Here is a 103,967-nt window from a genome sequence, read left to right as displayed (position 1 = left end):
TGATATTTTATGTGCAAAAGTATGGAGTCATAGTCTCATTTATTTATTTATTTAATTCTACACACATTCTCCGTTGGGGACAGGTCAGGAATACAGGCAGATAAACTTTTTCTGTAGCAACGTCACAGTTTTGCATTGTCTTTTTGAAATTATAAAAAAGATAAAGGTAACATATATTGTCCTAAGACTTCAGTAAACATTTCTTCCTTAATGCTGCCACCACAAAAGTTTGAATGACCTTTGCCACCGACACATCCCTTTAACTTTTGGTCTTGCAGTCTGTTCCGGAGCACACAGCTTCAAGTTTTAAGTGGCATTTGTGAATGTAATTCTGTATCACAGTGCTTGACAAAGATTTGTCAAAATAATACCTTACCTATTGTAGTTCTATCAGCTATTGTTAAAGGATTGCTCTTAATATGGTGCCATCTGAAAGATAAAAAAAATCACAGGTATTTGGGCTTGTGTCCTTACCCTTTATGCATTATAATTCATCCTGATTACTAGGGGTGTGCCATATCGTATCGTACGTGATAATATCGCCAAAAATGTTGAATATCGTGAACGATATTATACCCTGAAATATCGTGCCATATCACCCACCACCATTAGCATATCAGGGTATTACTTTTTTACTGTTTATTTATCTACTAGAGACCAGTATCATTTATTTCACATTAATCCTGGATATATGGAGATATATATAGAGTGCATTATTAGTTTCACGACATTCTGCATCATTGACCTCTATTATAAATCTGATAAAATTCTTTTTTTAATATCTCAGTTAGCAATATCATATCTAATGCAATAATAAAATTCAAAATATTTTTCTAATTCAGCTTTTTGTCATATCGTTCAAAGTATCGTAATCGTGAAAATACCATGAAATATCATGATATTATTTTAGAGCCATATCGCCCACCCCTACTGATTACCTGAATTGTTTAATGAAATGATGTGCTGTAAAGGGAGAAATATGCAATTTCTTTGAGGAACATTGTTTTTAAACATTTTTTTTTTACAAATTTGTTACAAACTGGAGATTCTCTGCCTATTTTTGCTCCTCAAAGACTCTGCCTTTTGAACACGATTATAATCACCTGCTCACGTAACCTGTTTGAAAGAAGCTCATCACTACTTTTTAACTGCCCTGTCCCTACTACTTTTCGAAATGTGTTGCAGGGATGAAGTGTAGGATTGAATGTAAATTGAAAATAGAATAAAGCTGAATGTGTGATTTAGACACTGGAGCTACAAAAACTGAAAGAAACTACTGTACTGTAAAAAAAAAAAAGCTTTTTAACCTACTGAAGATAGACCTGGCTAAATACTTTGGGGTAGTTTCCCACACAGGTATTAAGGCTAGTCTTGGCCTATACTGCATTTTAAATGGAGATATTATATTGAATACAAATATAGTCTATGACTAGGTCTAATACATGTGTGGTAAACTGCCCCGATCTGTTTCTGTGTATATCAGAAGCAAGAGTATATTGTTGCTGTTTAATGAAAAACCAGTAGCTATTTTTTTTTCGTTGATTTGTAGTTTACTACATCATTTTAACAAACTAACCCTTACCCTATGTCAAAATTTCTTGAAGAATTAATGATGAAGCAAATCTCTTTTTACATTGACTTTCGTTAAAAGTTAAGAAAGCTTTATCTCTCTGCTGTTTTGGAGATACATGTTTTTCATTGGACAGAACTATAAAGAATTTCTAAAGTCTTGATTGGGAACATTTGCAATGTAATGAGTCTCTGTATATTTATCATATATATGTAGCATATATATATGGAAGCCCATTTCCGCCACCTGAAGAAAAAAAAACGTCCTCAACTAAGTCATAATTATGAGATAGAAAAGTCATAATTATGAGATAGTAAGTCATATTTATGAGATAAAAAATCATCTCATAATTATGACTTTCTATCTCATAATTATGACTTTCTATCTCATAATTATGACTTAGTATCTCATAATTATGACTTTCTATCTCATAATTATGACTTAGTATCTCATAATTATGACTTTTTATCTCATAAATATGACTTACTATCTCATAATTATGACTTTTTATCTCATAATTATGACTTACTATCTCATAATTATGACTTACTATCTTATAATTATGACTTACTATCACATAATTATGACTTACTATCTTATAATTATGACTTACTTTCTCATAATTATGACTTACTATCCCATAATTATGACTTTTCTATCTCATAATTATGACTTAGTTGAGGACGTTTTTTTTTCTTCAGGTGGCAGAAATGGGCTTCCATATATATATACTCACCTATCCTGGATCCTCAAATCAGGTTTGGTTTTAAAGGGTCAACAGCAGATATTTTTGTTGCATGTTTTCCATTAATATACATTACACAAAAATGTAGGCTTCTTAAGGCTTCTTTTAAGATATCTAAATCAACCCATCATAGTTCCACATTCTTGCATGATTTCAAAACCTGAATGCCTGTAATGAAAAAAGGTTACAACAACAGTATGGAATATGGATGCAGATTTAATACTGACAGACTGTAATAGAGGCAAACTGGATTTTCATCTTACTATGTTAAGATGCAACATTTACTGAAAGGGGCTAGACATGGTCTAAAGTTTGGGGCCGGAAGGTGGCTGCAATGATATATATATATATATATATATATACATTTAAAAGAAATTTAAAGGAAAAAATATTATAAAAATGACAAAAAAAACTACTATTATAAAAAGTGTACCTTTGAGTACAATAAAGTACTTTATATTATATCGTACCTCTGTTTTTTTAGTGTGGATCTTTCGAATCGTTCGGTTCACTGAGTCAGTCAGACTGAATCAGTTGCGGTGACTCGGCTCACAGATCTGATTCGATTCGGCTCCTCCGCTGACGCCGCTCCGCCTCCTTCTCTCGCCGGAAGTTTGGATTTTGTTGTTACACTGGAAGAAAATGGCTGCTGTGAGTTTTTTTCATTGAAGGCACTGGAGGAGCGCTGTGTTCGCGGTGGTCGCTGTCTGTTCTGGAGCTGCGGGGATGCGCCTCACTGGGCAAGTCCGTGTTTCTGTTCATTACAGCCGCCCCTTAATGCCCCCGCGTTCCCGCCCGCAGAGCCCCCCGAACTTCTGCAGCTCCTCAGGCAGCAGCTGAGGAGCAGCCGAGCTGTTAGCCTGTTAGCTTAGCGCAGCTCGCCTGCACTGGCCTGAGAGCGAGCAGAGGGGTTAGCCAACCCGCTAACACGGAGAGGTTACACTGTCTCCCCGGGAGATTTACGTTAAGTTACCCTCACAGCGGTTATTTACCCCAGCCCTCTGCCGCTGCCCCCGCCTCACCCGGACCCCTAGCTAAAGCTCTCCTCCTGTAGTAGACTGGTACACTGTTAGCGGGCTGAGGAGACCAGCTCAGGGCTCAGAGCTCAGGCTTGCCTGCCTGCTAGCTAGCTAACTCTGGATGGCTAGGTAACTTACCTCCATCAACCTTCACTGGCTTAACAGTTTAACATTATTTTTATCTACTTCTACTGGGGGAGAAGCAGTAGGTAGAGTGGTGGAGTGTGTGGAGAGAACATTTCTGAAGGTAAAACTGCTTTTCTGACTCCAGGGTTTGAATGGACTGTCCATGGACGTGACAGTTTTGGGGTAAGGACAGCATCACCTCCTGTCACACAGCAACTGGTGGTGGATCACAATGGTAAGTTTGAAAATGCTGCTTGTCTTCTTAATATATTGAACATCTTCAGCAGCTATTCTTCACTATGTGTGTGGGGGTGATTTTTTTTTGTTTGTTATTTAACTGTCTGTCCTCGTTTAGGTTTAGGTTTCGGGGTAAAGAGGTGACCTTTGCTTAAACCTGGTGTGAGAGAGCAGTTATGCATGTTTAGTACCAACACTTTCCTCTTTTGGTACTAACATTTTAACATTTTACTCTGTTTTGCAGCAACAAGTCCTAGAATATGCATTGGATCGGGCTGAGGTATGATGTCTGCATCACACAACTCTTTCACAGTTCATGAATCATGATTCATCTTTTGTCATTTGCATTTACATCATGTAAAACAAAAATGCGAAAATATGCGCTCTGTGTCCAGTACATCGTCGAAAGTGCTCGACAACGACCGTCTAGGAGAAGGGTCTCTTCAAGTGGGAGGAAGTCGTTATATCAGAAACTGTATGAATTGTACATTGAAGAGTGTGAAAAAGAGCCAGAGTTGAAGGTAAAACCTTTTTTCTTTTTTTTTTTTTTTATTGGCTTTATACCTTGCACAAAAAACACGGAAACATATCGCCACTCGCCAGCATCACAATATTAGTAATGTTTGCTCTCTTCCCACAGAAACTTAGGAGAAATGTGAATCTACTAGAGAAGCTGGTGTCACAGGAGTCGGTCTCGTGCCTGGTGGTCAACCTGTACCCTGGGAATGAAGGATACTCATTGATGCTCAGAGGCAAAAATGGATCTGGTATGCAGTTTTGCATATTATTTTTATACTTTTATTTTTATACATGTATTTCACTTTTCTCCCCAATTTGCAAGGCCCACTCATTACTCATTAGGACCCCCCCATCACTAGTAATGCCCCCAACAGTAGGAGGGTCAATACTAGCACATGCCTTCTCCTGCAGTTGATACAGCATTAATGGGTGACCAGATCGCTCAGAGGAAAGCGAAGCAAGCTAGCTCAGATACGTCAGCTAACAGAAGCCTGTGCTGAACATCACCACCTTGGAAGTGATGTGGGGAGAGAGCGCCATCTATGCACCCAGAGACAGCAATGACAGTTGTGCTCTCTTGGACTCAGGCTGCTGATGGCAGTCAGTACTATTCAGGATTCAAACCAGCAATTGTCAATTCATGGTGATGGTGCCTATTTTACTGAGAAGTCCCCTGGACCACTCAGAGCCCTTACGTATATATATATATATATATATATATATATATATATATATATATATATATATATATATATATATATATATATATATATTTTTTATAATTCAACATTTTGGAGTATATCAGATTACACTTGCGCAAATTAAAAACATAGTTGCTTTTTCTGTATAATTCAACATAATGTGCAAGAGTATTGGCACATTAAAAAGGTTTAATTTGTATTTTCAAATGCAAATTTTTTTGTACATTTAAAGGATTTGTGTATTTACTTTTACTCAACAAATGTGGTCAGTGGTACCCAAATGTTTGCATAAGTGCATAAATTTGTGTTGATCAAGCCTCAACATTTGCATGTCTGTTGTCAGATTCTGAGACAATTCGGCTTCCGTATGAAGAAGGAGAGTTACTGGACTACTTGGATGCTGAGGAGCTACCTCCTATCCTGGTGGACCTTCTTGAAAAATCACAAGTAAGCAACAGTGCTAAAGGAAACACGTTCACATAGAGGATAATAAGAGCCGTATACGTGCTCTCTCTAAGTGCACTTGTTCCATGTATTCATTATTTGAGGATTTAAAAGCAATTGGCAAAAAAAATACATTTTATATATGCATAGTTTTATATTTGCATTTATAGTTTAGACTGGGAAATGCTTGGGCAATAAACACTGGGTTTAGATGGTCTCCAATTACATCTTAAGACTTAAGATTTAGTACACCTGAAGTGGTGAGCAGCCACATCTGATTTTTTTTTAGCTTTAAGTATTTACAGAATAGTTTTTACAAGTAAAGATCTAAAGGTATTTTTAGCATTTAATACATTTTTGGTGTTTTTGAGGTTGAGATTGGTGACAGTTTAGTCTAGTGTTTATTAGCAAAGTTAGTCTAGTATCTCCTGTCTAACCTCAGCTATCAGTTAGTTCTGACTAAGGTTAGGTAAGGTTAGGTTAGTTTATTTGTACCCAAAGGTAAATTTGGTTTACAGTATGTGAAGCAGCATCTCGTTACATAAAGAAAATTTACCAAAACAACCACAAACATACAGTAAACAAAACAAACACAGACTTACAAATAGCAAAATATCTATACAGTTTCTTAAAATCTCTGTGCCTTATTTGTTCTATTAGCTTGTGTTATTGCTGCAGGGATAAAACTGTCTTTGTATCGTTTTGTTCTGCATCTTGGTACTCTAAACCTCTGACCGGATGGGAGTGACCTAAATTCACTATGCAGGGGATGAGCAGTATCCCCCAAAATTGCACCAGTTACCCGCTTTAACTGTCTGCTATACAAGGTTTCCACGCTGAGTACCGGCTCACCAATCAGCTTACTTGCCCATTTTACAATCTGATTCCGGCCCTTCCTCTTTTTAAATGCCAAATTACCAAACCATGCAACCATGGAAAAAGCTAAAACTGGTTTGATAAAAGCCTGGTAAAATAAAGTCATCATCGTTTTATCAACATGGAAGTAGTTCAGTTTTCTTAGACAATGCAACCGCTGCTGCCCCTTTTTACACACCGCCTCGGTGTTTGCTTCAAAATTCAATTTAGAATCATTGGCTACCAGTTGATGCTCGCATCAAATTCAAAACTCTTACAATCGCCTACAAGGTGATGTCAGAACAGGCTCCTTCCTACCTGCACTCGCTCCTGAAGGCTTACGCTACCTCCCGGCCGCTGCGCTCCTCCAATGAACGTCGCCTCGCTTTACCAAACATTCACACAAAGCAATCCAGACTGTTCTCATACAGAGTTCCCCAATGGTGGAACAAACTACCCTCCACTACCAGATCAGGAGAATCTCTCGCTATCTTTAATAAACTCCTGAAGACAGAGCTCTTCAAAGAGCTCTTACTCTCCTAACACCTCTAACTAACTACCTTCTACTACCAGATCAGGAGAATCTCTCACTATCTTTAATAAACTCCTGAAGACAGAGCTCTTCAAAGAGCACTTACTCTCCTAACACCTCTAACTAACTACCTTCTACTACCAGATCAGGAGAATCTCTCACTATCTTTAATAAACTCCTGAAGACAGAGCTCTTCAAAGAGCTCTAACTCTCCTAACACCTCTAACTAACTACCTTCTACTACCAGATCAGGAGAATCTCTCACTATCTTTAATGAACTCCTGAAGACAGAGCTCTTCAAAGAGCACTTACTCTCCTAACACCTCTAACTAACTACCTTCTACTACCAGATCAGGAGAATCTCTCACTATCTTTAATAAACTCCTGAAGACAGAGCTCTTCAAAGAGCACTTACTCTCCTAACACCTCTAACACACTAACTACTTCTAACCTCATTTCCTTCTTCCTCTCCTTCACTCCTCTATCCTATTATTCCCCTTTGACCTCCTTTTATCCCTATCCAAAGATGTTTTACCTTTAAACTTATTTTACATTGTACTTGACTATTGTAAGTCGCTTTGGACAAAAGCGTCTGCCAAATGTAATGTAATATAATGTAAAAGAATCAATTACTGTACCAAGGTATTTATAGTGTTGTACACTAAATCTACATAGATAGATCTGGTCAAATATATATATTTTTTAAATAAAGTTAATTAATCTGTATTTAACACATGTGCCCGAGTCACTTAAACTGTCTTTTTTTCCCCCCTACCTATTTTAGGTGAACATATTTCACTGTGGCTGCGTGATCGCAGAGGTCCGAGACTATCGACAGTCTGGGAATGCCAAAATGCCCTCTTATCAGAGCCATCATGTACTGCTGAGACCCACTATGCAGGTGAGTGTTAGGACAGACGCCAATGTAGGGCCCTATGATATCTGTTATGCAAAGAACTGAGCACTATAATGGATTTTAGACATAAGGAAGAACAATGTAGGACAAGAAAACATGAAATCGAAACAGTGGGTTAAAAAAAAGGTTATGGAATTTGGGAAGAAATACCAGAGATCACAGGACCCTATTAATGTTTATCTGGAGAGTATTTTCACGCTCTTACTCAAAACCAAAATGATTACAAGTGCATCAATCTGTTCAGTTTCTGTTACTGTTTTAGCTTTAGTTTTATGGCCTCTGGAAATCTGTATGTTTTTATACTCTCTTTTTTCTTTCCTTTTTACAGACCCTGATCTGTGATGTTCATGCCATGACAAGTGATCACCACAAGTGGACACAGGTAAAAGTCTTTAGAAATGCTTTATAGCATGGTTCATCTGTTTCAGTCCTTAAAGGCCGGTTTTCCTCACAGTTTATTGATTTAATGATTTCCCTGCTCCAACATACCTCCTAAATCTGACATTTGAGAATAACCTTCCAGAGATTAACTATATATTGATCATTTCTATCTTTATGTGAAATTGGGTATTCAAATTTTTTTTTTTAAATATAAAAAATTATTGTGAATTTATTTAGGATTTCTTCTTTTATGAAAGCACATAATACATTGACTTACAGTAGTAGAAAAAATACCTTGCTTCATCTAAAAAGGTAGAAATGGAAGTTGTTGGATGTATGTTGGAACGGCTCTGTTATTGAGCGGAAACAAATCTGGTAAGGTGAGGCTGGAAGAACACTAAACTGTGCTGGACACTGACCCTCCAGGGCCAGAATTCACAAATTGGTCTAGAGCAGTGATTAGTGACCGGTCATTACAGCACTGTTTTGTGGCCTCTCATCATGCAGATATGGATCTTAAGCCAAATGTTACAGTGGCTCTTCACCAGGTCTCAGTGAGCTCAATTTTCTGTTTATAGGATGACAAACTGCAGCTGGAAAGTCAGTTGATCCTGGCCACAGCAGAGCCTTTATGTCTGGACCCCTCCGTTTCAGTCTCCTGCACCGCTAACCGTCTGCTCTACAACAAGCAGAAGATGAACACACGCTCTATGAAACGGTAACTAATGCCGCCATATGATCACGCACTGTTTATGCCGTATGTCGTTTCCTCATACACACTTCATATCCCATGATATGTAATGCACTTTACTGCCATTAGTGGTAATGCACTGTATATATATATATATATATATATATATATATATATATATATATATATATATATATATATATCTTTGGTCAGCATCTGAGTTTTTAAGTGGTTAAATTCCTTAAATCCTTACAGTTAGTTGTCTGTTACCCACTGAGACCAGTAACAGTACCTTAAAGTCTATTCTGTAACATACTGGTATCCAGTGCAGGGATTTAAGGATGGGGGTGATGTGCTCCCTTATTTTACTCCTAGTCAGAACTCTGGCTGCTGAATTCTGAATCAGCTGAAGCTGTTTGATGGTCTTTTTTGGGAGTCCAGTTAGGAGTCCATTACAGTAATCAATCCTACTAGAAATAAAGGCGTGGATGAGTTTCTCCAGGTCTGCTTTAGACAGAAAATCTCTGATCTTATTTATGTTCTTGAGGTGATAAAATGCTGATTTGGTGACGGCTTTGACGTGACTGTTAAAAGTGAGATCAGAGTCCATTTGTACACCAAGATTACGCACTAGTTCTTTAGATTTTAGGCTTTTTGAATCCAGATAGGCAGCTAGTCTGTGCCTCTCATTACTATTCCCAAATAAAATAATCTCTGTTTTATCTTTATTTAATTGCAGAACGTTCTGTCCCATCCATTTATTTATCTGTTCAAGGCATTTACACAGTGAGTCAATGGGACCATAGTTGTTTGGGCAGAGGGCCATGTAGATCTGAGTGTCATCTGCATAGCTGTGGTAAGATATCCCATAGTCACGCATGATTTCCCCCCAGAGGAATCATATATAAATTAAATAAGAGTGGCCCAAGAATTGAACCCTGGGGTACACCACAGGTCACTGGCACAGTCTCAGAAACATTATTTTCCATTTCCACAAAGTATTTCCTTCCTTGAAGGTATGAACTGAACCATTTTAGGACAGTTCCAGAAATTCCAACCCGGTTCTCAAGTCTATCTATGAGCATGTTGTGGTCAATGGTATCAAAAGCAGCACTGAGATCAAGCAGTAGTAGAATAGATATTTTTCCTGAGTCTGTGTTTAAGCGAATGTCATTGATAACCTTAATTAGCGCAGTCTCAGTACTATGATTGGGCCGGAAACCTGACTGAAATTGGTCTAGACAGTTATTTATGGACAGGAAGTGCATAACTTGCTTGAAGACAATTTTTTCAATTATTTTTCCAATGAATGGTAGATTTGAGATTGGTCTGTAATTGTTCAATAAGTTTGTATCTAAATTTTTCTTTTTTAAGAGAGGCTTCACAACGGCTGTTTTTAATGCATTTGGGAAAACACCTGACATGAGTGAGGTATTTACAATTTGAAGAATGTCTTCTGATACTGAGTAAAAAACATTCTTTAAAAACTTGGTTGGTAATGTATCAAGACTGCAGGTGGATGATCTGAGGTGACTCACTGTATCAATTAAAACTTCTTCATTAATAGTGCTAAATTGGCACATGTTGACTATGATGCTTTTGCATGGTTTTGGAGAGCACATGGGCTCCTTGGTGGATAGAGATGTACTGATGGCTTGTCTGATATTGTGGATTTTAGTATTAAATAATTTAGCAAACTCATTACATCTCTCAGTTGAAACTAGCTCAGGGGTCATATATATAGGTGAGTTAGTTAGTCTGTCAACCACAGTGAAAAGAACTTTGCTATTGTTAATATTATTGTTAATAATGCCGGAAAATTAAAAAAATAAAAATAAATAAATCAATAAATTTCTGTGAATTTGATTGGCTCAAATTGTAATCAGAGCTTTAATAACATCAGGATGTTGCATGACCACAACCCTACCTCATCCACATCTCCCAAACTCAACTCATTTCAAATACTGGATGGAGCCCTATCAATCCAGACAGCTCAGTTCCACTGCTTCACAGCTCGTTGTCTATTTGCCACATTTGGCATTAGGACTGGTGCCAAAATTTTCATGTGGTTCTGCTCTAAAGAGTTCTGTTTTACTGCCAGTATTTCTGAACATGGATTAGACGAGCTGTGTATGTGTGTATTTATACTTTTATGTTGGCAGTGGGTGCAACTTAAAGTAGCTGAATACATTCATTAAGAGGAGTGTCATCAATTAATACAGATTAATACTGTAAGAATGAGATGTGAGAGTGTGAGGGTAAGATATGAATGGATCAGTGTTTGGAATGTGGTTTTATAACCCTCTGTAGAACCAATGGAAAGAATGAATCTTAATGTTTGGCCCTACATCTGCTGAAGTTTTGGAAGAGTGACAGCAGTCTGCTCCTGTAAACTGGCTGAAGCTTTAAAGAGAGTGATTTCTCAATATTTAAAAACAGAGCAGCTTCTGCATATTTTATTCTCCTAGTTTCTCTGCATTATGTAACACAGCATTACTGTGGTTAAAAACCAAGAAAGACTGTTTGTCTAGATCAGGGGTGTCCAGATCCAAACCCAGAGAGCTACCAGGGCTGGATCTGAGCGTTTCAGTCCTTTTTTTTTTAACACACCTGATGCAAGACATCAAGAACTAAGGAAATATCTAAATATTAAGAGCCATTTCAGGCAAATGTTCTTTTTTTTTTTACTCAATTGATATTTTGCCATCTGTTTCTATTGCCCCAGGGGACATAGAAATACAAAATACAGCCCTAGAGGGAAAAATGATCAGTTTCCCTGATTTTAATATTTATAAGTATATGTTTGAGTAGAATGTACATTTTTGTTTTATTTTACAAAATACTGACTTTTTTCTCAAGTTCCAAATAAAGCACGTATTTGAAGAAAATTAGAAATGGATAAAATAATTAAAGATACAGTGCTTTCAGCCTTCAGACATCAACTAATGCAAACAAAACAAGTTCCTATTTATTTAGAAACAGCAATACTAATGTTTTAAGAGTTCAGTAATTAATATTTGGAAAATATTTGGAAAAAATATTTTTTTATCACAGCTTTCATGCATCTTGGCATGCTCTCCACCAGTCTTTCACATTGCTTTTGGGTGGCCTTATACCAGTCCTAAAGCTTGAACTAGCTTTGTTAGAACTAGCTTGTGACAATCAACCTTTCTATTGGTTACATTCCAGAGGTTTTCAGGTCTGGGGTTCAGGTCTGGAAATTAGGCTGTCCATGACGGGGTCTTGATCTGGTGGTCTATCATCCACACATTGAATGACCTATCTGTGTGGCATGAAGCGATGTCCTTCTGGAAACAAAACAGTCCTCTCCTCAGAGTTGGAGAACATTGCCAGAGCAGAAAGAAGGACAAAAAGATTTTGCACTAAAAGACTGAAATAAACTCATTGGGCCCATGAAAACATTTTTGCTGTTCTTCTGTTGTTTAGGTGTTTTAAGAGGTACTCACGAGCAGCTCTAAACCGGCAGCAGGAGCTGGCCCACCTCCCCACGCCGCCCCAGCTCCGACTGCTTGACTACCTTCACAAAAGAAAAGATAGGAAATCAACGCCTAGTGTGGACCTCAAAATCTCCAAGGCTGGCAATGTATGGCAATGCCTAAAGGCACAATTATTATTATGAATTTTAATCTTGCAAGATTTTGTACTAAATAGTCTTTAAAGATCTCATTCCATCGTTTTTTTCATTCGTTTTAGAATGTCTAGTTGTGGCCTCTAGCATGAATGAATTGCATGTGAGCTGTTTTTTGTGAAAAAAAAGTGCTCAGGTGTTTCTATTTAGCCCTGCTTTAGATGACTGAATAACTGGTCTCTGAAGAAAGAAGAAAGAAGGTTTTGGCTCTTGCTCATGAATATTCATACGTGCAGATATATCGCCTCTAATTGGCTAACAGTACTGCAGCAGAGAACGCCTACCTGGCACCCCCACCCTTCAGTCGAGGTGGGCGTGGCCATGAACTCGCTGTTTGACGTTGACTCCCAATGGTCTCTCTGATCAACTCGTATTTCTGAGGATTTTCTTTTACTAGCTACTGCAGACAAGGGAGGCTGAAAAACAGTTTCATATGTAGAATACATTTTTAGCATACATATACATACATGCATATACATTAAAGACATGACCTAGGTAGCAGTTTTTTTTTTACTCTGATTGTAAGCATATGATAATGTTTTTTGTGCTATGAAAGTTTTCCTAAACAAATAAATTTATATTTTTATGCATTCTGATAGATATTGTATTATATTGTATCAGTTGATGGTTTAGAATAAAAACCTACAGCTCCACTGGTGCTTTAGGGGGGGGGGGAAGCTTGATACCCCTGCTATAAAGGAAGATACCTAACCCATCTGTTCTTCTATTGCAGTGTGTGGACATGTGGAAACAGAATAACTGCCAGCTTACTGCCCCAGCAGAGGTCGATGTAAGTCATGCTGATGCAAACATGCTGTCTGTTCGTTTGCTGCTATGTAAAATATTTTTTCTGTAAAGTAAAAAGTAACTGTTGTAATAAGATATAAGCCTCTACTAGGGCATTTTAAAATATGCATTTTTGAGTTTTCTGTTGTTTCTCTATGTCAGGGGTGTCCAAACTTTTTTTGTTGGGGGCCAGAAGGAGAAATATATTTGAAGTCATTTTACTTTATTTACTATCTTTATCTTTGACAGTATTGTGTAAACTAAGATTTTTCAAATTGATGTTTAGTTTCATGATGTCTCTTAATATTAAACTCCTTAATTACGGCAACTTTTAGACTCTTTGGCCCGTTTTTCTGCGCTAGAAATGCGCACTCTCTCCGCTTTTAGACTCTTTGGCCCGTTTTTCTGCGCTAGAAATGCGCACTCTCTCCGCTTTTAGACTCTTTGGCCCATTTTTTCTGCGCTAGAAATGCGCACTCTCTCCACTTTTAGACTCTTTGGCCCATTTTTTCTGCGCTAGAAATGCACACTCTCTCCGCTTTTAGACTCTTTGGCCCGTTTTTCTGCGCTAGAAATGCGCACTCTCTCCGCTTTTAGACTCTTTGGCCCGTTTCTGACACCTAGCGTTCAAACTTTGAATCTCCCATTATAAAAACCTGTTTAACAGCGGGCCAACTTTCATTCTATTTCTAAAATACCTCGTAGTTTGGACACCCCTGCCCTATGTAGTTTGTTCTTTTAATGAATTCTGCTAAAGTACTGAGATTTTTTTGGGTTAAAAGTATATAATTAACAGGTTAATCTTCAGTGTGTTTGAGTGTTTCGAATTATGCTTTGGCTACAGGTGGAAAGATATGCTGTAGTGGAGAAGGCAATCAAACTAGAGGATTCTCAGCCTACGCAAGTTTGGCCTGCGCAGGTAATATTCTACCCTTAGTCAGTGAGATTTGCGTGACCCTGCTAGGTGGTGATTCCTTACTCTTAACAGATCGGACAATTATTAAAGCTATAATTAGTTCCAATAAACTGGCTTTAATTGCTTAAAAAATGTAAATGGAAGAACAGTAAACCTCCTAATTCCTCAATGTGAATAAAATAACTCCTTATATTCAAATGTTGCATCTGGAAAGATTCTCTTTAATTTAAGAAAAAAAGATATTCTAAGATATTCAAAGCAGTTTGGGGAAAATGTGTCACTTTTATGTCCTTTTCCAACTACCTAATGAAACTTGATGTATGAAGTAATTAATGACCTTGATGTGCTTTTATAAAGTAGTTGATGTATTTTCTTTTATTTCTGTATGTTCCTGCCTGACCTTTTGTGGGTGGGGGGATATTTTATCCCCTTTTAGTTAACCTTGTTAAACAGTTACTGTAAAAAGTAATGAACAACACTTGATTAAAAAAATAAACATATTAATTAAAAATAATAAAAAAAATTGGGATATATTTATCTGCCTAAAATGCAAAATTTGGCCTGTATCATATGCTTGTTAAATTTAACATGAGTAAGGGTGTAGACGGGTTGAACAACTCTGTTTAAATCTCTGTATAGGATGTGAAAGACGACTACACTTTTGAGTGTGAAGTAAGTGGCCAGCCTCAGAGGACAAAGATCACCATCTTCCAGTCTACAGGAGACCCGTTGGTGTATGGGAAAATTTACAGCGCCAAAGACCCTAAAGCAGATGATGAAATTTCAGATCTGCACCTCATTCACCCGCAGTAAGAAGCAGTGTTTGGATTTTAGATTGCATGATTAAAGATGGAGAATACAAAAAGGATTCTGTACTGTAAGAGTGACATAGCAGTAGCTCATGCTGTGGGTTTTGTGGTGATGTACGTTTGGATCTTTGACTTGATGATTATTGAATTTTGTGACTTTTTTTTTTCTGTTTACCTTCATTTTTACCAGATTCCTCCTCGGTTCAAAGGTAGATGCAGAACGGTAAGTACAGGAGTTGTACTCTGTTTGCATGTGTTAACGTTTGGGGTGTCACAATTCTCTAAATCCTTGATTTTATTTTATTTCTGATTTTAGGGTCACGATTCGATTCTCGATTTTCTTTTTTCTTTTTTCTTTTTTTTTGCAGCAGAGAGGCCTATGCCAGTGTTAGATTAGTCTATGGTCAGTCATTGGTTTGATTCATCAAATTTACAATATCTTATTTCAAAAGGTGCGCATAATATAAGTGATGCAAAGTGATACAAGTGATCTGTAATACACCACATTAGGCACTAATGGTCAAATTTAAATAATTTAATTAAGATATATATGTAATGCCATCTAGTGGCTTTTTTGGTAGCAGCAGTGTGCACTATTTAAACAGCAATGTGCAACATAACAAAATAAATAATAAAAAAAATACAGGAACAGTCATGTACAAAATAATAGAACAATTAGAGCCTTAACAAACTGAACTCTATCCTACTATAACAGTTAAACATGAAAAATAAGACTTTAAGACTTTTTCGGTCCCTGAGAATGAGAAGTTTTTTCTTTAATAAAGATATATTATTAACTTTATCTGAGAGAAAGATGCTCCTTAAGGTACCAAAACTATTAACATATTTGAGGCTAGACAAAACAACTGTTATTTTTATATTTTCTTTAAGTTTTTCTTTAAGAAGATGAGAATGTCCACATTCTCTGGAGAAAGAGCTGCTCTTTGAGCAGTCACAATGTCCGCGGCGTCGCTACAGTGTGCTGCACCGTTTGCGTAGCTTAGAGGGAGGGATCGTCCATCCTCTTTTTGACTTCGAGGCTCGAGACCATGACATAATTTCCATCGATTTCGATAAAATATCGAAATCGTGACACCCCTAGGTAACGTGCGTGCTTGTGCGCATGCTTTCGTGTGTGCGTGTGTATGTACATTTGCTGCCTTGTATGTTGTATGGCTAACACTTTTTCCTTACTTCAGGTTTCTGGCTCAGTATAAGGAAGTTTATGAGACAGATGTAAAGTGTGAAGTGAAGATATTGCACAACTCCAGTAGTGTGGGAGCCCCGGGCCAGCTCTCACCTTCCAGGGAGGCAGAGGTGAGGCAGAGTAGAAATTTTATATATATATATTTATTTCATTTTGGGCACAGTTTAACTAATTTAAACATCAAGTTAGATTTTCACTCTGCTTTAGCGTGATATTTATCCTTTTTTGTCATGTAAGATGGATGGATTCTCACCATTGGTCCAGTCGTCAGTGCTGGGGAAGGGAGTGAAGCACAAACCTCCCCCCATTAAACTGCCCTCTGGCTCTGGCTCCACCACCAGCTCCTCAGGTATGGAGCAATTGATGCTGCACACCTTTGTGACAGACATACTCAAACAAAACACAACATATTCCCAAAACCTTATTTCACGTGTGTTGGAATATAGTACAGTTGGTTTAAAACAGAAGTTACATGTGTACAGTCTATGTACTAGTAAAAATCTTGCTTGTTTTTTTCAGGTAATCCCTACAATACTCAAGCCCCCAGTGGCCATTTAAAGTGCCCAACTCCGCCGCCCAATAAAGGTCCGTCTCTGTCACGGAAACACTCCATTGAGTTAGGCCAGGTTGGCCTGCTGTCCCCTGCTGCACTCTCCCCCATGCAGAGTGAGTACATATTACACATTTTGTGTAACAGCCACGCATTTTGACCTCCTAGTACACTTGTACGGCATACAGGGGTTGGACAATGAAACTGAAATCCCTGTCATCCTTTTAGTGTGGGATTTTAGGTTTCATGGCTAAATTGGAGCAGCCTGGTGTTCAATCTTCATTAATTGCACATTGCACCAGTAAGAGCAGAGTGTGAAGGTTCAATTAGCAGGGTAAGAGCACAGTTCTGCTCTAAATATTGCAATGCACACAACATTAAGGGAGACATACCAGAGTTCAAAAGAGGACAAATAGTTGGTGCACGTCGTGCTGGAGCATCTGTGACCAAGACAGCGAGTCTTTGTGATGCATCAAGAGCCACGGTATCCATGGTAATGTCAGCATACCACCAAGAAGGACGAACTACATCCAACAGGATTAACTGTGGACGCTGTAAGAGGAAGCTGTCTGAAAGGGATGTTCGGGTGCTAACCCGGATTGTATCCAAAAAACATAAAACCACGGCTGATCAAATCACGCAGAATTCAATGTGCACCTCAACTCTCCTGTTTCCACCAGAACTGTCTGTTGGGACAATACATTATTGTGGTCTAAAACCATGTGTTTCAGTTTCATTGTCCAACCCCTGAACGGTGTTCTAAAGTATGCATATTGTTTGATCTTCGCGAGTTCGTCTGTTGTAGGTGTATTCATGACTGCTAATCTAATGCATCTAATGTTGGTTCTTTTATTCACATTTAAATACCTCTTAACAAATGCTTAAGGGAATCTGAAAGGTCACATGGTTTACACATACGTGCACTGATTCATATTTACACTGTTGATTTTAGTGTTTTTGTTAAAAAAATATTTAAATAAATAAAACAAATCCTTAAATATATAATTTAAAGACTGTCCCATTCATTTCGCACCCTCTACCAATATTAGCAGCTCCAAAATTAGTTCAGTCAATTAGGAATACACAAAGTGTGAGACAAATTTAGCAGATGAAAAAGCTGAATTTAGCTTGGTAAATGACTGATTTTAATAGGTATTAGCTTTTTTGTTTACTGTCATAAAAATGCACATTTTTTTGTCTGTTCTCTCTTCTCAGGATCAGGAACACCCAAGCCATCCACACCCACCCCAACCAACACACCCTGTTCTACACCGCATCCAACAGACGTTCAGGGCGCCACACCCTCAGTGACGCCCACCCCCCAGGACACAGCCATGTCCCAGCAGCCGGCGCTGCTTGCACCCTTTACCCAGCAGCAGATGGCCCTGCCTGTAATGACCATCCCCCTGCCCACCTCAATCAGTACAGGCACCACCTCGTCCCAGGTTATGACGAACACCGCGGGGCTGAACTTCATCAACGTGGTGGGCCCTGTCTGGTACGACTCTTTTTATTTTCCTTCTCTTTTCAGGCTCCCTTAAAATTTGCAATCTACAATGTTTTCTAATATATAACCAGGGGTGTCCAAACTGCGGCCCGTGGGCCATTTGCGGCCCGTTTTCTTTTCCCCGGGAGGTATTTTACAAATAGAATGAAAGTTGGCCCGCTGTTAAGCAGGTTTTTATAATGGGAGATTCAAAGTTTGAACGCTAGGTGTCAGGAACGGGGCAAAGAGTCTAAAAGCGGAGAGGGTGCGCATTTCTAGCGCAGAAAAACGGACCAAAGAGTCTAAAAGTTGCCGTAATTAAGGAGTTTAATATTAAGGGACATCATGAAATTAAACATCAATTTGAAAAATCTTAGTTTACACAACACTGTCAAAGATAAAGATAGTAAGTCAAGTAAAATGGCCTGCAAATTAAATAACCAGGAAAAAAGTATTATTTAAAGTGGTATATTTCATTATTTGTTTTATTATAGAGTCTGTGGCCCGTGACTTCAGATATATTTCTCCTTTTGGCCCCCAACAAAAAAAGTTTGCACACCCCTGTATATAACTATTAAACTGTAAATATTTTCACAGTAAAATGTTTTTCTTGCATTTTATACCTGCAGATACAGTTTAGCTCAGTTTTGACTGCTTTAATTGATCTGTGTGTTTGTGTGTGTGTGTGTGTGTGTGTGTGTATTATTTGCGGGTTTGTGTTTTGCTCTTGTGTGATTGTGTGAATGTTGTACACAGCAGTCCGCAGACTTTAATGACTGGCTCTAACCCGATGTTGGGCTGTAGTCCTGGGACACTGGCACCTGGAATAAACCTGAGTGGAATTTTACCTCCTGGAGGCCTAATGTCCGGCACACTGCCTGCCATGCAGCCTGCAGCTCCTGCAGGTATTCATGTGATACTCTGTCTTAACTAGGGGTGTGACGAGACACTAATATCACCAGACGAGACACGATACTTGGTTCACGAGAATGAAACAAGACGAGATTTAAAAATAAAATTTTAAAGAAAACGTCAAATATTAAAAAATGGCTTGAAAACTAGAGTTTTATTTGACAAAATCATATAACGCACACTTAACAGACTGGTTTCTCTCACACATTGATTTTATAAGAAATAGAAATAAGAATAGGAATAAAAAATAAAAATAAAACTTTTCTAGGTCTTATATAGTGCAAACAATAAGTGCAAACCACAACCAGTCATATTAAGACTATAGTTTGTGTTTTTTTCTCCTAAATCTCTTGTAATTTAACTATGAATAACCATAACCAGTCATATTAAGACTATGGTTTGTGTTTTTTCTCCTAAATCTCTTGTAATTTAACTATGCAGAACCATAACCAGTCATATTAAGACTATGCTTGAAGTGAAACAGAGACAGAACATGTTTTTAAATACAGTACAGAGCTAAGGGATTAGTACAGCTGCCTATGAAACAGTCAGGTGTAGGATTTACTTACAGTATTTATATATGGTTTGTGTCTTGTTGGTCACTCTGTTACCGTTTATTGTTTCCACTGGAGCCAAAATGCAGCCAGATATACAACTTAAAAGTAGCAGAAGCATCTTCTATACAAATGCCTGAATTTTCCTCTTCTGCTGAGAGCTGCTCTCACTGCTCAGCCACCACACTCACTGCTATCACTACTGGGTTGCCAGATCCCGCTTAAAAAGTCCATGCTAGAGTGTTTTTTTTCCCCACGCGAGACAGGTTTAAGCTTGACGAGAAATATCGTCACGTTTTAATCTCCACGAGATCTCGTCACACCCCTAGTCTTAACCTAAAGTTAAATTATTAAGTGTGTAAAATAACTTACGTTTTATGCTGACACTGTTGTTTTGGTTCACATTCTGTGCTGTTCTATGCCTACAGGTGGTCCTTTTGGCCTAAACAATGCCCAAGGTTTGCGGCCACTCAATCTTCTACAGGTGAGGATATCCGAGTCGTAATACACCTCACAGAATAATCAGTCACAGAGTGCTTTTATCACAGGATGTTTGTGGATTTATGTTTTCTCCCTTTCCTCCTCTACTACCTCAGATCCCTGGTACACCACTCATCTTTAACTCTTTGCAGCAGCAGCAGCTTTCGCAGTTCTCCCCGCAGCAGCAGAGCAGCCAGTCTGCAACCTCCAGCCCACAACAACAGGGGGAGTCGGTGAGTCAGCCATAATGAGGTTGTTAAAGAGAGGCGCTGTGAATATTTGAGAGGCTTCTCACCCTGCTTACAGTCACTCTGATTAAATATATAATATATATTGTACTTGATTTAAGGTTTCTAAGCTATTTAAAAGGTAGCTGTGACCAGTATAAAACAAATGGCGCTTTAATTTATATAGTCTTTACATGAAGGGTTTATGCTGCAATTTCATTTCAGGGTGTTTAACAATAAGCACAGTAAAAATGTCATTATGAATTATGTCACTTAATTTTTTTGTGATTTTTTTTTTGAGAACAGTCATGGCACTAAAGAATAATTTGAAAATGCAAAAGTGCAAAAGGCTTTTTACAGTTGAAAGAAAAGGAAATACCTATCCCAAAAGGCACTTCTTGTAGTCTCAGTCAATCACTTGATGTTTATTTCACATATTAATTCCCCTTTCCTCATGTATTTATTCATTTATTTATTTAATTGAAATAGTAGCTGACAAAGCACCTCTGATCAGTAAAGGCTACTTAAGTCTACAGTGATATAAAAAGGTTTGGGCACTCCTAAACATTTTCATAATTCTCTTAATTTTAATAAATCATTGGTTGTACAGATCATCAATTTCAGTTAAATATATCCTATAGCATATGAACACAGTGATATTTGAGAAGTGAAATGAAATTTATAGGATTTGCAGAAAGTGTGCAATAATAATAAGGTTCATAAATTTGGGCACCCTAAAAGTAAAATGACATATGTGTATATGTTTAGCAGATCCTCCTTTTGTAGAAATATAATAACAGCCTCTAAACGCTTCCTGTAGCTTCCGATGAGAGTCTGGCTTCTGGTTGAAGGGATTTTGGACAAAACTTTTTTTTTTTTGTTCAGTCAGTTTGATGTTTTTTTCTTTAAATCCTATAAACCCCATTTTACTTCTCCAGTATCACTGTGTTCATCTGCTAATATATATTTAACTGAAATTGCTGATCCAAACAAACAATGACTTATAAAGAAAAATCATGAAAATTATCAGGGGTTCTCAAACCTTTTCATACCACTGTATTTCTTTGGTTTTTACAAGAGATGGGGGCTCAAAAGTTCCTAAAGATTAAAAAAATAAAATAAAGTTCAGGACCTTATAGCTGATGGTAATTCCACCCATACCTGTCAAGTTTTAGATTTAAAAATAAGGGATATTTTCCTCTGTCCGCTTAAAGTCGTCCCACCAGCCCAACGAAGGTTCAGTATCCCTTACATTTTAAGACAGGTTTACAAAAAATCTAAAATAACCACATGTGAACCTTTTACACACTACAATTAGATTATCAGAATCTGAACATGTTGTGGACATTCCTACATATGTCATTCTTTTAATACAGCCAAATTAAAAACCTTTTTCTAGATATTAAAAAAAAGTTAAGATGTCTTTTTGGCATAAATGCACTCTTTTCTATTATATATTTTTATTTATTTAGTAGATTTAAAATTTAACAAAGGGTGCACAAATTCTGCAAAATGACTGTAGGTGACCTAAAAATATTATCATGAGCTTTTACTAAAAGGACATGGACCAGATATGTTCCATCAGTAAAAATTAGTCCTAATTAGTCCACAATTAATACTTTTTAATTATACTTCTTTCTTTTGATCACTCCACCCCTGATCAGTTCAGTTAATTTCGGTCCTCTCCACATTTCTAGTTAAGCTCTGAGTCACAAGCTGTATTTTTTTTATTTTAAAAGGTTTAATCTGTGTGTTTTATTTCGGAGACGAGTATTTTTAAGCAGCTATCAGAAAAATCTCATCACAGTTTACATGATTAGCCTACCGTTACCTTTCTTTTAGAAAAATCGCTGTATATCCAGATATGTTTTAACATCAGCTGCTCCGACTAGCTGCCTGAACTCACAGCGACGGGGGGCTTCCCCACACTGACTCTCCTTTGCAAGCTGATTGGCTGTTTCTCCTAAAAGGCGGGACTTTCTCTTTGAACCGGCTCCACGATTGGTTAAGAGACACAGAGCGGTAAATGCCCTGTCTCTATATTTTTTTATTTTAATATAATACGGGAAATTTACGGGAAAATACTAAAACGGGAGGACGGCGGAAAAGAGGAGTAAAATACGGTAGTTTCCCGGCCAAAACGGGAGACTTGACAGGTATGATTCCACCTTCTTAACCAATTGTGATTAATATTATGACTTTAAAATATTTCCTTTGGTAACTATAAAGGGGATTTTTACTTCTTTTCTAGATTTAAACTTATTTAAACTAATTTGATCCTGGGCTCCAAGTGGCTTAGGAGACTTATGACACTGACTGAAGTTGTGCTTCTTTGCCATCAGTGAATAGGTGGTAACATGGCCTGGTGTGCCCATAAGGAGTCTCTTAAAAAATCAAAAGAAATCAGCTGAATTCGGAGAAAAGCGGAGAGGGTGCACATTTTTAGCGCAGAAAAACTGGCTAAAGGGTCTAAAAGTTGCCGTAATTAAGGAGTTTAATATTAAGAGACATCATGAAATTAAACATCAATTTGAAAAATCTTAGTTTACACAACACTGTCAAAGATAAAGATAGTAAATCAAGTAAAATGGTGTGTAATTGAAAGTAATCAGGAAAATGTATTATTTAAAGTGGTATATTTCATTATTTGTTTTATTACAGAGTCTGTGGTATATTTACCACAGTATACCACTTCTGACCCCCAACAAAAAAAGTTTGGACACCCCTGATGTAGGGTTTTTGGAGACATATGTATGAAACAAGTATCAACTGCTGAGTAGGGGTGTGCCATACTGTATCGTACACGATAATATCGTCTATATTTTTTAATATCGTGAACGATATTATACCCTAAAATATTGTGCAGATTATATCTGTCCAGTATCTTTTATTTTACTGTAATCCTGCATATATGGAGATTATTATTAGTATCATGACATTCTAGATCATTGACTTCTGCTACAAATCTGAAACAATTCTTGTATTTTTTTAATATCTCACTTAGGGGTGTGCAATATTATATTGTATGTAATAATAAAATATATATACATATATTTTTTATTGCAGTATATAGTGTATTTTTTAATTTTTGTTAACAAGTGTTTTTTCATATCGCCAAGAGTATCGTTATCGCTATATTATTTTAGGACCATATCGCCCACCCCTACTGCTGAGGTTCTAGGAGTGGGGGGTGTTTGTACATCAGCACAGTCTTTATATGTTACAGTTGTTTGGAAGGTAGACACACTGTCAGGTATCGTATATGTGAACAGTACCAGTAACTGAAAATTTGTTGTTTTTTTTTCTAACAGACTGAACAGGGACTGACTGCAGAACAGGGTCTTGCCGCACAACAGACCGCTGTCATCAACCTCACTGGGGTGGGGGGATTCATGTCTCCGCAGACAGCAGGTGTGTATATACACAAAACTTGCCCTCACACTTCACACCCACATGTAGTGTTTCATTTTCCTCCTCTTTCCTTAATGATCTACACTTACCTACATTCAAGTGTCTCTCTAACTGGTACTAACACAACAATAGATGTACTAGTAGTTGGCTTTATAACTTTAGTCTACAGTTAATCAGAGTGTTTCCATTTTGATTCTGTGGGTTTTTTGTTTGATTTACCTGAGGTGGATGCTCCTTTCCCTCTTTCTCTGCTACATTCTTCCTTTTGTTTCTATTGTTTCCTTCCTCCACATTCTATTTCCCTTATCTATTTATCTTTCTACCTATCTTTCGATCTATTCATCTCTCTCTTTCTCTCGTTCTCTCACACTCTCTCTCTCTACCATCTTTGCCTCTCTCCTATTCCTTCAACCCCTCCTCATCCTGTCCCGGTGCTGGCCTTGGTCCGCGCTGGTGTGGTAGTGCTGTCCCAGCTGGGTTGTGGTCTGGAGGGCTCTGGGTCCAGCCTGCCATCCCCGAGGCTCCAGCAGCAGCACCAGCCACAGATCCAAGTAATGCAGCAACTTTAAACTCATCCACCCATAGACATCTGATTATCAGACTTCCAGTTCTACCCTCAAGCTAAAATAAATTTCAGTCTCACCTACAGAGTGTTGGCTATTATTTAGGCTTTGTGCATATGTACACTTGTTGACAAAAAATAATGCTTAGAAGGAGATGAAATTACATTACATTACATTACATTTGGCAGACGCTTTTGTCCAAAGCGACTTACAATGATGAAGTACAAAAGTAATAGGAATTAAGATAAACCATTTGAGATAGGGCTCAAAGGAGGTCGAAGGGAAATAAAGGGATAGAGGAGTGAAGGAGGGGAAGAAGGAAATGGGGTTAGAAGTAGTTAGTGTGTTAGAGGTGTTAGGAGAGTAAGAGCTCTTTGAAGAGCTCTGTCTTCAGGAGTTTATTAAAGATAGTGAGAGATTCTCCTGATCTGGTAGTGGAAGGTAGTTTGTTCCACCATTGGGGAACTCTGTATGAGAACAGTCTGGATTGCTTTGTGTGAATGTTTGTTTGGTAAAGCGAGGCGACGTTCATTGGAGGAGCGCAGCGGCCGGGAGGTGGCGTAAGTCTTCAGGAGTGAGTGCAGGTAGGAAGGAGCTGTCCTGTATCACCTTGTAGGCGATTGTAAGAGCTTTGAATTTGATGCGAGCATCAACCGGTAGCCAGTGGAGCTCAATGAGCAGCGGGGTGACATGTGTCCGTTTTGGTTGGTTGAAGATCAGACGTGCTGCTGCATTCTGGATCATTTGGATTTACTACGCAGGCCGGGAGGCCAGTTAGCAGGGCATTGCAGTAGTCGAGGCGTGAGATGACGACTGCTTGTACCAGGAGTTGGGTGGCCTGTTGCGTCAGAAACGGTCTAATTTTTCGGATGTTATAGCGCGCAAAGCGGCAGGACCGAGCAACCGAGGCCACATGGTGCGTGAAGGAGAGCTGGTCATCAACCAGAACAACCAGGTTCCTAGCAACCTTTGTCGGTGAGAGAGAGAGAGTCGATGCTTATAGAGAGGTTGTGTTGAAAAGATGGTTTTGCGTTGTGTGTGAATGTTATAATAAAAATATACTGTATTTTTCGCACTATAAAGCGAACCGGATTTTAAGGCGCACTATCAATGAACATCTATTTTCTGGTCTATCTGGTATATTATAAGGCACATTATGCAACACTAGTAAGGAACAAGGGTGTCACCATGTTTCTTCTAATTTAGCAGATCTCGCTGCTGGGCGGTGGTGGGGGAGTAACTAAGTAAAGCTAAGCTAAGTAAACAAGCTTAGCTTTCCAGTAAGATTAGATTTCCAGATTTCCGATAAGCCAGGGCAGTTAGCTAGAGGTTTGTCCCAAGTAGCTTGTGTTAACACGGTAAACACACAGGCTACAGCAGGCTATAGGACGATAATACCCAACTCTGAATGGCGAAAGAGCTAGCCCTTAGCGTGCTTAGTGGCTAATGCTAATACTGCAGCAGCCTCCAGTCTCAGTGCTGAAGAACTAAACTGAAACTCCTGTATAACGCTGTACTTCAGTGGAGTGGCTTTACAGCTCCTTACAATGTGACCGGTTAAATTCATACATAAGTTTCACCAAATTTTAGGGCGCACTAATGATTTTTGGGAAAATTAAAGGAAGTTAGGTGTACAGTAAGTGATTACAAAAAACCCATCTAACTTGGAAACGAGATTAGATACAGTTGGGCACGGAGGCACATAGGTTTTGTATTATTCTCTGTCATCCTGTTGCAGATGTTGCAGCTGGGCATGTAGATCCTGCACAATATTAGGCTGTCGAAGCTGGCATCCCACATAGTCACATATTGACCAAGGCAGTTCTGAGAATAATCTGCTGTGTGTGGGAGAGAATTAACCTGCTGAATAATGTCAGTTGGAATTGGATTGAAATGCTCACAACAAGGATTCCTAATAGAACCTGGATTTCTTCAGTACAGTTTCAGTTCATAGCTGCGTGCCTAGCAGACATGTTAATCTCTCACCAGGAGGTACCCTACCCAAAAGCAATATAATAGGTCAGCTGGGGGCCACTTTTGAACCCTCTTGTTGAAACACCCTGTCTAATCAATTGATTACATATCAGCAATAAGATGATTTTATTTATTTTTTGTCAATAAGTGTATGCGATCACAACTAGTTTCCACATTTTTTTAATCAGGGCTTCTAAACAGGGCTTTTGTCTTATATGCCAGATGTCTATGTGTCTACTGTACAGACTGAATGCCTTATGCCACACAGCTGCATTTGCTACTGTCTTTCACAAAAATAGCTTTGATAACATCTCCATTGCTTCCCTCTTTTGATTTTTGTATTTCACAGATACTCTGTGACTTTGCAGGGGATTTTTTTTACCATGTTTCTGTTTTCTTTTTGCCTGTCCAAGCCTGTTTTTTTTTTTCCTTTTTCTTTTTGGGCTTCATTAAATAACACTTTCAAGTAGAGCTTGTGGCACACCAGCTTTGAATTCCAGCTGCTATATTTCTATTTGTGCATATTGACCATTTTTGTTCATTTGCAGTGGAGGTTGACTGTTACACGGAAGACAGTTCCGTGTCTTCTTAAGCTTCCATATGAAAAACCTTCTTCTTACATTCAGCTTTAATACTGCCCAATGTCCAGGATGTAAACGCAGTAACGGCTAAAGCTGTGTTAGGAGTTGAAGTTGCTGACTTACTGACACTCGTTGTACTCAAAAAGAGCATGTTAAAGCAGTGTGTGAGTGAGTGTGTATGTTTGTGTGCATGCTTTTCATTATCAGAGATGGCTAAACACTGATTGGCACTGTATGTTTGCAGAGCTCTTGTGCCACTGGTGCTGCTTGAGTTCCCTGCCCCTCTTAGTTCTGTCTCACTTCATCATCTGCCTCCTGCCCCCCTCTGCCTCATCCAGCTTTTGCTAACCCACCAGTCATGTTTGCTCGTGTACTAAGTGTGTTTTAATTCAGCTTGAATAGGTTACTCTCTCCTCTCACAGTTGCTGTGCTTCAGTAAAATCTGCTGCACTTGCTGATCACTCAGCTTGTGTTGGGATGGATGTACACAGTCAAAGTTTACAAAAAGAAAGATGTAAATCCATGAAGAATCTTTCCTCAGACATCAAATATAATATAGGTTTATTATTTTTTTAAATCTCATCACCAGCAAATAAACAAATGTGGGATTGAGACACCAAACACAGCATGACCTCTGTTTCCGTGCTGTTTTTACTCAAGATTTTTTATTCCATCTTCAGGGCAGTAAAGCTCCTCTTCATGTAAACTGTAAATATAATACACATATATCAAATGGCAAACTTACCCTGTCCCAGTGCTATCGATCCCTTATCAACAGGGATTGATAAGGACTTCATAATAAGAGTAATGAGTAATTAAAAAATATATATATTTAACATGGATTCTTAAGTAAGCTTAAAGAAATTTAGTCAAAATTAGGGGTGGGCAATATTATATGGTATACAATATATCGTGACACAGAAATATCATGATATTAAAAATCCATATTGTGATAATAGGGCTGTTCTGTCTTAAAAGTAGTCTATTATTTACTGTGAAGCTTTAGGTGTATTTATTGTATTATTGTTTTAGTTTGCAGTTTATATGCATGCACTAAATATTCTGCAATATTATTTGCTGCATTATATTATTTTATGCTATATTATTTATTTTGCCACATTATGATTATGATGTTATACTATTATACTATACTCCTGAAATTAATTAATTAATTTTCTGTTTTCCTATATCGCCAAGTATATCGTTATCACATAAATACCCTGAAATATTGTGATATTATTTTAGAGCCATATCGCCCAAGCCCTAGTCAAAATATAGTCGAATGTCTAAACATTTGTTTCCATTGTTTGCATTTTTTTTTTTAACATTTTATAGACTGGTGTATTTTGTCATTACAGTACAACACATTTTAGCTATTAATGAAAATAATAATAATAAAAAAGTTACTCTTCAAGACAGAATAGCCTGAAATCTCCTTGTAATTTTTTTGGCAAATACAGGTACATCAAACTATAAAAAAAATGTACAGTATTTACAGTATCTGTTACAGACTTAAACTGGGTGCTGCCATGTGCATTCACGCCAAGCAGAAAGGACAGAACGCTATAAGGTTTCATCGCCTGGCATCGACAAAAGTGTGAGGATGTACTCCACAGGCGGTGGCTTTTAAACTGTTCGTACTGATATCAGAATTATGTCACATTGACCAAAATTAAGAAATATTTCTGATTAGGGGTGGGTGATATGGCTCTAAAATAATATCACGATATTTCAGGGTATTTTTGCGATAACGATATACTTGGCGATATAGGAAAACTAAAATAATTCATTAATTTCAGGAATATAGTTTAATAGTATAACAGTATAATCATAATGTGGCAAAATAAATAATATAGCATAAAATAATATAATGCAGCAAATAATATTGCAGAATATTTAGTGCATGCATATAAACTGCAAACTAAAACAATTATACAATAAATACACCTAAAGCTTCACAGTAAATAATAGACTACTTTTAAGACAGAACAGCCCTATTATCACAATATGGATTTTTAATATCATGATATTTCTGCGTCACGATATATTGTATACGATATAATATTGCCCACCCCTATTTCTGATATACATTTTGGCAATTTCACACAAATACAACATGGCAAAGGCATGAAAAAAAAAAAAAAAAAAAAGTTAAAATATATTAAGTAGAATTTTTGAGGAGTATCTGATTATTGCGACAGCAGGCTGTGAGGGGAGACTTTGTAGATTGAAGCTCAACAGACACACTTTAACCTCTTTCTCTTTTTTCTGGATGCAGTTGCAATTCTTGCAACATCAAATGCAGCAGCAGCAGCAAATGGCTATGGCGGCGGGAGCGGGAGCTCAGGCAGCGCTGCCACGGCAACATTCCGCCAACCAACCAAGAAGTAAGAGGAAACGCAGCACGCCTCAGCCCCTCCCCAAATCATGACTACGGACTCATCCACTCATCCAGGACACGCCCTTAATGAGGAAGACACTGTGCTTGGTCAGCATTTTTCCTGACTGACTGTGACTACCACCCATTCTTTTCCTTTCCTTCTTTTTGTTTTTCTTTTCACTGACTTTATAGCTGAGGACATGGTGTATCCACTTGACTTCAGGCCAAATGAGTGTACTTTTGAACAAGGATTTTTAGAGCTTGGAACATTTATTTAAGATCATATTTTTTTTAAAGAAAGAGATATAAAATTGAGAATTCCTTTAGAGTGCTCTAAGGAATGCTCTCGTTTTCTCCTTCCTGACGTCCCTTTCTGTGGGAGCCCGCTCACCCAAGAATGGAGCATTCTGAAGACAGCTGAAGAACATGTTCTAAAGAGAGTCCTACAGACGTGCCTCAAACTCCTGCTGGTGAACAAACTGGACTTTCTACTGGCTGGATTGATGGTGGAAAGATGGATGGGTCTTGTTCTCCCGGCATGCAATTATGTGTGCAGTTTTTCTACAGCACATTTTTTTAAATTACAGCATTTCGTTGTATTGAAGGGGGCAGTCTATGTATATTCTTATGGGGGAAATTTCAGGATCAGGTGTGTGGAAGACATTTCTGAACACTGAGGCAGAAGTTTTGTAAATGGTCTTTGTCAGCAGTTTTATTGTGATAAAAAAAAGAAAATATATATTGACAGTGAAAAATACAACTTTTAGATAAAACACGTCTGCTTGCATTTATTTTGATGCCTTTGTGCTCTCGAGGACTTTGTCGATGAGTTTGCCAACCTCTCGGTGCCGTGTCACAGAGCGGGTTATGCAGTCCTGAAGCTTCTCTGCTGATAAGGAGCTGCCTCCTGAGAGAGGGAGAAATAAATAAACAAAAAGTGGTGTCATGTAGGGCTGCAGCTATCGATTATTTTAGTAATCGAGTACTCTACTGAAAAATCGATTCGATTAATCGAGTAATCAGATAAAATATATTTGCTTGCCTAAAAAACTATTTTTTTTTTTTTATAAATTAATTTACATTATTTCAACTAACTTTTAATACTTAAATTTCTTGTAAGTATGAAATATAGGGAATAAATCAATAATAGAGGCATAAACATGGATTGGATAAGCTCGCTGCATTCTTTTCCCACAAAGTCAGTGGACAGGGGATGTTTTACAGAAATACTTCAAGACCTGTGGAATAACTGCGTTTATTTACATTTTACACTACTCAGATCTAATTAATTGACATAACTAATAGTAAATAACAATAATACAGTAAGTTCATGGCTGTGTATTCCTTATGCCTTACTTTAACATGTATTTATTTATAAACTCCACAGCGCTGTTTACACTGATTACATAAAGTCTGTATTAAATCGAGAACTTGTCTCCGTTGTAATAAACTAACCACACAAACACAAGACAGTATTTATAATACTACACAGCGCTGTGTTTACTGATTACATAAAGTCTGTATTAAATCGAGAAGTATTTATAATACTACACAGTGCTGTCGTTATGTTATTAAGCTACACTGATGGATGGTTATTGATTTGTTATAAGTTAAATTTACCTGCTCTCTCTCTTCACTCCAAAATCCTCCGCCTTCTCCACTTCCTGTGCCTGGGTGATGTAACGCTAAGCGCTTTTTCACATTAAAAGTCCTCGCTAAATTCCGTGCTTTGAGTTTTAAAATTAATTAAACGATTCCTCGAGGCACAGAAAATTAATCGATCTTTTTTTTTTAATCGAGTTCCTCGATTCACTCAAGTAATCGTTTCACCCCTTGTGTCATGCCAAGAAATACTAATTTTAACATGCTGTGGGTCAGTTTAACAGGGATTAGGCCTAATCCTGGACTATTTATTCTTTTATTTATTTAATTTAGCTTAAATTTTCTACATTTAAAATGCTGTGTAGTCCAGGACTACACTTAATCCCTGTTTGGAAAACTGGCCCCCTGTGTATCTTTAATACATATTAAATATGATACAAAATCTGTTTAAGACATTGATCAACACAGTCCAGCAAAGTGTACTTCTTACCTGGTTTGTGAAAAGCACAAAGCTGATCGTCTTCATCCACCACTGCAGTTATTACTGATGTAGCCAGGCTTTCCTCCTCTGCTGTCGGGTCCACTATGATCACCGTACTGCACAAAGAGAAGACGCATGTGTCTCAGTGCTGCTCAGACTTCACTCACACAGTGATGGTTAAAATCAGGGTTAGCTGCAGTGCAGTTCAGCAGACGTCCCATAACTTTACTGTATTCTGCGGAAGTCAACTCCTGAGCTAACACTTCACAATCAGTATACATACTGCTAGTTCATGAGTTTTGGCACAGAGAATACAACCTTCAATAAAATTACCACTCTTAAAATACATGAATAAAAAAAAAAAAAAACGAACTTACTCGTCAAATACTGCAAATGAGGAGGAAACAGGGTGCTTATTGATCTGTAGATGCCTCTTGTGCTCAATATCAACCTCAGCCAAGTCTGTTTCTTTGTTAATTGTGACTTTAGGAATTTGGGCTGTAAAGTAGGTAAAAATAGCGATTAATCACACTGATGTAATAGAAATAATGGAAAGAGAGACAAAGAAGAGACACAAACGCAATTCTTACTGTTCTTTAATGCTGCCAGTAAAGTTATGATGCACGCATCCAGTACATTTCCATCATAGTCCAAACACATGATATCACAGTACAGGACCCAGCACAGCTGAAATACACAGACCGCTTTTATTTACTTCTTGACAATCAAGTATGAAATTTGTTTAACTAAATTCACTAATATTTTTATACGTAATTTAGTAGAATTGTAATCTCTTACCTTTGACTTCTCAATGCAAAGATCTTCCTTCTTTATTATTTTAGAGCTGTAACCAGAGAAAACTTCAATTATCTTCAGTAACCACACTTTCAAATGACATTCTCTCATTTTAAATCCAAAATTACTGTATATATACAGTTATGGCTTTGACATCAGCTGTGGCAAGAGCTACTGTTCAGTTTCTTAAAAGTTATGGCATTTTTAAAAAGGTACAATGCATCTTGAAGAACGTCTCAAATCCAATAGTTTCAAATCAGATTTAAGTCACTTTCATATTTGGTCCTAAATCAGATACGTATCGATCCATGGACATTTGACATAAATGTGAACGATCAAACCAGAATTTATGCGTCTTTTTGCTTTTATGCTGTGCGACGTGCTTCTCTCTCGTACCCACACTGCATATCTCTTGGTGCAGCTGTTCAGCTATAGCTGCAAAAAAACAGCAAAAGCAAACCAAAGCCTGGCCTTTTTTTTCTCACCTCCTGGACCTGAGCATGAACTTCAGAGCAGCTGTTTACTCTCCACTCCAGTAAAAGATGCTCCACATATGAGCTGCTAACCCATCCATTTATAACCCTTTATAAAGCTACAAGCCTCTCGTCTCTCTAATATGAGGGTTTTTGTTGTTGGTGAAGAAGGAGGCGTTAATACAGGTATTAATGTGCAGCATGTGAGACAGTGTTTCAGGAACAGATTCGTTCACATTACACACAGATACAGATCACTTACATTTACAGTGAATGTGAACTGTCAAAAGAGCCAAATTCAGTCTGAGCAGAAAATCTGATTTCAGCAGTGTGGCTTATAATGTGAACGTAGCCTTAGCACACAGAGTAAACATCCACTGTGCAGGCTAGAAAAAGTAAGTGAACCTCTGTGTTAATTGGTAATGACTTCACTGCTGATGTTCCACCTTCCCTTTAAGTTTTAGTGTTTTGCATCCAAAAACTTTCTCCAAAACTCACTGGGAAGGGGTGCCAAGTGGTCCAGCGGTCTAAAGCGCTGCCACTATGAGCGGGAGGTCGTGGGTTCGAACCCCCACTCATGCAGCTTTACCATCAAGCTGCCGGCGCTGAGAGGGAGCACAATTGGCCCTGCTCCCTCCGGGTGGGTACAGTACAGTAGATGGCGCTCTCTCCCCACATCACTCCTAGGGTGATGTCTGCAGCACAGGGCGTCTGTGAGCTGATGTATCAGATCCGAGTCGCTGTGCTTTCCTCCGAGTGTTAGCGCTGTGATGCTGCTCGTTAATGCTACATCATCAGCAGCAGCTCGAAAAGAAGCGGTGTCTGACTTCACATGTATCAGAGGAAGCATGTGTTAGTCTTCACCCTCCTGGTGTGTTGGGTCATCACTAGTGATAGGGGGGAGTCCTAATGAGTGGGTTGGGTAATTGGCCGCGTAAATTGGGGAGAAAATGGTGTCATAAAACCATTAGTATAGTTTTTAACCTTCACAAAGCTTTAAGAATCTGACCACAAAGTCCCAATTAGAGTCACTGACACAAAGAAACTCATCTCACCCATCAATGACGTCAGCGATGAACTGGCTGGCGGCCTGCGCCTGCTCTCCTGGTGGCCCCGGCCGAAATCTGGACGAGCAGAGTGGAGGCAGGTCTACATTCGGAACTGAGACACGAAAGAGCCAGTCAGACTTCAGTTACCCTCACAGACGATTGCCTTTAATAATTATTATAACAACTCACTCAAACATACCAATATATCCTTTATCAGGAGCATCTGAGGGCGGCGCGGCTAGTTCCTGTTTTAAAACATGAAGTTTTGAAGTGTTTGTTATGTTTATTTGTGATCAATATGTGAGTATTTGAGGGAGTGCGGGATGCTGCTTACTGCTTTTATGCCACAGATCACTGTAGTGTTTCCAATTTTCACCATTGCTGAACCATCAGCTGTTCCAATCGAACCTGCATATAAAGGATTTTCAGGATGTAAAGTTAAGATCTTACATTCATCACAACCTTTTCACACATAAATGTATATTATTGAGGTTTTAAGTGATTGAACCACACAGTAGCAAATAACTGAAGTGTAATAAAATTAATACATAGTTTTTAAAATTTTAATCAAAAAGACATCTGCAAAAAAGTGACATGCAAGTATTCAGCCCCCCCTATCAATACTTAGTGGAGCCACCACCTTTCTTTTGGGCATGTCTTGACCAGCTTTGAGCTTTGCACATCTAGAGACTGAGATTTTTACCCATTTTTCTTTGTAAAACAGCTGAAGATCAGTCAGGTTGGATGAAAAGCGTTTGTGAACAGCAGTATTTAGGTCAGGACTTTGACTGGGCCATTCTAACACATGAATATTCTTTGATTTAAATAATTCCACTGTAGCTCTGGCTGTATGTTTGGGGTCATTGTCTTGCTGGAAGGTGAATCTCCTTTATAGTCTCTCTTCAGTCTATCATTTAAAATCTTAATAAAAAAAAGTGTGTAGTTTTACGGTGAAATGTAAAAAAGTTCAAGGGGTATGAATACTTTTGCAATCCACTTTATACACCAAAACAGAATACAAGTCATACATTTATAACAATGCGCAACAGCTTACCTATATTTAACGTTGTGGGTCTGAACTCTCCCAGTTCTCTGCCATCTGGCCTGCAGTTTTCTTTCTATATGAAGAGAAGCAGGACTGTGTGAATCTACAGCGAAATACACCACATCTCCAAAAGTAAAGTACTGATAAAATCAGTATTTTATCTTAATCAATATCTAACATGATCACTATGTTTTCCAGTTTTATTTTATGATATTTGGTTAATTCTTCTGAGTGACTCATATGGAACCATGGTTAAAACTTTATGGTCTGACAAGACCTCTTCTCTGAATGAAAAGTAAACATTTAAATCAGTATTGTATGGGCTATCTGAGATATAAATGGTATAGGAGATATATGGCATCTGTTTTAAGATTAGAGCAGTCTCCTCAAAAAAGTTAAGACCAGTCATCATCCTAGGTCAGGGTGATCATAGTGATGTACACCACTTAAGGCATAACGATTTGGCCAGAACAAACTGAAGTTTAGTCTGGGGGAGGCTGAGATATATTGACTGTAATGTGAACGAATCTGTTCCTGAAACGTCTCACATGCTGCACATTGTTATGTCTGAATGCAATCAATTCCTCACAGCTATGTTCCTGTTTACTGCAACCTCAGGCCTTTTTTAGTAGAGTAGAGTCGGTTTAGTACAGCAAACTGTGGACAGATCTTTATTAATAACCTCTGATTTAAAAAGAAAACTGGACGTGTCTACACTGGATCATGTCTTGTAGAGTACATGTAGATGTACTGAAGTAAATAAAGTAGTTAAACTTACCAAGAAGCTCCTGTGATACTCCAGAGGCTCTGCAGTTCTGATAAAACACATTAAATTTATTTAGACAGTTTTATAATTAACACTATCTGGTTTATTTAGTAAAAGAGCAGTACAATAACAAGTACAGGGACAGATTAGCTCGTGTACAACATTAAGAGAGATCAGTCAGCTGTGATACTCCAGATATACTCTCTATATATTTAGCCTAAGCTGTAATATTAACAGAAATTCAGCACTCTGCTGATATAACTATATAAATAAAGCACGCCGCTGCTGCTGATATAACTGTAAGTTCCAGTCCGCTCCACTTACTTGAACCCCGCCGCCATGATGCTGAGGAAAACACCACGTGAAGAGGGCGGATGACGTCAGAAGAAGGGGACGCGGGTCTTCCAGTCCAGCAGGGGGCGCGCTGAGAATCCTCCCCCGGACCGGGGCCGGTCTGGAGGCGTGTGCTGTAATCAGAGAGCCTGTAGAGAGGAGAGGGGCCACTTCAGAGTCTCTTCCACAGGGCCCTCTAGAGTGATTCCAAAATTAATGTGTTCATATGGAGCAGCTGAGCAAAATCAGAATTTATCAGAGTTTATCAGTGTTTTTCTTTTAATACTGTTCACGTTTCTCATTTCCTTAACACAAAACCATTTAAACTATTTTCATAGTTCTACCCTATTTTGCAGAACTTGTTTATTCACTAGTTCACTCATCTACTGTTTACGTATCTTTTGCACTGCTAAAGTAATTATACAACTGTCTATTTGCTTTTTCAGTTATCCTCACTTTATGCACTTTATCAACTTGGTGTCACTGTCTATTGTGTTCAACTGCGTTACCTCTACATTTTCAGCTTATATATATATATATTCTCTTTATTTCTCTTCACTAAAGTATGTGACCATTCTTCTAGGTAGACTCCTCCTATGGCTGTGTATGTCTAGAGCATGTTTACAGTGTTTACAGATGTATACTATAATACCCTATTTAAGCAGGTCCCCAAAACTGGGGAGAAGAGAGAGCAGGAACATCAGAATTGAACAACTTCTCTCTTCAGGGCTGGCCTAGCCTTGGACCGCCTTGAAGATATTGTTGATATTGTCTATTACACGTAAGGCAGTGTCTGCGGTGTCTTCTTCCTTAACTTCAAGCATCTTCACAGCAAAGAGACAGTGATAAACGACAAGAGGAGATGGCAGTGTCATCTTCATATCAGAAGACTTCGATGCTCCGGTTCTGCCTTTTACTCTGCTTCCTCGTGCTTTCTGCCTACTAGGGGTGGGTGATATGGCTCTAAAATAATATCACGATATTTCAGGGTATTTTTGCGATAACGATATACTTGGCGATATAGGAAAACTAAAATAATTAATTCATTTCAGGAATATAGTATAATAGTATAACAGTATAATCATAATGTGGCAAAATAAATAATATAGCATAAAATAATATAATGCAGCAAAAATATTGCAGAATATTTAGTGCATGCATATAAACTGCAAACTAAAACAATTATACAATAAATACACCTAAAGCTTCACAGTAAATAATAGACTACTTTTAAGACAGAACAGCCCTATTATCACGATATGCATTTTTAATATCATGATATTTCTGTGTCACGATATATTGTATATGATATAATATTGCCCACCCCTACTGCCTACAATATGATAATAAACCTTTTCACTGCTTTCTGTAATAAATAGCTGCATAACATATAATACATTTACTTTCAGAACTTGAGTTGTAAAATTAGAATAAACTACTTTTAAGTACAAAGAAATGATGCATACTTTAGGACGTCTAACGTTACATAAGTGTGGTGCTTAAAGAACACTTCTACAGTAATTGCTGTAAAAATAATAATAATAATAATAATAATAATTATTATTATACAGTTAAGTTTAAATTTCTTTATGAGAATTACATTGTTATAATTTTTAAACAAGTTTTAGACACTGATACACAGATACAGCTAGTTTTTATCCTTTTAGCTTCACTCACTCCCAGTCATTGAGGACTCGCTCGCGGGCTCCCTCTATCGGTGGGGGGTGATTTCTCCTGTATCATGGCGGTGTGAAGTGCGCATGCTCGGGGTGCAGCAGCTGTGGCGGTGTGCTGTAATGATGATGTGGAGCAGCGGCGGGTCATTTCCGCAGTGCTGTTTCACTGTGAGGTGGAAGAACTTCAGCCATGGCGTTTTAATACCGGTTATAACTCCTGTTCACTCCCCCCTATGAGCGGGCTGTAGTTGCGGGGTGTCTCTGGGCTGTGAGAGGAAGAGGATGATGGTGATGATGATGGATCAGTGTGTGTGTCAGATCCTCCAGGTCGCTGCAGCTCTGCTCCTGCTCCTCTTACTCCTGGTGAGTTTAATGTTTTGGTGTTTCTGTCAAAATTTTACAGAATCTGAGGGCCTGGAGCTCCTCTGCCTGGATCACTGATCTCTATTTTTTACTCTGGCTGAGATATTTATTTATATTTAGTCAATGTCCTGATCTAAACAAATCTTTCTACAATTAAAGTTATGTTTTTTCTCAATCCCCGTTGTAAAGTTGTTGTTTTTAGTCAATTTAGACTGATATAACCTCAGGAAAAAATTAAGAGACCACTTAGAATTGATTTTCTTTAATATTAACAAATTGAAATATATTCCTCTGGAATATAATCAAGAGGAAGATGGATGATCACAAACCATCAAACCACCAAACTGAACTGCTTGTTTGAATTTTGCACCAGGAGTAAAGCAGCATAAAGTTATCCAAAAGCAGTGTGTAAGACTGGTGGAGGATGAGAACATGATGCCAAGATGCATGAAAACTGTTATAAGAAACTAGGGGTTTTCCACAAAAAAAAAAAAAATCTGAACTCTTAAAACTTTATGAATATGAACTTGTTTTCTTTGCATTATTTGAGGTCTGAAAGTTCTGCATCTTTTTTTTGTTTTTTCAGTCATTTCTCATTTTCTGTAAATAAGTGCTCTAAATGAGAATATTTTTATTTGGAATTTGGGAGAAATGTTGTCTGTAGTTTATAGAATAAAACAACAATGTTCATTTTACTCAAACATAAACCTATAAATAGCAAAATCAGAGAAATTGATTCAGAAACTGGAGTGCTCTCTTAATTTTTGCCAGAGCTGTATCTCAGGAGAATGAATCTCACCTTACTGTATTGATGAAGGATCCTCTATTTTTAGTGTAAAGCTAGACAATATATTGATATATTTCTTCTTATCGTATCCACTATAATCATATCGAACTTAAAGAATACAGACCGAACTATCCATTCATTACAGAGTGTGAAAAAGTCTTGTTTGCACTTCAATAGCAAAATCTGCCTCTGCTGATGCAATTACTCTGGTGAAAAATTTACTGGGTGTAGTAAAACATGATAAAAATTTCCAGATGTATGTATTCTGGATGATGGAGAAGTATTGGTGGGACTGTAGGTAAAGTGCAGGGTGTAGAGTGAGTCTGTGGTGAGCAGCAGTGAGAGAGGTGAGATGAGCTGTGATAGGCTGTGGACTGGTACACTTTATTACAGGCTGTTCAGCAGCCTGATGGCCTGGGGGAAGAAGCCGCCTCAGAACTGGCTGTTCCTGGTTTTCATGTTTTCTACTACTGGCAGCGTCTTGGTTTGGTGAAATCCTTTATAATCCTCCAGGAATTCGTCAGACAGTGGCTTTTGTATTAATCCAGAAGATTTGGGAGCTGTACACAGGGATCTGTATGTCCAAATGTTTGAGACGCCCTTTCTAGTAAATATATGCAGCTGCTTTAGGCTGCCACCCTTGCTGACACAGATGTGCAAAAGAGTGAAATGAGGTGGGGTAATTAAATTAAATACATACTGTATTTAATGATGCTTTTGTGACTAAATAAAATCTTTTCTGCGGTTTCTTAAAATCAAATGAAAAGCATTATCTGGAGTTTAGAGACAGTTATTCCAGCAAAAGCAGGGTCATCTCAGATTTAACTACCCTAGATTTCAGAAGAAACCATGGTATACTTATTTTTCATGAAGCTGTTTTAACTGCAGTTCTGTTGGGAACTCAACACCTGTCATTATATTACTGAAGGAACAATACGCTGGCTACTCCACCCATTTCTGGTTATTATTAGGGGAGTTTTATTCAACTCCAGCCCTGCAGCTTAATATAGATCTTGTAATACTTTGCTGAAGCTCTGCTGAAGTGTGTCTGCTGGGTTCAGCTATCTCATTTGTCTCCTCTTCTTTAGGTTATTGTAATTGCCCACGTTACAGCCAGCATGGTGGACCAGACGCGTGCAGAGCAGGAGAAATATTTTCTGACAGCTTCAGGAAACAAGGAGCCATTCCCTAGTCTGTTTGACCCCCATTCAAGAGAGCTGTCTGTAGTAGTGCCGTCCTACAACGAGGAGTCCAGATGTAAGCTGTTTATTACTATATCTTTCTTATCTGTATTTTTTTAGGGGTGTCACGATTTCAATATTTCATTGAAATCGATCGAAATTATGTCATGGTCTCGCACATCGAAGTCAAAAAGAGGATCAACGATCCCTCCCACAAACGGTGTAGCACACTGTAGCTCAAAGAGCAGCTCTTTCTCCAGAGAATGTGGACATTCTCATCTCCTTAAAGAAAAACTTAAAGAAAATATAAAAATAACAGTTGTTTTGTCTAGCCTCAAATATGTTAATAGTTTTGGTACCTTAAGGAGCATCTTTCTCTCAGATAAAGTTAGTAATATATCTTTATTAAAGAAAAAAACTTCTCATTCTCAGGGACCGAAAAAGTCTTAAAGTCTTATTTTTCATGTGTAACTGTTATAGTAGGATAGAGTTCAGTTTGTTAAGGCTCTAATTGTTCTATTATTTTGTACATGACTGTTTCTGTATTTTTTTATTATTTATTTTGTTATGTTGCACATTGCTGTTTTAATAGTGCACACTGCTGCTACCAAAAAAAGCCACTAGGTGGCATTACATATATATCTTAATTAAATTATTTAAATTTGACCATTAGTGCCTAATGTGGTGTATTACAGATCACTTGTATCACTTTGCATCACTTATATCAAGCCCAACTTTTGAAATAAGATATTGTAAATCTGATGAATCAAACCAATGACTGACCATAGACTAATCTAAAACTGGCATAGACCTCTCTGCTGTAAAAAAAAAGAAAATCGAGAATCGAATTGAATCGTGACCTTCAAATCGGAAATAAAATCGAATCAAGGATTTAGAGAATCGTGACACCCCTAGTATTTTTATTTCGTATCATTATCTCTTACTACTTTTTTTTACCTTAACATATTAAAAAAAACTAATGGCCTCTTATGACTTTTCTGGTAAAGAATCCTGATTTAAGATGACACATTTAGTCTTAGTTTATATGTGAAGGTGGTGTTAAAAGGTTTAATTTCATTGTTTTTTCCCCAGTACCTGTTATGATGGAAGAAGCCATGCAGTATTTAGAGAAAAGACAGGTAGGTGTGCATGATGACTTATGACTTTTATTTTTATTTTATTATTTTTAATTAGACTTTTTATGCACTTATTATTTTGGACATTTAATTCTAACATTTAAATCTGTTCACATGCAGAATGTGAACTATAAGGGATGTATTTAATATAGTAATTATCAGTCATACCAGTTATTTTCTTAAAAAGTTTCTTAATCCTACTATCATTATTTTGTGTATGTATTGTATATGAATTTGTGTACACCTAGTATACAAATATATGTTGTACTTTCTTTTTGTTTTGATTGCTTATTGTGTTGTAAAATTTATTTATTAGTATAGAACTTTTTTTTATTTGTTTTGTGCATTTAACTATGACTTGTGATTTATATTTATGTATGAGATGTTAGTTGGACCTCAGGAAGAATAGCTGCTATTGCAATAATACAAAACAATAATACAAATGTGAGATTATTGCTATGATATAATTATAAATAAATCAGCTTACATTTCTATATGACAAAAAACATGGGATAACTGCAATGTGTGGTGGCAGCATTACTCAGAGAGATTTAGAATAAAGTCTAGCTAATCAGTTATATTAATAAACAGTTTTTTTAGATTTCTGGATTGGTGATCAGTATAGGAATTGCATTAATCTGATTTATTAAAACTGTCTTTGCAGAAGAAGAGTTCATCATTCACCTATGAAGTCGTAATAGTTGATGATGGCAGCAAAGACAAAACTACTGAGGTATGACAATTTTTCTTCCCCCTTATTCACACAATAATATCTGTCTATTAGGATACTAGTCGTTTAAAAAATGTCATTTACATAAATCCAGGCAAATGAAACAGAGTTGTTTTTACTACCCCAATTCCCATGAAGTTGGGATGTTGTGCAAAACATAAATAAAAAAACAGAATACAATGATTTACAAATCCTTTTCAACCTATATTCGTTTAAATACAGATATTTATTGTTTAAATGAATAAAACTATTGTTTTTGCAAATATTCAATCATTTTGAATATGATGCTGAAACTCATTCCAAAGAAGTTGGGACAGGGGCGATAAAACACGGAAAGTTAAGGAATGTTTAAAAAACTCCTGTTTGGAACATTCCATAGGTGAACAGGTTAACTGAAAACAGGTTACAGGTGAGTGTGGTGGGTATAAATTGATTGGCTATAAAGGGAGCATCCCTGAACGGCTCAGTCGTCTAAAAGCAAGGAAGAGGTGAGGTTCACCACTTTGAGAAAAACTGCGTGATCTACAGTTTAAGATTAACATTTCTTAATGTGCAATTGCAAGCAATTTAGGAATTTCATCATCTTCAGTCCAATCTGGAAAAGCAATACTAAATTCCCGTGACCTTTGACCCCTCAGGTGGCACTGCATTAAAACCCCACATCTTCATGTAAGGTATTTTACCAAATATTACCAAATGGGCTCAGGAACACTTCAGAAAAATCATTGTCAGTGAACGCAGTTCGTCCTCCATCTTCAGGTAAAACCCTGCCACGCAAAGCAAAAGCCGGATATCAACAACACCAAGGCTGCGTCCAGAAACTTTTGCTACTCCTCCTTTCCTACTCCTCCTTTCCTACTCCTCCTTTCCTACTCCTCCTCTCCTACCCCAGAAGAAGGGCGAGGTATCGAGGAGAGGAGAGGAGAGGAGAGGAGGAGGAGGAATGGAGGGAAGGAGCTGTAATTGGGGAAATGGGACAGCTGATCCTTTTAAGATAGGATGTTGACTACCGTTGAGCTGAGCCAATCACAACGCTCACTTTCAGCACATGCCGGATACTGCCCAGCCAATCACAGCTTCCGCATACAAAAATAAAAACGAGAAATCAATAAACACAACTACAAATTCTAGAGATCTTAACAAGCATATTAAGCTTCAAAGTACAGCCTGATTTGCTATTGATGAAGGTTGCAAATGTAAATATTAAATTATTTTAATAGTGAAATGTGATTTAATTGAATGAAACTAATTAATAAATAATAAATATAATAAGAAATATATTTTTCATACATGTTGAAATGATGTGTATATGTACAACAACATGTTACATATAGGGTCATTAATATAGTTTTACTGAACATACAGCTTACCTAAACTAAACATTATATCACTGCTTTTCTGCCTGTTTAATTAGATAAGAAACCTAGTTAATTAATATGCATATGACGTATATTTGTGCGTTGCCTTCTCCATTCCGCGTGCTCTGTGGGCATGGATGCAGTGATGTCATTCGAAAATCTCTAAAAGTCTTCCGGAGTAGGATGCACTGATGTAACCTCCGTTGGAAGCCTATTCGAGGCGAATTTCAAGCGGCTTCTTTCGTCTCCTACGGTATTCAGACAGGTGGCAAGATGGCGTCACGAAATCAGTTTCAGGGTCACGGAGGAGAGGAGAGGAGGATCGGTGGGAAAAAGGAGACACTTTTGGGGTTTCTGGACGCAGCCCAAGAAACGCCGCCAGCTTCTCTGAGCCCTAGCTTATCTGAGATGGACTGAAGCAATGTGGAAAAGAGTCCACATTTCAAATCATGGACGTCATGTCCTCCGGGCCAAAGAGGAAAAGGACTTTCCAGTTTGTTCTCATCGCAGTTTTTAAAGTTTAAAAGCAGCATCTCTGATGGTATGATGGGTGTCTTAAAGCCCATGGCATTAGTAACCTTCACATCTGTGAAGCTCCATTAATGCTAAAAGCTAAATACAAGTTTTGGAGCAAAATATGCTGCAGTCCACGTAATGTCTTTTTCAGGGATGTCCTGCTTCTTTCAGCAAGACAATGCCAAGCGACATTCTGCACGTTTTAAAACAGTGTGGCTTTGTAGTAAAAGAGTGCAGATACTAGACTGACCTGCCTGCAGTTTAAATCTCTCTCCCATTAAAAAGGTGTGGCGCAAAATAGGCAGAAATATGCAAAATATGACAGCGGAGACCCCGGACTGTTGAGCATGAGCTATGAAAATCATAGTATTCCGATTTTATTTATGTCTTACACGACATCCCAACTTCATCATACCTTATAAGTAGCATAATTAAGCATATTGCAAAAATATAGATGTTCTGTCCCAACTGAACGTAGAACTGGCTGGAGCTATCCAGTTAGACAGACAGCATACAGAAGAAAGGCTTCAATCTCAAAGTCTTTATTTTCTGCTTTCTCTTATTTCTTATTTCCTGAAACAAACAAGGGACAATATCAGTTTCTAAATTACCAATATACATTAACAGAGTTAGTTACATCCATGTAAACACACTAGCATAGATGCTAAAACAGTTAGCTTAGATATTATACATTTTACAGCTTGTTTAGTTTATCAAACTACAAAAACAATCACATCACAAAGACCATGTAAATTAAAACATCAAGATTAACAACCTACAGGCATATGTGGGCCAAGATTTCAAAGGTTATGCTATTACACGTTAAACCACTAGGGGGTGTTATAACCATGTGAAGTGCCTCAAGTCTCTCATTTAAAGCTCTACCAGCACAATAGAACACAAGAGCCCTATCTTACACCCTGTGCAAGGTGTGTCACAATGCTCATTGCTATCTTACACCCTGTCAACACACCTTGTGCCTGTGTTGTTTGAAAAGCAAAGATGATTACAAATGTGTCTATGTCAATAGACGTTGTGGTCTGGAAGTGAGGTGTGTTCAGGTAAATTACTGGCATTTTATTATCTTGGCAATGGAAAACACAGGTGCATCCCTGACTGATTTGAACCCTGATAACAGTCAACCATCAGAAATTTGGCAACGCCGTTAAAATACGAAAGTGTGTACAACAAGGTGTACTTTTACCCTCAATATGATAGCAAATACACACTGGCACACCCTAAATCAAGCTGCACGGTGCACGGGTGACTGTTCACCTATAGATCAGTCAGATATGACCCAATAACCTAATAGTTTCATAACATTTAATGTATATTTAGTTTTAAGGGTATATGTATGTTTTTTGGCTGTCACACAATATGGTAGCTTGACAGAAGAAGGAACAAATTTATTATAAAACATCATTATTCTGAGCAGATGTTCGTTTGGCAGCTTCCATTTGTAGAACTACTGCGGTTGATGCCTGCTGTGGATGAATCATTTACCATACAGTGTGATGATATTATTTTATAGGTTGCCTTAGGGTACACAAAGAAGTACGGAGCAGACAAAGTGCGGGTACTGACGCTACAGAAGAACCGTGGTAAAGGAGGTGCTGTGCGGATGGTGAGTGATGTAATGATGAGTAATGGAGTAATGGATGTTATATTGTGCTCATGAAGGACTTACAATCACATATATTCAAGTTATAAACATACATGTGTTTTTCAGCCTGGTAGTATTTATTCCATAAGATCAGTTTCAGTGTGTTTCTACTTCAACTTCTACTTCTGTTATTTTTTCTATTGTACATCACAGACCTGTCTACAGGTTTTCTGTTCTTTTACTAATTTTTGTATAATGTCAGGATTGGATGGAGAATCATTTGAAAACTACTAGGATTTTTTTTTTTTCTGATTTTTTTCCATTTTCTCCCCAATTTACACAGCCAATTACCCAACCCACTCATTAGGACTCCCCCTATCCCTAGTAATGCCCCAACACACCAGGAGGGTGAAGACTAGCACATGCTTCCTCTGATACATGTGAAGTCAGCCACCGCTTCTTTTCGAGCTGCTGCTGATGCTGTAGCATTACCGAGTAGCATCACAGCGCTAACACTCGGAGGAAAGCGCAGCGACTCGGTTCTGATACATCAGCTCACAGACGCCCTGTGCTGCAGACATCACCCTAGCAGTGATGTGGGGAGAGAGCGCCATCTACTGTACCCACCCGGAGGGAGCAGGGCCAATTGTGCTCCCTCTGAGCGCCGGCAGCTTGATGGTAAAGCTGCATGAGCGGAGATTCGAATCTGCAACCTTCCCGCTCATAGTGGCAGCGCTTTAGACCGCTGGACCACTCAGCGTCTGGACACTGCAATTTACACCTTTCTTTTTTTCTGAAACTGCTCTGTCAGACTGGACATGAACAGACAAAATTCTGTACTGGATTGTGGACTGTGGTAATTGTCTTGCTGAAAAACTGGTTCACTTACAGACTAAATAAGATTGTGCTTTAGGACTTCCCTATATTTTCCTCTGCTGAGATGCATGTAATATTGTAGTGATGTAAGGAAGGCAGTGGTGTTTCATTTGTGCTTGTCATTTTGATTTTGGATTATTACTTTCCTCATTGAGAAGGTGATCTGTTATTCTGTGCTGTTATTTTGTGCTGGTTTTTAACAGTGTTCTCTCCTCAGGGCACGCTGAGCTCTCGTGGCCGTCTCATTCTGATGGCGGATGCTGATGGTGCCACAAAATTTGAAGATCTTGAGAAGGTGGAGGCTGGATTAGAAAACATCAGCCCAAAGCCGGTGGGGATTATTTCTTCAGCACTTAAATATACAGTAGGGTAATGCGTTTCTCAGTAGTGTAAAGTGGCTGTGTTACAGGCATGCAGCAGTAAACACCATGTTGCTGTTTTCAGTTTATCAGTTTTATTTGAAAAAATAAAAAATAAAACACTTTTTAAACTGAAAGAAAAGATGCTGATGAGATCATGAGAAACCCCTGACCTTTGAACTGCATGATGTCACCGCTAAGGCATAATAACTTAGTCAGATCAGTCATTCATATAGATAAATAGATAGAAAGAAATAGGAGGAGAGAATGTAAATATCCAGGATTTCATGGCTGGATCAACTCTCATGTAGTGAATGGTGAAAATCTGCGTTTAGCTACAGAGAGAGAGAGAGCACTAGTGAGCTGGAATTATTCACTATAGGAATCACTGAAGCTCAGCTCACTGTGATCACTGAATTATTTTTTAACTTTTAGTTTCTAATCACCATCAAGAAGCTGTTTTAAATGACTTTTTTATTAGTTATATCTTTTTATGTTGTTTATTTGTTAATACTTTTAATGTTTAATTAATCATTTTAATGTTCATTTTTCATTCTTGTTCTTAATTCTATTATCCATTTAATTACTTATCATTTTTAACATTTTACTTCACTTTTACTATTATCTATTTACTTATTTTATATTTTATATATTTATATATTTTTAACTTTTTTTGTGTCAAATTTGTTTTGTGTTTTTTATGGTATTTTAGAATTTTCTGTTTTACATATATATTTTTATTAAATGCTGATTTAAAATGAGTACTTCTTTTTTTTTTTACTATTTTATTTCTTATTATTTCTAAATAATTATTAAATGCGTTCAATCCCTTTGATGTTATTAAGGCTCAGCAACATTGTAAATGAGGGTCACCCTCATTGATAATAAAGGTTGATTGATTGATTGATTGATTGCTCTTCTCATGTGTCTGTACAGGAGAACATGGCTATCGCCTGTGGCTCCAGGGCTCACCTGGAACAAGAATCGGTTGCTCAGGTACTGAAAACTTAGTTCTGTTGCCCTCATGTCTAGTGAGCATAAATAACCTTATTACTCAATAATATCACCTCAGAAAGGATTTCACTTGGTGCAGTTTATAATTATTTTTCATTTCTTTTCACATGACAGCGCTCCTTCTTCCGAACAGTTCTGATGTATGGGTTCCACTTCCTGGTGTGGTTCTTCTGTGTGAAGGGGATCAAGGACACACAGTGTGGGTTTAAGCTCTTTACTCGTGAAGCTGCTCTGAGGACCTTCAGCAGTCTGCATGTGGAGCGCTGGTAAGTAGTCTTTTATGATGGGAGTAATCTCATCACCAGAGGTGGAAAGTAATGAATTACATTTACTCAAGTTACTGTAATTGAGTAGATTTTATGAGTAATTTGTAATTAATTTAAGTAGTTTTTAAAATAGGTAATTTTACTTTTACTCAAGTACATTTTGACACAAGTAATTTACTTCGCTACATTGCAAAACTCCCCGTTACTGAGTAAAAAATAAAATGCTGGGAAAAAAACAATTGTCTGAATTAAAAAATATATATATGCTCGTGTGTGGAATGACGAGGCAGTAACGTCCTCATGCAATACAAAATGTGCCCCGCCGGACAGAGCTGCAGCTTTCAAAACTTCCACATCAAACCTGAGAAAGCATGTGGTGGTGAGTATTTTTATCATTAAACATCTGATTAAATCTGATTAAATGTTAAAAAAAAAAAAAACATTTAAATATCACTTAAAGCACAGCAATTGCTAGTTAAAATATAATAATGAACTGTAAAACTATAAAAAATATAGTTTATAGTCACATATATGACCATAACGTTTTAACGGTAAAGAAAAAAATGGATGATAGAAACCTATACCACTTGTTCTTGAAAATGTTTTATGGGTGATCTGAACAAATACTGCCTGAAAGATCCAAATTATTATGTGGAATAATAGTTCATTAAAAACAATTTAACATCAAATAATTAAAAGTAACTATGTAACTTTTACTCAAAGTACATTTTAAATTGAGTACTTTTTACTTTTACTCGAGTAGATTTTTAGATGGGTACTTTTGCTTGAGTAGAATTTTATCAAAGTAAAGGTACTTTTTCTTAATTACAATTTTTCTGCACTTTTTCCACCTCTGTCCATCACATTACATTATAGTGATTTTCTTTTAAGACACATGCTATTGGAAAAATCTACCTTGTAAAAAAAAAAACATGCTGCATGATTTTAAGAGGTTCACATTTAAAGCCTTTGACAGAAGGAGATTTTTTCTCTAGACATTTTTTTGAGGGTGGAAAATGCAGATCTAGTTTTCTTAAATTTGGTAAAGTAGAGGAATGTGTTTTTTGTAAGTTTTGGGGTTTGTTTGGAATGTTTTTTAATGGCCTTGGTCTTAAGTGCTAAAAGCCACAAAGAGGAATTCAGAACAACTCAGCGGTAGTTCTGACAGTGAACTTTAACACAATAAAGGTAGAATTTTGGTATTATTCAAAGAGATTCAAAGAGTTTATTGTCATATGTACAGTACAGAAACGGGTTTCAGTGTACAATGAAATTCTTTCTTTGCTCTTCGCCAAGAATGCCAAATAGAAGATAGAAAAAGTGCAAAAAAAAATACAATAAGGTTATAAATATTAAACTAATTGTCAAAGACAAAAAAAAAAAAAAGTTACTTAAGCAAAGAAATGTATAAAAAAAGTGCAAGTGCGAAATAATGCAGTTATGGACATTAACTATATATATTAAAAAAAGATTAACAGTAAAGTGACGGCTGCAATGTAAACATGTTGAAGTAAAGTGCAGGGTTATTCCTGAGTTGTGTTCAAGAGTCTGATCCCAGGGTTATACCTGAGGTGTGTTTAGAGTCTGAAGGCAGGGTCATTCCTTAGGTGTGTTCAAGAGTCTGATGGCCGTGGGGAAGAAACTGTTATATACAGTGGTGATAAACTGTGATATACAGTGGTGTGAAAAAGTGTTTGCACCCTGCAAGGTTTCTTATTTTTTTTTCGTTTGTCTCTTACATGTTTCAGATCATCAAACAAATTGAAATAATAGTCAAAGACAACACAAGTAAATACAAAATGCACTTTTTAAATGAAGGTTTTTATTATTATGGGAGACAAAATTCAAACCTACATGGCCTTGTGAGAAAAAGTGATTGCCCCTAGCATCCTTAGCAGCAACAACTGCTATCAAGCTTTTGCAGTAACTTGCAGTGTGTCTTTCACTGAGCTTTGGATGAACTTTGGTCCACTATTCTTGTTTCACTTCAGGTATGAATTTTTTATCCTATTTTTTAGTCTTCATTTAGTTTTTCTTCAGCCAATCAGAGGTGGACTTGCTGCTGTGTTTTTTGGATCATTGTCCGCTGCAGAACCCAAGTTCGTTTCAGCTTGAGGTCATGAACTGATGACCACCATATTATTTTTTTATAATTTTATTTCCTATTTTTCCCCATTTTCTCCAAATTATCCAATTGTTATCCAATTGTCCCACCCCTTTGTGCGTCCCCATCACCGGTGGTACCTGCAACCCTTGGAGGATGGAGCACACGCCTCCTCCGACACGTGTGAAGTCAGTCACCCCTTTTTTCAAGCTGCTGCTGATGAATCATTGCCTCAGCAGCTAGCGTTCGGCGCCACCTTTAAGCGTGATGGGGAGAGAGCGCCATCTACCCACCCGGAGGGAGCAGGGCCAATTGTGCTCCCTCTGAGCGCCGGCAGCTTGATGGTAAAGCTGCATGAGCGGGGGTTCAAACCTGCGACCTCCTGCTCATAGTGGCAGCGCTTTAGACCTCTGGACCACTCGGCGCCCTATGACCACCATATTTTACTGTATTTTACTGGATGATGATCTTTTTCTGAAATGCAGTGTTACTTTCACGCTAGATGTTTTTGGAAGGTGTGTGTCCCATTACATCTGCTTTTGTCCCATCACTCCAGAATGTTTTACCAAAAGTCTTGGGGATCATCGCAATGTTTCCTGGTAAAATTAAGACAAGACTTGTATTCCTTTTGCTCAGCAGTGGTTTTCATCATTCGCCAAGTCTCTTTCTTATAGTGGAGTCATAGTGCTGACCTTAACTAAGGCAGTTAGGGACTGCGAGTCTTTGGATGTTGTTGTGGGGTCTTTTGTGACCTCTTGGATGAGCCATTTAGAAATGGCTTTATAACCTTTGCCTTTATAACCTTTTTTTTCTAATATACTGTAATTCTACCTCCATTATTTAAATGCAGCAGCTAGTGTACCCTCTGCTTATATTGTTAAATTTTTATATCCCCACAGAATTCGTTTTTATAAACGTTATTCAGCTCTATTTAAAAAAAGGTGTGGTTATTGTACAAGGGCGGGGTTACACCTAGCTGGGGTGGGACCAATGACTGTATGTGCGGGACCATAGACTGTGTATAGCTCTGTGGAGGCAGCCCCCAGGGGCGGGGTTATTTAAATGAGTAGGCGGTCTCTCCACACTCTTTCTCTCGCCTCTGGTCTCTACTGCGCAGACTCGGGTTTCAGGATCGCCAACATGGAGGAAGATTTTAGCTTCATTTTCATTGAATGAATGGAGACAGAGACACGGCGTCCATCTTTTTTACAGTCTCTGACTGAAATGGACTATCAGGATTTGAAACCTTCCATTACCTGATCATCCTTGAGACATTTAAAAGCTCATTGAAATATTTTACTCACTTTCTCTTCTCTTTCACTTTCTCAGGGCGTTTGATGTGGAGCTCCTGTACGTAGCTCAGTGCTTACAAATACCTATAGCTGAAGTGGCGGTCAACTGGACAGAGATTGAAGGTTAGAGATTAAACAGTTACTTTTACTTAAAGTAATTTTATGTAATTCAGTACAAGTATTATGTATTGTGCTTCCTTAGATACTGTAGATACAGTGTTGCTTGAAAGATTGTGAAAATACAAAATGTTATATTTCTGTATAAATATGACCTTAAGCATCATCAGATTTTCATACAAATCCTGAAAGTAGGTAAAGAGAACCCAGGTAAACAAAATGAGACAAAATATTATACTTGGTAATTTATTTATTGAGGAAAATGATCCAATATTACATATTTGTGAGTGGCAAGCTTATTAACCTTTGCATTCAGTTAACCCCCCCAATATTCTTCTTGAAACATTCTTTGGCAGAACAACTTGTTTGCTTAGGGTCATTGTCTTGCTGCATGACCCATCTACTCCTGAGATTCAGTACATAAACAGATGTCCTGACATTTAGATGTTATTCAAAATTCATTGTTTCATCAATGAAGGCAAGCCAAATTGGAGCACAATTAATTGCACATTGCACCAGTAAGAGCAGAGTGTGAAGGTTCAATTAGCAGGGTAAGAGCACAGTTCTGCTCTAAATATTGCAATGCACACAACATTATGGGAGACATACCAGAGTTCAAAAGAGGACAAATTGTTGGTGCACGTCTTGCTGGAGCATCTGTGACCAAGACAGCAAGAGTCACGGTATCCAGGGTAATGTCAGCATACCACCAAGAAGGACCAACCACATCCAACAGGATTAACTGTGGACGCTGTAAGAGGAAGCTATCTGAAAGGGATGTTCGGGTGCTAACCCGGATTGTATCCAAAAAACATAAAACCACGGCTGATCAAATCACGCAGAATTCAATGTGCACCTCAACTCTCCTGTTTCCACCAGAACCCCTAACCCCTGTAAATAACAAAGTTTAATATTTTTGCCTATTCTTATTTATGCAGAAGTATAGAACATTCTGAAAGGTTCACAAGATTTCAAGCATCACTGTATATTAGTAAATGTTTTGCATTTTATGTCATTTGATATTTAATTTATAGCATTTTTCTGTTTTATTTTTTGTTTTCATTATGTTGTTTAGCTGAATGCCCTATAATCCTTATTAAAACTTGTTTATTGCTCTTTTTAGGGTCAAAGCTGGTGCCGTTTTGGAGCTGGCTACAGATGGGTCGAGATCTAGTCTTCATTAGACTACGTTACATCACTGGTGCCTGGAAACTGGAGTCCCCCAAAAAAACCCAGTAGCCTTTGCTGCAGTTGGCTTGTGCATGCACATGCAGTGGATCATAGAACACCCATGCCATCCCCACAGCTGGCAGACAGCGGCACAGTTTGCATCATAGTGACCAAGAATACCACGCTTTGTGTCAAACTGTGTATTAATCTGATATTTTTATTATGTCACGATTTTGCCCAGGTGTACTGTAATTTTTTCCATACATTTTTGCTGGGAGGGTCCTGAATGATGTGTATAGATTTTCATTTAAAGAACACTTAAAAGTGTTCAGCCAAATAAATGAACATTTAATATATATTTTTTGATGTTGTGTGCTTTCTCTCCCTCATATATCTCTTATTTAAGCTGCAGTTGCCTTAAATGTCCTGTAAATACTGATGATCTACTGTTATTTAAGGTGGCATACCCTGGCTGGTTATGGGCGGGACCAATAACAGACCGCCCGCTCCGCTCTGCAGCCTGTGACCTCGAGGCAGCCCTCAGAGGCGGGGTTATTTAAATGAGTAGGCTGCTCTCCACAGTCTTTCTCCCTCCTCTGGTCTCTACTGCGCAGACACGGGTTTCAGGATCGCCAACATGGAGGAAGATTTTGGCTTCATTTTCATTGAATGAATGGGAACAGCGACACGGCGTCCATCTTTTTTACAGTCTCTGGTGTTAACTAGTTGTCCTTGTAGAACACACTATGCCATCCAATCTACAGCATAGAATAGGGTGACCAAACGTCCGTATTTCCCGGGACATGTCCGTATTTCACGTCCTGTCCCGGGCGTCCTGTTTTTTTTTTTTTTTCAGAAAGTGAGGAAATGTCCTGGTTTTTAAATTACCTTGATTGGACCAGAGAGCAGTAGACAGCGTGACAGTCAGCGTGGAGCCCTCCCTCTCTTCCAGTGCAGTATCACAGTAAGAGCACACACACAATGCTATCTTAATCATTCTTACTTAGAATTTGTACCTTATTTTAAGTAATTTGAACTCAAATTAAGCACAATCAAGCAGCAATCAAGTTATTCTGATTCTTGTGTCCAAAAACAGTGACTTGATTTAGGCCAGGGGTCTCAAAGTACCGGCCCGCGACGAGGTTTCATGCGGCCCCTCATGGGTTAACAAAATAAGCATACATCTGGCCCCCAATTCAATTTAATTATTTATGCTTTATTATGTTTGTTTTTATATTTTATCTTAACTTGTATTTTGGTGTGTGTGTGTGTTTTTAGTTTTTTTTGCTTACGCTGCGTTGCCTGCTTTAATAGTCTTCAGTAGCCTTCAACAGTCTAACCTTGCAGCCGTGGTGTGTCCATTAAACTCCGTAGTTATAAACATCCTGAGGTTAGCAGCGCGCTAACTGACCTGTTTATAATGTAATCCGAGCAGTGACACTGTGACGGCTGCTCAAAAGTGCTGCTGTTAGCTGCTTGGGCTGAAATATGAACTGTAGAGAGCTGTATTATCCGGTTAGTGGGGTTATTTTATTTCATACACAGAAGAACTTAAAACTTTTAAAAACGCTCCAGACTGGCTCAGCTGAGCCCTGTAGCCCGTGGCTGGGCTGTAGCTCTGACTCAGTAAAGACTGCGGGCTTGTGCTGCTGCTGCTCCCACTAGTGGTTGGATGAGGAACTGCTAAATCTGAGGAAATGCTAAATCTGTCACATGTTCTTAATTTTTGATTTTATATTTATTAAGCCTTATTTCAGTATCAAACGTTTTGATCAAAGTTAATATAACTTGTATTTTATGTAATTTCTACGGTGGCCGAGAAAGCCCAACGCAGTGCAAATTGAAAAGCGCTGCAAAAGCACAAAACACATCCATCAAAATTACAACACAGGCGCAGCAAATAGAAAAACGCGCTGCAACTAGAAAAACGCGCTGCAAATAGAACCACAACACAACGGAAGTGAGTCACAACACAACGGAATTTTCCCGGGGGACCTTAAAAGATACTGTACCAGCTAAGCTGCGTCTTCAGTAACGTCTCGGACTTCACTATGTGTACAAAGGACAATAAGTGGCAAACAAGGCGTTTTGTGAAGCAGAACTTTTAATAATATGCACACAACCGTGGTAATCACAGGTAATAAACATAACTTACTTTTCAGAAGCTTGTTTGCCACTTATTGTCCTTTGTATACAGCTGGTACAGCATCTTTTAAGGTCCCCCGGGAAAATTCCGTTGTGTTGTGACTCACTTCCGTTGTGTTGTGGTTCTATTTGCAGCGCGTTTTTCTATTTGCAGCGCGTTTTTCTTTTTGCAGCGCGTTTTTCTATTTGCTGCGCCTGTGTTGTAATTTTGATGGATGTGTTTTGTGCTTTTGCAGCGCTTTTCAATTTGCACTGCGCTGGGCTTTCTCGGCCACCGTAAATTTCTATTCACTTGACTAGTTTGGTTCTTGATTGATGGAGTTTTTGGATTTCATAACATGACAAATTAAAAGGATTTATGTTAATAGAGCAACAAGCAAACATTTTTTCCATGCAACTGTAATATTTGATTGAATAAATAATATATTGAGAGTTATTTAACATTAAGGAGTAATTACATTCATTTTATATTACATCTGGTTACATTTTCTTATATTTATAAGTTACACCTGGCCCTCAGAGAACAGCCAATATGCCAATGTGGCCCTCGGCCAAAATGAGTTTGACACCCCTGATTTAGGCGATACTTCACTCATTTTGAGACTTTGCCATTGCTTTTTGTAAGAAATCTTACTACGAAAATTTTGCTTACCCCATTGGCAGATTTTTTGCTTAATATACATATATTTGTCTTAATTTGCATATATTTTGTCTAGTTTTTGCAAATGGATTTTTAGCAGTGTATGAAGCTGGTGAGAAAGCCTGCCTGACTTACTCTAGTGTGATCTGTACTCACAGTCCAGCACTGTGCAGCTCGAGAACACCAAAATGGGCAGGTCTGCCATTGGAGCCCCAATCTCTTCATACGTGAAAACTGGTTCACACTAAGAAGGTGACAGTGGCTTGCAAAAGTATTCATACCTCTTGAACGTTTTTCTCATTGTGTCACCGCCTAAATGTATAAGCGTGTTGGGGCGTAACCACTGCTGCAACATTACAGATGTGGTGATGAAATTCACGTACATGAATGAGCGTAATTCTAAGTTCAGTCATTCATGGGTTAATGATCTTGGTTTCCACTGATTGGTGTTATGTTATTTTTGTTCTCAACTAGTTTCATCATTAATTTATTAGGATACAGTGTGTGATTTAAGTGATTTATTATTTGGAGCAGTGTATATGTATGTAAAGTTTTATGCGTTTGGCGTGTACTATTTTTACTTTCAATAAAACAAGGAATGCTGTTTACTTATTACCACCAGTCTGCTCTGCACCCTGGGGAACAGCATCCTGCTTTCTCCCCCTCTTCTCTCTCTTTCTGTCCCCTCCACTCTCTTTCTCTCTCCCACACTATCTCTTTCTTCCTCTCCCGATCTTGTTCTGTCTTTCTCTCACACTCTGTTTTTTTCTCCTACTTGCTCCCTGTTTCTGTCTTTCTCTCACACTCTCTTTTTCTTCCACTGTTTTTTTTTCTCTCTCTCTCGATTCGTCTTTCTCTCCCACTCTCTCTCTGTCTTTCTTTTTCACTCTCTCTCTCTTTTAGAAAGAAAGACAGAGGAAGAGACATAAAAGAGGGAGTGGGAGAGAAAGACAGAAAGAGAGAGTGACCCACTCTTTCTCTCCCACTCTCTCTTTCTGTTTTTCTCTTCCACTTTTTTTGTCTCTCCCACTCTTGTTCTGTCTTTCTTTCGCTCCTGCTCTCTCTTTCGTCTTTCTCTCCCACTCCCTCTTTTATGTCTCTTCCTCTGTCTTTCTTTCTAAAAGAGAGAGAGAGTGAAAAAGAAAGACAGAGAGAGAGTGGGAGAGAAAGACGAATCGAGAGAGAGAAAAAAACAGTGGAAGAAAAAGAGAGTGTGAGAGAAAGACAGAAACAGGGAGCAAGTAGGAGAAAAAAAACAGTGTGAGAGAAAGACAGAACAAGATCGGGTCTTTCTCTCTCTCCTTCTGTCTCTCCCGTCTCTCTTTCTGTCTCTCTCCCACTCTTATTCTGTCTCCTTCTTTCTCTCCCGCTCTCTGTCTTTCTCTCCCACTCTTATTCTGTCTTTCTCTCTCTCCTTCTGTCTCTCCCACTCTTGCTCTGTCTTTCTCTTTCTCCTTTTGTCTCTCCCGCTCTTTCTTTCTGTCTTTCTCTCACACTCTTGTTCTGTCTCCCTCTCACTCTTATTCTGTCTTTTCTCTCCCACTGTCTCTCTCTCTCTCAGCAGTTCTTGTGTAATCTATCTTTCTCTATGAGATGTAACCGGTATTATATTACTGTGTAAATAAACGCATTACTGTCTGAAAGGGTGAGTCTGAGCGCAGCTCGGTAAATGTCAGGGTTCAGGTTTTCAGGTCGTGTCTCGGTGCTGCTGTGGGTCCTGATTAATGGGGCCGTTGCACCTTGACGGGCGGCCGTTAGAGCCGTTAGAGCCGCTAACCGTCCCCGTATCATTTTTCATCCTCCTCTCCCGTGTTTGAGCGGTGGAGCAGCGTGTCGTGTCCGCTCTCGTTATTGGGAGCTGTGCTCGGTTCCCCTGCAGTTGCTGTAAACTGTGAAAATGTCAAACTTCTAGACTCTCTGTCGCCATCCAGGCTTGCGTCATTAACTAGTCTGGTCACTGCGCGCACACGAAATCGAAACGTATCCATCCGCAATGAGGAGCGCTCCGCAAAATAGATCCATCGATAAAACTCCTGGCACCCCGCCAAGTTGTGTTTTTTGTTATTTAATTCCCTGCAGTGAATGACTGTGATATAACTGCAGAGACTCTCCATACAGTAAATATAAAAGTATATAGTTACCTGGTTAATTAACTAGAACTGGGTTATATTTTATATTTATTTAGAGTTAGTTTTATCCATCCGCTTAACTCTACATGATGCTATCCTTTTTGAACAGAGTATCAGTATTTACGGATCTAACACGGGCTCATCATAAACAACCGCTTTAAAACAGACTGACAAGCAAAAATGGCAATCAAGGTCCTGAAAAGTGTAAAAATCCTGTGCCGGGATTTCGTTCCAGCTGCCTGGGCGGCTCTGCTGCAGCTCGGCTGTTTACGCGCCACTGCGGAGCCGCCCGGGCAGCTGGAACGAAATCCAGGCGGAGGATTTTTACTTTCTGGACCTGGATTTACCACATATGCTGGCAGGTGTAGCATTAAGTATCATGCTGATGGTATTTTTGACTTTGAACCTTTTAAATTTATTTAAAAAGTCAAAAATTAACGTTATTTTTTTTGCTGCATTACCTATTTTAATTTAATTTTGATAAAAAACAACAACATTTAAACAACCTTTATTTAACATTCCCTATCAGGCATCAGTTAGTCTTGAAATTCTGGCATTGAAACAATTATCAATTTCAAAGGCTTTAAATGGGCCTTTAGAAACTAACAATGCTTTCAGGCGACAGGTTATCCCTTCATAATACTAATACTACTAAAAATAATAATTACAATAATAATCCTATAGCATGTGTTGTGTTGTTGCAAGATACAAAGGCTTTTAACAAAATATATATGTATTAACTAACTTAAATTAACTAAAGTTCATGTATTTATTTGTGTATTTATTTATTTGTAAATCTATTTTTTAAATTAAAATGTAATTGATTAGACATACTTTTAATATATGGGCCTACACACTGCAAACAATGATACAAATAAACAAAAATACATTCCAATGGGACACACACACACACACACACACACACACACACACACACAGCTCGGCTCTTGCTGCAGACCAGAGACTGGGGATGAGCCCAGTGAGTCCAGTTGTATGTCAGGAGGCGCTGGGCCGGCTGGGAGAGTTCCAGCGCTGCGGATGAATCGTGCACGAAGGCGCGGAGGCTCCAGTCAGGCTGACGCCGGGCGCTGCTGCTGCCGTGGAGTCCAAACACGCGCTACACCTCCAATCAGAGCGAGGCTGGAGCGGCCAGGCAGAAAACACGGCGCCGCGCAGAGACAGCAGATAAAAACAGGAGAAAAGGTAAGAAAAACTGCAGCTCTCTCACACAAACACACACCTGCACTTTTATCAGCGTTTTAATAAGTTATTTTACTGAAACGCACTGTTATAATTACAGTCTAGTGTTTATTAACTCTAGTTTAACTTTCATGTGTATTATGATGCCTACTGCCCTCATATGGATAGAAAACCTATACTATAACTTAAATAACTATATTAGCTGTTAACTAACTAGATTTACCCAACTTGGTTAGCTAGCTCATTAATACACATTTTGTTTTTACACAGTTTGTTTTACTTAATTGCTCACGCCTCCTTTCAAATTTTATTAATTGCTAAATAATTACTTAGATATGTTCTTTATTTAGATCTCATTCTTTTGCAATACTGAGTCATTATTTCAATATATATTTTTTTCTTATGGAATGTAAAAAGGTACATTTTTCATTTTACACAGCTGTATTCTGTGTACATCCACTACTACTAGTAGCACTTTAATTTACACTGCATCTATCAGACTTTCCCATATTATACAGCATTCTGCCTCATGCACTTCCCACTCAACTCATTCCTTACCTGCACTTAGTCATAGTTATTCTGTCACCTACTGCACTATTTCCTCACTTCCACACACACACACACACACACACACACACACACACACTAGATATCTGCATAGTCTACATCTGTGCAATATTTGTCTATAGTGTCTATATGTTTATTGTTGGTATATTAAGTGAATTGTGTATAAAGCTATCTGTTTGTATTATTTTATATTTTAGTTTAATTTAATTTAATTTTATTTTATTATTCTTCTTGTAAATATTATTCTCTGCACATTGGTGGGAATCTGCACCTACGTTTTCCACTCACATGTACACCTGTACTCTGTGACGTGACAATAAAAATCTTGAATCTTGCACACAGATACTTAATAATGGGTTGTGTTTATGTTAGGTGGCGGGAATGTGCTTCCATAGGGTGAACTTGTTGCTGCTTTAAATGCTTCATCCTCTCACCAGAGGAGGTGTGGTGCTGCTGGAGGCTTCCTCTCCTCTCTGACTGGAGACGATGCTGCTGCTGCTGCTGCAGTCTGAGATACAATCCTGCTCTAGCTTTAGAGAACCTACAGAATTAACCTGTCTTTTGTAGTGCAGTGGTTAAAAGCAGAGTTATTCCAGCTGTGTGAGAGTATTGTACAGTATTATTGGAGTGTATTAGGGCTGCAGCTATCGGTTATTTTAGTAATCGAGTACTCTACTGAAAAATCGATTCGATTAATCGAGTAATCGGATAACGTATATTTGCTTGCCTTTCTTGTAAGTATTAAGTATAGGGAATAAATCAATAATAGAGGCATAAACATGGATTGGATAAGATCGCTGCATTCTTTTCCCACAAAGTCAGTGGACAGGGGATGTTTTCAGAAATACTTTAAGACCTGTGGAATAACTGTGACAACTAAAGTATTAAAAATGTTTTTTTTTTGTTTTGTTTATTTACGTTTAACACTACTCAGATCTAATTAGTTGACATAACTAAGACTAAATGACAATAATACAGTAAGTTCATGGCTGTGTATTACTTATGCCTTACTTTAACATGTATTTATTTATAAACTCCACAGCGCTGTGTTTACTGATTACATAAAGTCTGTATTAAATCGAGAAGTATTTATAATACTACACAGTGCTGTCGTTATGTTATTAAGCTACACTGATGGATGGTTATTGATTTGTTATAAGTTAAATTTACCTGCTCTCTCTCTTCACTCCAAAATCCTCCGTCTTCTCCACCTGCGTCCTGTGCCTGGGTGACGTAACGCTAAGCGCTGTTTCACATTAAAAGTCCTCGCTAAATTCCGTGCTTTGAGTTAAAATTAATTAAACGATTCCTCGAGGCACAGAAAATTAATCGATAATTTTTTTAATCGAGTTCCTCGATTTACTCGAGTAATCGTTTCACCCCTAGAGTGTTTTTGTAGGTGGAGCTGTGTGATAGTGTACACGGGGTGATTAAGCCTATCTGAGCTCTCAGACTGAGAGACGCCGGTTTCATAAGGAGACTCTGCCTGCGAGCTGAGTGCAGCTCCTTGTATTAACCTTTACTTTATTGTTTTTCTTTCTTTTCTTTCTCATTTTTCTCTCTTTCCTCTTCTCTTCTCTACTATGTATCTATTATTGTTTTAAAGGTAGAGGTGCATAGTAAACAGTAGCCTCATAACCAGTCCTCGTATAGTATTTCAGACTGCACTACAATGTCTATCTATCTATCTATCTGTCTGTCTGTCTGTCTGTCTATTTCATCACATTTCACCAGAAAGCAGTGACTCAATGTGTAGTGAAATTAATAATGTATTACTAATACCCAGCTGGCATTTTAACGTTGAATCAACGATGATTAACGTAGATGTTATGGTTGAATCAAGGTTGGATCAACTGTTGATTTTGAAAAGTGAATCAAGGTTGATATATCAAATGCAGGCATTGGGATTGGGAAGTATCTTAAAAAAATACCAGCTCATTCAGACTAATGGGGTCACCTTGCTAAGTAAATACAAAAAAATAAAGTAAAAATAAAGTAAAATAAAGTAAAAAAATCAATTGTTTAGTAACTTGATATAACATAGCTATTGTGACAGGCCAACTGACCAGTACACTTTAATGTTTAAAGTAAGATTTTTTCCTTTTGCACTTAAGCGCTAAATCTAACAATAGTGTTACCAGAAAGGCTTTTTTTAATTACTTGTTAGCTCAATAAAATGTTCTGTTGAACTATTCCTGTACTCCTCTCATAAATGTGGTATTTGGTTCACTGGCTGGTGAGATGAGTCAGGTGTGGAAGAAGAGAAAGCGCAGAAACATGAGAGGCCCTTCATTCTTTTCAGTTGATTCAGAATTTCCAAAGAGCCGTACAGACAGCTTTGCCCTGCTGTTCTCTGATTCCACTGACTGTGGATCAGGTTTATTTTGATTCATGGCTGAATGAACCGTCATTAGGTGTGTGGCAGTGAGGAGCTTTAGATCCTGCTGAGAGCAGAAGTCTCTCAGTGATGCTGCTGAAGTCTCAGCAGGGCTCTAATGAGGTTGCAGTGTAATGAGGAGAGGAGTATCGGATTCCAGCACAGAGAGAGATTTTCATAAATGCTTAGGCCAGTTCTCTAACCTATTGTTCTTGGAAATCACATTTATATTATATTTGAAGGGCAAACAGTGCCCGCCCTCTTTTAGTGCAGTCAGTTGTGGCTTCTCCTCTTAAATAACATGCTGCTTTATGTTTTTTCTCCAGCAAAGAAAAGGAGTAACATCCAGACTGTGGGTTTCCCAAAGAAAACATCCCCATTGAGGGGTTCACCGTCTAGTTCAGCTGGATCTTGGCTGAGAGGGATTAGAACAGAAAAACTCTTTAAGAGACTCTTTATTTTCTCCTCAGCCTCTGTGGTCCTGCACCTTGCACTGATGCACTCCACCACGTCCATCACCTCCCTGTTTTCTTTCACCAGCCCGGCGGTGAAGCGACTGCTGGGCTGGAAGCAGGGAGATGAGGAGGAGAAGTGGGCCGAGAAGGCTGTGGACTCTCTGGTGAAGAAACTGAAAAAGAAAAAAGGAGCAATGGAAGAACTGGAGAAGGCATTGAGTTGTCCCGGTCAGCCCAGCAAATGTGTGACCATCCCACGTTCACTAGACGGAAGGCTGCAGGTTTCCCACCGGAAGGGCCTGCCTCACGTCATCTACTGCCGGGTATGGCGCTGGCCGGACCTGCAATCACACCACGAGCTGAAAGCCCTGGACTGCTGCGAATTCCCATTTGGCTCCAAGCAGAAGGACATCTGTGTGAACCCGTACCATTACCGGCGTGTGGAGACACCAGGTACCTATATGAATCTGATTTCTTCAGTATCGTTTGTTAATGATTATGGCAGTTAATGGTTATTAGCATTTGCAGTACTAACAGACTGCAGTATGCAATAATAAAGCCAATAACAGTGCTACTCAAAGTGTGGCAAACTTAATTGTTCCATAAATCGTATTCCTGGCAGCATTGGTCTAGAGTATGTAATCATCTAAGCATCTTGCCTAGCATGAAGTAGAACTGTATGTGGCTAGATTACTAATATATGAAATTGTGCAGGCCTACACAATACAGATTTGTTTTATTATCTATCTAAATGAATCTATATTAATCTCTCTCTCCGGTCTGCCATCTTCTTTTGCCCCTCCCCACAATTCTCAGTTTTACCTCCAGTTCTGGTTCCTCGTCACAGCGAGTTCAACCCTCAGCACAGTTTACTCGCCAAGTTCCGCGACGCATCTCTTCACAACGAGCCGCTGATGCCGCAGAACGCCACTTTTCCTGACTCCTTCCCCCCTCTGCCCTGCACCTCTTTCTCCACCTCTCCGTCCAGCTCTCTGCAGTCCCCCACTGCACACAGCTACCCCAGCTCTCCCAGCAGCACAGGTGATCCCGCAAGCCCCTTTCACGTCACAGGTACCCAGTTCACTGTCAATAGCGCCTGTAGTAACATATCTATAAAATAGCAACACAATAGTGATTATAATTTTAGCTATAGGATCAAAATTGCATGTACAGATTATTTGATTATATATATATATATATTAAAATGATAAATATTACAGAAAAAGATCATAATATTTACTCTTTATTCTTTGGATTGAAATCAGCAGAGACCCCACCTCCGCCATACAGCATGATGGAGACCACTCCACCTGAGGACGTAAAGCCTGGAGAACCCTCCAATCCTCTGAAATTAACCCTGTCTACTCCACACAGAGGTACATCTTTTGTTTCTTAACTCTGATTTTGGAGTAGCCCTGCCCTGATACACCTGATTCAACTCTTTCAACTCTTAAAACTTTCATAATTAAACACTTTTAAAGCAGGGAGAGCAATAAATCGTGTGGAACAGAAGCTCCAACAGTACCAGTATGGAAAAACAATGGTCTAGCTTATTTACACAAGCAGTAATTTACAATGTGGTAGAATGACATAAGATTGATTTGTTTTTCTTCAGATTTGCGGCCAGTTTGTTACGAGGAGCCGCAACACTGGTGCTCTGTGGCTTACTATGAACTCAACAATCGAGTAGGTGAGACTTTCCACGCCTCATCCAGGAGCATCTTGGTGGATGGTTTCACAGACCCCTCCAACAACAAGAACCGCTTCTGTCTGGGACTGCTCTCCAACGTCAACCGCAACTCCACCATCGAGCACACCCGGAGGCACATAGGCAAAGGTGAGTCTGTTGTTTTGAGTTATTAGTCTGGGACAGCGTCATTGAGTATCAAACATTAACAGCTGAATTGTTAACATAGGTTTAAGGGGATACCACATAGTTCACTACACTTTATTTATGTTGTTCTCCTCTCTCAATCTTTCTGGACACCTCAGTGTAGGAAACATTAAGATATTGAGCAGAAATAATTATGCTAACTTGCAGATTGGACAAAATCCACACAAATGGTAAAGAACCATGTGTGGATGTCACATCTAGCCTACTATGTTTGTGTGTGTGTGTTTGATAAATGAATCTAAAGAAACAAAAGCTATGAGGATATGCACTTAATAATTGACAGTAGGGGTGGGCAATTTTATATCGTATACAATATATCGTGATACAGAAATATCATGATATTAAAAATCCATATCGTGATAATAGGGATGTTCTGTCTTAAAAGTAGTCTATTATTTACTGTGAAGCTTTAAGTGTATTTATTGTATAACTGTTTTAGTTTATAGTTTTTGTTTGTAGTTTATATGCATGAAAATATTCTGCAATATTATTTGCTGCATTAAATTATTTTATGCTATATTATTTATTTTGCCACATTATGATTATACTGTTATACTATTATACTATATTCCTGAAATTAATTAATTATTTTAGTTTTCCTATATCGCCAAGTATATCGTTATCGCAAAAATACCCTGAAATATCGTGATATTATTTTAGAGCCATATCGCCCACCCCTAATTGACAGGCCTTGTTTGGCGAGTCAGGTTTAGCAGGGTGTTCAGCTCCACAGTTACTTAGTAGTGATGAATTAGGCCAGACAACCAAATACCACAAAACTTGGTAATTTATAATAGTATAATAACAGTTTGTGATGTTTTAATAACACAATCTTGTGCAAAGGGAAAATTAAGGCTCTCTGTAATATCGTTCCACTGCAATGTTAATTCAGTGACCACAGAGAGAAAAAACATTGGCCTGTGTGTGTGTGTGGCGCCAGAGAGTGGTAGACACTGTGCTTACGGCTCTCAGGAAGACGGGGGGAGTACACACACTTGCCAAATGTTGGCTTTTCTCCTGCTGTCTGATTGTGCTTGCAGAGTGACTAAAATGGGGAAAAGTAAATGTTGCCCAGCAGTCTCAGGGCACTTACAAACGCACTCTCTCACACACACACACACACACACACACACACACACACACACACACACACACACACATTCTGTCTTTCATGGACGATGTGAAAGCTTGCCAAGTGTTTGTCCTATCGACATGCCTGAGAGCCCCTTTGCATGGAGTGACACAAACCAGAGCAGCATGGGTGAAAAAAATGGATGCTATTAAGGTTTCCGCTTGGCATGTGATGAAACAAAGTCGGGTTTGTAAATAACGATTTGAAAAAGCACTCAAATCTTACAGATTCACAGTATCATTTCCAGCTTGTTTCAGAAGTGGTCAAAATTTGTACTTAAATTTTTTTCTGCTCCTTTGAATTTTATGGTTGTATTCACATTTCTGCTGTTCCGTTGAAACGGTACAGTTGAGTGCCTAATGTACAATATCTGTATTAATCATTAAGCAGCAAATCATTACACAGATCTTAAAGTGTTTTGTGTCATTTTAATGTCTTAGCTCAGGGGTGTCCAAACTACGGCCCGCAGGCCATTTGCGGCCCGTATCCTTTTTTGGAGCGGCCCGCGAGGTATTTTAGAAATAGAATGAAAGTTGGCCCGCTGTTAAGCAGGTTTTTATAATGTGAGATTTAAAGTTTGAACACTAGGTGTCAGAAACGGGTCAAAGAGTCTAAAAGCGCAGAGGGTGCGCATTTCTAGCGCAGAAAATCGGGCCAAAGAGTCTAAAAGTGGCGAGTGTTAAGTTGTAGCGCAGAAAAACAGGCCAAAGAGTCTAAAAGCAGAGAGAGTGTTCAGATGTAGCGCAGAAAAACAGGCCAAAGAGTCTAAAAGCAGAGAGAGTGTTCAGTTGTAGCGCAGAAAAACGTGTCAAAGAGTCTAAAAGCAGAGAGATTGTGCAGTTGTAGCACAGAAAAACGGGCCAAAGAGTCTAAAAGCGGAGAGGGTGCGCATTTCTAACTCAGAAAAACAGGCCAAAGAGTCTAAAAGTGGCGAGTGTTTAGTTGTAGCGCAGAAAAACGGGCCAAAGAGTCTAAAAGCTGTCGTAATTAAAGAGTTTAATTAATTAATAATTAATTTAATTAATAGTAAATCAAGTTAAATTATGTGTAAATGAAAATAATCAGGAAAAAATATTATTTAAAGTGGTATATTTCATTATTTGTTTTATTACAGAGTGTGGCCCGTGACTTTAAATATATTTCTCCTTCTGGCCCCCAACAAAAATAGTTTGGACTCCTCTGTCTTAGCTGTAATATATATTTTTTCCTTTAACCAGTGTTTGCTTAGATAGTTTGCATGGGATCATTATCTGACTTTTTGTTGAATGCATAAAAGTAGACCAAATCAGAACTGGTCGGTTAAAATGTTTTGCTGTTTAGAAAGAATGAAAGTATGGTGTGACAAATCAGATTAAACCAGCCCGTGTAAATATGGTTATCTACCAGATCTCTATAGAAAATAATGAGAAGTTGTTGACAGCCTCAAACGGCTTGTTTAATTTGCAAGTCAAAACCTCTGGTGTTTTTTGTCTCTGCTTTTCTGGCTAGGCTAAGACACTTTTAACACATGCTTTGAAATTGAAAACGATCTTGTTTAATGTCCCGCAGGGGTTCACCTGTACTACGTGGGTGGTGAGGTGTATGCCGAGTGCCTGAGCGACAGCAGTATTTTTGTCCAGAGTCGGAACTGCAACTACCAGCACGGCTTCCACGCCACCACAGTCTGCAAAATTCCCAGCGGCTGCAGTCTCAAGATTTTCAACAACCAGCTCTTCGCCCAGCTACTGTCCCAGTCAGTCAACCATGGTTTTGAAGTGGTCTACGAGCTCACCAAGATGTGCACCATCAGAATGAGTTTCGTCAAGGTAATGGGTTATTTATTTATTTATTTAGTGCATATACTTCAAGCTTACTTGAATCCAAGAAACAACACCTAGCGATAATCTTTAATATTTAAAAGAGATGTTTCTTCTGGACCAATGAACAAATCTTGTTTGCTAAAGGCCCCCCCCACATAAACTAAAACCAAAATATGCTGCTTCAAAATCATAGCTTGTGGCTAATTTATAGTACATATTTTTGTCAGAGCGATCCCGTTATCAGAAAAAGGACAGCATATGAAATGTGATATATACACATTTAAGTGTTCCTAAATTTTAGGCTTTGAGGATATACCCAGTTTTTCAACATACGCATTTTTCTTTTTGTATGTTTAATTTTGGATTGAAAAGGATATACATATCATTAACACAGTTTATGTTGTAGGGCTTGACACTGTTACTAATGCCAATTTTAACCGTGTCCAGAGGTGGCATTGGCTTCTCTCGGTATCTTGGAGATACCTGTGAAGGACCATCACATTAGGGGTGGGCAATATTATATTGTATACAATATATCGTGACACAGAAATATCATGATATTAAAAATCCATATCGTGATAATAGGGCTGTTCTGTCTTAAAAGTAGTCTATTATTTACTGTGAAGCTTTAGGTGTATTTATTGTATAATTGTTTTAGTTTGCAGTTTATATGCATGCACTAAATATTCTGCAATATTATTTGCTGCATTATATTATTTTATGCTATATTATTTATTTACCACATTGTGATTATTCTGTTATACTATTATACTATACTCCTGAAATGAATTAATTATTTTAGTTTTCCTATATCGCCAAGTATATCGTTATTGCAAAAATACCCTGAAATATCGTGATATTATTTTAGAGCAATATCGCCCACCCCTACATCACACAGTGGAAACGTGTATTGTGGTCAGATGAATCATTATTCCAGATCTTGTGCTCTAAAGCAAAGACATAAAGGACCATGCAGACTGTTACCAGCAAGAGGTCCAAAAAACAGGGTCTGTCATTGTATGGGCTCGTGTTAGTAGTACAATATATTCAAGAAAATAAATCTGTCTTAATTTACCTTTTTTGAATGTGAGACCGGCCTGACATGTTATATATAACAAATGAGCCAAGGTTGAGCATACAAAACATGAAATATCTGGGGTTCATAATGTTTGCAGTATACCGTTTGCATTTTCCACACTTTTGCCATGCGTCTTCTGATTAGTGGATTTGTTATAATGACTACGGTGGCTGTGAAAACCCAAAACACAGCTGCAAAAATTCTTTGTCAGATACTTAGTTGAATACTTTAAAGTCAGCATGAACTGGAAATCATAATCTGGAAAGCATTTTTCTTTTTACATAATTAGATACAGTATGTGAAAAAGGTAAAACACAATATAAAGGAAGGTTTTGAGCTCACTGAGCAAGGGTAGGGAGGATTAAATATAATATTATTTACTCCACAGTCCATGCTGTTGGGAAGTTGGGGAAACATAATCTGAATGGAAGTATAAAGATTATAAGGAATAGTGTTTAATATGAGCAGGGACGTGAACCAACAAGGTAAAAGGGGGTTTGAACAAATTATAAATGAACAAGCCGCATTTGTGACTCTCCAATACTTTCAGTGGCCGTTGTAGCAGGTGTGTATCAATCAAAAAAAGAAGTTAGTGGGGTTGGGTCACACATTTGTGCCAATAAAAGGTGTTTGGTCAAAGCACTGCTAAATAAACAGACTAATTTTTAAGGAAAGCGCAGCGACTCGGTTCTGATACATCAGCTCACAGACGCCCTGTGCTGCAGACATCACCCTAGGAGTGATGTGGGGAGAGAGCGCCATCTACCCATTACAAGATCCTAATTTGAATAGTGCTAATAGCTGTGTTTACTGCACTTTTATAATTCGCATTTTCTTTTAATATAATTTTATTTCGAATTTTTCCCATTTTCTCCCCAATTTACACGGCCAATTACCCAACCCACTCATTAGGACTCCCCCTATCACTAGTGATGCCCCCCAAAACCAGGAGGGTGAAGACTAGCACATGCTTCCTCTGATACATGTGAAGTCAGCCACCGCTTCTTTTCGAGCTGCTGCTGATGCAGCATTGCAGAGCAGCATCACAGCGCTAACGCTCGGAGGAAAGCGCAGCGACTCGGTTCTGATACATCAGCTCACAGACGCCCTGTACTGCAGACATCACCCTAGGAGTGATGTGGGGAGAGAGCGCCATCTACCCACCCGGAGGGAGCAGGGCCAATTGTGCTCCCTCTGAGCGCCGGCAGCTTGATGGTAAAGCTGCATGAGCGGGGGTTCAAACCTGCGACCTCCTGCACTTTAGACCACTGGACCACTCAACGCCCTCATAACTCAACAGTCGTGTCACTGGCGTATTAATAGTCAACACTGTGTTTTGTTTTTCTCCCTCAGGGCTGGGGAGCAGAATATCATCGCCAGGATGTCACCAGCACCCCCTGCTGGATAGAGATCCACCTGCATGGACCCCTTCAGTGGCTGGACAAAGTTCTCACTCAGATGGGTTCTCCACACAACCCCATTTCATCTGTGTCCTAACAGTGTATATTTACTCTGTAACCCACAGCACAGTCAGATAATTAGCACAGGAGGAAGCAGTGTCAAACTCAACCTGACATTTCCAGTACAAAATATGCGTTGAAGCAGTTTTCATTTCCTTTTTTTCTTTTTTTAATCAAAAATCACCATTTCACACTCCTTCCACTTAGCAATTCTGTACATTTCAGAAAAACAAATAGAAAGTCAAGGAAAGAAAATAGAAAGGTGGAGCATCAGTAGTATCAATGTAAGCTTGTATGTTTTTTGTGTTTGTTATTTGTCATTTTGTCAAATACAGAATTTCCCTGTAAATCATGTGTCGTCTTGAGAACTAATGCACGAATGTAAAAAAAAAAACACTATAAGTATGCAACATAGTAATATATGCGCATAAAATATGCAACACATTCAAAATCATATCAATAATTATATTTAATAAAAACTTTGCAGCAGGGCCTTCCTTAAAGATTTTATCAAATCATTCATGCATAAGATTGTATATATTAAAATGTCGCTCAAGGACCACCATAGTAGTACCCATCATGCTTTTGTATGGCACAGGGTAAATAGCTCATTTTAAAAAATGAAAGTGCAACCATTATGCTATTAATGGTTTTATAAAAATAACTTACATTACACTCACATGTCAAGACAGTGGACAGCATCATGTAAACTGAAAGTAATGAAGAGTTATCTCAGGGGATAGCTTGGGAACATCCACAGCTGTATAAATTGTGAGGTGGGATTTTGTAATTGAATACTGTAAAGTCCGTAACTAGACTTTCCTAACTTTCCTGTCTGTAAAACTAAAAGAGGGCAATTGCATCACTGCTAATATTACAGTGTATCTGCCTTCAAATTATTTACATAATAGTTTTTTAAAGAAATATACAAATAGAATCACATACAAGTACATACAAGCTTCAGTTCTTAATAATGCTCCTAAAATGACAAACTCCTGGTTTAAAGAGTGTTCTTAGATACAGTAGATCAACTTCTGATGATTGTCATGATAAATGATGCAGGTCATAATAATATATAATGCCTTGGGTTCTTCAGTTCATTCCCACCTCAGAGAGTCTCACATCAGTCAAGAGTCCATAATCTTCACATTTTCTTTAACCAAAAGCTCTGTATAAAATGCATGCTGCTGTGTAGTTCTGTAAAACCTCCTGTATTATCAACAGGACTGGTCACATTAAAACAGCAGTCAGTAGTCCTGCTGGTTCTGAGCTCGAGTCTGAGTCGTCAGCAGGCGCTGCTGCTGCTGCAGGAAGCTGATGACCTCTGGACTCCGTAACAGAGACTAGAAAACACAGACACAGCATTACTGATGATAGCATTTTACTACAACTTTATTTAAAGAACATGATAATGATAATGATAAATCTGCTGTAGAGCTGAGCAATATGGCCCAAAAAAAATCTTCGATTAAAAAAAATAAAAAAAAATCCGATATTCGATTTAAATCGATTTTTCCCCCTCCTAAAAATATAATTAAAGATGATTAAAAATTGTTAAAAACTAGTTTTTATTTATTTAGTTTTTACTTAAATGTCCCCTTTGTGGTTAAAGTGCAACCAGAAACAAGCCAAAAAACTATTGTAAACAGTGAGAACATCCAGTAACCTTTAGAAAGCTAAACACAATGCACCCTCAAACTTAATAAATAAATAAATAAACACACCCTCAAAAAACTAATAGAAATAAATAAAATGGTGCCCTTTTTGATAAAACTTACAAAATAGAAAACAAGTACAATTTAAGATGCTATTAAGCAAAGACTTTTCCCCATTGGGCTTGAATTGCAAAACAAATCTTTTAAATAAGTCTTTTAAATGGATTTTCATAAAAACACATAGTCCTTAACTGTAAATTCGAATTAATCGATAAAATCGATTAAATCGCCCAGCTCTGATCTGCTGTAACTTTGTTTACAGAGCATTATTAACTCAAACGCAAACTGCCAAACTCATAAATCTCTAAATCTAGTTGTCGGTTCATTAATAGAGAATGTGGTCGTTAGTGGGTGTAGTCAAATGACTCTTAACTGGAGCTCTAAAACATGCACTGTAACAGGGTCAGAAGTTCAATATGCAATACAAAATGCTCTCAGATTCTGTAAAAATCCATTAGCAGCAAGGGTGCCAGACTGATTATTACAGGTCAAGCCACTCCAAAACATTGGCTGGGTAGGTGGCACCCACACTAGATTGTATAGAAAGAAAGTAACACACTTGTATAAAGCTCTTTTTCATTTTTATCATATTTTGGTCCAGCCTGATTCTTACTAAAATCAAATTTAAACCAGTCAAGCTTGAATTTTGATACCTTCAGTAAAAGTGATCCATTATGTAAGACTGGGGTTTTCAACCTTTTCTACCTTACGGCTCACCTATTTACAACTTGAAAGCATCAAGGCCCCTCAAAAATAATGGAAATTATTGTTTTGGAGTCTTTTGGAGCTGCAGTCCGTCGTGTTTTTGTTGAAAGTACTCCACTGGCTTTGCCACAAGTGTAGGGTGTTTGGTCTCAAGATGTTGCTTTAGTTTTGAAGGTTTTAGTGCTTCATTTGAAAGAGTCAAACCACAATTTTTTTTTTATTATTTCTCATGCGCTTTATAATAATTTGTTTTTTAAAACAAAAAAACAGATTATTATATACTTTTATTAGGGTTGTGATAAGACACTAATATCACGAGAACGAGACGAGATTTAAAAATAAAATTTTAAAGAAAACGTTAGAGAAAAATGGCTTGAAAACTAGAGTTTTATTTGACAAAATCATATAACACAAACTTAACAGACTGATTTCTCTCACACATTGATTCTATAAGAAATAGAAATAAGAATGAAAAATAAAAATAAAACTTTGCTAGGTCTTATACAGTGCAAACAGTACGTGCAAACCATAACCAGTCATATTAAGACTATGGTTTGTGTTTGTTTCTCCTAAATCTCTTGTAATTTAACTATGCATAGTTATTTACGTATGCGTATTTACTAGGGCTGTAAATCTTTGGAACAGTAAGAGCACTGTAGAGTGGAATTTTTTTAACTGTACCGTGGAGCTCACCTACTGTTTTTTCATACTGTTTTTTTTTTCCCCAGCAAGACAGGTTTAAGCCTGACGAGAAATATCGTCACGTTTTAATCTCACAAGATCTCGTGCCAGGAGATCTCGTCTCACCCCTAGTAAATAACGTATGCAAGTTCTACAGTCGAATATCTATATAATGCATGCTGGCCATATTTACAAGAATGACCCACTCACCAGCCTCTTTTGGTTTAGCACTTGCTCGATGAGGGAAGGCCTCGCAGGACGTTCACCCATCGTCCCCAGCCGCTGTTTAGTTACAGAAACTGGCCTCTCTTCTGAGCCCTCCTGTAAATAACAAAATCAGATTCATGACATGATAAACAAAAACCTTTAAAACAAGTTAAAATTGTTTTTTTTTTGTCTCTGTCTGACTCGCTAGTTCATTTAAAACCTCTTTGTGATTTTTAACTTAACAATAGGGGTAACAGCTGTGTTTACTGCATTTTGTGACATGCTGAAATTAGAATACAAAGCTTCTAACATCTTCTAACATCCTGTATAAATAAAAACAATGCATAGCCATGACTTTTTAAAGCATGGGAATGAGATCCTAATGCATTGCCACAACTTATTAAGGCGTGGGAATGAGATCTTAATATGTGGCCACAACTTATTAAGGCTAGAGAACGAGATCCTAATGTGTGGCCACAACCTATTAAGGCGTGAAAAGGAGATTGTAATGTGTGGCCACAACCTATTAAGGCGTGAAAAGGAGATTGTAATGTGTGGCCATTGCTTATTAAGACTTGGGAATGGCATCGTAATACATGGTCACAACTCATTAAAGGCGTGGAAATGAGTTCCTAATGCATGGCCACAACTTATTACAAGATCCTAACTTAAATAGTGCTAATAGCTGGGTTTACTGCACAACAATTGCAATATCGATTTATCGTACAATAAATGAACATGAACTCAATCATTTTTGATAACCGAGATATCGTCTATTATATTTAGTTTGTATGTTTGTTCACATATAGAACAGTGAACAGTATTTTAGCCAGTCATGCTTCAATAACTGTGACTCCATACACACAGTGTGGACTAAAGTAGGTGAAGAAATAAGTATATAATTCCCTAACTAATTATAATACATGATTAAATAAATGTTTGCTTTCTTTAAAAAATGTATAACTGCTTTTTATGTTATTCAGTTATGATTATGTCAGTGGCATTTAATATCCTTAAAATTACAAAAAATATTGTTTATCGCAATAATTTCTGGGACAATATATCGTCCACGAAAAAGTTTCATGGTGACAGGCCTAGTTGTGACCAAACATTGTTTTTATTTATACAGAACGTCACCTTAGGAGCTCTATATTGACACATGTGTATGGTGTATACTGTTTATTACCAAATATGCTTCCATCTCAACCCATAATACATTTTATTATAGCATCTGAATTGTTAAAATGGTTGGAACAGAGCTGGAGCTAGAAGCGAAAATACACTTTTATAATGAGTTGTATCCTCAGCACTAACGTTAACACAGCACTCCTACATTCTGTAAATAAGATCAGATAAAAAAAATAAAAAAAACACACACATTCAGAAACTACAGAATTTGTTTCAGATCTATATTTTAGCGTGGGATATTTTGGGTTCAGTTTTAATAACGGTTTGTTTTCTAGTCTTTTATCCTCCTTATGTATTTAAGTTACGTGTTTGGTCAGTGCACTAAATATGAGCTGCTAATCGGGTCAATATCATATTACGATTCCAGACCAATAAAAACACAAACGCTGAACTGTAGGGTAAACACGAAGATTAATATAACAATAATACTAATAATAACCTCTATTTTTCCGGAGGACATGGCCTGGTCGCTCTTCTTCTTCTTGTACTTGTCTTTGTACATTTTGTTGCGGTGTTTTTTGCACATCCACGGTTTCCTCTGCTTGGCCACCTGCTTGGTGGTCTCCGTGCAGCCTACATACACGCACTTCTTGGGCGCGTTCTCTCCGCCCAGCGCCTCGTCCTCCATGGTCTCTGCGGGGCTCGCTCCGCTCTCTCGCGGCTCCGGCGCGTCCAAGGCGTCGCTCTCCTCTCCCGGATCATCCGCGTCGTAGGAGTACAGCGTGTCGACGGCGCTCAGCGAGCCGCTCTTCTCCCCCGCGAGAGAGCCCGGAGCTTCGGTACCGCCCGCAGCGGGAGCCGTCGCCTCAGACTCACTCATACCGGGTTTCGGTGAATAAATAAATAACTATATTAATAAAACTGTGCGATAGATAAATAAACTCGACCGTCCGTGTGAACCGGAGCCCCCCGCTCTCTGTGGGGTGGGGGCTGGTCACCGTTAGCTAGCTTTAGCTTAGCTAGCCTGACCCTCATAGAAATGAACTCGACACGCTGGCGGAACACACGGTACGTTCATTTCATTCTGTATCCTCTCACCCCGTCCTCTCAGTGTTAAATCAAAACGCACGCGTTTAATCATCATTAAATAAGTGCTAACTAACTGTTAGCCTGTGCGGCTTATATAAAATCAGTGAGCTCGAACACAGCACACCCCTCACATAGCTGCAGAACCGGAGACTGCCGTTTCAGGACCGCAGTTCTAGGACCCTATTTTTTCGCGACACTGCCACCTAGCGAAATGAATGACTTACTACTCCTTAATATAATATTACCACTTTAGCTAACTATTTACAGATTAAAGGCATATTTCAACCAAATATTACCAATTCAGCTAACTTCTTACAGATTTAAAGGACTTATTTCAACCAAATATTACTAATTCAGCTAACCATTTACAGATTTAAAGGCTTATTTCAACCAAATATTACCAATTCAGCTAACTTCTTATTACCAATTCAGCTAACTATTTACAGATTAAAGGCATATTTCAACCAAATATTACCAATTCAGCTAACTTCTTACAGATTTAAAGGACTTATTTCACCCAAATATTACCAATTCAGCTAACTGTTTACAGATTTAAAGGCTTATTTCAACCAAATATTACCAATTCAACTAACTACTTACATATTTAAAGACTTATTTCACCCAAATATTACAAATACAGCTAACTACTTACAGATTTTAAGGCTTTTCATTGTGGTGTTTCCAAAGGCACTGCAGAAACTTCAGCAGCTGCAAACTATTAATACGTCTCTGATAAAAAACTGACAGGTTTCTGATGTGATAGGTGTTCTAAGTGATTTCTTGAGTGTATATTGATAGAATCAGAATACACCAAAAAGAGATGAGAAGCAGATGACGGATATATGGCGCCACCAGTCAGATGTGGAGAGAGGTGGCGCGAGTGTCTCAGCCTTTGGGAGGCAGAGACAAGAGTGTTTTAGTTTGCTATATAAAATGCTATATATGTATATAGTCATACTGTAGTTTGGACAGTCGTAAATGTGTGAACATCTCTACAAAATGATACCTTCCCTGGTCTGTAGTGCCTTTAATGGATGATTGCAGTGTGAAGTGTAGCTTCACGCATCCCATATAGAGGGGTAGGGTAAAAAAGGACAATGCTGTGATAATGTCGTACACATATTTTCAACTGAAACATTTTTATTGACAATTAATACAAGTCATTATGTACATCTGCAGTAAAGTTGCCAAAACTAGCTGTGAGTTTAAAGAACTATGTATTGATAAAAAGAAAGTCTTGTAAAATCAGTATAATAACCTATACTCTACATGTTGTGGGTGTGTGCTTGTCTGTGTCCATTAATCTCTCAGCAGGAGAGTGAAGATACTGTAGATCTCTGTGAGGACAGGCTGCAGATTTCCATATTAGTGAAGGAGCTTCCTGCCTCACTGCTGCACTCTGGATATGACGAGCTTGAGGAGATGATGTTCTTCAGCCTGTGTAAGGCGATGATGAGGAGGGTCAGGAGAAAGAACAGCAGGCTAAGGAATATAGACACGTAGATGTAGACGCTCTCTGTGCGGGAAGACGAGGCCGCAGCGGCCCCTGTGGACAGAGACGTGGGGCTGAACCTCAGAAAGCTCTGTCCCTCCAGATCTGTTCCATTCAGATCTTCCACTTGACCACCGATTCCAGACATAGCAGAGTGTAGAGAGCCTGCACAAAGACACGAGGACAGTTTACACACTCACAGACTGTTTGCTTGTGCATCCATGGGACAGAAAAAAATGATAGTGTAACATTGGTGTAACATTACAGGCGGCAGTCAGATGCTCACAGTTAAAAAGAGACTTTATTATAACTGGCAAAATGATCCAGTACAGTCCAAAAAGCCAGAAAAATAATAAAATAAAACACAAAAAGAACAAGCTAAAAATATTTTCTTTTATATTTTTTTTAAGTAAGGTATTTAAGGATTTTATATCATTGTATTTCAAATTTTTCCCATTTTCTCCCCAATTTAGCAATGCTAATTACCCAACCCACTCATTAGGACTCCCCCTATCACTAGTGATGCCCCAACACACCAGCAGGGTGAAGACTAACACATGCTTCCTCTGATACATGTGAAGTCAGACACCGCTTCTTTTCGAGCTGCTGCTGCTGATGCAGCATTGCAGAGCAGCATCACAGCGCTAACGCTCGGAGGAAAACCCATCGGCTCGGATCTGATACATCAGCTCACAGACGCCCTGTGCTGCAGACATCACCCTAGGAGTGATGTGGGGAGAGAGCGCCATCTACTGTACCCACCCGGGGGGAGCAGGGCCAATTGTGCTCCCTCTGAGCGCCGGCAGCTTGATGGTAAAGTACTTTAACATTCTTTGCATTCTGAGCATCACATGTTTGACTGTAGCTGTACGCCTTTTCTTAAGTAATAACAGAATGCTGGGGGTTGATGAGCACAGTATTTCGTTTGCTGTCTGTCTTGTTTTTTCCTATTCTGACTAGTCGACAGCTCCCCACCATAGCGACTAGTGGATATATTTAGGTTGACTAGTTGACTAGTCCATGCAACTCCTATTATAAAGTAATGCATTATGTTTATCTCATGTTCATACTGTATGTAGTGTTAATAGAACAATATGCATTGTCCATTTGTCCCAACATTTTCTGATTTGGTATTGTAAATACATACAATATACACATTGACAAACAATAAAAAAGTGTCTGTTTCAGTATACAAGCTGCTAAAAAAAAGTGCAGTAATAAAAATTGATTATCATGAATCCAATCAATAGTTCAAGTATTGTTTAGAAGGTTTCAGCAGTCCACTGGTTACCTCACCCAAGGCCCCCAGTTAATTTTCTAATGCACAAGTCCCTCTCACACAGGAGATCAATCACAGTTTATTTTGGGCCTCCTGAGTTTTCACAAAGCGCGCTTCTCCGCCTATCTCTTGTGGCCTGTATTAATATATTTGTTCTTGTTATTGTTTGGGGGAAGGCATGAAGAGGCCGATAATCACGTTTAATTATGCTTTTTGTATCCTGGCAACGTACATACATGCGTGGTTTTTAGCGAATGAGAGTGTGTTGGTGTGTCAGAGAGCTGGCGCATTAGGAGTCCTGGGTGACCACACAGGGTCAGTCTCTTTCTCTCACACACAAACACGCTGAGAAGGTCACTTGCTTGTTTACGCCGCCTGTGTGCCAGTAGCACGCTATGAATAATAGATTGTGAAGCACCTGAGTGGGGAAATGTCACGGCTTTTTGGGCCAAGCAGGAACATTTATATATGGCTGTCTATCCAAAAACAACCCTCTCAGCATATTCATTGTCTAAAGCCCTATTTGGGCAATACATTTCCATTTACATGCTGTCCTGGGGTTGTTTTCTTTTTACAGCCGTTGCTCCTTGTGCCGGATTAACTACTCGCTACACTAGCCGTGACTAGACTAGACTATGACTATGTGTACGTCTGCACTGCACGTCCTAATTGTCATAGAATGTATTATTCAGGCAAAGCTTAAAGTGTTTTGTGTACTACGCGTGTTGCCGTAGTGGAGTTTGGGGGCTGCGGAACTGAGAGCATGTAAGAGACAGCAGCTGGGATTTTCTTTGGATATAAACACTGATAAAGTTGTTCAAAAGAAGCATCTGCAAGTGTCCTCAGGTTATTACACTAATAAAAACACTGTGTTTAAAAGCACAGCGTTTCAGCATTAAACAGCTTTAAACTGCACAGATTTAAACGCTGGAACACAGAATCTTCTCCCTATATTTACTTTCTTACACCTGTGCCAGACAGCTCTGACCAACCAGAGGAGACATCATGCTCTCATGGTCTATAAGTGCATATATTGGTGCAAAAGGTTTTTGCAAACAGAGGGCAAAAATGCTCCAAGTAAACAAACTCATAAACTGATCCGGATTATAGAACCCAACTACATGTGTAAAAACACCCTAAATATTTATATTTTGGCATGAATTCCTCATACTGTAGCTGCAGAGTTTTAGAGGTAATTATCTACGTCCCACTCTCACACACACATCCTGCATTGTTCTTTTAATTTAGGCCTATTTAAAGCCTTAGCCACACCATCCTAGCCACTGTGTAAACCAGCGTGTTCCCAGTGTTCAATGCTTGGTCACCATACCTTGACTTTATCATCTGATGGTGTGTCATGAATTCATTTCATGACTTATAATGTGGGATGTGATATAGACCAGCGTTTCTCAACCTTTTTTCTATCACGGCACCCTTTAAATATATGCGAGATGTCAAGGCACCCCAGTTTACGGACGGGGGGGGGGGGGGGGGGGGGGTTTGCTGGCGCAGTACTGGTTGAGAAACACTGATATAGACAATGTACCCCTTGAATGTTTTCACATTTTGCCAATTTACAGCCACAAATTTAAACATATTTTATTGAGATTTTAAGTGATAGACCAACATAAAGTAGCACGTAATTGTACTTGGGTCAGATTAGACCAAAGTGGAACTTTCTGGCCTAAATACAAAACGCTATGTGTGGGGGAAAAGTAGCATTGTTCATCACCATGAACACACCATCCCCACTGTGAAACATGGTGGTGGCAACATCATGCTGTGTGGATGCTTTTATTTAGCAGAAATGGGGAAGCTGGTCAGAGTTGATGGGAAGATGGATAGAGATAAAAACAGGGCAATCCTGGAAGAAAACCTGTTGGAGGTTGTAAAAGACTTGAGACTTTAAAGGAGATTCACCTTCCAGCAAGACAATGACCCTAAACATACAGCCAGAACTGCAGTGGAATAATTTAGATCATAAGCATGTTAATGTGTTAGAATTACCCATTCCTGACCTAAATACCATTGAACTTCTGTGACAAGACATGAAAATTGCTATTCACAGACGCTCTCTATCGAACCTGACTGAGCTGGGCACAAATCTCAGTCTCTAGATGTACAAAACTGGAAGAGACAAACCCCAAAAGAAGTGCGGCTGTACTTGCAGCAAAAGGTGGCTCTACTAAGTATTGATACAAGTGGGCACTTTTCAGATTATATTGGATTAAAATTTAAAAAACCATGCATCATTTTTGTTTCATTTCACAACTATGTGCTACTGTGTTGGTTTATCACTTAAAATTTCAATAAAATAAATTTAAGTTTGTGGTTGTAAGGTGACAAAGTGGGAAAAGTTCAAGGGGTATGAATACTTTTGCAAGCCATTGTAACCATGTCTAAAATGGATGCGTCAGTGGATATCCGACCCGAACTATGATAATCAGAGCTGTGACAGACCCTGTGATGCGTCATAGACGGAAAGCGATTTCCTCAGAGATTGCACATTTAACAACAGGGGTCCATTCTGCTGCTCTGAATCTGATCACACCGTCATTAGCTTCATTATCCTGCTTGTGTGTGTCAGGATCTGTGTGTTCTGTGGCATGAGAATTAGCAGTGTCTTCTCTGTCTGCTTTAATTGCATGATGGATGCCTCACAATGTCCATGCCAGAGAGTCTCTCTCACACACACACACACACACACACACCTGGCTCTTTCATTGAGTGACATTTGATCATTGTCTCTTTCACACACAGCTCTCACACAGCTTTGGATTGTGCCTGGTGTTTTGGAGGAATGAAATCTATCACATTGGCTCTGGCCTTCAGCAGCTTTAGACCCGTTTACACCTTGTCAGTTCTGGATTATACAGTGCATTCGGAAAGTATTCACAGCGCTTCACTTTCTCCACATTTTGTTACGTTACAGCCTTATCCCAAATTGTATTAAATTAATCTCTTTCCTCAAAATTCTAAACAAAATATCCCATTATGACCATGTGAAAAAAGGTTTTCCTGAGAGTTCTGAAAATGTCTTAAAAATAAAAAACTAAGAAATCACATTTGCGTAAGTATTCACAGCCTTCGCCATGAAGCTCAAAATTGAGCTCAGGTGCATCCTGTTTCCACTGACCATCCTTGAGATGTTTCTACAGCTTAAATGGAGTCCACCTGTGGTAAATCCAGTTGATTGTACATGATTTGGAAAGGCACACACCTGTCTATATAGGGTCCCACAGTTGACTGTATGTCAGAGCGCAAACACCAAGCATGAAGTCAAAGGAATTGTCTGTAGACCTCCCAGACAAAAATATCTCGAGGCACAAATCTGGGGAAGGATACAGAAAAATTTCTGCTGCTTTGAAGGTCCCAATGAGCACAGTGGCCTCCATCATTCGTAAATGGAAGAAGTTTGGAAGCACCAGGACTCTTCCTAGAGCTGGCCGGACGTCTAAATCGAGCGATCGGGGGAGAAGGGCCTCGGTCAGGGAGGTGACCAAGAACCCAATGGTCACTCTGTCAGATCTCCAGCGTTCCTCCGTGGAGAGAGGAGAACCTTGCAGAAGGACAACCATCTCTGCAGCAGAGTCTGTGAATACTTTCCAGATGCACTGTATTTAGATAAGGCCAAGCCACATAAATAATACATGTTTAGTTAAACCAAAGGTACATTTAAAATAGATACAAATTCAACTACTCCAGGCTATGTTCACATTTCAAGTCTATTAAATCAATTCTTAACTTTTTTTCAGGTAGATTTTGGAGAATGTTTGTATATTCATAAATGCACTTGCACTTGCAACGACCAGACTGAGAAACAGCTTCATTCCGGAAGCTGTAAGACTCTTAAACTCCACCTAACAACACACTGCACTGACACACAAGGACAAAATACTGTTTACAAACACTGTCACTTTACCCGCACTGAGACACTTTATCTTCTACTGCTCTAATTCACATTATCATGCTGCTATAGCAAAACTTGCACTCTGGACTTCATGTTGCTGCAACCTGTCTACTCTCCCTATTTATTAGTATTTTTTTGGGGTGGTATTTATCTTATCTATTTTGTATATCTATTTTTTACTGTATTCTTTTATTTCATCTATATATCTATTTTAATAACAGCTCTTGGGTGTAAACTGGATCGTGAGATCACAATTTCATTCCACCTCATGTACCACATGTGATGCGAATGACAATAAAATCTCCTTGAATCCTTGAATCCTTGTAATGCTACATTCTCACAGAAGGTATAGATTTACATCAAACATTATCCTGTTAAACAGTTCATGCTTATGAACTGAAGCACATGCACAAAAGAGCAATGCTTCACTTGAAATGTACAAATTTAAGAAAATAAACAAGGGCCAACAAGGGGTTCCAGTGTCTGAGAGCTTATTATAGAGAGTGTGTTCGAACTCACTGTAAACACTGAAGACAAACACATGCTTCCTCTGATACATGTGAAGTCAGACACCACTTCTTTTCGAGCTGCTGCTGATGCTGTAGCATTACCGAGTAGCATCACAGCGCTAACGCTCGGAGGAAAGCGCAGTGACTCGGTTCTGATACATCAGCTCACAGACGCCCTGTGCTGCAGACATCACCCTAGGAGTGATGTGGGGAGAGAGTGCCATCTACTGTACCCACGCGGAGGGCCAATTGTGCTCCCTCTGAGCACCGGCAGCTTGATGGCTTTTCATTTAGTTTACACAGAAACATCACTGCAAACATCTGTCACCTTACTATCCAACAACTGAAATCTTCACTCACTGCTGTTGTCCATTTTCCCTTCTCTTTGATGTAAATGTTGCAAAATACACATTTACCATATTTGTGTTGGACACAGATGGAACGTGGCCAGTTAAATACACACATCCACTGTAGTGATCACACACACACAGACACACAGTGACATTTTGGGCGGGACAGTGATAAGCGTATGGGCCTACATGTCATGCACTGTAAAGTTCATCATGTGTATGGTTTCCTCCTGTAAACACTTGGTAAATACTTGGAGAATGTTTTGTTCTTTCTAAGACATACTTTTTTAGACAGCTTGATGGAGTTCTTTGAGATCTGCATCTTTTTAAGGTCCTACATTCTAGTGTAGCTCTCTGTAATCTGGCAGTTTGTTTTGCTGTACAGCTAAAATGTATTGCAGATGTCGTGAAAATTAGACTGGAGTCACTTGAGGATTCGCTTTGTGGCTTAAATCTTGCACTCTGTTTGCACATTGCTTTATTTCCTGGAATGTGATGTGGTGGTCTGGCCACGTCTGAACCATAATCCAATGCCCACAGTTCCTGTGGTCAGTTTCTCTCTCAGTAGGGCTGCCTTTAGATCCCACCTCTTCAGAAATTAATTCCAAGTGACTCTGTTCATCCCTTTTGGCACCAAACGTCATTTTGTTATGCAGGGCGGTCACAGTTCTTCTGAGTGCTTCTTTATCACTGGACATGTTTGAACAAAATCAGTATCTCATTTCAGATATTAGGTCCAGTTATAGATTTACTAGTAGAAATTTTCATTCCAGATACGCCACTGTCACGATCTGAGGATCGCTGATTTGAATCCAGGCTCTGAGATAAGACAATAGGCTCCTTCTGGGTGGGTAGATGTTGATGTACTGTAGATGTTGAATCGCTCTCCGTACATCACTACTAGTGTGATGCTGGTCAGCGCAGGCGTCTGTTTAGCTGATGTATCAGAGCAGAGGAGATGCATGTTTCAGTGATGCTGCATCAGTGGCAGTTTGAAAAGAGGCGATGGCTGACTTCACATGTGTTGGAGGCATGTGCTAGCCGTGCTACTGGGGCATTGCTAGTGAGAGGGGGAGTTCATACACTCTAAAAACAGAGGTACGATATGAGTACTTTTTTGTACTCAAAGGTACACTCTTCATAATTGTAGCCTCAATGGTATAATATTGGTCTTTACAGGGTCAGATTTGTTCCCTCTGAAGTATAAAGTAATTTCTAACAGCAATAAGTACAAAATTGTACCATTTAACCTGCAGCCAAAAGGTACATTCAGTATTCTGTATCACTGTACTAATAAACTATATATATATACTTTAATTGCACATTTTTTATTTGAAAGCCAGACAATTTTGTATCATCAAGTTCTTGACACATATTCAGTTGATGATAATGTTTATAATCTTTATAATCTTTACTGGCACAAAAATACGGGTACAAAAAAGGACTTTCACTGAAAGGTACTTTTTTGTACCTCAGTATAAGATACAGCCCCAGCGACAAAAACCTTAATGTTAGATTTCTTCAACTATATTATAATCTAAAACTGCGCATTTCTACTGGTGAAAACTACATTACATATATTTTGAATTAGCATTTCTACTAGTTATGTTAATGGTCAATTTACATTAATGTGGACCTAGAACTTTAAAATGTAATTATAGATAAGAACAAACGAATGAACGAACGAATGAATGAATGAATAAATGAATGAAATTGCACTTATTTGGTGCCTTCAGGAAATCCAAATCTGCTTTAAAATCAACACTCCCTAAACACAATCCTATGCTCATAGCACTTAACCAGCAAACACACACACACATACACACACTCAGGCGAGAAGCAGCAGCCAATCCTACGCAGAATACTCTCAACCGGAAAAAACTGTCCAGGAACACAGCATCGGATACTAAGGCACTGACCAAGGACAGAGTCCATGCCAATCCATCTGGGCATATAGACACACACATGCATACATACATACTCGCGCAAACACACGCAAACACACACCACACAATGGTAACACTGGTAACAATTGATTTGCCATGTTATATTAAGGATATGTGGTCTCCTTATAATATGATTTATATATATATATATATATATATAGATCTGTAAATCTGATATTATTAATAATAAAATTATCATAGCTGAAATTGTATCTGAGATGAGAGTTTCTACTAGTAAATCTGCTTTACAAACATTGTGAATTAGTGTTTTAACTGATTGCCTAAATCATTTTAAGATAAAAAGGCCTGCCATAAACACTGTCACCTGCCCTTCAGGCTTTTTCAATTTATATTTAGGAATCAGACTCAGCTTATCTCTGAAGAAATCAGTCTTTGGCACTTCTTCTTTCTCTCCTGTTGAGTTCAATAACTTCTTCTCTTTCTCATTCATTGATTGGCCTCTTTTCACACAGAAGTTGAGCAGTTTCACACCGTTTTTCCACTCCTCTACATTTATAGATGGCAGACAAATATTTGTGGAGATGCTGTGACCATAGGAGGAATGTGACCATGAGGAAAATAAAGAACACGCAGGGGAAAAGATCACCACAGAGGATGTGGATGAGACAGAGAGACTGAGACGGAGGCTAAGTGTTGGCTGTTGCGTCCGTAAAAGTCAATTCAAAGCATGTGTGTTGTGAATTTTGCCCTATACACGTGTGTGTGTGTGTGTGCTGAAGTGTGTGTGTATATGTGTGTGTTTGAGACTATTTATTGCTCACTCATAGATAGATAGATAGATAGATAGATAGAGACTTTATTGATCCCCGAGGGGAAATTCTAGACATCCAGCGGCAGGTATAGTACACAAAGTTACAAAATGAAAAATATAAAATATAAAGATATAAAGATACATATAAATACTATCAAATAAACAATACAATGTACAATGTAAAAGTACAGTCTTTAGTGTGTGTGTAATGTAGAATGGAGGTACCCTGAGTGTGTGAGGAGAATGTTTCTGTGCTCTGGTAGAGAGAATTAGCTACTGACCTTTTGTTTTTACGGATGAGAGTCGTGTCCTTTACTGCATGCAGAAGTCCATTCTCCGGCTGTCACTGCTCCAGGAGAGAACGCCTCATATCCTGTGTGTTAATAGTGAACACATATGCACACACACACACACACACACACACACGAATACCACTCTGGGATGTGTTGTTAAAGAAGAGGAAGCGAAGCAGACGTGGATCGCTGTTGCGCTGATCCTCAGCTGTGAGCTGGATGTTGACTGTCCAGCTGTTCTACTCTGAATTCCTCTCCTCTCTCCCTCCCTCCCTAACTCTACCTCAAACCCCCTCTCTCTCTCTCTCTTTCTCTCTCTCTCTCTCTCTCTCTGTTGTTTTTCTTTCATATCTTTACATTTTTTCTTAGCTGTCACTCTTGCTTTTCACCTCTGCCCTTAAAGTTCTTCAATTTTTTTATTTTATCTTTCTTATAATCTGCCTCAATCTCTGTCCATTATCCTTCAGATTTTAGTCGTTCTCTCTTTCTTTTTATTGATTCTGTCGAACATATTCAGATTTATCTGACTCGTAACTTTATCCTAGATTTAAAAGAGCAATTTTCCAGACAGGGATTAAGTCTAGTCTTGGATTACACACAATTTCCAATTGAGATTTTCCATCGAAAGGAAAATATAATCTACGCGGCATTAAGATGGTAAATGCATTTCAGTTTTCTGACAGAAGAACAGAGTAACAAACTGATATAATTAAAAAATTGAAAAACTGTTATTTCTATAGCCTGGCATAAACTTGTTCTCTCCTGATAATGGTATATTACCTTAATTACATTTTTACTATTTTTTTATGTTATAATCTGTATTCATGCTGAATAAATCTACTGCATGTTCAACATTTCAACATTTCAAAATGATTTTTTTCCTGTCGACATGAATATGCGGTACGTTGTTTTGGGCATATATGAATGTAAATTACGCAAATAATTAATCACATGGTGATTTTTCAATGAATTAATTAATTTCTAGCATTAAGCCTGGGTTAATGTAACTTTATCATAGATTATCAGAGCTATTTCCCAGATAGGTATTAAGCCTAGTCTTAGACTATGCTGGATTTACAAAAAAGTCTACGACTCAGCTTAATTCGTAGTCTAGAATCTTCTATATTTTCAGTTTCCCAGACAAGGATTAAACCCAGTTATACAACCTTTTACTCAAATAATGGGCAAATATTCAAATTAGCTTAATAACAGCACCTTTTTTATGTATTTTAAAGGCAGAAGCCAAATTTCATCTGTGCGTCCAGCATGATTTTGGTGTTAAATTTGTCTTGTTAAAATACTCATGGCAAAATTGAAAACCTGTCATTTCAATTGCATATAAAAATGTAATTTTTCCCATAGTTACATCAGAAACATATTTAATAGGAGGAAAGCATTTTCAAAGTCTGGGTTGGGGACAAATAGTAACATGTGGGATAAAAAAAACATTTAACATATTAATTTTTATGTTTTGCTATTTTAAGTAAAAATAAAAAAATAAAAATATAGATATAATTTTATCTTTATATATATTTGTAAGGTAAGGACACTTCTGCCAGCTGTTTTTTGCTCACGAATATTACCACCTGTTGTGCCGTCCACCGTGAATGGTAATAATGACTTATGTGCAAAATGTATTCCTACAACACTGTGGAATGAGGAATGTTTAAATTGCCTGCGTGACATTGGAAATGAAATGTCCCGTGTGTCTGGCATGTTGGCTTGCCATGAGCAAGTTGGCCAGTGTTCAACCTCACTCATAAAACCTCACAAATTATCTGATAATCTAATGATCAAATTTCATACTGCTTTATAAATTAGACCAGATTACTTATTTCAAGTATTTATATACCGAGTAATTAACATTATAACCCAGACCATATTTACGGTTATTTGATGTGTGTTACACAGTGACAGCAGTCCTCCATGTTGAAAATGTTCTTTTTTTCTTTGTGTGTGTGTGTGATTGTAGTTGTGTGTGGATGTGCTGCACTGTGCTCAGTCATTCATATCTGACAGCGTTAATAACCACCCTCGGCTGCAGTGGGAGTGGAAGGACCTCACTCTGAGCCCACTGGCATTGTGTGATGGTCTTTATTTTCACAGATGAAACGACAGCGAGACCTTCTGAAATGTGCGCTGCTTGATAGTGGGTGCTGGGAGGCAAAGGGCCTGAAAGAGTAACTGTCCCACCACTCTGTGCAGCCTTGCTTTAAAGTGGCCTTATCCTCTATTACATCATAGCTTTTATTTGTAGTTGGTGCTTTTGTTTAGGTTGATTGTACAGTTACTGAGATAAATACTCTCTCTTTTTGAGAAAGGAGGTTCTTTGAAGGTTATTTAGTCAAATTTATTATTCTATACAGAACCATGACAACTTAAAGGAACATTTAAAAGAATTAATGTTTTTTTTTGTGTGTGTGGTGCTCTCTTTCAGTTCACTGGGATATTCTAACACTTCAACCTCTTTAAAATGGATTCTATTCTTTATTATAACTAAATCATTTTAGTTCTATTTTAGTCATTTTAATATACTATAAGAAATATTTTTTAAAAGTCCTTCATATATTAGGCTAAATATTTATGACATAACTATCTTTTCCAAAGCACAAGCTCTCTTTCAGTTCGCAGGCATATTCTAACACTTTCTTCTTTCTTTCAGACACAAGCCATGCACCGTTTTGACTCTAGGCGGCAAAAAATCAACAAAAGATCCGTCCGAGCCTGCAGGATATAATGCTAAACATGCTGAGTTCAGGAAAAAGAGAGAGAAAAGTAAATGGAGAAGACATTACAGCACTGCCTGAGGTACGTGATGCAATTTCCCCCTCTCGCTTCCCAAACATCTACAACCCCACATCAAAAAAAGGTTGGGACGGTACGGATACTGCAAAAATACTGTAAAAATGCCATTTTAAAATATTTAATGTTTTGTCTGCTCAACTACTCAACCTCAACCTCAACCTTTTTATATATATGTACATCAATTCCTGCATTTCAGCCCTGCTAACATTACAAAATAGTGAGGTAAAAAATATATTTTTTCAATTACCGATTGTTGATCTGTCGTTTTTTTTTTTAGATGAATCAATTATTAATCAGATTTATTTAATAAACCAACCTGTTTTGTACTAATGTTGTACTTGTATACAGACAACCTACCATTGTTAAAAATATTAATGTTTACAGTACATTAATTTACCTATCATTATCACTGATGGGAATAACGGCGTTGAAATAAACAGCGTTATTTTTTTCAGTAAGCTGTAATCTAACTAATATCACTATAACGCAGTTACCATTTCCGACACCCTCACTGCAAAAAATCCATTGTCAAAAACTAGACAAAATATATGCAAATTAAGACAAATATATGTATATAATCATAAAAAAAATCTGCCAATGGGGTAAGCAAAATTTTCTTAGTAAGATTTCTTACAAAAAGCAACGGCAAAGTCTCAAAATGAGTGAAGTAACACCTAAATCAAGCAAAAAAATTCACTGTTTTTGGACACAAGAATCACATATTAATCAGTAGCACATACTGTATCCATGGAAAATATTGACCTTATCGAATCCTTCCAATTAACCAGTAAATTGTGAAATTAAATAATTACATATATTGACAGTTAATATATTGGGACATATATTTTCTTTACGTAAGGGTCTGGGTCTTTTGTGATGGACCATACATTCTGGACCATCCAGACTGTTATCCACAAAGCAACATATGCTGCCTTTAAGACAATGCACAACCACATGCTGCACACATTAAAAAGCATGGCTGCAGAAGATCAGGGTATAGATACTAGACTGGCTTGCCTGCCTGCACTCCTGAACTCTTTTTTGGAATATGGTATATTAGATTAAATATATTTTTGGTTCATACAGTTTATACTTTGGTTAACAGTTAACAGGTCAAAGTAAATACATTGTTTTTTTTATCTGTATTATTCATATTGTCCAAACTTCATCTGATTTGTGGTAAAAAATAGATTATTTATACTCTTAGAACACTGAAAACACCCTCAACATCTCTAGTACCTAAATGAAACATCTAAAACTTCGCTGACAACAAGGACAGGCATGCAACTATAAATCCAGACACCATCATAAACATATTTATCATTCATAATTTCATGTCAGCTGATGTGGCGCAGATGGCTCTGCTGGCTGATATATGGATCATGCTTCATAAAAAAACAGAGCAGCAGAGCCCTGGGGAAGCTCTTATCTTTTCAGGGCAACCCTGAGAGAGACCGGAGAGAGAGAGACCGGAGAGAGAGACTGCAGAGGATGTTATCTTCGCCCAGACGCAAAGGAACAGCAGTGGATGCAGAAATCAATTTCTCTCATTGTTCTGGGTGATGCTTGGATGCTGGTCTGACTGCCAGTAACAACAGAGGCTCTTGTATGAGCTGGTACTGCACACTGTTGGTCAGAAAGAGAATTAAGAGTAAAAACAGAGGTGCCTATAGAGGTGTTCTGTGCACTGATCTAATCAAAGAACCACTTTTATCTGTCTGAAGTAGCTTTAAAGGGCCTTGCTCTATGGGTCTGTTTATAAGCAGGTTTAGGGTAGAACACTGTGGAATATCATGTTTTTCTGGATATATGTGATCAGTGTTCTCAAGTCTCACGCTTTGAGCGTTCACACGCCACATATGGTATTTCTCACGCTTGCAAATCCATCAGTTGTATATTATAATGTACTCTCGTTGAGCCAATCAGGATATAGATCGCTCTGTTGTTAGGCAGACCTGTCCGATTCAAAAGTTCTGAAACACACGTCGATAAACAACTGAAAAAGAAACCACCCCGATCACACCCCCCCCCCCCCTCGCCCCGATGTGACATATGTCATCTTTTTCAAAGTCAAAGGTATTGGCAGGGCCGCTGCTAAGGTTTTGGAGGCCCTAAGCATAACTGGTCAGGGAGGCCCCCCCCCCCCAAAAAAAAAAAAAAAACACACACAAACACAAAAGGTTTACGCAAAATTTTACTATTTATTAAAATTACACATGTAACTGTGAATATTTACAACGTTATAAGTAAGGCCAATAACAGTGAAGAACAGCACAAGAGTACTATTTATAATGTATAAATAATAAATGAAACGATGCATGTCTATTTTAAGCAGTGGACACGTCATTTACACAAGCCAGCCTTAAAGGTTATGAAATTATCGTTTATATTCGTGGTGTATTTATATCAGCCTGTCAAAATCTATAGAGCTGTCTGATCCTGCTGTCATACAGACCATTTGGATAGTGCACTGACGGCATTAGTCAATAGGTAGGCTACTCTGTTTATTAATTTTTTATTAAAGTCACTAAAAATCTTCAAACTACACTACTACTATTTGCAAACGTGCCACGTGCCTTGCAATACCCAGATTAGTTTCTAGTTAAGCGTTTAAAGCTACCAAATCAGCAAAGCCAACGTAACTAGCTCAGGCAACACCACTGAACATGAAGTAATCAAAACTATTTAAACCTTTATCATCGAAGTTACTCACCAGAAAGGGATGCATGGGCCTCATCTTTCTGCTTCTTTTTCTTCTTCTCAGCTCCAGACTCAAACCGTCGCTTCATAGTTGAATTACCATTTAGTAGCAACTTCGCGCGGTGAACTTGTCTCCTGCCAAACTCAAGTAGCGTTGCTACTTTAGTTAGGACTAAGGTTGCCAGATAAGTTACGATTTTTCATCCTATTTGTTTATTTTATTTTAAGTTTTTAACTTACACAAATATTGCACTGGACAAGTTTTTGTATAGAATGGCCACATACACTTTAAAAATGGTTAAACATGCGCAAGATTTAGCGCCTCCATGCATTTTTTGATTATTTATTTGACTGGAAAATGTCACATCTGGCAACAACCAACAGAGCAAACCGAGCCGTGCCATTTCAGGCAATAGGGGTGGGGGCATTATATTATGCACAAAAATAATAACGTGCCGCTTTTAAGTAGTAGAGTAGGTGCCCCATGCAATGTTTAAAGACAAAAAAGATGAGCGTATCATAAATAATTCACATTGGGTTTTAAATTTAATAATGTCATAATTTCAACACATTTCATTCTCAGTCAATTTGGCTCCCTGCAACTGCAAAATGGTTGAGGCCTAACGCTGGCTGCGTTGTCTGCGTATGCAGAGCGGCGGCCCTGGGTATTGGCACATATAATGTAAACAGTGGCTTCCTTCATGGTGTCCCATTATGGACATCTTGTTTGTTCAAGGTTATACAGACTGTAGACGCAAGAAAACAGATGTAAGCCTGTTGTTTATTTACCTCATTCTCATGTGGAGCAAACTCAAAAGGTTTAAGTGTTTTTTATCAGTCAAACTTGCTCTATTCCACACATCCAAGCTAGCAAAACTGCATGTGTGCTAATGCTTGACTCATTAACTAATTAACACAGGGTTTCACATTTTTTTGCACAAGCACTATGAGGTTTTAATTGTTGTTCTTAATGAAACCATGAAAGATCATATTTTTTTGTGTAATTATTGTATGCACCTTATATTTGGCAATACCCTTGACATAGATCAGATCACATTTATAACAAATATATGCATAAAACCAAAACATTTCAAAGGGTTCACATACTTTTTCTTTCCACTGTATTAATGCCATGCCAGACAATTAGTGCATTTATGAGTCTGTGTGTAACTGGACCAAAACACGAGCTACCAACCCTATACAAATCTTAATTTTTAAGAGTGCAGTCTTTACTTCATAGGCTTCAACAGACTGCAAAAGGACAAGGACACATAGTTAGAGGGCATTTCCATCCCATCCAATCCCCCCCACCCCGGCATTTACCACTGCCTCTCTAGTGCCTGCTGCGATGGCCACTGGGGATTGTGGGTAACCTTCTGCTTCCCTGCAGTGGCTTAATCCAGTGCTATGGGCCTTGCGGCAGTGCCAGGGACATATGTGAGCGCTGAAGGGTGCTGATAAGAGCACAGTCTCAACTGGCCCTTCTCACTAATCCCACACAGAACAGAACTGGCAGAAGGTTCCTTATTCCCTGGACGAGAGTGATTTAGCCTTCCTCTAATTCTTCAGTGTCCATTCTCAGCACGCTCAGGGAAGCACTTATCGAGAAGCTGTTATATTGCATTCCAGCTGACAGGCCTGTGGGGTCTTTCCTGATCAGATTATGGTTATTAGATTACATTATAAACTATATATATTAGACAAAGGAAGATACATTGTTAATGTTTGGATCTCTAAATTCCCCTGAATTCGTCTCGCTGGCTTTAGTGTGAATAGCATGTTCACGGAGGCTTTGCCACAGAAAAACAGCGACACGTCAATCAAGATTACAATATGAAATACTTGGGGTTGAGCTTGACACAGCGTAGCATGTCGGCAGAATCCACCAGGGAAGGATCTTTTCCTCTCCTCTTTTCTTTCTATCTATCTATATCCCCCCAACTCACCACCACCATCACCACCTCCCTTCACTCTTTCAGTTTCTCAAAAGCTCTCTCTTTTCTCCTTCTCCAACTGCCATGTTTCTGCGCTGATGCGTTCTGCATGGTAATTGGCAGCGCAGAGGTCTCCAGATGTCTCTGGCAGTGCAGACAGAATTACCTTCTCACAGTGGCCAGGCAGCACACACACACCAGCTGAATCTCAATGACATATTTCAATCATATACAAGCATGTGCTTCTTTACGCTTCTTTGATCAATTTAATGTGAAGAAAAGACAATAGGGACGTTCCAGGACCTCAGATATAATGGACATCCTGTTTTTACCTTTTAGCTTTGCATGAGAAAATAAATGACAAAGCCTAAAGTGTGAAAGAGCTTCTTATCACTGGAGACCAATGGACCATGTAGTCTTGTTTCATAAAGGAAACCCAGGCAGACTTCGTAGAAATGCCTTTGACAGCTTGCACTATATATGGAAGTGTTAAAATCCAAAGCTATATCTCAGCTGCCCGCCGCTTGTCAGCTCCAATACATCAAGATAATTGAATGGCACAGGCCCAACTTCATTTCCCATCGCGCAGTTTATACAAGCTTCCCAAAATGCACTTATTATATATTAGGGATGCATTAAAATAAAAAAGAAATGTCTAAAACCGAATTAAATATTTATCCAAAGGCCGTTTTTGTACATTTTGCCTTTTTGTCACTATTGAATAAATTCAATGGCCCAAATGTTTTTCTCCCTTTTACACAAAAGGCAATTACAATTTTTATATGCAGTTTTAAAAATACTTATTGAATACTAACGTTTAATATCCCAGCAGACAAAACAACAAAGCAAAATGCATTTACCTCTGCAGTGATTTTCTATTTATAAATGTATCTCATTAGTAACATTCTTTCTAATCAAGAACTCACTTCAGCAATGCAATTTTAGTCATAAATGTACCTCAGCAGTGCTGCTCAATCACACATTTACTTCAGCTGAGCCTTTTTTTTATCATAAAAGTACCTCAGCAGCGCTACTTAAATCACAGATTTACTTTAGTTGAGCCATTCTTATCGTAAAAGTAGCTCAGCACCTCTGCCCAAGTCACATTTCAGTGAAATTTACACAGACAAGAAAACAAACAAATGCTAAATCTAAGTTAGCTAAGCTAACATAACTATCCTAGCCCTAAACTGCTTGTGTCTTTTTCAGCTGGAAAACAGCTGGCATGGTTGTGAAAGGGTCATAAACAGGCTCAGTCATGCAAAAGTACAAATTAACTTAAATCTGGCATCTCTCTGCCTTACACTCTGCGAGCTATATGTATGTAGCACTGGAATAATTTATACCCAACAACTGATATATTGCACAACTGATATATTTTAGTCATACTGAACTACTTCCTCATAGTGTTTGGATTGTTTTCAGCAGTGGGAGGACGGGGTATAGTGTTGGTGTCACGTCCTGGCCTTGTCTCATGTCTCTGTGTGTTTTCCCCACGTGACCTGTGCCCCTCTGTGTCTCCTGTCTCAGTAGTTTTCCACCAAGTGTCTCATTTGTAGCTCCGCCCCTTCCCCAGGTGTTTCCACTTCTAGTGTGTTTCATGTAAGTATAAATAGCCCTCCTCTGTCACTTGTCCTTCGTCAGTCTTTGCACCTTCACCTGTCGTTCGTCTCTCTCTCTGTGTTTCAAAGCTTCTCTCAGTGTTTCCTTGTCTCCTTTAGCCTTAGTCCCTTGTTTCTCGTTTATTTCTTGTTTTCTCGTTTATAGTTTATTTCCTTGTTTATTTCTAGTTTATTCCCTTGTATATATTCCCTGTTTATTTATTATCATTATCTCTAGTTGGTTTAGTTTATGTTCTCTGGTTTGTTTAGGTTTATGTTCTTTTGTTTCACTGTTTATTTTGGTTATTGGTTTTTGGTTTATCTTTGTTATGTGTTTACTTGTTTCTTGTTTCTTTATTTGTTATTTATTTATTAAATATTTCTTTCTTACCTGCGTTTACGTCCGCCTCCACGTCTTCCCTGCACCTCACCCTGACAGTTGGCCTGCCACCACTATTGAAAACAGTCCAGTTGTGTTCTGTATAATTGATTCTTCCACCTTTTCACTTAACAAAACTGCTTTTTAAAATCTGTGATATAATTTTTTGCTTGCCAAATATTTTTAATGTTTTGCTAGCTTTATGCTCAAAATAATTCATCGTTAAAATGCACTAGAAAGAATGACATTTTTGAGGCATTCACACTAAACAAAGAAAGGCATGCCCAAACACCTGGGGTAGATCAATTCTTCCACTCAAGTACATTTTAAGGGTGTTGATTTATCTCAGCAGCAGTCCAGTAGCTGCTTGACCCTTTCATTTCTTCTCTCATTACACGCTGCATCCCTCTGTTTACACTCCAATTATTCATGGAAATGTAGTTAAATTAAAGTAAATCAAGGACTCAGAGGTGACGCAGGGGACAATTTCATACCTCCTGCCTGTCTTGGACTGGAGTGGATGGTCTCCACAGCTTTTTTACTGCAAGACAATTATAAGGTGAATCTATATAGGGCTCCTGAAGAACCTATCTAATAATGAACATTAAAAAAAGAAGCTAATGTGTAGGGATGAGTTGTTAGTAGAAAGAAAGACGACAATAAGCATTAGTCACATGCAATTAGCAATCCAAATATATTAATTTAAACTATACAGTTTACCTATATATTTAAATCCAATAGGTCAAAATGCAACTTTCAACAATATGTTGTGCTCTGTGTGTTTTTCTTTTTTGGACCATGTTTTATATTCTTCCCAGACTTTCCAGAAAAAAATATGCAGAGAATTCAGTGCCTCAAGGGCGATAGTGACTGCAGACTGTACCCACCGTGACTGAGGCTGCTGATCGATTATGGCAGTAGTAAGTGAAGGGTTCCACTTTGAGTGCCATTTAAATTTACTTATGGGACATCCTTGCTCGGCTATCCAGTTTTACTGACCAAGTGTCAATCATTAGCTGCCCAGAGCTCAGTCTGTGCCTCCTATCAAAAAGGTTAATAGGAAACTATTAAGACATATTAAGCCTCATAATATAAAGCAAAAACAATAAAGAGCAGGTCTGGATACAAATATAAAACCAAGACAAAAGGGAATATGTTGTCTAATTCATAAGATATATACATTTAGTTGTATACATCACAAAGCAAAATCTTATTATTTTCCGCATTCAAAATTAAACCAGTGGGCAGTACACACTGCATATTCAGTATATCTTTTAAGTGAGTTTGCAACTTTTCAGTCAACAAACTGTCAAAAAAATGATTTTCACTCTGTTATTGACACTGAAGGAAAAACATACTGGCCGACATGTCTGATTCCTCCTAATCCTTTTATGAGTTAGTAAAAAAATAAAAAAAATAATATTATATATATTAATATTATATATTATATATATAAATGATATTCATTTACATTTAAATATGAAACTGCCTTTTTGGACCAGCTGTTTATTCCTGTCCCTCCGGGATAAAAATGACATGACTTTTCTTTGTTGGTAGTAAAACACCAATGCATTGAATTATGTTTTACATTGGGAATTCTAGACACATTGGTATATTTTATGGTGTTGATAGGGAAATATGTAGAACTGAAAGGTATAATTAATTTCAAATAAAACTACAAAATGTCTGACCCAATATTTTTGCTGTTTTTGACAACTATGGGCAAAATGACATGTGTAACTTAACATTTCGTGATTTTTTTCGCTAATGAATTAAAACAATGTTGATTTTCAACTTTAGAATTTTTTTGTGCATATTGATTTTACATTGTTTCAGTGTTATGGGTTTATATGCAGGGTTTTTTTTTCTTAGAACCTGTACTGTTGTTTTGCAGTGTAAAAAGGGACATTAAAAAAAACCAGGGTTGCCAGATTGTTACAGTGGGATTTAAATCTGCCAAAATGCTAAGAAAATCACCCAAACAGCTGATGTTCAGTATATCAACAACATTACAAGTTTTATTCCAACATGATCTTAAATAAAATACCTTATCTTACATCTTAAATATCACCAATTACAAAAAAAAAAAAAACATTTGTATAATGTGTATTATGTGTTTTGCGTATTGTATAATAGGACACACACACAAAAAAAAGCTCTGTCTCTGCAAGGTTGGATATTTAACTACAACACTGTTGAATCTTACAACAGTTTTTTTTTCACTTACAAACTTTTAACAATCGGTAGTTTTGTCCTAGTTTTGTCAAAGCACAGCGTTTCCTCCAGATAATTTCAATCTGGCAACATTGCGAGCCGCTACACGCTGTTAATTTCAGGTTTTCTTCATGTAGCTCAATAATGTGAGGATTAAACACGACTCAACCCCTCTCTCACCTGTGTGTGTTTATGCGACCCGATGCGACCAGTGCTGGCGCATGATGATGATGAGGGCGTGTCCGAATTCATTCCTGTTTCACCACTACTTAGTGAACTACATAGTGTCTCCCAAAGTAGCGCAACACTAATGAGGGAGTAGGGAGCCATTCCGCTGTTCTGTTGAATTGTCCTACCCATCGATACATGCTTCCCAAAGGTACTGCGCATGCGCTGACCTACACAATTTATTATTTAATTTATTTATTTTTCGTGTTTTATACACTTTCCTCCGTGCGCCGCAAAACCTGCAAGCTGATTGGCTGTTTCTCCTGAGAGGCGGAACTTTCTCACTGAAACAGCTCCGTGATTGGCGTTAAGAGAAACAAGTGACCTGTCTCCTCATTAAACGATATTGGTTTTTGGGTGGGGCAAATCCACCTGTTTTTAATACACCCCCCCCCCCCCCCCCCCCCCCCCCGCCATGATCAGTTCAGAGCTTCACTAACTGTAATTCAGAGCTCAGTTCAGTGTGTTTATGGAGTTTTAAACACGGCTCAGCCACCCGTTTTTTTTAATTGTCTAAAGTTTCATGTTAATACAAGAAACAACGATAGAAGACAGCATTAAAATAATAAAAACAAGAAAAAGTAAAGAAGAACGAAAAACAAAATAACTAAAATTATATTTTAAACAGAGGCAAGTGAGAGTTCATCAGTTCTTTTACATTTCTCGTTTTTAGCCTTTCTAAAGGGATAATAATGAGGGAGTGTCCGAATTCACTTCTGTTTCCACCATTACTTAGTGAACTACATAGTGTCTCCCTATAAAGCGCTACACTACTAAGGGAGTAGGGAGCAGCCGGGGTTTAGAGACGCCGAGAAAACCGCTGTTGCCGTGGTTCCGCTGTCACGTGACCGCTTTATTAGCTGACCCCTGCCGGATTGTAAACACCTGAGCAGGACCCTGATTGGATCAATCAGCCTCTCCTATTGGTTAAACAGTTGACCTCAATGTCGATCTGCGGATATATAGTGGGTGGAAACACGTTTAGTTACTATCAGGGTTTGTTTGCGGATTTATTTGGTGTTCCTGCTTCTGAGAGAGACTTGAAGACTTAACAGGTTTGTTTATTTATGTTTTTTTTGTTCAGTTGGTTTAGTGTAGAAAGCTGAGGCATTGCTATAATGTAATGCTTAACACTGTTACACTGCTAGTACAAGCTTGTTTTTTTTTACCATATTTGACATTTTTAGGTACTAATTCAGGCCCATGTGGTTTTAGGCAGTGGTGGGTTATGTACTCAAACTTTTGTAGTTAATCTAATACTTGAGTTAAAGTAGAGATACTAAAGGCAAAATATTAATGTAGTACAAGCTCTCATTAGACCTTACCCTGAGACAGTACTGAAATATTTACCTTCAAATATCCCATATTGAAAGATATGGAAAGCAATTGTTAGCATAACTCTTAAAACACTGCTTAATCTACTTATTTATTTGAAAAGGTGTTACTTTTTTTATACACCAGTCTCTTAATGGAATTCTGATCTTGCCTTTTTAAAATGATCAAATGCAACACCTTAAGGGAAAACTTTCCAATTGGAAAATGACAACTATACAAAATGACTATAAATTTGTTTTTTTTTTTGTTCAACCTCAACGTAACAGTTTTTGTTGTGGGGTGAATGACTAAATGTTTTACAATGACTAACATTTGTGTTCTAGAAATCACAACAATTAGTTATGGAATGTGAAACATCTAATGTTTTTTAAATGGTTAAATGCTTGAAACAGACCTGTAGAAACAAATGGTACATTTTTAAAAGGCGCTAGTTTTCTCCACATGCCTCCACTCTGTAAGATGCTGTGAAAAAACAGATTCTTCAGTGTTATGTGATGCTCTCAAGATGTTCAACCACTGCCTTTTAAATAAAAACGGAACTAGTTTGTGGACCTTGCGTTGTAATAAGCCAGTCGTTTGTTACTGATTTGTTTCTCCTACACAAAGGCTGAGCTTGAGAGAATCAAGTGACCTCTACACTGCCAGCTAGTAACCAGGAAAATGAGCTCTAGCGCCCTCGCTCCGTTTGCCAGCCGTAGCAGCCGAGAGAACATCTCTGCTCAGGCAAGGATGGATGGTCCTCGTCTGAAAGCTGGCCAAAGAGTGGTTTTGGGTGTTTTGACTGAAAATGATCACCATAACAGGACTTGTAACCAAGTAAGTCTTTGTTTGAGCCCTATCATGCCTTTTATGCTTAATTCTAAAATTCAGGGTTTTAAAGTTTTTTTTTACTTTTTGTTTGTTTTAAAAGGCTGTTCCTGTTAAACGTGGATCAGGATCTCAAAATGTGTCTGGCCTTGGAATCAACACCTCAAACCAGTCCAATTCTGCAGTTAGCTGTGTTCAGGTGGCTGAGTCGGTTGTACCAGCACCCAGGCTTATTGGGGAGCAGGGAGCTGACTCGCTTATTCTTCATTCTTCAGCACTTCAGATGATAAGTGCTGTGAGCGGCTTAAGCACAGGTTAGACTTTGTCTTTACGGTCAGCGTTGCCAACTTAGCAACTTTGTCGCTATATTTAACGACTTTTCACACCCTCCAGCGACTTATATTGTAAAAAAGCGACTAGCGACAGACGGGGTTTTTGTGGTGTTATTGGAGACTTTTGGCAACTCTGAGAAACACACATGCTCCTCAGTTACTGTCCTCAGCGAGCAGTGGGTGGTGCTGTAAGCCCCGCCCACAACACTCACAGTGCAGTCTCTCAGTCAGGGCACACCCACACCGCTTCACGAACACACTGTAAATGAACTGCGCCTCATTCACCACGTAGCCTGACACCTCGTCCAGTGTCTCCCTCTTTGTAAAAAGCTGTTCAACATCTATAATAGGTTTAAAAAATAAAGGAAACTTAAAACTTTTTTTTTTTTATAAAATAAAACACAACCTAGAATAACAGTTCTGGCTAACTGCTACTCTTTTAATAACATTTAACATGGCAAAAAACTGATTAATGTATTTTACACAAATGAATTTATTTTGAGACCTGACTGCCTATTTAAAAAGCAACTGAAGTTGTTCATTTGTAACATTTCTAACATTTAGAGTTTTTTACTCACTTCTTTTTCTCTAACAACATTAATCCTTTACAGCTTCAAAAACATGTATTATGCAGATTAGGTGATGACGTCATTTAGCGACTTCTAGCGACTTTTAGGAGAGCCAATAGCTACTTTCCTTACTTAGGAGTTGGCAACACTACTTACAGTGCTGGCTTATTTTGTTATAAAATTGTATGAATATAGCTGGAGTTTGTATGTGTACAGGATCATGCTTGGATGCTTCTATGCAGTCACTGGAGGAGGAGGAAGTGGCTGTTACTGAGGATGTGTTGTGCGTACCTGAATATGCTGAGGACATCCACAGGCACCTTCGAGAGAGTGAGGTCAGTGTTTCAGTGCCCTCAAGTCTAGCTGATGGGATTTCTGCATTAAATTGCTTGCTGGTGTGGCTCTTTTGGCAGCCTTGACAGAACTGGCAGTCGGTGCTCTGTGTGCTCTCAAAGCTGTCCGGTAGGAGTAGCAGTTTGACATGATGTGGCTGACTGGTTTCATAAAGGAGTCTAGTCTTCACTCTCCTTTAGAACTTGGTCTTTGCCCTACTAACAGTTTGCTCTTCCTTCCAGATAAGGTACAGGCCCAAGCCTGGCTATATGAGGAAGCAGCCAGACATCACAAACTGCATGAGGGTCATCTTGATTGACTGGCTGGTGGAGGTTGCTGAAGAGTACAAGCTGTGCTCAGAGACTGTCTACTTGGCAGTGAACTACCTGGATCGCTTCCTATCTTCCATGTCTGTGCTTCGTGGAAAGCTGCAGCTTGTGGGAACTGCCGCAATACTTGTGGCTGCGTAAGTAAAGATGTGTTTTTTTTTTTTTTTTTTTTTTTTTTTAAATGGTTTAAGTTATTTAAACAAGTCCAGTATTTTTAAATTATTACAGATTTGGTTTTATCCCAAATTTATGGGCTACTTACTGGTAGGTTAAGTTTCCTGGATGGTTTTGAATAGCTAAACAACCTTGGGTGTGACCGAAATGGCTCCCTATTTACTAGTTAGGGCACTATTGAGTGTCGGCCATTTTTCTTCAAGTGTCCGAATCGTAAGGGGGAATTAGAACGTGATTTTGAGGGCACTAAACTCCCACAATGCATCATGATTTATAGTAAGCGAGCTAAATGTGTCCCAAAATGCATTGCGGGTCTCGCTACTAAGCAACAGACAGCCGAAGAAACGGAGAGGACAGCGAGTCAGCAGGGTTGCCAAATTGTTACAGTGGAATTCAGATAAAACCAATTCACTGGGTAAAGCTGCCAAAATACTGAACCAGCTAAACAGCTGATCGTCATATTAACAAAACGGGGTTTATTCCAACATGATCTTAACTTAAATATCTTAAATATCATTAATTACTAATTATCTGCATGTTTGTATTCTGTATTGTGCATTGTATCATTGGACACATGAGAATTTATTTTTTTTTTCTCTTGGAAGGTGCAGTTAATACAATCTCTTTATTTTAGGAAATATGAAGAAATCTACCCACCAGAAGTGGATGAGTTTGTGTACATCACAGATGACACTTACTCCAAGAAACAGCTGCTGCGAATGGAGCACCTCATTCTCAAAGTACTGTCCTTCGACATGACTGCACCTACGAGTTACCAGTTTTTGACGCAGTATGTCTTGGTAGAGCGTGTCTGTTCCGAAACAGCAAATCTTGCCCTGGTAAGCTGGTTAGCCTCTTCTGGAATGGTGCTAAGTGTCTTGCTAAGGGTCTTGGGTCTTAATTCTTGTCTTGTTTCATTAGTATCTTTCAGAGCTGACCCTGCTTGAGGTTGAGCCATTTTTGCAGCATCTTCCTTCTAAGATTGCTGCTGCAGCTTACTGCCTGGCTAACTACACCCTCAACAGGACCCTATGGGTAAAACGCTTAACTTGTTTGCTAGTGGCTGGCTTGTCTTGCTGTTTCAGACTTGTTCCTGATCTGTGTGAGCTGTGGCAAATTTAAGAGACAGGAGACTAACTTCCTTGTCAGTGCTGTTGTGACTGCAGTAGTCTACTGCTCATTAGGTCGGTGGAAATTAATCAGGATGGTTTTAACTGCCCTGACCCCCTTATTGATCAGTAGTGATGTCAATTATGATTTGAGCCCTGGTTTGTAGTCTTAATTGGGTTTAAAGTCTCAAATGTCACTTAATGGTCCTATTTGTTGAATCAGTTTGAATAATTATGAAACTCCTTTAAAGCCCCACTTGGTAGGATTTCCTTGATTTTTTTTTTTAAAATCTTTTTAAAGAAGTAAAATTACAGCTTGAAACTCACTGCAGCGCTGCATTGAGGTGTAATAGGAGGAATAGCGGTGCTCTCGTGTCTGTGCCAGAGCTCCTCTGAGCTCAAACCAGGTTCTAAATTTTCCGAGGTGGCCGCAACCAACGCTCGTGAGAACTGAGACCTGCTTTCCGACTTTTAGTTCTAACAACAGTTCTACAAGGACTAATGGTTCATTCTTAACAGACTAAAATACAGGCACTCTGGCAGAAGCTGGAAAGAGACTGTGTCTCTGTGAAAGCCAGAAAACGAGAAACTAATTGGCCTGAAACATCTATTACACTCTACAACTGTAGGGGGAGCCCACAAGCACAATCTCAATCCTACCTAGTGGAGCTTTAATCTGTACTTCAAACTGACCAGGCTGATGACCAAGAATTTGATCTTTAAATGGTGTGGCAGCATAAGTGGCACTTGAATATGCAGAGTACTGTAATATGGTGTCCTATTCTCTCTTACAGCCTGATGCCTTGCATGCTTTCACTGGCTACTCTCTGGCAGAGATTGCTCAGTGTTTAATTGCGCTCCATAAGCTCCACCTAAGTGCTGAAAGTCGTCCCCAGCAGGCTATTCGTGAGAAGTACAAGAGTTCAGAGTAAGTCCTGTTTTGTGAATAGTCCAGTACTGCTGTAGTAATTTGCTAAATTTATAGAAATCAGGTTTATATAGTGGTGGTGCATGGCATTTAAAATGAAGTCTTGTGTAGTACATTTTGACAAGCTGTTGTCTTGCTCTCCTTCAGGTACTCCAGTGTGTCGCTGATTAAACCAGTGGAAGGTCTTCCACTGCACTGACTTCCAGTGAATGCCTGAATGAGGGATGAAGGAACTACAGCACTTACGTTATTATTGTAAATACTACATGAAATGTTTTACTTTTTTTAATGTGATTTTTATCATAGTACCTTTTTTTTAAAACTAATGACTACTTGTTTCCTATAGGTTTTAAGCCATGGAATTTGTCTTAATGTCTTTGTGCCTGTACTTGTATCTCACTGAAGTGAGGTATAATGTTTTTAACCTGCTTGTTGCCACCCAAGGTCAATAGTTCTGCTGTCTCACTCTTGCAGAATCATGGGCCTGTTGGAGTAAACCTTGTAAATAAATGAAACAAGTTGCCACATCTTGTCTTATGGTTTTTATTTGTTCAGATTTCTAATTTGGGCTGTCTGGTATGTTTACTCATACTCAACTGACTTAATCTTGGTCCCAGGTCTTTGAAATGGTCAGCAAGTTTAAGAATTCATGCTCAGTCCTCATTGTGAACACTTAATGTTTCATTTGCATACTACATCTTGGTGTGTACTACTATATTGCATTTGTAAGATGCAATATAGTCGTAGAGCTTAGTACAGCCTTCAGCACTGAAGTTTTAAATAGGTTTAATCTTTAGTATTAAATTCTGCTCTTATCTGGTTCAGATTATGAGCGGTTTGCTACTACCCTAACGCAAGGTATTGACTTTCACTCACTTTGCACAAATGCAGTCCAGTTACAGCTGCTTTCTTTTTTTATGCAGTA

The 103,967-nt window shown here is 38.4% G+C and overlaps 7 protein-coding genes and 1 long non-coding RNA gene across 14 annotated transcripts; 4 read left to right on the top strand and 4 right to left on the bottom strand.

Annotated features, from left to right (window-relative positions):
* The first annotated feature begins 2,922 nt into the window (after positions 1-2,922).
* On the top strand, positions 2,923-29,696 carry supt20 (SPT20 homolog, SAGA complex component). Of its 4 annotated transcripts, none has more exons than XM_049468643.1 (24): positions 2,923-3,059; positions 3,606-3,695; positions 3,942-3,977; positions 4,093-4,218; positions 4,338-4,464; positions 5,261-5,364; positions 7,533-7,649; positions 7,993-8,046; positions 8,624-8,763; positions 12,184-12,340; positions 13,119-13,175; positions 14,016-14,090; positions 14,727-14,896; positions 15,087-15,119; positions 16,096-16,213; positions 16,341-16,452; positions 16,623-16,769; positions 17,869-18,151; positions 18,899-19,044; positions 20,034-20,089; positions 20,202-20,318; positions 23,624-23,723; positions 24,186-24,274; positions 29,120-29,696. In XM_049468643.1, exons 2-24 carry the CDS (start codon positions 3,693-3,695, stop codon positions 29,270-29,272), a joined length of 2,520 nt encoding a protein of 839 aa, XP_049324600.1. In that variant the 5' UTR covers positions 2,923-3,059; positions 3,606-3,692; the 3' UTR covers positions 29,273-29,696. The 4 variants fall into 4 exon arrangements, with proteins under 4 accessions (XP_049324600.1, XP_022537206.2, XP_049324601.1 ...); XM_022681485.2 differs by having other exon boundaries at positions 18,896-19,044; XM_022681486.2 differs by lacking the exon at positions 2,923-3,059 and adding an exon at positions 3,074-3,463 and having other exon boundaries at positions 18,896-19,044.
* Positions 29,697-29,906: 210 nt separating this feature from the next.
* On the bottom strand, positions 29,907-35,843 carry exosc8 (exosome component 8). The gene is made up of 11 exons (XM_007229763.3): positions 35,757-35,843; positions 35,445-35,481; positions 34,676-34,739; positions 33,956-34,029; positions 33,821-33,866; positions 33,628-33,733; positions 32,103-32,148; positions 31,895-31,991; positions 31,682-31,802; positions 31,314-31,420; positions 29,907-30,128 (listed from the first exon to the last, which is right to left on the bottom strand). The coding sequence occupies exons 1-11, from the start codon at positions 35,771-35,773 to the stop codon at positions 30,010-30,012; spliced, it is 834 nt and encodes a 277-aa protein (XP_007229825.3). The 5' UTR covers positions 35,774-35,843; the 3' UTR covers positions 29,907-30,009.
* A 1,728-nt stretch (positions 35,844-37,571) lies between these two features.
* On the top strand, positions 37,572-52,669 carry alg5 (ALG5 dolichyl-phosphate beta-glucosyltransferase). The gene is made up of 10 exons (XM_022681483.2): positions 37,572-37,804; positions 39,680-39,848; positions 40,865-40,911; positions 41,573-41,641; positions 45,044-45,136; positions 46,209-46,322; positions 47,287-47,346; positions 47,479-47,630; positions 51,064-51,149; positions 52,267-52,669. The coding sequence occupies exons 1-10, from the start codon at positions 37,724-37,726 to the stop codon at positions 52,380-52,382; spliced, it is 987 nt and encodes a 328-aa protein (XP_022537204.2). The 5' UTR covers positions 37,572-37,723; the 3' UTR covers positions 52,383-52,669.
* A 5,378-nt stretch (positions 52,670-58,047) lies between these two features.
* LOC125784874 (uncharacterized) lies at positions 58,048-60,528 on the bottom strand. The gene is made up of 2 exons (XR_007427476.1): positions 60,165-60,528; positions 58,048-58,367 (listed from the first exon to the last, which is right to left on the bottom strand). It is a non-coding gene; the product is annotated as an uncharacterized LOC125784874 (long non-coding RNA).
* smad9 (SMAD family member 9) lies at positions 58,327-69,538 on the top strand. 4 transcript variants are annotated; one of them, XM_049468953.1, is made up of 7 exons: positions 58,327-58,430; positions 61,698-62,279; positions 62,643-62,867; positions 63,095-63,202; positions 63,442-63,663; positions 66,401-66,657; positions 69,083-69,538. In XM_049468953.1, exons 2-7 carry the CDS (start codon positions 61,868-61,870, stop codon positions 69,224-69,226), a joined length of 1,368 nt encoding a protein of 455 aa, XP_049324910.1. In that variant the 5' UTR covers positions 58,327-58,430; positions 61,698-61,867; the 3' UTR covers positions 69,227-69,538. The 4 variants fall into 4 exon arrangements, with proteins under 4 accessions (XP_049324910.1, XP_049324909.1, XP_049324908.1 ...); XM_049468952.1 differs by having other exon boundaries at positions 63,092-63,202; XM_049468951.1 differs by having other exon boundaries at positions 62,643-62,897.
* On the bottom strand, positions 69,335-74,882 carry LOC103039202 (regulatory factor X-associated protein). Its single transcript, XM_007229754.4, has 3 exons — positions 74,125-74,882; positions 72,501-72,611; positions 69,335-70,532 (listed from the first exon to the last, which is right to left on the bottom strand). The coding sequence occupies exons 1-3, from the start codon at positions 74,503-74,505 to the stop codon at positions 70,437-70,439; spliced, it is 588 nt and encodes a 195-aa protein (XP_007229816.3). The 5' UTR covers positions 74,506-74,882; the 3' UTR covers positions 69,335-70,436.
* A 909-nt stretch (positions 74,883-75,791) lies between these two features.
* On the bottom strand, positions 75,792-76,354 carry LOC103021962 (serine-rich and transmembrane domain-containing protein 1). Its single transcript, XM_007229779.4, has one exon. It carries the CDS (start codon positions 76,352-76,354, stop codon positions 76,022-76,024), a length of 333 nt encoding a protein of 110 aa, XP_007229841.1. The 3' UTR covers positions 75,792-76,021.
* A 21,648-nt stretch (positions 76,355-98,002) lies between these two features.
* On the top strand, positions 98,003-103,569 carry ccna1 (cyclin A1). Its single transcript, XM_007229755.4, has 9 exons — positions 98,003-98,181; positions 99,068-99,277; positions 99,372-99,582; positions 100,386-100,504; positions 100,745-100,968; positions 101,640-101,844; positions 101,927-102,040; positions 102,909-103,042; positions 103,190-103,569. The coding sequence occupies exons 2-9, from the start codon at positions 99,122-99,124 to the stop codon at positions 103,239-103,241; spliced, it is 1,215 nt and encodes a 404-aa protein (XP_007229817.1). The 5' UTR covers positions 98,003-98,181; positions 99,068-99,121; the 3' UTR covers positions 103,242-103,569.
* Positions 103,570-103,967: the final 398 nt, after the last annotated feature.

This window comes from Astyanax mexicanus, chromosome 20, assembly GCF_023375975.1.
Source record: "Astyanax mexicanus isolate ESR-SI-001 chromosome 20, AstMex3_surface, whole genome shotgun sequence".
NCBI classification, from domain to species: Eukaryota; Metazoa; Chordata; class Actinopteri; order Characiformes; family Acestrorhamphidae; genus Astyanax; species Astyanax mexicanus.
This window is presented reverse-complemented; position numbering and strand designations above follow the sequence as displayed.

Bases quoted from the DNA above. Each gene is read 5' to 3' on its own strand.
- exosc8 (XM_007229763.3), bottom strand. The intron at 34,030-34,675 runs GTAAGCTGTTGC...CTTTATATGCAG, and splicing joins ACCCACAACGTTAAATATAG to GTTCGATTGGAACAGCTGAT. The intron at 31,992-32,102 runs GTAAGAGATTAC...TGTGTATTTCAG, and splicing joins TTTGCATTGAGAAGTCAAAG to CTGTGCTGGGTCCTGTACTG.
- smad9 (XM_007229759.4), top strand. From the start codon at position 61,868: ATGCACTCCACCACGTCCATCACCTCCCTGTTTTCTTTCACCAGCCCG. The intron at 62,280-62,642 runs GTACCTATATGA...CACAATTCTCAG, and splicing joins CCGGCGTGTGGAGACACCAG to TTTTACCTCCAGTTCTGGTT. The intron at 62,898-63,091 runs GTACCCAGTTCA...GATTGAAATCAG, and splicing joins AAGCCCCTTTCACGTCACAG to CAGAGACCCCACCTCCGCCA.
- alg5 (XM_022681483.2), top strand. From the start codon at position 37,724: ATGATGGTGATGATGATGGATCAGTGTGTGTGTCAGATCCTCCAGGTC. The intron at 39,849-40,864 runs GTAAGCTGTTTA...TTTTTTCCCCAG, and splicing joins CTACAACGAGGAGTCCAGAT to TACCTGTTATGATGGAAGAA. The intron at 45,137-46,208 runs GTGAGTGATGTA...TTCTCTCCTCAG, and splicing joins AAGGAGGTGCTGTGCGGATG to GGCACGCTGAGCTCTCGTGG.
- LOC103039202 (XM_007229754.4), bottom strand. From the start codon at position 74,505: ATGAGTGAGTCTGAGGCGACGGCTCCCGCTGCGGGCGGTACCGAAGCT. The intron at 72,612-74,124 runs GTTATTATTAGT...TGTTATTTACAG, and splicing joins TGTCCTCCGGAAAAATAGAG to GAGGGCTCAGAAGAGAGGCC. The intron at 70,533-72,500 runs GTGAGTGGGTCA...TGTGTTTTCTAG, and splicing joins TGCTAAACCAAAAGAGGCTG to TCTCTGTTACGGAGTCCAGA.
- LOC103021962 (XM_007229779.4), bottom strand. From the start codon at position 76,354: ATGTCTGGAATCGGTGGTCAAGTGGAAGATCTGAATGGAACAGATCTG.
- supt20 (XM_022681485.2), top strand. The intron at 5,365-7,532 runs GTAAGCAACAGT...TACCTATTTTAG, and splicing joins ACCTTCTTGAAAAATCACAA to GTGAACATATTTCACTGTGG. The intron at 15,120-16,095 runs GTAAGTACAGGA...TCCTTACTTCAG, and splicing joins TCAAAGGTAGATGCAGAACG to GTTTCTGGCTCAGTATAAGG.
- ccna1 (XM_007229755.4), top strand. From the start codon at position 99,122: ATGAGCTCTAGCGCCCTCGCTCCGTTTGCCAGCCGTAGCAGCCGAGAG. The intron at 99,583-100,385 runs GTTAGACTTTGT...GTATGTGTACAG, and splicing joins TGTGAGCGGCTTAAGCACAG to GATCATGCTTGGATGCTTCT. The intron at 100,505-100,744 runs GTCAGTGTTTCA...TCTTCCTTCCAG, and splicing joins GGCACCTTCGAGAGAGTGAG to ATAAGGTACAGGCCCAAGCC.